General features: G+C 36.6%; 4 protein-coding genes, 1 long non-coding RNA gene and 2 pseudogenes across 10 annotated transcripts; 4 read left to right on the top strand and 3 right to left on the bottom strand.

Moving 5' to 3' along the window:
• Positions 1-2,078: 2,078 nt before the first annotated feature.
• Positions 2,079-15,240, bottom strand: LOC148597094 (uncharacterized). The gene is made up of 6 exons (XM_088563375.1): positions 14,016-15,240; positions 11,799-11,897; positions 11,244-11,439; positions 7,435-7,631; positions 6,400-6,491; positions 2,079-5,675 (listed from the first exon to the last, which is right to left on the bottom strand). Exons 1-6 carry the CDS (start codon positions 15,123-15,125, stop codon positions 5,531-5,533), a joined length of 1,839 nt encoding a protein of 612 aa, XP_088419501.1. The 5' UTR covers positions 15,126-15,240; the 3' UTR covers positions 2,079-5,530.
• A 9,987-nt stretch (positions 15,241-25,227) lies between these two features.
• Positions 25,228-36,960, top strand: LOC148597093 (uncharacterized). Its single transcript, XM_088564200.1, has 3 exons — positions 25,228-26,670; positions 33,544-33,922; positions 34,337-36,960. Exons 1-3 carry the CDS (start codon positions 26,509-26,511, stop codon positions 35,164-35,166), a joined length of 1,371 nt encoding a protein of 456 aa, XP_088420326.1. The 5' UTR covers positions 25,228-26,508; the 3' UTR covers positions 35,167-36,960.
• A 23,126-nt stretch (positions 36,961-60,086) lies between these two features.
• On the bottom strand, positions 60,087-63,732 carry LOC148597092 (cerebellin-4-like). Its single transcript, XM_088563507.1, has 2 exons — positions 63,574-63,732; positions 60,087-60,554 (listed from the first exon to the last, which is right to left on the bottom strand). Exons 1-2 carry the CDS (start codon positions 63,645-63,647, stop codon positions 60,125-60,127), a joined length of 504 nt encoding a protein of 167 aa, XP_088419633.1. The 5' UTR covers positions 63,648-63,732; the 3' UTR covers positions 60,087-60,124.
• Positions 63,712-99,613, bottom strand: LOC148597090 (uncharacterized). Of its 6 annotated transcripts, XM_088563504.1 has the most exons (22): positions 99,146-99,613; positions 96,759-96,881; positions 96,393-96,554; positions 94,526-94,592; positions 93,804-93,886; positions 91,902-92,087; positions 90,236-90,454; positions 88,844-88,969; positions 87,788-87,952; positions 87,310-87,422; positions 83,657-83,813; positions 80,466-80,539; positions 77,047-77,200; positions 76,300-76,469; positions 74,781-74,892; positions 74,200-74,398; positions 73,954-74,023; positions 73,218-73,447; positions 68,539-68,668; positions 66,010-66,057; positions 64,312-64,373; positions 63,712-63,776 (listed from the first exon to the last, which is right to left on the bottom strand). In XM_088563504.1, the coding sequence occupies exons 1-21, from the start codon at positions 99,360-99,362 to the stop codon at positions 64,314-64,316; spliced, it is 2,865 nt and encodes a 954-aa protein (XP_088419630.1). In that variant the 5' UTR covers positions 99,363-99,613; the 3' UTR covers positions 63,712-63,776; positions 64,312-64,313. The 6 variants fall into 6 exon arrangements, 5 of the variants coding, with proteins under 5 accessions (XP_088419630.1, XP_088419631.1, XP_088419628.1 ...); XM_088563505.1 differs by lacking the exon at positions 63,712-63,776 and having other exon boundaries at positions 63,868-65,149; XM_088563502.1 differs by lacking the exon at positions 63,712-63,776 and having other exon boundaries at positions 63,868-64,373.
• LOC148597091 (uncharacterized) lies at positions 68,212-68,635 on the top strand. Its single transcript, XR_015919080.1, has 2 exons — positions 68,212-68,291; positions 68,473-68,635. It is a non-coding gene; the product is annotated as an uncharacterized LOC148597091 (long non-coding RNA).
• Positions 99,614-122,291: 22,678 nt separating the features above from the next.
• Positions 122,292-122,898, top strand: LOC148597089 (uncharacterized; annotated as a pseudogene).
• Positions 122,899-123,220: 322 nt separating this feature from the next.
• LOC148597088 (uncharacterized) lies at positions 123,221-125,606 on the top strand (annotated as a pseudogene).
• Positions 125,607-132,757: the final 7,151 nt, after the last annotated feature.

Below are 132,757 nucleotides of genomic sequence, written 5' to 3'. Positions count from 1 at the left end.
TGCTCCTGGGGTACCGATTTCACAAACTTCTTAAATTAAACATTTCATTTGTTGCTCTATTTCCAATAAAAAAAATTTTCTAAGTCAGACCAAAAATTAAAAAAAAATTGGTGTGGTTACTTTGGCCCCTTTTAACTCTAAACAGTCAAAGGTAAGTCTACCTTGTAAAACAAGCTAGACCAATCGATGTCTGGACCTGCGTCGCCCTGCAGCTGTAAATTATAGTTGCTGAAGAAAATGCGATGAAAAAAAGTGTCACGAACGGATATTCGGAGCTACGGAGCATAATTCCCATAAGAAAATTGACAACTTCCTGATAATATGCACAACTACATACGTTGTTCTTCCAACACACTAAGTTTTATGAAATTCTGTTGGACAGTTTTAGAGGAGTTGTAATGACAAGCTAATACATCATGATTTATGCTAAATTTCTAACTTCAAAGGGACATAACGCCCATAAAAAAATGAGGAATCATAATGTCCTGATAAAATGCACAACTATATGATATTCTTGCTACATAAAAACATTCAGGAATTTCTGTTGAGTGCTTCCAGAGGAGTTGCAATGACCAGCTGAAGTGTTACGGACGGACAGACGGAGTGCACAACTCCTAGACCTGCTTCCGCCTGTGGCGACGCCAGTAAAAAACTTTAAAAAGAAAATTCAATAGGAACACATCGACATCTGAATCATAAAAGAACATTTTTCATTTCATCATCATTTCATGTTCATTTTTTTATCATCCACTTCATGAACATCCCCTGAATATAGCTGAAATATTGCTGCTCGGGCGTTAAACCCCAACAATCAATCAATCAATCAATCAATCAATCGACAAATCTTACATCTGTGGGGGCAACATCTTTGTCTTGTTACTAAGGGTTTCTTACTTTGAGTGTTTTGGTGAAATGATTGAGTCTATGTCGACAAGAGGTGGGTCCAGGATTTGGTTGAAAGATTGAGTCTACGTCGACAAGGAGTGGGTCCAGGATTTGGTAAAATGATTAAGCCTATGTCGACAAGAAGTGGGTCCTGGATTTGGTTAAATTGATTGAGTCTATGTCGACAAGGAATGGGTCTAGGATTTGGTTAAATGATTAAGTCTATGTCGACAAGGAGTGAGACCAGGATTTTATGATTGGGAGGTGTTATTACAAGAATCAGTACAAAAGGAAATCAGATTATGACATGTTAAATGAACGAGTATCATAAATTGCCGTATTCAATATAATATTTAGGAGATGACAAGAGTTTTTTTTTTTTTTTTAAAAGGGGGGGGTGTACTGGTGCACCCATTAAACCAGGAGATTAGAACAGTTTTTTTTTTCTTAAAACAAAGAGGGGTGTACACCCATTACGCCCTCACCTGACCTCGGGGGAGGAGGGGCATGGCTTTTAGTTTACCTTATTTCATGAAGGTCTTTTTTTCTTCTTGCAACTATAATAAACATAGCAAACGTACATGTACCCTTATGGGTCAGCACAAAAAATTGGGTTTGTTGTGTAACAAATACATTTATATATTCTTTGGCCATTTTATATATAACTTTCTTGTTAAGACTTTGTAGAAAATGTTGAAGAAAAGAACTGTTGTAGTTCACTAATAACTGAACAAAACGCTTCCGAAAAGTAAATGAATATCTAAGTAGCAGACGTTATAATAATCATGTCAAAAACCCACCAAGTTCAGTTTTATATCTTGTTCAGAAACAGTTACAGACCACATAACCAGTGTTAGTTTGTCATTCGGGTTGTTGAACTTTTAAAATGAAAATTATATAGATTGTGTATAAAATTGGCACTTTGCAAGAGTTACTGTTCTTGATTTGGTATGATTTGTTTGATTTTAGTAGGAGATCAATGTATGGTTTTCTTAGAATACAGGAAGGACAATTGTTACTCAAAAGTATAGTATATGTAGACTGAAAAAGCATCATTTGTTTGGTGGGTTTTTCTACACCGCGAATCACATCTATGTTAGGCAGTGTCTGAATTTTATATGGAGTGGTAGGATGGTTAAGAGCATGAGGTATATGATCATTAAAAAAACTTTAAAGAAAAAAAAAACAAAAAGTGCTTTACAATTCATCTTTCATTTTAAGTCCATAATTCCATCCTGATGCCACAAAATTACAGTAAAGACAGATATATATAACAAAAACGTAATTTTGCATAATATGAGAAAAAATATTCCACCTCCTGAAAAAAATAAGACAAAATAGCAAAATATATAGAAAAATAAATATTTCTTAAACTACAGCAAAATGCAGTTGATAGTCAATTATAAATGAAATGATAGTAATCAATATATAATGATGAAAAATGTACATTTCAATATTTACATGTACATTTTGCATAAAAAATATGCACTGATGTTTTAAACATAGGATGAAAGTAGTAACAGTAAAAAATATGAGAAAAAAAAGTATTGAGAAATTCTCTAATTCCATGGGACAATTCATCTTACTTGGGAATTTAGGAATGAACAATTATGTACTACTTTGTCAAAATATCAGGCAAACAAGCTATTGTTTGATTTCGGAATTATTTTGGAATTAAGAAAATGACCAAAAATAAATTTGTAGAACTAACCCTTACTAAGGAGATTAGTCATGCCAGCATGGCTAAGGGGTAGGGTTAGTAGGATAACAGAAGTCAAGGAAACTTACTAACCCCCCCTTAGTCATGACGGCATGATTAACCCCCCTTAGTAAGGGTAATTTTAATAAATATCTTTTTACTTATTTTCTTAAATCCAAAATAATTCCAAATTCAAATAATACCTTGTTTACACAAGAAAAGAAAAAAAAAAGTTTTATGGCATTATCAAAGAATTTATATCTCATAACCAACAGAAATAACCATCAAAGTGTCTGTAATGTTAATATATTGATAGGTCAAATTAATTTGAAATATACTATGGAAAAATGGTGATTTTATATAAGCCATCAAAAACACTGTGTCAAAAATGCCTTAGGATAAATTTAATTATTTTTTTGGTTATTTTCAGATATACTGTCAGAATACAGAAGAGAAAAAGACTGAATGAAGAAAAATTATGTGTCACCCATTGCCTGATTATTACGCAGAATGGTACTTCAATTTTTTTGATTGATTGATTGATTGTTGGGGTTTTAAGGCCCAGCAGCTATCAATATTTTTATTTTAATCACCATTGGAAGCTCTTTGCCATGGGAGTACAGGGGTGGATCCTGGGGGTGGGGTGTGGGTGCTGGAAGCCCCTCATTTCTCCCTAGGGAAAAATTTGTTCCATTCAAAAACTCAGGATCTGCCCCTGTAGTATTTCACAAATATTGATTGAGAATTCAAATTGTACTGACAAATTTAAAAGTCACAATGCACGAAGTCCTTCTTTTTTTATAACAGAGCTGACATCACTTTTCAACATCTTGAGAATTCAAATCCATCATTTACTTAAAAATTAAATGCAAAATTTGATAACAATGTATTTCAAAGAGGTAAAATCATTATCAGAAAATCATTTTTTATAAAATTTTGAGAATGCTACTTATAAGTTCATCACATATCTATGATCTCATAATGCATTTTGACTTCTGCTGTTTTGATGATTTGGTAAACAGATCTTTTTTGTAAAATATCATGTAAATTGAAACTCAAACCAGTAAGTTCATGTATCAGGAGTGGATCCATGATTTCATGTTGTGGAGGGGGAGGCATAAATAGAATTAAAGGCAGAGGGAAGCAAGGCAAGAAAACACATGTGTTTGGAAGTAGAATTAGTAAAAAATCATATTTCAAAAAAAAAAAAAAATTCCCATTTTTAAGGGGGCATATGCCTGACAGACCTTTCATGAGGTTTCTGCCTGTTTGTGGCATCATACAGTGTCTGAATGGAACAATTAGTAGGTCTTATTTTCATTAGACAAAGCATGGTAATTCACACTAAACACTGTTGACTAAATGTTTTTACTATGGCACACATTGATATATGGTTTTGTTTGAATTACTTTACTTATAAAAGGAAATTACAAAAATGTATTTAATGTAAAAAATTACATTTTTTGTTCATTTTACACTCTAATAGATCGATTTATTTGAGGGATGTGCCTTGATTGTCTGAAGTTCTGAACATGTGCAAAGGGAGATAACTCTACAATGCTATACCATTCTGCAGTCCATGAAAAAAAATACTAATTGAAGAAACCTATTCACTATTCAATATCAAAAGCTGGTAAAAATACAGTTGAGTACCCTGGAGATAGGATATGATGCCAAGTGACATAGTGATTGAAGATCCTACAAATTTTTCTTTGTTCCATGGAAGTATTTTTTAGCTTTTTAGCTATGACATTACATAACAACAAATCTATCAGAAAAAAATATGCTTTTTGTCATAATTATACATAAAAAGCAAAACAAAACAAAACAAAATAAAATGAAAACAAGAGAAGATATATTATGCCTTGATATGTATAACAGACAAAAGCCAAGTCATTTTTGATCGATCAATGGTAGTCTTCATAAAAATCAAAACCCATCCAATTCAAATGTATATCTAATCCAGAAACAGTTATAGACCCTATAATTGATCTCAGTTTGTGATTCGGTTGTTGCATTTGGAGATTGAAATTTTATAGATTGTGTATAAAATTAGCACGTTGCTTTGCAAGAGTTATAGTTCTTGATGATAAATGCATAGTGTTCTCAAAAATACAGATATGAAGACAGAAAGGATTATCATTACATAAATATGTAAACCAAAAAAGCATTGTTTGTTCATTGTGTTTTTCTACACCATGACACCTCTACTATGACAAGTGTCTGAATTTTACATGGACTGGTACTTGTAAAAAAAGTTCAGGGAGAAAAGATGGCAGTAAATTACAGTTTTCTCAATATAGATATATACCGGTAAACTATAAAAATGCTAAAGCAACAAATAAAAAAAGATTAAGACTTAATCCAACAATTCGTTTTCTCAGAAGTTAGAAATGAACGAAAGGACGGAAAATGAACAGATTAAGAGAAAATGATTCATGGTTTGCATCTATATTGACTAGAGGTAGAAAATTTAAATAAATTTTGTTCTCAAGGTTTTTTAACTTGGCTAAGTTAATATTGTGCAACTCACTATTTGAAGCAATCTAAGCTATCAGAAAATAAATAGTTTTCAATGAATCAACTTCTTAATCACGTACCTAATTTCAACTACCTGAGCTTCACAACATTCACTCACATTTTCAGATTTGTTTTCTTTGAGGCAAGTCTTTTTTCGAAATAAAAAAAATGTTAATTTTGTGTAAAACTTTGACAAAAATGAGCGGACTCTAGAAGCATGCCTGAATAATTTTTTTAAATAATGCTCTAGAAATTGAGCTGTAAAATTTTTAATGAGTCATTGTACCTCATATTAGGGAACAAAAAACCTGTTTTCTGCCATTGAATTATGCATACAAGAAAAACAATACATACAACTACCATAACCTTTAAAACAGAAAATTGCACTTTGTTCATGTAGCAGTTTAAGTTCTAGATAATGAACCCTTAAGACTCTCCGCAGATGGCGTCAGTAAATATTTCAGCCATTGTATCACAGTAGTATCTAGTGATCTCATTGGGTAAGGTTTTCCATCCTTTACAATGCGACTCGAATAATTCTAACAGGGAACATCTAGCTCGTGCAGAACAACTAAAAAAGAAAAGTGCTCCTTAATAATTCATAAATCACTGTCAATTTTAGAAATCTATAAATGGAGTAAGACACTTGAGTTTGTTTGGAAGTAGAAATTTTGAGGTTCTCAAAAGAAAACTGCAGAGTTTTATGAAGAAATTAATTAATATGAATAGACTTGAGGTTGTAACTGGCAACTTGAGCACACAAAATTTCTAAGGCTAAAATAAATAAATGAGTCTTGTTTCCTGGTACTAGTCTAGTACCAGCAAGATTGAAGTGGTAAGCAAGTAGGGAAAACAGCGTTCCAATGACCCTAACATAAAAAGATAAATTTCATACTTTAAATTCACTGAATTTTCTAAGTCCTAGGGTCATAACTTCTGTAAAAATCAGTCAACCATTACCTAACTTAATCTGTAAGACTACATACAAAACAAAAAAAATGGTTAAAGCGTTACAAAAAAAGTGTGGAAAACCTGGACGGACACGAGGGACAATAAACATTTTAAAATGAGTTAATGGGTAAACAATGTCGAAATTAACAGTGTTAGCACTAAAATTGCCATAAAATGTTTAACATTTTTAGGGTAGGCACACGAAAATAAAGGTAGGTAGGGTAGCACGAAACAAACATATTATTATTTGTGCCCTTACTTGCCTTTAACTGTTGGATACCTCTAATAGTAAGTAAAATTAAGGCGTACACTGCAAACAGACATTTCTATTAACTTAACCTTACCCATCTTTTATCAACTTTGTTCGTACTTTCTCCATAAATTCTGCCATTTTAGATTCATCTAAAGATTCTAATTCTTTACCTATACTCTGTACCTAAATAAAAACAAAACAAGACAAAAACTATCGTGTTAGTTTACATTAAGTATTAGTCTTTATAAAAATCAGGCAGGAGGTGATTCATACATGTCAAAAACCCACCAATTTCACTTTTATTTCTTTTTTAGAAACAATTACCGTTCATATAACCAGTCTTAGTTTCTCATTTGGTTGTTGCGCTTTTGAGATAAAAATGACATAGATTGTACATGAAATATGCAGTTTGCAAGAGTTATCGTTCTTGATTTGGTTTTATTTGGTTTATTTTAGTGGGAGATAAATGTATGATTTTCTAAAAAGTGCAGATCTGAATGCAGAAATGATAACCGTTATGTGAATGTGTAGCATATGTAGACTGGAATTGCATTGTTTGGTGGGTTTTTCTACACCAAGAATCACTCAAGCATTGGTAATGCCTGAATTTTATGTGGATAGGTACTTAAAAACAATCAAATTACCAGCTACTATTAACACTGATTTATCAAAGTAAAACACATCATATGAGTCCTGCTAAACAGGGCCTGGTTATGCTAAAATAAATGCAATATTAAAGCAAGTGAAAAATGCATAGATCTGACAACTTTTAAACAACTGCTTTCAAAAGTAAATGAATTACTTTGGGTAAATCTACAGAACTAGTAATACCTTGGCATGAGTTTTTTCCACAGGTCGAATTTGTTTTGCATTTTTTTGTAATACACGTAATGGATGACTTTGTTCATCCATAATGTAATCTTAATAATTCTGGAGCAAAACATGTAAATGAAGAATAACTCTTAATTTTAGGGATAATAATTTGTATGTTAATATTCTCATGCCATGCGTTTACCAGCAATAAAATGAAAATTAATTTACCATAGAAAGAACTCTTGTGTGGTAGAAGATGAAACATATTTTAATCTTATATGTAGGCTGAAAATTTAGCAAGAAACATACTTACTTGTAATATCAAACATTCATAATCATCATCTGAGGAACTATCATCGTTTATTATAATATAAACACAATCATATATTGGTGTACTTAGTACAGTGAATGGTTCACCCTTGGCAGTTCTCATGTTGCCAAATACTTGGCATAGAAATGTCACAAAACCTAGAAACTTTCCTGGGTTATCTTTCCTTATGTTGTCTTTATCTGTAAATAAATGATTGATTGATTGATTGTATAAATATCATGCAGTTTTTCATGAGAGGAACATTAATTCAATGGCACACACTAGCTCTGTACTAGTCCAACATGATGCTGCAAGCTCCGAAAAGCATCTGACATTCAAAATTCACTCTTAATACACTGCAGCCAGCCCTCGCATGATTTTACCCAACATTATCAAACAACATATGCAGAGTTAGAAACAGTAGCCTGCCCGAGACTGGTTATTTTTTGGCAGGACTGACTAATTGTAGCACAAATTTTTCTAGCCATATACATGTAGTAAATATATTGAAAAAATTGTTTCAGAACTGGCTAGAATTTGAGTGAGTTTCCTACCCTGACATATGGCAGTGCTTGACATCTTTTCTACCTTGGCAGCCTGATCTGAATAATAAATTAAGCTGTCCTTAAAATTATCTTGCAGTCCTATCTTTAGGTAAAGTACCGGTAAAATTTTAAGAATTAATTTAGGTAGCCCAAAGGACTACCAATTAAAATTTCTAGGAAGTCCTCTCTCTAATTATGTAGGCACATGACAATCAGAGTAGTGTTAGTGTCGAACCATGTATAATGTCCAAGAATTTTAAAGGTCTGTCTGCAGCAGTTAGAAAGTGAGGAAATGAACAACTTCCACTACATGGAGCTTGATGGTTATACTGTAGTAGGGTTTAAGTGTACATGTTTGTAAGAATCAGGCAAAATGAGAAAAATCAGAAACATGCCTGTCAAAACCTCACCAATCTGACAATGTAGTATCACTAAAGGATACTTCCTCTATTTGAAAAGACCATTACTTGATCTCTGCATCATTGGCTTTGCTCAGAAATTTTTCAATAGAATCTTAGAAAAATGATGTTTTTGACAGAATTATCTACCTTTGAAATGTTCATTTCAAGTGCATTTTAATGAAATTGTAACTCAATGGGCCAGCATGATATGGAAAATCTTGTCTGTTTTCCTTGATTCTGATGTGCAAATAGTCAAATTACACTATCAAAATGATGGGTTTGTTCATACCAAGTTTCACCTACTGCCCGATTTTTACAGAAACTAACACTTAATGTGTTAGCTCATAGTAACAACAGCCCACTGTTCAGCTTAAATATTTTATTATGGCTACAAGACAAGTAGCTGTATCTCTGTCTTCTGGTTTAGCTTGGCAGAGAAGCAGAGATTACCAATTTCGAAAGAGTAATCAAGGGAACCAAGGTCATAGCGGTAATCAAAAGAATGTAATCCAGGGATAAAGACCAGAAATGGAAAACAGACATACATGTACACAACAAAGAACTTAAAGTAACTAAATTCATACATACAAAGTAACGAAAGCAAATGAACAACTCGGACTCCACTAAAAACTGGGAGCATGGACCAGGTGCACCAGTACGGTAAGCGTCCTCTGCTTTTCAAAGTCTTTGGAATGAATCATGGATCAAATCCACAGCCTCCCTCATTTTACAAGCACACTACCACAAGACCCCTCAGGGGGTTCTAAAAAAATCACATCTTTTAATGTGCTCAAGTAAATAACAAAAAAATGAAAAAGTACAAATATACCAGCCACCTCATCAAATATAGACAAAGTATTAACATACAGAAATGTGTACAAAACATCTAGATATCTGCTAAACAATGACATACAAGTCGTACAACATGAGGTTTCTTTAAAATTAGTCTTGTAGTCCTTAGTCCAACTGTTACAAAAAAAAAAAATAAGGTAGGGAGATATCAAGTATCTAATACAGTGAAACTTCTCCAAACTGGACCCTCAGAAAACCAGTCTTCCCTTCAAACCGGTCGTTTTCAAAAGTCCCGGCCGATATACCTTAAAACCTGTGTGTTTTGTCTTCAATAGACTGGCAATCCCCTAAAACCGAACAGGGGCCGCTTTTTCAGTTTTAGTTACATATTTCAAATAAAAACAACCTCACAATTCTGGCCGCCCGGTTATTGTTCACCTGTAATAAATGTGTCAACAAAACTGTAAATGACTACGTAATATTACATAATATGTCATTCACTGATCGGTTTGCATTTCATCAGTGGACAGATGATAATTGAAGGGGACAGTAGTTTAAACAACAAATTTAATCCAGTCATTACATTTTGTCACTGGTTGGTGTTAATTGTTGTGTACATACGTCAGGCAACCAGGGTCATTTAATAGTACGAACTTTACAATCTTTTAACTGTCAATTAATATGACCTATACCTAAGCCAAAACAACATAGGGGTGAAATTATTAGACTTTGTTGATAGGTTATTTACGAAAACAATACAAATAATTAATTACCATCAATAGCCCTTTGATCTTTAATATACATTCTTTCAAAACCGTGAACATTATTTTGTTAGCAGTACTGTTTGTAAAATCTAATCATTTACAAATGATGCAAGCTTTGAAATGTAATACAACGCCAAAAGTTTTAAATCAACATTAAACACGTCTCCACCAACAAACTGACAAGGTGTGGAACAGCTCTTAGAATGCATTGGTATTTTTCACAAAAATGGCCACCCTATAAACCAGCCATTTTTTCTTGCCCAAGTGGTGGCCAGTTTGGAGAAGTTTCACTGTACCTGAATGAGTGCAAGATAGGGAAATCTCAGACATCTGAGGGTAAGATTTAATTGTCTAAGAATTCTTAATTTTGCATGAGAAATGCAGGTGTTTGAATCTTTTTCTCACTTCAAGTTTTTCGATAAAATGTTTAATTGAAATGACCTGCATTTAACAGCTGATCGTGATACATCATGACCAGGTGTAAAATTTAAGTCACTTCAAAACAGTACATGTATTTAACTGCAAGAAATAGTTAATCACCTGTTATTCTCGATTAAATTATTACTATGAAAGAATTTTCAAACATATATTTGATATTGGTAGGATATGATTGTTCATTAACTCTTTATTCCATTGTGCCAATTTTTTTTCAAGAAAGCGCACATGTTCGGTCTCAACCATTTTGTGGGATAAAGAAATCTTACAAACCTAAACAGGAATTTTCTGGTCTCTTTAGTGAGAAATACGGAATATAACGACAGTTTTGAAGTCAAGACAGAAAATATCACCAGACAGGACAAGATGTGATCTTCAGTTGAGACATTTCAAACTGACGTTATTTGACATCACAGCCGACATGATGTAACATTTTCATTGGATATTGCCAATTTATTTTAGCAGCACAACAGTATCCTGAGATAGAAAATATCAGGCATTAAGAATAATTAAAAAAAGTTTAAGTTGCAGATCTACATTTTTACTGCTCCGATGAACAAAAAAAGTGATGAGGATACATAGCAAGCAAAATCTATTCAGGAGTTACTTTATTTTGTATTTATTTGATGTAACACAAACAGGTAACCTAATCTGTATTGCACATGTAATTCAGGGGTTAAAATTTCTTTTCAGATGTTTCCAAGTTTCAAATCAATGGTTCATTTGAGGAAAACAAAGTCCTCAATAATGTGGCAGTGAAAGGGGTTGAAGATCAAGGACCTAAGTAAATGAAATTTCAAAGGTCCTAGTTCAAGAATTCAGGGTCCAATACCTCGGACTATCACAAATTTGAACCCCAGAAAGGACACCATTACCTTTGTAATCCACTTGTACCAGTGACAACATTACATTTCTAAACTTGGTTCCTTCAGCGTCTATATTAGCCAACCTATCACACAGGCAGGCTCCACTTTTACCAAACTCTCGATCATCTATACAGCGCTTATATATCAAACTCGCAATCTCTTTCAGATCTGTTGATGATGACACTGCCTCTGCCATCTTTTGGATCTGAAAATGAAAGAAAACATGAATTAGCCAGAGTTAAGTGAAAAATGTGTGACGCTAATCACCCAATCACATCTGTGGAAATTTAATAAGTTTTGAATTATAAGACGTGCATATTGCATTATAATGTTGAGTTTTGGTGGTTAATTATATTTCTTTATTATAACCCACCACATAAAGTGGTGAGGTATTATGTTATACCCTCCATAAAGTAATGTGTTCATCTGTCCCCCGAAAAATTCCAAATAATATCTTCAGAAGGGATTGATAAATTAATAATTTTTTTGAAACTTTGCACAATTGTCAAATACCATATATACAAATTAAGTTCAGTTTTCAGCAAAATCCAAACTATTTCATACCTTAGAAAACTCATCTTCATCTGGATTGAGTGTCAGAGATTGAATCAATTGACTCAGTTCCTCTAAACTAACTTCTGTCTTCTGGGCACCATTTTTCTCCTGAAAAAAAAAATCACAAAGACCAGATAATACTGGGTATACTATTAGATAAACATTTTGGTTCATAGGATAGAGAGTGTTTTTTTAGGTGAGCGCCAACTGTAGTGGGAGAGCACAATTTGACAAATAATTATAACTCCACCACTGAGGATTGAATCCTAGACTGCTATAAAAGCCTATGGAATGAGGGACAAGTAATGTGACATGCCCAAGTACTTTTAAAGCTCTGTCATTACAGAAGGTGTCAATGGAGCTTCATTTTGTCCTTTTGGGATTCAATGTCTGAAGCTATCTTTCTATTTGGTTGTGAGAAATACATGCACACATATGATTTGTTTGTATCCCAAAAGGGATACTGTACAGTGCTAGTTAGCCGGGCTAAGGCTCTAGAAAAAATGTAGAGATAAGGGACCTGAGAAAAGCAGATAAACAATGATGGTGTTTCTCTTAAACAATGGTGACTCGAGTATTTTTTTATGTCTTATGATGGTAGGGAGATCGTAGAATACGATGACAACAAGAAAGAACAAAATCTGTAGAAAGAGAAAAGGGAAATTACGATGGTTGTTGGGGTGTCTCCCCCACCACCAGGGCGACTAAGATTTTGTTGAGCTAGCAATCCTCTTCCTCTTCCACGCCCTCTTCCTGTGCTTGTCATCTTTGAATTATTCGATATTTTAATTTATTTTTTTCGAAAACATCTGCACGGCGTACTAACATTCGGAATGATACCGGTTTTAGATACGTAAATGTTCCGATTGGTATACTGAAAACTGGATGACAAATTCTGACCTTAACCCTAAACAGCTTTAGCCTAAAAAAACAAGCAAGGCTTCTTAATTCTCCGATGCTACTTCAAACTGATTTCTTCAGAATTAGTTTTGAAAAAAAAATAAAATAAAACTCTCCGCTCATATGAATTTTATTCTACTACCAGTCCACGTGCAAGCTCACCCAGAAAAAAAAATGAATGCTAAATTTTCGAAAAATCACGAAAATGGGGGCTTCAACTTAGATTTTTACTTGAATGGGAATAAAGAATGTCCCTACTAGCATTTTTTTTCTTCACTCCTAAATGGGACCGATCGTTAGAGGTTGGACTAGTGCAAAATGCTAATACATACATTTTCAGCCCTAATAATCAGATAGGGCTGCTTTAATTTTGTTCATTTTAACTAATACATGTACTTTACTCCTCTTTGGGATTCAGTGTCCGGAGCTATTTTCTGATTTGGACGCCCACTGAGCGGCCAAATCCGAAAACAGCTCTGGACACTGAATCCCAAAAAGGAGTAAAGTACATGTATTAGTTAAATAAATGAAATATTCGTATTAGGCCATTAAATCGACAATTAATTTGACAAATTCATACCTACATTTTGAGCTTGTTGAACTTACTTTATGTCATGGATGCTACCAACTTCCCAAAAAAGTATTCATACTTATTAAAAAAAAAAGAGATCGCACGGCGCTTGTCCCTACCTTTGTTGTTAATAAATTTGACAAATATTGAATTTTACCTGTTGATTTTAGTCATTTTATCTGCAATATATCTTCCTTGTCAGAAGCATATATTTTCAATCTTTGTGCATGTGCACCCACACTGAAGTTGTTTAATTTGCTTATATGTAGTATTTATGCATACCAGTATCTTAAATAATTCTGCTAGGAAAATAGTGACGCAGATCCTGACAAGTAATGGATCCTGTTTACTACCACCATTGGTAGTTCCAGATTCGTTATTTAGACGAGAACTTAAATTTTACCTGACAATAGAGCTTAATAAATCTTCCGTTTTGTTCGACGTGTCATAGTTTTCCTTTCCTCTTTCGTCTACCACGGACTTGACATTTTTATGAGCAACTCGGCGGGTATTTCTAGAAAAGTAGAGGACGCTTACCCTACTGGTGCACCTGCTCCATGCGCCCAGTTTTCAGTGGAGTCCGAGTTGCTCACTTGCTTTTGTTACTTTGTATGTAATGATTTTAGTTACTTTATGTTCTTTGTTGTGTCTGTTTTCCATGTCTGGTCTTTGTCCCTGGATTACATTCCTTTGATTACTGCTATAACCTTGGTTCCCTCGATTACTCCGTCTAAATGAACCAATCATATCATTACCTGAACTCCCGATTCTCTCCATTGTTTGACGTTCTTTGTGTTTCTAATCTCTTCCCCGGATGTACTTCGACTGGTACGCATATTTCCGATATCATTGAGATATTTCTCATCATCAGATATTTGTACACGTTCACTGATTTGGTCCGAGATGATATTTTGTAAAAACTCGTTTAACTTATTTATTTTGTTTTCTTGGTCAGCCGAAGCTTCGCCTTTCCTAGCAAATATGGCTTTGTTGGTCTTTCTAGAATTTCCGGGGTCCTTCAGTATGTTATTATACGTATCAGAATATTTTCTAGCGATATATCGTGTCATTTCGCGGTTAGCAAGAGTGTTTATGATGCTTTTCTGAACGATTTGGCGTGCAGTAGGTGCAGCATATTGTTTTGGGTCGTAGTCCCTTTGCTCTTTCTTTGGTTTGTGTTCTGTGTTTGATCTCTTACACGGTTCATCCACAGCACTTTCTGCTCTTGTGTCAGATGTTCCATGATTGTTGGTATGAGCTCTGTTTTCCTTTTGTGATGCAGATGGAACGGTAGCTTTGGCGTATGAAAGTTGCATACACGCCCTTGCCTTGCGTTCTAAACTAGCCTCACGATCTCGATTTACCAAAACCTTAACCTCTTTCTTTTCTTTCAAAGTGTAATTCTTATGTTGTCTTCCGGTATCGGTATCTTGGCGATCGACGACACTTTTCTGTGCTTTTGAAGATGATGCCTTTCGACATAAGCTTGGAAAATCTTCTTTGGAATCAATATCAATCCGTGACGACTTCTTGGGAGTATTGAGAGTGTCTTGATTTTGTATGGATTTAAACTTGTTTTGGTGCAGACATTGATATTTTGTTTGCTTTGCAGCTTGTTCGTTTTCCTGTGCTTTATTACAACTGACAGATAAAGGATGTAGAATTCTCCCGGGTGTGTCTCTGTCCGTTGCAGGCGTATTCGACAGATCAGGAAAATCATTATCGTAGTTTTCGTAAGAATATCCGCTACCATCGGCCGGAGAATCACTCACACCGTTAGTGTCACTGCTTTCGCCGTTGTAATCAAACCAATCCTGTTGTTTGTCATATTTTGAGGTAACAAATCTTCTTGAGAAACCTTCCATTCTAGAAGTGTGCTTCAACTAACTTAAAATACACGAAGATTTCTGACATTAGAACTTAGTAATATTTACCCAAACCCCATATAGTTCCTTATAATGCTGCTAAGATATAACTGTGACGTGGGACGCGTTTAGCGCCTCAAGCGTCTATTGTAACACAACAGGAAATCTATAGCGTTGCCAAGGTACGTGTTTCTGTGAAGGTCAAGGACGGGCAGCATCAGCTTCCAGGTAATGTAAGTAGATGTTTTTATGTTGTTTTAGACCTTGTTAAGACCCCTGTCTGTTCGCTGTCTTCCCATATGATAGCCGAACACGCTAAAACAATGCTTGCCCACTTTGGTTTTCATTGCTTTTGGTATTATGGCATCTAAAAAGGAGTACCAGCATATTGCCTATTTCAAAAGTCTATTCAATGTACTAACAGAGCGCCTAAGTAAACAACAACAGCAACAAACTAAATCAAAAATAGAAAAGGAATGCTCAAAGCAAATTCGCCTTTTGTTTAGATCGATCTATAATTATCAAATAAAAAGGTCCTTTCTTCGACTCAAACAATATGGAACACACATCACCACACCCATCATAGGATTTGTAAGTCTCGTCATGTGACTCCGTGGTTTCACAAGAATGGGTCCTAGTCTACCATTCAAATGCACAGAGATTTGTCATTTTCAGAGCGTTGGATTCAGTATATAAAAGCCGAACATATTTTCGTGTAAAATACCAATAAAAATGACAAATATCTATTTCCACATGATAATAGTGTTAAGAAAAGTGTAAATTAGCAGATTTTGCATTGTAATACAGCATTTCGAGATCCCGGAAGTTAACAATAAAATGTAAACCGGTCATCGGATTTCAATACGTTCTACATCAGAAATGCCGGTAAGGAAAATGAAACTAGAACGAGACTTACATACCTTATTGACTGCGTTTTTTATATACCGGTTTATATATCTATGGTGAATGGTGTCATTAACTCACCAATAGTCGGCGGTTAATCCGGTGAAATTGTATCGTGTATTAGGAGAAATCTTTCGTTTCTATCCACATGATTTGAAACAAGTAGATCTCTAGGATAGTTATAAGAAAGAAAAAAACATCAATATAAACCGTACACAATAATTACATTATTCATCCGATGCAAGGCCGGATCAGGAAATTTGTAAAAAGAAAATGAAGAAAAAAAAGGGTTTCGATGCAGAAAATTGAAAGAGAAAAAGGGGGTAAATGACTTAGTCTATAATAGCTTATTTTTGCCAAAATTGTCACAATAAATAAAATAACCCAATAAAAGGGGGTTTCAATCCCGAACCCATCCGAAAAAAAGAAGGCAAGAACCAACTATATAATGTCCAACGAAATATAGAAAAAAATACTATTTTAAGTGTAAGTCTTTGTAAGAATCAGGCAAAGCATATATAAAACAATCCGATCTGACAATTAAATTTCACTCAATGATGATGATTCCTTTATTTGAAAAGAACATTAGTTGATCTTGGCATCACTGGCTTTGCTCAGAAACTTTTCAATAGAATGTTAGAAAAGTGAGGTTTTCAAGGTTATCTGCCCTTGAAATGTTCCTTTTCAGTTCATTTCGATGATATTAAAACTCAATTTCCCAAAATGATATGGAAAATCATTTTTTATTCTTCAGATGGTGCAAATAGTTATAGTAAAATTTCAAAATTGTGGGTTTTGTCATATCATGGATCACCCACTGCCTCTATTCTTACAAAGAGTGACACTTGATTGTTTATCAATCAGTCAAATTAGATTTTCACTTCAGAAAAAGGTTTATAAGGAAACAATTCTTTAATTAAAAGTTCACCACAAAAAAGTACATTTAAAAATATGCAAAAAATTAATTATTTCAATCAATCGCCTCAATTCAATACTATTTCGATTTGATTTGAAAATGACTGCCACTTAAAATTATTTTGGCATTCATAAATTACGTAGCTGTCTTTGTAAGAATCATGCAAAATCTGAAAAATGTGATATACCCAAAAAAGGCTACATATTTTTATTTTTGTTATTAAGTTGTTTTGTGGGTCAATACTATAAAGTGTGTAATTATTCATTCAAATCTGTCTGCTCTTAGGAGATAATCAACATTGAAAATCCAATAGATTCTATTGTATTTGAGTCCCATTTACAGAGTCATCTCCTTTAATTTTAAAATCATAGTGCATTCTTATTTTTTTCTCTTAAGGACACAGATTATATGAAAAACCATATGTTAATTTCTGTTCACTAATTTTAACAAAATATCCCCAAAAAATATGTAGGCATTTCACCCATGAATCACATTTTGCATGATTCTTAGCTGGAGTATTACTTAATAATTCGTCTGAACTTTTGACACGTTTTACGTAACATTCAATTTATTAAGTATATAACAAATATTTTTTTTTGGAAATGAGTCCAAGGCCATTTTCTATATTTAGATCAATTGAAGTAACAAATCCTTGATTCAAAAGTACTAGAAGTACTTTTAACTGCGCTACGGCTACTTCTGCCAATTGGCGAATTAATTAGCCTTGATTCAATATAAAGAATAGAGGTCTTCTTGAAACAAAAAGAAAAATTCAATTCATTACTTGAATAAAGAAAAAAAAGATATCGGAGTTGTGACGGACGATCATGCAGCTAACATTCGAGGACCACACCTACGCCAACAGCATTATGGGCCTTGTACGGCGTTCCTTCACTGTCCTTTACGAGCCTATATCCTTAATGCTATATAAATTACAATAGTCTGGCCTCGTTTAGAATACACTAACTCAGTGTGGAGCCAGAACAAGAAAAAACACACATTGCCATCCAAAATGTTTAAAGGAGAGCTACTAAACTTTCACCTGGAATGAAGAATGAACTTTGACACACCATAGTACGAGGGGACATCATACAGACCTATAAAATTATATCTGGCATATACGATGAAGCCCTAACTTGACACTAGTGGTACAACCCAAGGTCACTGTAAAAAAAAACTTCCAACACCGCTCAAAAACACTTTTTTAGGAACCGCATATAATAGTTAACACCAGTGGAACAGCATGCCCGAACATGTAATAAATGCAAAAAAGATACAAAAACATTCGAATACATGTACAAACTTGATAAATTATGGGGTAATCAAGACACTATATATAATCATGAATTCAACCTCACAACCGGATGCAACATTTGTGACGAAAATCATCCATATTTGGACCAGAACATAGTGGTTGAAGACCAGCGTTCAAAAGTGGATCTGTAAGTAATAAAACACGTTTTCATGAAACTTTAAAACATGCTAAACGGTCTTCAGAAATGCTTTGGGAAGGATAATTTAATTCTGAGGTTTGGTTGGGGTGGGGGGGGCGTCAAGTTTTGTTGGGTCAGAATATTAATTTTTGAAATTTTGCGAGTCAGAAAATTTATTTTCAAACACATCGGGGCAAGATTATCTATTTCCATTTCATTGTATGACGTATCTTGACGAGGTAAATGTATTCATATTTTCTAGGAGGTGTAGGGTATAGGGCAGAATACTTAAAAGAATCAAATGATCGTCCCTTTACATATCTAGCATCGCTTCCAACTTTCTTGTGCGCACAGCATAATGATTTTTCATTGTAAATGCACGTACGAGTGAGGCTTAGTATAGGAATCTGTGTAACTCTGTCAGTGAGCCGTGGTGAATGTAAAGAAATAACTTTCCTCTCCATCGTGATTAAATGTAATTGTAAAATTCTAGAAAACTCTTGGAAAACTATGCATGTTTTGTCTATATATAATCTGGCTCTCATAAATGAAAACGATGTACGATGAAAATCGAAATATATGCCAACATGCGTGATTAAACTGTCACTAAACTGATTGACAAGATATAATGGAATAATTTGTCGATATTTGGCGAAAGTACACATAAGGAAGTTTCACAAACCAAAGATTAGGACCAACGCAGATGTCATGCTCCCTTGCTTGAAAAACATGTTTTGTTATGCAAGCCATTTAAAATAAAAGTCCCATTGATTTCCAAATTATGCTTTCCGAAACTGGAATCTATGCGACTGCCATAGATGATAATTATTTTATGCAGATTGGACTGCGTAGACTTGTTATCGGCGTCCACCTGAACTTTGACCCAAGTCATTTTGGAGTCTCGTCACGTGACCCTGTGAATTTGTCCTGGACTTCAATTCAGATTGTTTATGCAGTAACTACAATCAAAAAATACTTATCATAAGATGCATTAATACGAGCATAAAGATTTATTGAACGCTTTCTGTGACTATTGCTACTGTATAATACGTTTGGTAATAAGACAAGAATAAAAATTCTGATAGTCGTGCATCATATTGATGTACTCGCAGGTTGTAAACTTCAAACAAATCTGTATTCAGCATTTTACACAGGCAATGTTTGTTCATGAATTTAACGTGAAGAAAAATTGTCCGTGTAAAATACTGAATAACTAAAATAAAAAAATCGAGAACAAGACTTACAAGCCAAAAAAAAACGGATTGTTAAAAAAGTAAAAAAATACATTTTTTTCTTTTAACAAATTGACATTTCATGGTTCAAACTGTCGATACATCACGCCAATAATCTCGTTCAAAGTGCAGTTTGAAAGTTAATTGATCTATTACTGGTTTTATTTGATTGATGGATCAAACAATGATTATTTTGTTGTGGTTTTTTAACTTTCATTTTTTTCTCAGTCATCGAACTGAAAAAATACCCTAAAATCGGAGATTGGATATTCGTGCTTTGATTTGAAACACACTTACGATATAGCGAAAATGGAAAGAAAAATATATTTGCATGAAGAAATTCTTAGGCAGGTAGTTAGTCTTTTGAATAATAGACGTGTCGCTATTTTATTTCTTGCACATGCATGATCCTTTTTGTGTTTTTAAAAATAATTCCTACAGGAATTATTCCCGACTTGCGGACCAACATTTTGTCAACAGGTGTCTATTCGGAACATGTAAGGTTTTCCATCAGATATCGACGATACTTTAGAAAATCTCAAAAGTCAAAAGGGAATTTCTCGTTCTACTGACCCTGCCATAAATTTTCTTTACCCGGGATGCAAATGAAAATCATCCTTATGTAACCTACCAACAAAATGAAACACCCTGTAAAGTTTAGAAACACTGTTGTGTTTGTCTGCTGGGGATTCCATTTTCATTCGAGTTACCTCTTTTTTCTGCACCCGAATCCGATTAGAGAGACTTCGAAATTATACCTGCTCTTACGGGAGGTAACTCTGCAAAAACAGAATAAAATATGGCTGCATCCCGAGCTCCGCAAGTAAGGAATAGATTAAGAAAAGTGATCAATATCAATCTTGATAAATAGAATAAATATCCGAGAGTACTTGCTGGTAATTAGATCCATACCATTTTAGATTATTAAAATCTTGCTGTCCACTCTAGAATAGAAATGTTTTCATTTCAAAGCGATCAAAACAGTCGGTCCGTTCACTTAGCCAAATGGCTCCTATAGAGAATTAAACTAAATATACAGTTTAAATAGGGACATTCGGATGCGCTTATCTCTATGTTGTATAAGAGAATTTCAGATCGTTTTCTTCCACCATGCTGAATTCTGTTAACGATTTAACACAATGTCATGACACATATAGCACTTTCTAATACATGTGTGAACTTTGTAATGAGAATGAAATACATACACGTTTCTGCATAACGAATGTGAATTCGACACCTTCTTGATTACAAATACTTGAGGGGCACTGTGAATCAAGAACAAGGAATACAAAATAGAAAACTAGAAAACAAACTCCTTTAGCTTAGCATAGTTCTCCGTCACTGTTTGAAAAGTACATGTATGAAGGAGTCGAGACATACAATACACATTCAGTGTCCTAGCATATCGGAAATATGGGTATGAGGCTAAGAAACGAGAGTTTTGGGAGGCTTTGCCAAGCGATTTTTCCCCGTTTCGTGCCGAGTAACCCTTATTTCCGATATGCTAGGACACTGGTTTTGTATTGTGTTTATCCTGCAAATAAAAAAATATTGGTTGAAGTCAATTCTATGTAAAATCGCTTTTTTACGTGGTTTACGAAACGAGTCGTTCATGCATGGAATTCGGCGGTGGGTGCATGTAAACATTGAGATTATGGAAATTCAATGTCGGCGACCAGTCCATGTTAAATTGCGATGCAAGCTCCGTTTCACTGTCGGAAGACATTTGTGGACAACTACCGGTCGTCTGCAGTGGAATGCGGAACGAGAAGGATAGAGTAGCATAGGGTTATACAAAATAACACAAAAAATACTCAGACATCATATATTTATACATCACATAATAACAAGTCACGATTTCAATATTCAAACCTTTTTATTTCCAATGAGGAGAAGTATTACATGCAGAAAACGTACAAAATGTATGACTGATTTTCTAAGCGACATCGACACGGAGGCTGCCATATTGTTTACAGTTTCCAAGGCAAAAAGTAGTTCCCACGTTATTCTGAAAAATAACTGTCCAATATCGATTTACAATATTGGACAGGCAATATTGGCAGAAAATGCGTCCTTTGCAGGATAAAATATAAAAATGAATACGATATGATTTTTATATTTTATATAAGAGAAAAAAAAACTTTGTTTGGCTACATGCCTCAACCAATCACTGGTGCTCTTATTCATTTTAGGACGAAAACAACTGTCCAATCGAACAGGCCGTGATTTGTAAGTAGCCCGATATGCTGAGCCGAATTCAAATTCAAAATAACTTACAAAAGCAACAGGACACAGGCATGCAGGGGCGTATACAGACACTTTAAAAAGGAGGGTTGACAACCGAGGTTCCTCAGAAAAAGGGTGGGATGCTTGGGCATTATTTACCATTTCTTGTCAATTTGTCACATGAAAATGACAAATTCTCCAATAAAAATGATGGGTGCCAACCCCCTTCACCCCCTGGATCCGCCACTGGGTATGTCAAGCTCTGCCATTATTCTGACTCCGAACCAACCAGTCGTCCTGGATCCAACTCTTATATGCTTAGAGATGACACCAAAATTATTTTGGCGTGGCTCGGTTAGAGACCTAACTCACGACCCTCCGTACTCAAGCCGAGCACACTTACATGATACCGCCAAGGTGGTTGGCTCTATAAGACTTTAACTATCAGAAGAACATGTTTGTGGTTTAGAGTACAACATATTCATATCTACACGTATAAACGTGACGGACAGTTGAAAAAATAAATCATTAGTGACAAACACGTGTTGTTGTTTTTGTCACAACATACACCGTAATACATGCTACTCGTGTTATTCGTTTTGGTACGAAAACAGTATTATACATTATGGCTTTCATCGTTGCCAGTAGCTGAAATATCGTTAACTTCTTCCACCAAGAAATCGCTCTTAAGTGAAATAATGGATACATCCAGTAAACACGTCGATCAACCTGCCCATCATATTTCTATTTGAATTTCAAATATTAAATATTTTTAAAATATTGTAATTGTACGGTAATAGTAATTGTAAGTATTCCTTATTCGTTGTTTTTCCAAAAAAGATGGTACCCCTAGATACAAATATATAGTTCTTGGTAGAGATTCCTCATACTTTGTAAGAAATAATTCCAAATCATCTTCCAAATATACAGAGGAAGATGTTTACAAAATGCTGGAATTTTTAATCGACAACATATTTGTCCAGTGTGGTGGACGTGTTTTTTAACAAACGCTCGGCATTCCAATGGGAACAAATTGTGCTCCTTTACTTGCTGACCTATTCCTTCAGTCTTATGAGGCTGACTTTATAGCTGATCTGATCAGAAAGAAAGAATATCGTTTGGCTAGATCCTTCAATCTCAGTTTCCGCAATATAGATGACGTATTATCTTTAAACAATCCTAATTTTGGGGATTTGATACATCGCATCTACCCAAAAGAACTTGAGATAAAGGATACTACAGACACTGTGAAGTCAGCCTCATATCTTGACCTACACTTAGAAATCGATGGTAAAGGAAAACTATTGACCAAACTTTACGACAAACGTGATAACTTTTCATTCAGAATTGTCAACTTTCTTTTCATCTGTGGCAAATTCCTTCGGCTCCTGCGTATGGAGTGTTCATATCACAACACAACGTTATGCCAGAGCTTGCCGAAACTACGCAGACTTTTTGTATCGCGCTAGAACTCTAACAAATAGGCTTCCGGAACAGGGTTATGTTGCTACAAGATTGAAGTCATCACTACAGAGGTTTCATGGTCGTCATCATGGACTCGTGGATTGTTATGGTGTATCCATCAGCGCCATGAAAACTGATTTATTCAACGGGTCATAGTTTTTCTTTCGTCGTTTGTCTACCCCGGACTTGACTTTTTATGAGCAACTCGGCGGGTGTTTCTAGAAAAGCAGAGGACGCTTACCCTACCGGTGCACCTGGTCCATGCTCCCAGTTCTTAGTGGAGTCCGAGTTGCTCATTTACTTTTGTTACTTTGTATGTATGATTTTAGTTACTTTATGTTCTTTGTTGTGTATGTCTGTTTTCCATGTCTGGTCTTTGTCCCTGGATTACATTCTTTTGATTACCGCTATAACCTTGCTTCCCTTGATTACTCTTAACCATATTTTGCATTTTGTTCATTTCAGCTCTAAGTACAGACCATGAAGCCCTTGGTAAATAGAACATTTTTTTCAGTCCCAAAAGAGTTCGGTTTAAACAGGAATTATAACGTACAAACAATACTGTGAAAGTACTTGATGGAGGTAAACCTTGGGTAAGGGACACAACTCTTACAAGTTATTGGAACGTTTGTATTCAGCATTTTTAAACATCAAAGTAACTTGGACTGATTTCATTCTGTTTCAAATGAAAGCTTGATAGGCTTTGGTGAAATTGAATATGATACAAACATATAACAGATTTCAAGAGTTATGTCCCTTACCCTAGGCCTACCTCCTTAATTCGTGGATACCAATTTTGGTGGATCAGGGAAGAAACTCAGTTTCGTGGATTCTTGATTTAGTGGTTTTGAAGTTTTCAATATACACACCAATGGGAATCAACTATTCGTTGGGAATCAAATTTCGTGGTTTGACTCACCCAAGAAAACCACGACAATTGGTACCCGACGAATAATAGTACTTTCACAGTATCTGATTGAAATATAGGTTCTTTCGTTTTTGCCATTTAATTATTAGTGTAAAAGCAATTCAATATTAGAGGTATGAATCCATTGCGTTTAGGCGAAGAACAAAGTGTTGGAGTTTGACACCTGTGAATTGTGGTTTCTTTCTTGTGTGTAGTATGTACATGTACGGTTTGAACCATAGGTAAAGGTGGTTTTACGTAGATTGATAAACCGACCTAAATTTAATGAAATGAAATGAAACTTTAAAAAATGAAAGAGAACATTTCTTTTATCGTGGTCTTTATGTGTTACTGAGCAACCATGTTTCCGATCAAATGGAGAAAAACTGCCGCCACACAAAGGCAGTAAATTGTATACTCAATATACATGATATACTGCACGTGTAACGCGATTTGTTAAATTACATTTGTGCAAAAAAAAAGAAACATTATTAATTTGTTTCTGTTTTCTGCTCTGTTGGTGATATTGACAATGTTTCTAGTATGATGCTATGCTTCAGTCAACCTAAAAGCTTATGCATATAATACAGTAAATCATACACTCATTTACACATAAAGTAGAAAGAGAAAAGCCTTTAAAAGGATCAAACCTTTAAATTGAGAGTTATTTATGATAGACTGTGTGTGTATGTCCTACTTTGGAGAGGAAGTTTTTAATTTTTTTTTCATGATTGTTTAAATAGAAAAAAACAACAGCTTATTACATGTACTTTCAAATTATTATTGACAATACTCAATCTGTAATAATTGTAAATCACATATTATAACAATACGGAAAGAGAGGGTAGTACATCAAAACAGTATTCAATTCAATGTGAATGGCAAATTCTAAAACTATTGAATTTATTAAAAGAATAACGTCATTTCATGTGGACATATCGGTACGACAGACGTGCCCCTTATCCACTCCTTTCTATAGTTTTTTGACACTCTGTGAGTACATAGGTACAAAACCACACAGTGACAAAACAAAAATACATCACTGTAATGATCATTTTATTGATATTTAGTGGCACTGTCAATAAACTGTAACCATAAATACGAAGTAAGGAAGTTGTCCCCTTAATCATATAACACGTCAGTAAACACTTATAAAAATAATCGGAATATTCGAAATAAATGACACATTAAGGTAATTTTTTTCCAAGGTGAACCATTCGTTGATTGATACTTACTGTGTATGTACATGGAATACACGATTAGACTATGTAAGGTAAAACAACAATTTGGTTTTTTTTCTATATGATATTATAGGCCGTTTTTTTTCTCTTTTTCTAAATTACGCACAATATGTTTGTACAGATTATATGCTCACTTTTCATTAGTGTAAGATTGTTTTTTTGTTGAACTAGCAGTTTAGTACTGCTTGCAGTCTGTCACCCATCATTTCAAAATTTTATTTCCATTTCATAGATCTTCCCTCATCTCATTTTGTTTTTCGTATCTTTTCATAAATATAAAGTAGATAACACTAACGCAAGTATAGGAAAATCATGTAAAATAGTTTAGACTAAGGAGATTTAATTACGATTCACGTGCATGTTGGAACCTCAATTTAATAAGGAGTACAAACTGTCTATAACAAATTAAAAACTTATAAAAAAGAAAAAAAAAACAAAAAAGAAAAGAAAAGAAAAACAAGAGCTTACTATGAGATATAAGAAATACAGAAACTAAACGGGCAAGGTTCAGATTTCATTTAGTTTTGAATATACATAATCATTTCAAATATTTTGATGTATTTTCATGTTTTATGTGTACTTAATCATCTCCACTAAAATGAAAACTAAGCATGTATTCACAACGTAGACAACTGGTATGTATACATGTGCATTAAGGACACATTATGAAATATTATTCCCTAATCATAATCTTGATTGATAATTGACATAGAAAAATCACATGTTTCGGCGAAAATTTCGAATTGTTTAACAAACAAACAATAAATGCCAATAATGGACAAATTTACATGACTGTATTTACTTAGGACAAAATTTATGTCTATTTAAGTTCTATCACTCTTATAACCCCTATGACATTTTGTACTAAAACTGTACATTTTCCCGATTTCCTTTTTATGTTCCTCGTATTTTTTGTAAAATAAATGACAGAAGTTTTGAAATTAAAGTTTTGAATAGTGTAAACGATCCATTACAGTTTTTGACAGATGGCAGTGTTTAGATGATCACAGAGTATATCAATAGAGATTTACCACAATATCTGGTTTAATGCAGTGACAAAGATGTGTTCCGTGTTCAGGATTATTGTCTTTGTACTCGGGATACAAAAATCACTGCAGCACGGATATTTGGCCGACCCCCCTCAGAGATCTTCACTTTGGCGAGAAAATCCAGAGGCCCCCGTGAATTATAATGACAATCAACTTTACTGTGGAGGGAGAGAGGTCAGTGTCATAATCTATTTATAGATTCATTTCTACTGTCGACATTAAAAAAAAAACAATTCACAGACGATGAGTTTTGCAAAATTAAGTATTTCAATATGAGAAATATCATGTCAAAAATTTATCATTATTTCATGTATGTCTGTCATTAAATTTTAAAAAGAGAGTAACATTGTTGTGCTGAAATAAGTAACGGAACTTTTTTCCGAATTGGTAACTAGATTGTTTTTAATCGAAACATTGTCAGTATGTAGAGCAGTAACCGACCATTACCTTCGACACTTTACGACATTGGAAATAAAATCCATTCCTGACTTGGTACATTGTTACCAATGTGTTATTCTGTTTAATTTTCAGAGAAAGATATGAACACAGTTATCACAATTAATCGAGACTTATTTTTCATATTTATTGAAATACTTTTTTTTTCTAAAAGGCACCATCTGCTGAATGTAAAAAATTGTGAACAACTGCCGACAGTAAAAAAAGATTAACGATATGACATTTTGATGACGGGCATTGAGTAAGCGATGAGCATTGCAATGCATGTTTATGTCGCTGTTGAATGTTATATTCAAACTAAATCCAACATATATGGACTACATTGTAGGAGTCACAATTTTAAAAAGAACTGGCGTCGGTTTCACAAAAAGTCGTAAGTGTGAAATTGATCGAAAATCATGACGTCACAATGCTAAATTACTTTATGACGTCATTACTTACGATCAACCTTACACTTACGACTTTTTGTGAAATCGAGACCAGGCGTTGGTTTCACAAAAAGTCGTAAGTGTGAAATTGATCATAAATCATGACGTCACAATGCTATTTTACTTTATGACGTCATTACTTACGATCAATTTTACACTTACGACTTTTTGTGAAACTGACACCTGGTCTCGATTTCACAAAAAGTCGTAAGTGTAAAGTTGATCGTTATGAGATTCTTTATGAAACTGGACCTAGGCTTCGCATACTTGTAATTTAAAAAGAATTTGTTAGTTAAAGCTTAGTCTTTTTTTAACTAAAGCTCAATCACGTATACTTTTCTCAAAACTGAAAAGATCTGAACATACTGACCTATGATCGTTTCCACGATCGACCTCTGCAAATCGCATGCTTACTAAAAGAAAAAAAATAATTACATTTTTATTGATGACTGTGTTGCGTCTAAAACTGATAATAAAAAAGAGAACCTGTCTTAATTTAAAAGCTTTTTGTAGTTTTAAAATAAGCGAACTCGCCATTTTGTCCATTTTGATACTCATGAGAATTCGTTTTGAGGTGGGGGGAGGGGTGCATTTTTGTTACTCTTTGTTTTGAGTTAATCGGACTCTTTTTCTTCATGTTTCGAACGACCTTTAAGGTAAATCATACCTATTACATGGATCATTCTTTTCTGTCATCTTGCAAAATCATACAATATTTATATTTTCTTTTTAACTAATAAATTAGAGATTACTAAGTAATAATGTTTGAAATGATGTAGACATGATATGTTTCAATTATTTTCCAACGATTTTTTTACACAAAAATGTATCGTTAAATTACAAGCATTATTTGTAAAAAAAAGGAGATAATTGGCGGGAAAATTCTTTCTAAGGGGAGATATTTGGCGGAAAATATATGTTTTAAAATATATCAAGAAAAAGATTTCAGTGACCCCAAATAATCATTTTTGAAATATGGAAGAATGTCAATTTAGTGTTCTTTTAAAACCTGTTGCTGAAAATTGTTTGGGTTATCTTTAAAAGAAATTTTGTTTTCATTTTTTCACGCCAGTTCCCTTCTCCTTGAAATAACATTATTTCTTTTGTCAAATAAATTTTGGCTGAATAAGCCAAAAATTGTTGGGGTATTTACTTGATATACCAGATTTGTAAATTTTGTTTAGAATTTTTTTAAGATTAAGAGAAAGACTACCAAGCATAAATTCAAAACCCCGTATTTCGTGAATTATACAGTGTTTAAATAACGAAGTGAAATTCTACATATATACCTATTATATCACTTTGAATGATATTTATACAAAAGGTACGCTTCATATGAACTCAAATCCATCACTGATTGGATAATATATTCATAATTCGTTTATAATTGCAAATTATTCATTTTTAATATCAGTACACATTACCTGAAGTATAATGTAATTGATTTGCCATGTTTTATAATGTATGATTTTATCATTATAACATTATGACTGTGCAATTCATATACGATACAATGCTCAACGCTGTTAATAATATTGCTACCTATTGGCAGCAAAGAATCTATAGGCAAAAGAAAACAGCCTGTGGTTTTGAAGACACACAGCGATAATAAAGTTAACAATCGTTACATTTCAATAAAATACTAAAATAAATTTAATATTAGACAAAAAACATAAGTATATTTAACTTTAATCACTATCAAAGATAAGTTTTTGTTTACATCGTGTATGGTCTGTGATGACGTAGTGACTAGAACACGATGACTGTTATTCTAATGTGTGCATGTTCGTGCCTACATGTAGCTACCAAACTCTGAGACAGGGGTAATTTTGTCATACCCATTACCACTTAGGGTAAATTACCCGGTCGATCAGACGTTTCAAAGGGGTTTACTGAATTGAAACACATAAAGAACTTTATATGAAATCTGCGTATACATGTATTAAGCGTGTGTTTTATTCCATCATATTGTAGTTTGATTTGTATCAAGCTTTCTGACTGGTTGATTCCCTCAAAGCAAACCATGTTATTTTGAATAGCCCATTTTAATACTATGACGTCATTAACAACTGTCGGGCTCCCAGCTCGCAATTCAAGTAATCCATACCAAATAAACGTTATGATTGAGAATAAGTTTTTGATACTATGACTAGAATCCATGAGAAAGAAATAACACGCAATGCTTTCAATTTTAAACTGATTATACGATATTAACATAGGTTGAAACATTCCTTACTCGGTAGGAGTTTCTAGAAAAGCAGAGGACGCTTAACCTACCGGCGCACCTGATCCTTGCTTCCAGTTTTTAGTGGAGTCCGGGTTGCTCATTTACTCTTGTTTCTTTGTACGTGTTATTTTTGGTTATTTCATGTTCTTTTTTGTGTATGTTTATATTCCCTGTCTAGCCTTTTTCCTTTGAAAATATTATTTTAGGTTTTGTTCGAATCTTGGTTCCTTGATTACTCTTAAACAGAGACCAAAGTTATTTTTTCAGAGATCATTGGGTGTTGAATAAAAACCATTTCATGAATATTTAGTCATTCTAGATTCTATTAAATAACACATTTTAAACGTCACAGAAACCACAAACGCTCAATAAAGTAAGTGTATTTTTGCGTAAACATCTTTTTACTTATACATCGAAATAAGACAGTCACTATATTACTTTATTGTATATAGCATCCAGCAATAAATTACTGTTAAGTACAATTTAACCAAGAATCATGCCAATACATAAACAAAAACAAAAAACAAAGCACACACACACACACACACAGAGAGAGAGAGAGAATATTTGTTGACGTTCGAAACAACCCAAATATTTCAGAAAGTCACGTTTACGATGCAATAAACGTACCATTAGAAGTAGTATCATAGAGAAACTACTACTAGTATTACTTGAAACGAAATAAAATGGTGCCTAAAAGTAAGAACCCCCGTAAGAAATAAACCTAGGTATTACAATTGAGTTGAAAACAAACTGGCGAGATTATGCTATTTACCACCAGTTTATATTCACTATAGATCTGATGACGATTGGGGGTTTTAACGACCTTGAATACCAATACAGGCCTCTTACGGTCGATGTTAGTGGGTTAGTAGAACCAACCAGCCCAGCCTTCGGGATACCTGAACGAAGAACTCGGTCAGAGTATGTCCTATTAGCGTCGGGGCTGCTATGTAGACGCTCTGGCCTACTCCCAGACCCCACGTGGGTCTGGGAGCGTTTCCCCACTCTAACTGTCATGGAAGTACATCTAAGGAAGATTGACTCTGTATCTTTATATAACCAATCATTTCTATTCTCCACTTTCCCCGTCACTTTCCCCACTCTAACTGTCATGGAAGTACATCTAAGGAAGATTGGCTCTGTATCTTTATATAACCAATCATTTCTATTCTCCACTTTCCTCGTCACGTTCATTTCTACTATTGGTTCTTCAACTACTACTGGCATACAGTGTATTCGTTTACACAATTTTGAAAGTTGACATTCTCTGCATTGTTCTTATGCGAACTTGTACTTATAGGGTAATGAAGGCAGTTTGATAAACAAGGCGATGTTCTGTCCCGTAATAACGAAATTTGAGTCTTTCATCATAGTTGTATTCACAATAACTAGACAAATTAAAAAGCGTTCTGCTCTCTTGTTTTACGACATGCAATGTATTTTCCTTTTTAATTGGCAAATCTGATGGGTTAAGATGGAATGTACATGAATTGATTAAATGTTTTTAACGTAAGTACTTCTTAAATTCAAAAACTTTATAAGCCACGTCTCTGAACTTGGTTCTTTTACACTGCTTTTAAGTATTCGATCATCTTACAAATTCGATTGGAAATATGCAATTAAGGAGGTAGACCTAGGGTAAGAACTCTTAAAATCAGTGATATGTTTGTATCATATTCAATTTCACCAAAGCCTTCAATTGAAACAGAATGAAATCAGTCCAAAATACTTTGACGCTTACACAAGATTGATGTAAATGCTGAATACAAACGTTCCAGTTATTTGTAAGAGTTGTGTCCCCTACCTTGGGTCTTCCTCCTTAATACCAGCAACAAGTGATTGATATGACTAATGGTGTTTTGAAGAATTTTAACCTTATTTTGGAAGATTTTTGTCAGTACAAAAACTCATAACTTCTTTAATACTGAGTAAAAACATCTGTCAACTAAAATAATTCACATTAAAGAATTGTATACAGAATCTCTGTATATGAACAATTAAAGTGTCGAGGCACATGTATAATGTGATACACCACATCCACCCTACCCCCACACGAGAAGTTGTGCGCCCGTCCGTCTATCCGTCCCCGACGGTTTCCATATAATAACTTGAGAACGAATCAATGAATGTTTTTGAAATCTTGCACTTTGTTCAGTAGTACCATAAAATAGAGTTTCAATTGAATTATCAACAAATTCAAAATTGTAGTTTTCAAGTAAGGCTATTTTGAACATTTTGCCATCACATATCACTTAATGTTCCATTAATGGCCTATTTTTGCACTGTAATCATGGCCTGAAGATCGTGATGATAAAATTCACGAAAATCTAAAGTCTACTTCGAAAGGACCATATTTAAATGACCTCAATATATCTGAAAGACCGGTACGACCACATGTAAATTTCGTTTCTCAAGTGGTTTACCGCAACTTTGGGACAAGAAAAGATTTATTACTATTTGAAAAACAAAACATGACATTTATCAAATTGTGCTACAATGTAGTTAGTATACATACCCCTACTTAGAAATTATGAAAAGGGGGGAAAGGACAGTCCAGGCAATTGTGTTACGCATTTTTTTCCAAATAATGTACAGAATTATAAACATCCTGGTAACCATCACCTAGAAATCAAAATGACAAAATCTACTCGACAAAAAAGACAAAGGTGCTAGGAGCTGATTTATCATTGAGACACCGGAAATACCGATCTGTATCGTCAGTTCTTGTTTCGTTAATTTAAAGGCAATCATTAAAAGCAAGAAAATTCTATGCAATTCCGTTTATATATTTATAGCTGAAGAAAAAGTGAATCTAAAATGTTTTGTCAATCACTCCTGGATAATACTTGACAAAAGATAAATCGATATACAGGAGGATTCTAAGATTTATCAAGAAGGGCGGAGTCCCGCGGCGGCTCAAATTTAACGTAGAAATATATGAAGAATATACATATTGGTCACTTTCGTCATAATATAATACTTAATAACGAATCTGATTGAATATATATTGAAATAAATTGCTTTCTAGATCTGAGTATTTTGGGTCAATGTTTTAACATTTAACAATACATTATTTTAAATATTTCCTATTTCGTTAAGTGCGATTAAGGCAGCTACTTGATCCACCAATAAAATATTCAGCCTACAGAGCCAGCAATTATGGCTCCATAATAGTTTCGTAACGAAAGACATATTTGGGTCGGTTTGACTTATTGGTTGTACCTTAAACAAATCATAGTAGAATTGATACATGTATAATAAAAACATCATTTAGTTTTCTGATTTATGGTGTAAGGATTATTGCCTATTGACAGATATGGGCGTATTGATGCTACATTTATACGGATTATTGCCTATTGACAGATATGGCCGCATTGATGCTACATTTATACGGATTATTGCCTATTGACAGATATGGCCGTATTGATGCTACATTATATGATAAAGGGTCGTAAATGTTATCCATTTCTAGCCAATAATGATAAAACGGAAAGTTGGGGATTCACACCTCCACAAATTCCTATATTACAAGTACATTATAAATATTAAGCACAAAAGAAAGCAGTAAAAGACATCATTACATAAATCCTTAAGAGTATTTTCTAATCTGTGATGATTTTAAATTTAAATTCTTGATTATTTTTACATAATAATGATATTAAGTCAATACTAATTTGTCTATTTTAAGTTTTAAGTTTTTGTTTGTTTAAATTATTAATTTATTGTTTATATCTCTTATAGTCCCTTCAAGAGCTTCAATGCCATCATCTTCACGCAATTTGTTTTCTGGCTTGAGCTGGCACAGCAAAAACGAGAGAATCACATCAAGTAAATTCGAAGTCAAATAATCTATTTAAAAAAGTGTCTGTGACTCTACCAAATTTGCATAGCTTTCCAGTGTTCTATAATAATATTCAATGTTTTCTTTTTCAGAATATGCGACTAATGGGTGGGCGTTGTGGCACATGCGGCGACCCATTTCAAGGACCACGCCAAAATGAGGCTGGCGGGAAATACGGACTTGGCGTCATAGCTAGGAATTATTCCTCAGACCAACGAACAATTCCTGTCAAAGTTGTTTTGACAGCATACCACAAAGGCTATTACGAGTTTAAAATTTGTCCTCACAATAACCCAACAATGCCAGTAACACAACGCTGTCTAGACGAACATCCTCTTGAAATAAAGGAGGGTAACGGACGATATCGTACTAGGTATTACCCAAGAAATAGTGGAGCTCAGTGGCTCAACTTAGTGCTCCCGAGAGGTCTTGAATGCTCGCAGTGTGTTCTTCAATGGAGGTACAAAACAGGTTAGTCATACACCATTTGTTCCTAAAAAGAAATCCTGGTTTTGGAATCTTGACGCATCGCATTATAACCAGTAGTTTTTATTGGTAAATCAACGTTACAAAGCTCTTGTTTTGATAGAAATATTGTTTTATTTGATCTGCAGGAAAAATAGTATACTAGTTTGTCTTCCGATGACGAAAGCATTTTTAGCATTAAACACATTTTTTGATATTTACATCAAAAGACCATTTAACTAAACAATCGACACACGTATACTGTGAATAAACAATGCAGCGTTTATAGAATAACAAATTGCTACGGAAAACGTTGATTACATCATAATCCAGACTACATCTCTTTAAGCAAATGTCTCACGATCTTCCCTCGCTTTACATTGTTTATGGATCGTTATATAAATATATATTGTGTTTTAGGTAACAGTTGGGGGGTAGACAGAAGGGGTCGAGGATGTATGGGGTGTGGCAATCAGGAAGAGTTCTGGAATTGCGCGGATATTCAAATCGGATCTCACCATTCTACGAGTGGATTCTCGATCTCTAATTCCCAGGAAAGTGAAGAGAAAGACAGCTCGTTATCGGGCATTCAACTCCTCAATCAATGGTTTTCACTACCTGGTAGTGAACATGGGTTAACATGGAGCAACAATCAGGAGAGCGATTCGGACGAGAGCGAAGATCGAGGTAGTTGGAGTAGTGGCACTAATACTTGGTCTGGAAATATGCAATCAAAATTTTTTGATGATTTTGATAACTTACACAGTGTTGTACCAACACGACAGCCTTCGTTTTCTTCTGCTGGACATTTACAAAGTTTTGCTCCAACTCAGCCGTCTACGAGTGACTCATGGCAACGTATGACTACACTGCCACCTGTTCAAACTGACCCATGGAGTCAATTAACAGGTCGTGCAAATAATAGACACAGCGTTTTATCTAACTCGAATATTCTACAAAACACACAAACACAGCAACAAAGTAGACACAACAGCATATCCGATGGTTGGACGTTACTATGGCAACCACCGACCAAACGAAATCCTTCAAATAATCACAATAGTGCTTCAAATAGTGTTAAAAATACTAGGAATCAAAATAGTCGTAATTCCACGAATCGAATGACACGTAATCGTAATATTCTTGCGCCAATTTCGCCCCTTATGGCACTACTTGGCGGATCAGGGTCACAAGTTCATTTTTCCTTTTTACCTGAGGACGATTTACAAAGATTGAACTTCCTTGGGTGATAGCATTCATTGTCCATTTACTGTGGTTGATACAATGTGTTTTTTTTTTCAATGGACTGTTGATGTTTTTGGGGATCAATGCTTCAGTTCGTGGTACCCAAAACAATTTAAATCAAGTGAGTCCACTTTCTATGTTGTTGGTTGTACTCATTGCCAGTATAGGGTATGTAAGTCTCAACACGTGACTCCGTGGTTTCGTAAGAATGGGTCCTAGTCTACCATTCAAATGTATGGAGATTCGTCATTAATATAGCATTCAGTTCAATATTAAAAGCGAAGTATCATTTTTGGGTAAAAATACTGATTAAAAATGACAGTTATCAAGTTCTAAGAGATGAAAATGTATAGAATAGCATAAAAAACGATTTTGCATTGTGGAGCAGCGTTTGAATTTCCCGGAAGTACACACTAAAATGCATATCGGTCTTCGGATTTCAATACGTTCTACACCAGAAATTCCGGAAGGGAAACTGAAACTAGAACGAGACTTACAAACCATATTCGAAGGAGTAATCAAGAACTTCAGAATATCTTCGCTTAAATATGAATAGAAATGTACACGTAATTCTGTATTTACTTCACCTCACTAGCGCATCCAGTAGTTGGGGAGTTATAGGGGTTGGGTTAACTTTTTGGGCAATTATTTTGTCAAAAGTGAGCAAATAATAACCTTTAACCCACTTTTACAAGTTTTGGGATGCGCTCACATGTATTTGAACATTCCAATTGGACTGTAGTCGTATATGATCTTAACTGTCCACCTAAAACGTGTCTGAAAAGTTACACGACAGGGATATTATATAAAATTACACTGCAGTATTTATTCTTGCAACTTTATACTAGTGAGAACCATTTGATGCAGAAGAATAAGCAGCTCACTGTAACCTGGCGGAAGCTTATATCTAAATGATATGGTTGCACCAAGTATAATTGTGAAGCATACTCATTTTACTTTTTAATTAATGCTGGGCTTCCTGTTACACTGCCAGCTATTTCTTTTTTTTCTAGAATCTTGGTTAGGAGATGACCATTTGATTCTGAGGGGTGGGCTGGCAATATATGAAAATGAATTTTCTGACCCTTAAATTTTGAAAAATAAATATTCTAACCCCACTAAACTTGCCAGGCCCCTCAAAATCAAATGGTTGCCCCCCATTACTACATTAGTACTTTGACAAATACCGCAAAATTCGATCTATATTACACTATCTCTTACTTGTTAATCTACCACATCAGGTCACAGTGCAACGGTATGATCTTTTAAATTTGTCCATGGAAGACACAGGCAGTGGGTGGCACATGCCACATTTTGTTTCCAAAATTGTATCAAATATTTGCTACATATGTTCAAGATAGGAGACGCACATCTCCAATTAGTTTATAAACACTGCAAATAAAAACAAATAATACTGGTTTTATACTTTACACGAAGTGTATAGAGTGGCAAAATTGCCAAGTTTAACATTCTGAAAATGTAAGAAAATATGCATCAAATTTCTATATAATAAAAAAAATATTTTAGTTGTATTTACAATCAAATGGATACCACATTGTCACTCAGATAAATATCATATTCCTGAAAAAAAGGAGTATTATTTCCATAGATCAGACATTAGATTAAATTTAATGACTGACGATAGAACCGGTGATGAAGACAATTGTTCATAGTATTGGTTTTATGTAGGTGCATTTGTTGCCATATTAAATACTTGTTCACATTAGTCCATATTAAATCTCTTATGTATTCTGTAAATACACAATATCTGGATTATTTTTTTTCCTGAATAAACTGCCAGAAAAATAATGATTATCTTTTTTATGATAACCTTTTTTTGCAAGAAAATATGTCCCAAATATCTTTTTGTTGTTTTTATTGTGTTCAACTGATATCGACGTGTCACTTTTTTGTTTGATAATTTGCAAGTGCTATAGTATTTGTATATTGTCTTGTTTTTCTTACTTTCAATTTTATATGCAGTTTTATTTTATTCTGCTGTATATATTGTGTATGTGGACCTTGTTTGCTTCGTGGATCGTCTCTGTTTCCCGTTTTCATGTTCTGTTCATTTCTTTGTGTTCTGATATCTACATTGTGTATGTGGATCATCTCTGTTTCCCGTTTTCATGTTCTGTTCATTTCTTTTTATTCTGATATCTACATTGTGTATGTGGATCATCTCTGTTTCCCGTTTTTATGTTTTGGTGATGTTCTTGTATTCTGATATCTACATTGTGTATGTGGATCATCTGTCTCCTGTTTTTATGTTTTGGTGATGTTCTTGTATTCTGATATCTACATTGTGAATGTGGATCATCTCTGTTTCCTGTTTTTATGTTTTGGTCATGTCTTTTTATTCTGATGTCTACATTGTGAATGTGGATCATCTCTGTTTCCTGTTTTCATATTTTCGTTTTGTCTTCTGTTTTGATGCTACAGTATGTTTTACCGATGTTTGGTATGTGTTACTATTTTTTCACCTAAAGTTTTGGACGAGTTTTCCGTATTGTTACTTTTTAACAAATTATTGGTATCTGTCAGGAAAAAAATAGTTCTCAAAATGAACTAACTCATAACAGTTTACAAATATGCATTCTGCTAAAAGTCGTTAAATACTCTGACTCATCTTCATTAAACCTTAATTTATTATTTATAAATCAATAAATCATTTCCAATGTACTTTAAAATAATAATCATACACAGAACATGCATTTTTGATGGATGTTTTCTGGTATAGTCTAAACTTCTAATTTTGAAATAGAATTGCTTGTCTACGTGATATTAGTAAACTGATTTTTCTTCCGCTCGTCATTTTTGTCATTGAAAGACTTTTCAGAAAAAAATCGGTCCTCATTTTGTCATCTGAAATCTTTGAAAGTACAAAATCACTAAGAGCTGGTTCAGATGGTGGAAATGACAATTTTGTTACCATAATTCATTTTTTTTTACCCAAGTACACTGGTTGGCAAGGTGTCAGAGTAATGTTTTCACATGAGGTGGGATGCCCTCCTGAGGATTGTGTTAGTTGTGTGCTAGCATTTCATCGCTCTAGTAGAATACAGGGCCTATTCGATTGATAAAACATCCGCGTTCTTAAAACGCATGTCGAATCTGACAACGGTCATTCAAGTAACAATCAATCATGTAATAATTCTATGTAAAGTTTATCTACTTGGTATTCTGTCTTCACAGTTAAGAATCACACATTAAATTTATCAAATTTTACGTGTTAGGCGCACATTCAATAAGTCATAATAATTACATTAAGTACGGATACCATCTGGGCACTGTCTAACGATCCGTATTCTGCCTACATTGAACATGAACTTTAAAGGTATAAAATATTACAAGTAACCCCCGTAATTCCGATTCTGTCAGTATACACTATGAGACAGATGTAACCAGTCAGAATACGAATTTGATTACAGAGATATATTGAAAAATCTTCTTATCGTTATTTTCCCCTGTAGTCGCTTTTTCTGGACATCTTGACAGTTTGTATCACTTCTTGATTGATTGATTGATTGTTGGGGTTTAACGCCCGAGCAGAATATTTCAGCTATATTCAAAGGGATGATAAAATGAACATGAAATGATGATGACGGAATTTTTTAAGGACACAATACCTTCTTTATTCAACAGTAAAACATTTATTTTCTTCAGCAAAATTCCTATCAAGGTATAATCGTTTTGAGCAGATCAAGGTCTGAAATCCACATAACAACCAAACTTTGTGGTAAGTAGAAATCAGTGAAAAAAAAATGAAAGAATTGGTTGCAGTGCAAATGACAAATGTTGGCCACGTTGTAGTATATCATTAAAACCAAAATATATCTTTAAAACAAAATGTAACAAAACTGTTCTATTCGCACTGAAGAGAGAAAGTTTACTTACCGAAAACGATAAATAATTGTCTTTAGGGTGCACTATACAGTTAAATTAAGACGCACTGTTTCGCACACCAAGTTACCCCGGTCAAATTTTGTAAAACTTAAAATTAAAAGTTGAAATTTGTTGGATATATTGTTTAAATGTAGTTAAGCATTTATACGTAGAGAGATGTTATATATGTAATGGTAAACAGGTGTAATTTAAATGAAGAATGGAATCCGGAAAGCTTCAATCCCCTACCGTATTAGGTTCTCTCCCCAACATCAGATGGCTGATTTTCATGGTTTTCCTTCCCTCGTTTGTCTACCTCGGACTTGACTTTTTATGAGCAACTCGGCGGGTGTTTCTGGAAAAGCAAAGGACGCTTACCCTACCGATGCACCTGGTCCATGCTCCCAGTTTTTACTGGGGCCCGAGTTGCTCATTTACTTTTGTTACTTTGTATGTATGATTTTAGTTACTTTATGTTCTTTGTTGTGTATGTCTGTTTTCCATGTCTGGTCTTTGTTCCTGGATTACATTCTTTTGATTACCGCTATAACCTTGGTTCCCTTGATTACTCTTTCAAAATACCTTATTTTGCACGAACTTTTGGAACTGAAATTGTGAGAGAATGAATCGAAAAGGGTCTTATTATTTTTACCATTGTTCCACCTACTCCATGCATGCTTTCATCCTGTGGTAGTGTCTAAGTGCCTGATATTTTATAAAACATAGTAATTGGCAGTTAGTTTTTGAAAGGCACCTCTGATTTGTACTAAAACTCTGTAATATTTTTTTTTCAGTATGTTACCATGGCTACTGGATTTTATAACAATAATCACTAAATTACTTATAAATGACTTGAATTTCCACACACCAAGGATTTAAACAATATGCATCATTTTTTTTATGACAAAACACTGTGCTGACTGCCTCAAAACAGCTTTATTTCAGCAAAATGAGACCACATTTTCAGAAATGTCCTAACTGTATTGTACTACCTTGTTGTGTTGTGTTGTGTTGTTTGTTTGTTGGGTCGTAAAAGGCGACTAAATAGTGCTCAGAACCCTAGCCGGGGGCTAGGGCGCTCTGCACACAGAGCAACTGGGATGTGTGCCCCAGATTGTGGAATGGGGTACCCCTGGCGTGTTACATGCTGGGATTGTCAGGCTATAATACGGAAAACCTGACCGCAAACCAGAGTGGTGCACCGTGTTGGGAAAGATGCCACGTTCCTCGCACGTTAAAGAACCCTACTGTGGTAATCTCCCGGAGTAGGGACCATAGGGTTCCGCCACAGGAGGCTAAATTGCCCGACCCTACCCACCTCTCCCTATTTCCAGTGGCAATCAAAATTTGTCGACCCCATTGTCCTTGTGTCCTATCCCTTTTTCATTTCATCATCATTTCATGTTCATTTTATCATCAATTTCATGTTCATCGTCTGAATATAGCTGAAATATTGCTGCTCTGACGTTAAACCCCAACAAACAAACAAACAAACAAAGTTGTTTGAATGAAGACATGAATACATCCTTCCTCTGCACTAAAGTTATTGCTAATTTCTAAAACACCATAAGTAATCCTAAGCCTCCCCTAAGCATCCGTATCCCTGTTGTCAATCAGAAATTTGTTGGAATCTCTATAAATTGCCTGTTTAATCCTAGAAAAATTAGCATTCCTAACATTGTTAGGGCAAAAGGCCACTGAATGGTTTATACTCTGACAATTTAAACAAGTGATTGGCTTCATATTGGCAAATATTTTGCAGAATAATGTTATTCCTATCAGACCAATATACTGGCAATCCTTGAGGCCCGTACAGGTCCGGGTGTTAAAAGAATGTGCCTGCAGCACCGCTAAGCTTGTAAACCTAGCCGGGGGCTAAAAAAAGAAAAAAGATATCTTAAAAAAATAAAAAAACTGAAAACAAAATTTCATACAGTGAAGCTAGCCAGAGGTGGTCACTTTCCAACAGTTTTCTTGCATCTGGCAAAACATCATATGCTTGTGTTGCAAAGCGTGCTTGTTTGTCCTCGACTGTTGAGGTGCAGGTGATCATGAGTTGGAAAGAGGACATCAATGGTCTTGCCAAACTGCCCACTGAAGTATCCACAAAGATAATGAAACCATTCAAGAAATGTTTAGACGAAATCAAAACGCCAGAGCTAAAAAATCACACCAATGTTCCCAGACTCGGTCATCTCAAAATTCCGTAATATCTTCATGGTCGCCAAAACGGCGTTAAACCCCAACAATCAATCAATCATCGCCTGAATACAGCTGAAATATTGCTGCTCTCGCATTAAACAACAGCAATCAATCATTTCATGTTCATTTTATCATCCCTTTCACGTTCATTGTCTGAATATAGCTGAAATATTGCTGCTCGAACGTTAAACCCCAACAATCAAACAATCAAGTCAATCCTTATCTGGACAATTTTAACATTTTTAAGAATAATTTTAGAAATCAAATTCATTTGCAATTTATACATATATATCTATATTTTTAAGAATCTTGTGCATGATTATTTCTCAAGCAGCTCGGAGTGTCGACAATATATGTAAACAATGCAAATATCGCGTGATTTCGGTAATTCTCGAACTCGCCGGCGAGATTCTAAAATCATTATTTATTGCACAATACTTTTTTGCATCCTTATCAATTATATGTGTTTGATAAAACATTTACTTTATTTTTTTCTTTTTTCCGAATGGGGAAAGGCATTTGACAACGGGAAATAAGTCGATGCAATGGGGGATGGGGCTCTGGGAAATCGGGCAATGGGGTATGGGGCAAGTTGGAAGATTACTCCATACAGGGACAGTACTACAAATAGAACATAGGGGTCAGACAATAGTTTTTCGCATATATCTCCAAGACGGTTAGTTTTAGCCCATTCTGAAAGGGGTAAAAGTGTTCAGCATTATAAGATCTATCAGGGGTCAAATTTTCATTTGAATCTATAAAGCCATGTTTGAGTTATAGCTATTTTTAATGTTATTTCTTTCACAAATCTTCTCTGACACTATTTTACCAATTGAAACAGAACTCCGCATATGTGTGCCTTTTGGTATCTTGTATAGAACTGAAGTGGTTTTTTTTTTATTCATTTAGCCAAATTCTGACATGAAGTTAAAGTGTTCCGCATGATGAGATCTATCTGCGGTCAAAATCTGTTCAGTTATGGAGTTACTGCCCTTTCCGGCGTTTTTTTTTACTGTTTTTAACGTTATTTCTTTCAAACATTTTCTCCTCTGACACTACTTGACCAATTGGAACCAAACTTGGTATGAATGTTCCTTGGGGTATCATGCATAGAACTGGTGTGGGGATTTTTGATCCGTCGAAAAGCATGGCTACCGATACTGTACCTGTATGGGATAAACTTCCCATTTTTGGGGGGAATGGGGCATGGGGAATGGAGCCATGGGGAATGTGGCGAAGGAATAATTTTGATTGGTCAATCAAACAAATTGTAAAAAGCAACGTACATATCATAATTCTATGACAGCAATTAAAATAATTTTTAAACAAGATTGTTTTAGAGTAATTTGTACTTATAACAGATGTTGCATTTTATTATTTATTGATATTTTTTAAAATATTAACCGGAAGTACATTTGTTATTGATTGAAAATGTTCGCGCTCATATGTTTCCTAAACGTAATTTTCTTTAAAAATTTATACTGGAATAAATTTGTGTCGGAGACACTCGTGTGATTTTAATATTGACAAATTAAACACATTAACCAAGAATAACAAGACCATTAAAAAATAATAAAATGTTTATTCCCTTAGCTTTCAATTGGCAGAAATATGTCGTTTGTCGCAACATAGAAGAGAATAATAATATTGCCGTTGTTAATATTTTTTTTACCTTAGACCATTATTGAAATTAACACTGTTCGCATCCTAACAATTTGCAGAAATGTGTCATTTTTAAGTAATTGAATTGAAATCAATGTGTCACAGCGAAACATATGCCTATTTTGACAATTTTAACGTTTTAAACCATAATATAAGACCATAAAAGTAATTTTAAGTGTTCGCACTCATTCAGATTGCGAAACATATCTCATTTTCAAGAATTTGTCTGTTTATTTGTTGGGGTTTAACGCCCGAGCAGCAATATTTCAGCTATATTCAGGCGATGAACATGAAGTGGATGATAAAATGAACTTGATATAATGATGAAATGAAAAATGGGATGGGACACAAAGATAATTGGGTCGACCAAATTTGATTGCCACTGGGGATAAGGAGAAGTGGGTAGGGTCGAGCAATTTAGCCTCCTGTGGCGGAGCCCTATGGTTCCCACTCCGGGAGAATACCACAGTAGGGTTCTTTAACGTGCGAGGAACGTGGCATCTCTCCCAACACGGTGCACCACTATAGTTTGCAGTTAGGTTATCCGTATTATAACCTGACAATCCAAGCATGTAACATACCAGGGGTACCTCATTCCACGAATTGACCTTACTAGCGGCACTCGCACTAGGTCATCGAGTCGTTGTCGCGGATGCAAGTCAGAGAAAATATCCCCCAATCCTCACCCATAAAATTGGCCAAATTACTTCAATTGTCGAGTTGTAAAGGCTAATATTTTAGAATTAACTATTCTTGTTCAGTCTGTTTTACCAGTTGCATTATGTCTGCAGGAGACTCCTTTAAAAGATTTTTGTTTGTTTGTTGGGGTTTAACGTCCGAGCAGCAATATTTCAGCTATATTCAGACGATGAACATGAAATTGATGATAAAATGAACATGAAATGATGGTGAAATGAAAAAGGGATGGGACACAAGGACAATGGGGTCGACAAATTTTGATTGCCACTGGAAATAGGGAGAGGTGGGTAGGGTCGGGCAATTTAGCCTCCTGTGGCGGAGCCCTATGGTTTCTACTCCAGGAGCCGGTGCAGGTCCGGGTGGTAAAAGAATCGGCCTGCAGCAGCGCTACGCTTGTCGTAAAAGGCGACTAAATAGTGCTCAGAACCTTAGTCGGGGCTAGGGCGCTCTGCCCACAGAACAACTAGGATGTGTGCACCAGGTGGTGGAATGGGGTACCCTGGCGTGTTCATCGTCTGAATATAGCTGAAATATTACTGCTCGACGTTAAACCTCAACAAACAAATCTACTCCTGGAGAATATCACAGTTGGGTTCTTTAACGTGCGAGGAACGTGGCATCTTTCCCAACATGGTGCACCACTATGGTTTGCGGTCAGGTATTCCGTATTATAGCCTGACAACCGCAGCATGTAACACGCCAGGGGTACCCTATTCCATCACCTGGGGCACACATCCCAGTTGCTCTGTGGGCAGAGCGCCCTAGCCCCCGGCTAGGGTTCTGAGCACTATTGAGTCGCCTTTTACGACAAGCTTAGCGCTGCTGCAGGCCTATTCTTTTGACACCCGGACCTGCACGGGGCCCGAAACGGCATTAAAACACAACAATCAATCTTTAACGTGCGTGGGAGGTGACATCTTTCTCAACACGGTGCACCACTATGGGTAGCGGTCAGGTTTCCCGTATTAAAGCCTGACAACCCCAGCATGCAACATGCCAGAGGTTCCCCATTCCACCACCTGGGGCACACATCCCAGTTGCTTTGTGGGCAGACCGCCTAGCCCCTGGCTAGGTTTCTGAGCACTGTTTAGTCGCCTTTTACGACAAGCTTAGCGCTGCTGCAGGCCTATTCTTTTGACACCGGACCTGCTCGGGGCATCGAAATACTTTATACTAAAGTAGAAAGTACAGTGTCATATGACAATCTGTCTTTTTATATGTTACAAAGTACATTTGTTGGCTAGTTCGTCAAATATTTTCTTTTATCTTTGCTTAGTGTAGTTGTCTTGTACTGCGTCTCGTTTGAGATTAATTTTGCGTCGTTACGATCTGCTTTATAGCAAATTTTCTCTGAAGTATCCTCCAAACACTAATTTTCATTAGTTTTTAGGTAGAGTTAAGTGTAAGTGTTTGTGAGAGTCATGCAAAATGGGGGGGGGGTGTAACCTGAAACATCTATTAAAACCCCATCGATCTTACTATATAATTTCAATTGAGGATGCTTTCTCCATTTAGAAGACCATTATTTGATCTCTGTATCACTTGATTTGCGCAAAAATTTTTCGAAAGAATGTTAGAAAAATGATGTTTTTGAGAGAGTCCTCTGCCCTTGAAATGTGCATTTACAGTGCATTTTCATTGAAATTTAATCTCAATTTACCAAAGTAATGTTGAAAATCTTGCTTTCTTTTCTTGATTCTGATGGTGAAAAAAGTAAAATTCAACTATCAAAATGATGGGTTTTTCACCCACTGCCTGATTCGTACAGATACGAACACTTAAAAACATTATTGCCATTTCAAACATCTGTACATGCATTCTGACTGTATCTCTACACTCACAATGTGGTCGGAACAATTGATGTTGATCACTTTTTGTATGGTATCATCAGCAGATTTCTATGGGGATAAAAAAAACACTTATAGATTTAATTTTCAAAGGATATAATCCTAGTATAATTCCAGTATGAGAGCAGAATGTACCATTGCAAATTAATGTCACTATGCATTTAATGTCTATGATCGGTTTGGATGAAAAAAATACCAGATTTTCAAAGCGTCTATATTTTGGTCACTTTCGTGGTATGATGATGTGTTTAAATGGAAAGACACTAACTTCTCAGACGTTAAAGATATTGTAGTGAAATCTAACCACATTTGGGTTCCGGAATTATTCCTTACCCAGTCCGTCAGAGATATGCGTATACGTAGATATGACGAAAACGACTATGTCAATGTTGCATCAGGCGGGTTGGTGAGATGGTATCCGGTCACGAAATTAAGGACATCCTGCGCAGTAGATCTTACAAAATATCCGTTTGACACACAAACTTGCACTGTGTCATTGGAAACGTAGTATTATCATAGAAGATTGCTGATTCTCCATACATCCGGTGATGGAATGGTCCTTTCCCCTACTCATTTTTGCCCCGTGCAGGTCCGGGTGTTAAAAGAATAGGCCTGCAGCAGCGCTAAGCTTGTCGTGTAAGGCGACTAAATAGTGCTCAGAAACCTAGCCGGGGGCTAGGCGCTCTGGCCACAGAGCAACTGGGATGTGTGCCCCAGGTGGTAGAATGGGGTACCCCTGGCGTGTTACATGCTGGGGTTGTCAGGCTATAATACGGAAAACCTGACCGCAAACCATAGTGGTGCACCGTGTTGGGAAAGATGCCACGTTCCTCGCATGTTAAAGAACCCTGCTGTGGTATTCGATAGGAGTACCTTTGCGCTCCGCCACAGGAGGCTAAATTGTCCGATCTTACCCATCCCCCCTTTTTTTTCAGTGGCAATCAAAATTTGTCGACCCTGTTATTCTTGTGACCCATCCTTTGTTTTTTTCATTTCATGTTCATTATATCATCCATTTCATGTTCATTGTCGGAATATAGCTGAAATATTGCTGCTCGGACGTTAAACCCCAACAAACAAAAAACAAACTTCTCACAGAGCAACTGGGATGTGTGCCCAACGTGGTGGAATGGGGTACTCCTGGCGTGTTACATGCTGGGGTTGTCAGGCTATAATACGGAAAACCTGACCGCAAACCATTGTGGTGCATCGTGCTTGGAAAAATGTCACGTTCCTCGCATGTTAAAGAACCCTGCTTCTGGTATTCGGTAGGAGTAGGAACCTTTGCGCTCGGCCACAGGAGGCTAAATTGCCCGACTTGACCCATCCCTCCCTTTTTCTAGTGGCAATCAAAATTTGTCGACCCTTTTATCCTTGTGCATCCTTTTTTTCCCATTTCATCATCATTTCATGTTCATTGTCTGAATATAGCTGAAATGTTGCTGCTCGGACGTTAAACTCCAACAATCAATTAATCATGTAATACGGAAAACCTGACCGCATAGTGGTGTACCGTGTTGTGAAAGATGCCACGTTCCTCGCACATTAAAGAACCTTATTGTGGTATTCTCCTGGAGTAGGAACCTTTGCGCTCCGCCACAGGAGGCTAAATTGCCCGACCCTACCCATCCTTCCCTTTTATCTTGTGGCTATCAAAATTCGTCAACCCTATTTTCCTTGTGTCCCATCCCTTTTTTCATTCATCATTATTTCATGTTCATTTTATCATCCCTTTCATATTCATCGCCTGAATATAGCTGCAATATTGCTGCTCGGGCGTTAATCAAAAAGAAACAAACACCTGTCTCAAAAACAGTTTGGGGACTTATTCGCTGCATGCCATTTTTCATGGAATCATAATTGTGGTTGCCAAATTATCAAATTAAAATGCTCCAGAAGGAATATGCAGTAATTGTCATATTTTGGATTTAAATGAGAATAATTTAGTAATATGCTACATTAAATGTAGAGTAAAAGTAGGCTAACAGATCAGTTAAATTTAAATAATTATTTCTGTAATATATTAAACAAAGTAATTTATTTTTCAGTTACAAATTTGATAACCATGAAATGGAAATAGGAATAAAATTATTTAAAAAGATGCTAATTTTTGATTAGGAAGGCTTTTTTTATACACGGAAAAGCTAACAAATATTGGATCCTTTGCAGTATGACTTGATTGTTTGTTGGGGTTTACCGCCCGAACAGCAATATTTCAGCTATATTCAGGCGATGAACATGACATGATGATGAAATGAAAAATGGGATGGGACACAACGATAATGGGGTCGACTAATTTTGATTGCCACTAGAAATAAGGAGGGATAGGTAAGGTCTAGCAAGTAGCCTCCTGTGGAGGAGCGCAAAGGTTCCTACTATCGAATACCACAGCAGGGTTCTTGAATATGTGAGGAACATGGCATCTATCCCAACACGGTGCACCACTATGGCTTGCGGTCAGGTTTGCCGTATTATAGCCTGACAACCCCAGTATGTACCATGCAATTTAGGAAAATATTATGTATGAAGATCTGATTACTTAAGGTTTCCATTTAAAATGAGTGTGAAGAATTACGCCTTTCTGTAATATTTAGCATCCACTTTTACAGAGACACAACATCAGGAAGACTGTTAGTTCATCTTAATCACGAGAAATGAACAACGTACAATCAATGGTAGCGTACAAGTTGTTACAAGAAGGAAATGTTGATTGATTGATTTATTGTTGGGGTTTAACGTCCGAGCAGCAATATTTCAACTGCATCTTCCTTTTTTGCTGTATCAGCTGATGCAAATGACAGTTATGTAGATTTCTAGATATCTGGTATTCATAAAGTTTGAAAATAAGGAAGGTACAGGTTAAACCCACTAAATATTTCATGCACCTGATCAAAGTCAAAGGACGGTCCTTTTTGTCGCTATATTACTTTATACTTTTATTGTGAAATATTGTAATCGTTCTGTTACTGCCGTTTTTAGAACTTTATCACTGATTTGAAGTGTTATGTCCCTTACCCCAGGTCTACCTCATTCATTGTGTGTTTACACTCGTTGAGGATTATTTATTATTTGTTAAATTATACGTCAATGCATTTGTTTTGTTTCACCATATCAGTCCTTTTGTTCCCTTAAATCTTTGTATAGACAATTAAATAAAACTTTTTACGTACGTCACACATTGCTGCTCGGACGTTAAACCCCAATAAACAAAACAAACAAATCTTCATTAAATGATGTTTTTGGTTGTTGGGGTTTAACGTCCGAGCAGCAATATTTCAGCTATATTCAAACGATGAACATGAAATGGATGATAAAATGAACATGAAATGATGATGCAATGAAAAAAAAAGGGATGGGACACAAGGATATTAGGGTCGACAAATTTTTATTGCCACTCGAAAAAGGGGGATGGGTAAGGTCGGGCAATTTAGCCTCCTGTGGTGGAGCGCAAAGGATCCTACTCCTGTCGAATACAACAGCAGGGTTCCTCAACGTGCGAGGAACGTGGCATCTTTCCAAACACGATGCACCACTATGGTTTGCGGTCAGGTTTTCCGTATTATAGCCTGACAACCCCAGCATGTAACACGCCAGGGGTACCCCATTCCACCACCTGGGGTACACATCCCAGTTGCTCTAAACAGAGATACGATAAATCTTCTTATTATACAGTAATAAATATTTTCGTATTCAGATCAATAGAAAACAAAGCATGCAATATATCCTGGTATTTGCACGCAAACTTTCATTCGTATCCGGAAAAATTCGGAGACGTTCCGAATACGTCTTTAAATTTATTGCACTGTTGTTGTCTGCTTAAAGAAATGGCTGAATGGGATATTGACAGGTTGTTACAAAATGCGACAAGAGGAGGCAAATAATGCTGTGTTAAATGTTGACAGACAAGCAGAAAAAGAAATCTGTATGTGAAGGTCAGCGTCAGTACCCGGCAAACTTTGAATCGTTACCACCACCCGTAAAAAAAGTTAAGCGAATACTTCCACTGGATTTATCACAGTTCCCAGGAATAATACTCCCTTAAAATATGTTTTGAACTGTTCAACATATATTCGTGTTTGGTGACAGTTATTGAGATTCCATTTTTCTTCCAAATAATACAAAGAAAAAATGCATTCCTTTCAATTTACTACAATTTATCAAACATTGATAAATTCATATTGCTTTAGTTCATATATTTATTATGCTTCATATTTGAAGTACTGTAATAAAACACATATGACGTTGTAAAATGCATTATATCCAACAAATTAGTATAATGTTAACTGAAATATTTATTACTTTATAATAAAAGGGTTATTGCATTAATACTGGTGAATATTGTCCCCTCGCAGCTCGTGCAATTTAATATTCTGCTCGGGACAATATTCACCAGTATTCATCCAATAACCCTATATTGGTAAGACAATAAGTGGCCTTAGACCTATCATCGGCACCTAAATCGGGGATATCCAGCTTTTTATCAGTAAAAACCACTATTTACGATCTTTAAATGCAAAACAACCCCATGGATGGCCTAACATTTAAACAACAGCATAGCGAGAATATCATGATAAATAAACATGTATTAATAATTTTCATTTGTCATTAAAATAGAAAATTCAAAGAACTAATGTACTGAATCCATTTACATTGACTCTTTTAGTTGCCTTAAAATAGCAAGAACAGAGACCGACTTCTTGGATATCAAAATATTTAAACAGTTATTGTACAGTAATTTTGTAAAGTCACTTTGTTCCGACATTGTTGTTCCAACTTACACAATGGAGGCACATTATTCACACATATACACAATACTCGTACTTTTATAGAGACTTAAAAGTACGAATTTAGAAATTACAATAAGAGTTTTATTTTGACAACATTTGTTCAATACACACTCAAATAATACCTTTACAACGCATAATTCTAGGTTAAGTGTTTTTAGTACTTCATAGAGGGGTGGCCATTTGACCTGGAAGTGACAATTGAGACCTTTTGCTTTGGGATACTTTATAATTCTCTCCCTTTGAATTTATGCATTTTCATGAAAATCACAAGTTCATTTTGTTCTCAACAAACTGTATTGATGAAATTGACAGGAAAAAATAGTTTATTACAACACAGTTACTGCAGAATTCATCTTTCTTCTAAGAATCAGAACTATTTTGCAAATTTAATAATTGTCAAAAACCTCGCCTTTTAAAATATATACAAGAAATAAACACTGTCGATCGAGCCGTTTCTACAGGCTAGAGCAGTATAAGACATTGGCCTGAAGCAAATGTAATTTCTCATGAACATGATTGTTGTCAGGAGAGAATTGGTGGGAAAGACCTTTCAATTGTTCTAGAACAATTGACCTTTTAAATGTAAATTGTCGTTTTTGTCGTTGTTGGCTTTTAACTTTCGTTTATTTACAATAACTTGAGTGAATCTTACCGGATCTTATTTGACATTTTTACATATTGTTCCTGTGAACATGGCGGAGGACCGTATATATTTAGAACATTTCGTCTTTATTACTGGGTAAACTTTAACTGTTTTGGAGTCACGAAATAGGACCGATTCACACAGATATCAAAAAGCAGTTACTGTGTCCGAATTATAAGGGGCCAAAGAGGGTCACATTCCAAACAAAATCATTTTTTTGAATTTCTGGAATTATTGAAACGTTTTGTGACGAGACTGGGCAAAATATTTCTGCACTTAAACTGGAGGTTAACTTGTTCAACTCGAAAACGTACTAAACTAACCAAGATTACTTAATTCTTTACAATACCATAACAAAAACAAACAGATTTATAAACATTAAGTAACATAAACAAAAATATCCCAGATTGAAGTGGTTGAAGAGTAGGATCAAGATTCGTCTATTGGTGTACTGAGGCAATTAATTGCCTCATGAGCCAGGAAATTCTAATATATATACGACTGTGCTTACTTTCTTGATAACACCGCTGCTGCCATACGTAGTTGTACGTCCCGTCGCCTGAAATCAGTTTTTACGTATTGCAAAATCATCAATATACATAAGATTTGTATTCGTTATTAATAAGGAAGCAAATTTCACCACGATAAAGACGGTTGTTGTTGCCTTTCTGGCGGATAGATAGACTGACGGATGAATGGCCTGATAAAAACAATACCTTGATCTGTATTTGTTGAGGTTACACAGTTATTAATGAAGGTGCGAATGTAATCCTTTAAGGAGGAAGAGCCATGGGAAGGGACGCATTTCTTTTAAATCATTGGAACGTTTGTGTTCAGCATGAGTCATCAGTCTTATGTAAGCATAGAAAAACTTGGATTGATTTCTTCTTCAAATGAAAGCTTGAAAGACAGTGGTGAAATCGATTATGATTCAAACATAGCACTGAATTAAATAATTATGTCCCTTACCCTATGTCTACCTCCGTAATTGGCCCTGTGCAGGTCCGGGTGTTAAAAGAATAGGCCTGTAGCAGCGCTAAGTTTGTCGTAAAAGGCGACTAAATAGCGCTCAGAACCCTAGCCGGGGCTAGGGCGCTTTGCCCACAGAGCAACTGGGATGTGTGCCCCAGGTGGCGGAATGGGGTACCCCTGGCGTGTTACATGCAGGCTATAATACGGAAAACCTGACCGCAAACCACAGTGGTGCACCGTGTTGGGAAAGATGCCACGTTCCTCGCACGTTAAAGAACCCTACTGTGGTTTTCTCTCGAAGTAGGAACCATAGGCTCCGCCACAGGAAGCTAAATTTTCCGACCCTGCCCACCTCTCACTATTTCCAGTGGCAATCAAAATTTGTCGACCCCATTGTCCTTGTGTCCCATCCCTTTTTCATTTCATCTTCATTTCATTTTCATTTTATCATCAATTTAATGTTCATCGTCTGAATATAGCTGAAATATTGCTGCTCGGACGTTAAACCCCAACAAACAAAAACTTTCATTTTTGATCTGCGTGAATATAAAAAGTCCGATACCGGGGCTAGGCGCTCTGCCCACAGAGCAACTGGGATGTGTGCCCCAGGTGGTGGAATGGGGTACCCCTGGCGTGTTACATGCTGGGGTTGTCAGGCTATAATATGCAAAACCTGACCGCAAACCATAGTGGTGCACCGTGTTGGGAAAGATGCCACGTTTCTCGCACGTTAAAGAACCCTACTGTGGTATTCTCTCGGAGTAGGAGCCTTTGCGCTCCGCTACAGGAGACTAAAGTGCCCGACCCTACCCACCTCTCCCTGTTTCCAGTGGCAATCTAAATTTGTCGCCCCCATTATCCTTGTGTCCCATCCCTTTTTCATTTCATCATCATTTCATGTTCATTTTATCATCAATTTAATGTTCATCGTCTGAATATAGCTGAAATATTGCTGCTCGGACGTTAAACCCCAACAAACAAAAACTTTCATTTTTGATCTGCGTGAATATAAAAAGTCCGATACCGGGGCTAGGCGCTCTGCCCACAGAGCAACTGGGATGTGTGCCCCAGGTGGTGGAATGGGGTACCCCTGGCGTGTTACATGCTGGGGTTGTCAGGCTATAATACGGAAAACCTGACCGCAAACCATAGTGGTGCACCGTGTTGGGAAAGATGCCACGTTCCTCGCACGTTAAAGAACCCTGCTGTGGTATTCGATAGGAGTAGGAACCTTTGCGCTCCGCCACAGGAGGCTAAATTGCCCGACCTTACCCATCCCCCCTTTTTCCAGTGGCAATCAAAATTTGTCGACCCTATTATCTTTGTGACCCATCCTTTCTTTTCTTCATTTTATGTTCATTTTATCATCCATTTCATGTTCATTGTCTGAATATAGCTGAAATATTGCTGCTCGGACGTTAAACCCCAACAAACAAACAAACAAAACAAACATTTTTCCAACAAAAATTTTCTAAAATTAAAGCAAATTATCCAGATTTTTCGGCGGTGTATACAGATGGCTCAAAAGATGGCGATAGCGTTGCATGTGCTGCTGTTTGTTTGTTTGTTTGTTGGGGTTTAACAAACTTAGAATTCTAAAGCGATCCGAACATCGACCATGGGCTCGGTGTTTAAAGTAAAAAGTGGGTTCACCTACTTGTTTGCCGTGAGTTGCAACCCGTGAATTATTGGTGGGCGAGGAGGTCCTAGTGGATGAATGTCGTATCTATGAAACCATATTGGGATCCACAAAATACACATGGATGATTTAGGGTTCTTTTATTGATAAGGCAGATTGGAATCTGTTACAAATAAATTAATTGACCCTGTAATACAATAAAATACTTTAAATACAGAGAAAAGAAAGATAACTCTATTTTTTTAAATAAAGAACATATTCTGTCAACCTGTACAATATTGTTAGAATAAAATATAGATTATGTTTTCATGTATTTTTCTGTCTCTAAGACTCAATATATCTTGCGTCTACATGTATGAATTATAATTATTCATGATTGACATAAATCTCATACCAATATAGTTTTGTAACTTCTGACATAATAGTATTCTGTACAGATCTCTTATACTCTATTAATTGTATGAAACATGTAAGATTTAAAATAACAGCAAAACATAAGTTTGCCAAACATTGCCACAAATGGTATGTTAACACAAAAAATTATAATAAAAACACAACTTACTGCTTAGCTCTCAAATAGATGAAAAGGTCAGGTTAACTGTCTGGTATAATACAGTATGACACATCATACAAAACCTGAAGCAAATATATGTTTCATAACTGATGTGTTCATGGAACAATAATAACATTCATTACAAACACCAAACACTTTGAGTACATCATTAAATAAAAATATTATTTAACATATTAAAATTTAACCATTTAATCAATTATTTATATCCTATTTATTTATAAGAAATCACATTCATTCAAGATTTGTCTCTTTTGAAACTTTTGGTTTAATAGCTCAATTATTAACTATTTTAAATATTTATAATCCTTTATATCATTTTGTCTCTTTAAATGGTTTAAATAGATTTTACTCATTCACTCAGTTCATTTTCATACTGCAAATTCATTCTCAAATTCAAACTAAACATTCAACCTCATACTAGCTGCTCAGTTAAGACAAAGTTATTTTAGTGGGATAAAGTGCTAGAAATATAGAAACAAACCTCAAATACAAGTTCCAGAAACTCAGCAATACAACTAAACTTCCAAAGTAGATTTATGTTGAAATACTAGGCAGAAACTATAGACTAAGTTATAAAAATTTCAAGGAAATCAATATGTCTGCCATCCAGCTCAGCAAACTCAAAAGAGAATAATACTCACATTCCAAAAGAAACCACAAAGAGAATTTTAAAGTACATGTGACCTGAATAGACCAATAAATAAAAGAGAAATAAAGAGCTCTATAAATAGCTCATCAGCTGATAGGTAAATCCATCAGTCAAAGTAAATGATTATCAATTACATTGATACAAGTAACAACGTGTATAAATTTTAATATAAATGTGAGCAAGTTTTAATAAACATATAAACCATTCGTTTATTAATCTCAAATCATATATCATATAATAAATAAAATACAATACATACATATATAGAAAGAGTAACATTAAATGAATATATCCACAGTCAATTCCTGGTTAAATTCCACTCTGCCACATCTAGACTCCAGTCGTGACGTAACCCCCGTATCATCGATGGCTGGATGATCGAGGATACGGCTGTATATGCCACTCGGCTCTTAGATCATCTAAACGGGAGATCGGATGGACCCGGTTCGATCAATCGGCCGGTCACGCCATGCCTTTCATTTGTCCACCTGCTTTACTGATGGCATTTTGTTTAATCCAATGAAGAAGGCGGTGGCTCATGGGTCAATCGAGTAGTACGCAGTCTATGCGCCATTGATAGATACGCTCTGGTCGGGTATGTCGTCTCTGGAATCCCTGAAGCTATCTGCTGAAAATCCGTAGAGTCCTAGCATCGCCCGTGTTGGCATTCGGTGGCGGGTGGGGAACAGAGAGATGAAACATATAAAAACTTAACATGGCGACAAAAACAACGGGGAGTCCAATGATTCTTATTAAAAAAAACGAAAAATTGACGTCTGCAATTCTTCTGACGAAAGTGATAATAACTGGCCAAGATTTATTGTAATTTCTGCAAAAGATAAAGACAAAAATGTTAATGACCTTTCTCCTTTTTTAATACAGAAAACTATCAAGGGTGTAGCTGGTGAAGTTAAAGATACAAAGAAAATAAGATCAGGAATTTAATTGAATGCCTCAGACCTGGCCAATCATCAAATTTGTTAAAATTGACCAGGATTGGTGACCTTGATGTGGTTTCATCTGCACACAAGTCACTAAATCCGTCACAGGGTGTCCTTAAATACCGAGGTCGAAACCTTGACTAATGAAGAGATCTGTGAGGAACTGAAATCACAAGGCGTTAAGTCAGTGAAAAGGTTTACTTCTCGACGTGCAGATGCAACCACACCAATGAGGACAATCCTGTTAACATTTAGTTCTACTTCAGTGCCATCTCATGTCTACATTGGTCCATACAGGACAGCTGTCAAGTCTGTATATTCCTAACCCACTTCGGTATTCTAAATGCCAGAAGTTTAGGCATGTCGAGGTTTTAGGTATTGTTTTATTAGCAATTGATGTCAGTCTTTCATTAAATAATAAAATGGGATCTTCAACATCCGTCATCGTTTCTAATCGTAATTCTTCACGACAGTGGGCTTCAAATGAAGCCAAATCTGCTTTCTCAAGTTTAAAACGAGGTTGACTTTCCTCTGTTTTGGAGGATAAATGCTCCAAAATAATTGGAAAATGATCACTCCCGCACAAGTCATCATGAACTGGCCATGTAAACTCTGAAAGTACGAAAGGATCACAAATGCTTAAATCAATAGAAGAATACGATCCATTGCCTGAATGAAGGAACGTTGAAGATCCGCCATTAAATATGCAAAAATCTTCTTGCTGAAGGAGATCCTCCTCAACTTTTTTACCTTTATCATTCGTATGATTACTTCCCCATAAAGGATTATGAGCATTAAAGTCATCCAAAATAATAAATAGTTTGGACAACTGTTTAACCAAATCAATTTATTTATTCACGAAATTGAATTTGGGGGAATGTAAATGGAACAAACCGTTATGGTTTTATCAAGGGATAATCGAACGGCCCCTGCTTGTAGATCGGTAGTTAAAGGAACTGAACTATGTATTACACTGTCCCTAATAAAAATGGTAGATCCACCCGCAGCTCGTTCATTTGCCTCAGCAAATGTACTATACATTGTATATCCCTTTACGGAAATTTGATCCGTTTCTTTTAAATGAGTCTCCTGGAGACATAATGCAACTGGTAAAATAGACTGAACAAGAAGAGTTAATTCCAAAATATTAGCCTTTAAACCGCGACAATTCCATTGAAGTAATTTGGCCATTTTTTATGGGTGACGAATGGTAGATATTTTCTCTGACTTGAATCCGCGACCACGACTCGATGACCTTCTAGTACGAGTGCAACCATTAAGGTCAATTCGAATTGACTGAGCACGCTGTTCCTTGTATTTTTTCATGGCAACAGGATCTTTTTGGTCAATCTGATCAAGGTCGGGACCCAGCCAGTTTTCAAATCCAAAAAGGCCTAGTAAACCATGGTTTACTGATGAGTACGATAACGCGATCGAAGAACGCAACAAGGCCCATCGCCTGTTTGACAAAAATCCTACACCAGCAAATCTGTCAAACTTCCGAATATTTCGAGCAAAAGCTCGACGTACATGTAAACAAGCCAGACGAACCTCTTGAAAAAATTTTGTTTCTAGTATTAAATCTCACACTCCCTTCAATAAAGTATGGAATTTTATTAGAACAGTAAAAGGAAAAAATTCGAATTATTCAGTGAAACACCTTAAAGTTGGAAATACCACTCTAACCACCGAAAAAGATATCGCCAATAAGCTAGCCATACTTTCGCTAAACATTCATCCTCAACTAACTACAAACCGGATTTTCAAAAAATTAAATCATCTGCAGAAAAGACAAAATTAAACTTCAAGTCAAATAATGCTGAATCCTACAACTCTCAATTTTCTATAGAGGAACTAAACTCGTCACTGGCTAAAGCCCACGATATAGCTAGTGGGCTAGATAATATTCACTATCAACTTTTGATACATCTTCCTGATCCATCTCTATATAAATTTCTTGCGTTAATGAACGCGATATGGACTTCTGGTAACGTTTCGTCCATCTGGAAAACGGCTTCAGTTGTCCCTATCCCAAAAACCAGGAAAGGATCATACGGATCCTTCAAATTATCGCCCGATCGCATTGACAAGCTGCGTCTGCAATGGAACGAATGGTCAATGATCGTCTTGTGTGGTTCCTCGAGAAGCACAACATACTCAATAATATTCAGTGTGGTTTTAGGCAAGGCAGAAGTACTCTTGACCATTTAGTCGTTTGAAACGCTCATCAAAAATGCATTTGCTAAAAATGAACATGTTGTGTCGGTCTTTTTCGATTTAGAAAAAGCCTACGACACGATGTGGAAATATGGTATTTTAAAAAAATATATTTCATATGGGGTTGAAAGGAAGACCTCCTCTGTTCTTGTCTAATTTTTTGTCAGATCGTCATTTTAATGTAAGTGTAAATTCGACTTTTTCTGAGAAGGAACAGGAAATACGAGTTCCTCCGGCAAGTATTCTTTCTGTCACTCTCTTCAGTTTTAAAATTAATAGTTTAGCCCAAGTTTTGAAGGAGAATATTGACGGTTCCTTGTATGTAGACGACGTTTTGATCAGCAAAAATACAATAATACTGAAAGGCAGTTACAACTTTGCCTCAAAAGAATTGAGAAATGGGCTTTGGAGAATGGGTTTAAGTTTTCTACATCTAAAACTGTTAGTATGCACTTTTGTCGAAAGCGAAAGCTGCATCCGGACCCAGATCTCTTTCTTTATGGAAATAAAATCAAAATAGTAGAAGAAACAGAATTCCTTGGATTACTTTTTGATAGTAAACTTTCTTTTCTTCCCCATATCATTACTTACATCTAGGTGTCTTAAGGCACTAGATATTTTACAAATGGTGTCCAGTACCGATTGGGGTGCTGATACCTCAATTTTATTAAATTTATATAGATCTTTGTTTAGGTCTAAACTTGATTATGGATCTATTGTTTATGGTTCCGCCAAAAAATCTTACCTTAAAATTTTAGACGCTGTTCACCACCAGGTGTTCCGACTTTGCCTTCAGAACCTCTCCTATTGGGAGCCTTTGGAGACAGACGTTTGAAGTTAGGTCTTCAATATACCTACCCTGATATCCCTGCATACGACTGTGTCATTAATCCTATTTATATCGACATTTATCGAAAACATGAAAGCAAAACCCCTCCTTCTGGAATGCGAATAAAACCTCATTTGGAAGCAATTCATCTGGAGACTGTTACTGAACGGTTGCCATCGAGCGCTTCCATATTCATAACTGAATCTCGAGCCATCTTATTAGCACTTAAATTGATTACTCAATCTAATCTGTCACAGTTTATTATTTGTTCTGTCTCTTTGAGCTGTCTTTTGGCAATTAAGAATCACAAACTGAAAAACACTCTTATCTTACAAATTTTACATTTTATTCATCGACTTCGGGAATTTGATATAGAGATTGTTTTTCTCTGGGTACCCAGTCATGTTGGTATTCAGGGGAATTCAGTTGTAGACAGGGTTGCCAAGAAGGCATTAAATGAAATAATAAAGGACGTTAGTTTGCCATACACCGATTTTAAACCTTTAATAAGGAAATATATTTTAAAAATTTGGCAGGACCGATGGGACGGTCTTGAACACAACAAACTGAATTCCATAAAACCCGATCTAGGCGTTCATCAATCCTGGTCGGGCAATCGCAAAGAGCAAGTGATCATGACTAGATGCCGCATTGAACATTCTAGATTTACACATGTCCATTTGCTTGTTGGTGATCCTCGACCTGAGTGTATCCCATGTGATTGCCCTTTCTCTATCAAACATGTTCTTCTAGAATTGTGTGGATTTTGCCAACACCAGGCAAAGTTATTTTGACCGCGCCAATATATTTGATTTGTTCAAGATCGCTTCATCTAAAAACATTATCGATTTCTTGGGGGACATCGGTTTATTTAATAAAATCTAAATTGGATACCTTCCTTGATTTTTCAATATTTTAAATGTTTTATCAAAGTTTTGTTTCTATATGTATTTTATGTTTAATGTTTACCTTTTATGTACCTTTATGTAAATAGCTGTTTGTTTTAATTTCATTATTTTATGAAGAGACTTTGATCTTGCTTGTAATATTTCCATTTCATTAAATGTTCTTGCCGTGATATGGCCCTAGTCGCCGAAACGGCATTAAAACATAACAATCAATCAATCAATCACTTACCTCTTTCGTTTACCCTGGAAGTACGGGTGCTCCTTGGTTCATGCTCCCAGTTTTTAGTGGAGTCCGAGGTGCTCATTTGCTTTTGTTACTTTGTTTTATTTTATGTTGTTTGTTGTGTATGTCTGTTTTCCATGTCTGGTCGTTGTCCCTGGATTACATTCTTATGATTACCGCTAGAACCTTGGTTCCGTTGATTACTCATTCAATATCAGATATGGGGAAAAAAAACACACACACCGAAATATACTTGCTAATTTTATTTCCATAATATTTGATTGGATTAAACCATATGACCCGAAAACATGGTGTACAAACCTCCATACACGTATGAAGGTAGTTTTCCGTTCCTTAAAAATACTTTATCTCCTTTCTTTAACTGAAGAAAGGCTTGCAGTGTACCAGTCAGATGTCGTATGTATTTGATTCCGTGGGCCTTACAAATAATCTTGTCGTTTTTTATGAGATTTATACGAATTGTACGTTTGTAGCTGCTCGTTATAAAAGATGCGGCAAACTGGTATTCGCCATCCTGTGGTGCTGTAAATATTCCAGTATATTTACTATAGCCACTTCCCACGTTAGTAAGTACTTTTTCGAATTTTACCACCTGGTTACTACCAAGCTGTATATTAGAATGTCGAGACATGACAGCCATAAATCCTGGTTTTGGAGTAGTTTCATCGGTTGATTCACTACTACCGTCTCCTTCCCTGAAAAAAAGAAAAACTCGAACCTTATTGCTGGTGGACTAAAGGCCCCCGAGTGCGTTAAAAAACCAAGAAGTCAGACTTGCCAGACCCCGAAATATATCACATTGTATTTGTCATATTTATCACAACTTCCAGCATTACACATTTCAAAGTACCTTAAACGATGATGATTCATTATTGTAATATTACATAAGGTAGATCTTTAGCTTATTATTTCGACAGTTTTTGTTTATCTGTACCTTTGTATATACATTTGTACTTTATGTTTGGATATAGGTCTGCCTATACAGTACCTGACCCGATCCTTGCAATAAAAATTGCAATCGGTCATCGATCAGTTTCCGGTCAGTCATCGATCCGTCAAACCGGTGATCGCACCACGTGACCACAGAGCGGTCAATGTATTTTACGGTTTTTTCTTGTTTTCTCTGTTAATTTTACACATATTTACAAAAGGTTATAGATTTAACCATCAATTTAAACTTGTATTTTACATTTCTTTTATTTTGAACAGATATTACGTCATTTTATATAACAAAACTGGGATCAGATCGGTCACCGATCCGTCAGCGATCAATCAGTCAACGGTCATCGATCCGACAAATCCTTGCGCGAATCGATTCAGAAACTGTATGCTAGAGTATAATACTGCAGATGAGAGATTACTCCTTGAAACACGTGAACAGCATATGTAACTTGATGTAAATGTAATTGATTAGTTTGATACCCATCAAAGCAAATGGCAATTTTGTGTTTTTTATATGTTTGTTTTTTTTAAAATGAAATAAACGGTACATGTATTTTATAGTTTAAATAGTCATCCGAATAAAAGTGACATTACCAATACATTAAGAAACTGAAATATGACAAGATGTTTGTCTTGTACAAATGTAACAACTTTGTGTAGTATTTGTTTCATTATTTGTCGACATAAAATTATTAAAAAAATAACAATATCATTCGCTTTTGTGACAATGGATTGTCACTCATACAAGTGAATAGTTTTTAATGGAGTCGTCGTTTGTTTTATTACAAATAAACACATTCTGTGCCATGTCATGTGACTACAGGATGTCACGAAATAGGGTTCCAAACTGCCAATGTTTGGTAATAGCTTTCGGACATAACTGATCGATCGAACTGTTCATTGGGAGTTCGATTAACGGAGCTAATCAGTCGATTACCATTCGATATGTGACTGATATTTTATCGATTAGTTATGTCAGGTGGTTTACACAAACACACACAAAAAAAAATTCTGATGACTATGTATCATATTGATGTTCCCTGTATCAGTAGCAAAGTAAGTTGCTTGTTTGTTGGGGTTTAACGTCCGAGCAGCAATATTTCAGCTATATTCAGACGATGAACATAAAATGATGATGAAATGAAAAAGGGATGGGACACAAGGACAATGGGGTCGACAAATTTTGATTGCCACTGGAAATAGGGAGAGGTGGGTAGGGTCGGGCAATTTAGCTTCCTGTGGCGGAGCCCTATGGTTCCTACTCCAGGAGAATACCACAGTAGGGTTCTTTAACGTGCGAGGAATGTGACATCTTTCCCAACACGGTGCACCACTATGGTTTGCGGTCAGGTTTTCCGTATTATAGCCTGACAACCCCAGCATGTAACACCCATGTAAAAACCAGGCAAAACTGTGCACAATTGCAACAGCTGTTTGTAAGAGCGCGGTTTCCAAACTAACGAACAATTTTACCCGAGAATCATTTATGTTAGAAAGTCGTCTGGTGCAGGTCCGGTTGTCAAAAGAATAGGCCCGCAGCAGCGCTAAGCCTGTCGTAAATGGCGACCAAATAGTGCTCAGAAACCTAGCAGGGGGCTAGGCGCTCTGCCCACAGAGCAACTGGGATGTTTGCCCGAGGTGGTGGAATGGGGTAGCCCTGGCGTGTTACATGCTGGCTATAATACGGAAAACCTGGTCTAAAACCAAAGTGGTGCAACGTGTTGGGAAAGATGCCACGTCCCTCGTGCCACGTAGGCCGGGCAATTTATCCTCCTGTAGCGGAGCACAAATGTTCCTACTCCTATCGAATACTACAGCAGGGTTATTTAACGTGCGAGGAACGTGGCATCTTTCCCAACACGGTGCACCACTATGGTTTGCGGTCAGGTTTTCCGTATTATAGCCTGTCAATCCCAGCATGTAACACGCCAGGGGTACCCCATTCCACCATCTGGGGCACACAACCCAGTTGCTCTGTGGGCAGAGCGCCTAGCCCCCGGCTAGGTTTCTGAGCACTATTTAGTCGCTTCTTACGACAAGTTTAGCGCTGCTGCAGGCCTATTCCTTTGCAATGTTCCTCGCACGTTAAAGAGCCCAACTGTGGTATCCGGCACAAGAGGCTTAATTGCCCGACCCTACCCATACCTCCCTATTTCTAGTGGCAATCAAAGTTTGTCGACCCTGTTATACTTGTGTCCCATCCCATTTTCCACTTCATTGTCATCATTTCATGTTCATTTCATCACCTCTTTCATGTTCATCGCCTGAGTTTAGCTGAATATATTGCTGCTCGGGCATTAAACCCCAATAATCAATCAATCAGTCATTGAGTAAGACCGATATCATTATCGCTGTTAAATTGAAGTTAATGCCATTTTTCTACGGGCAGATTAAATATCACGATACTGACCCGTTTATCAACAACTATTATGTTTATTAAATTGAAGAACCATATCCTCGATTTTCTTACAGAAAGCCATGCAATTCGTGTTTTGCATATTTACATTGGCAGCTGTTTGAACACGAATGCGTTTTAATAAGAGGATGTAACTAAATTCGTAACAGCCACGGGCATTATCACATTAAGATATTGACTGGTAAAACTTTATACTGCAGGTTAATTAATACCACGTGTAAAGCTTTTATCCAATTGAAATTACAGATTTTTACTGATATGAAATAAATTGTGTTACAGACTATTCAAAAATATTCTGTCTATACCATTGAGTAGTAATGAAAAAGAAAAGTTAATATGAACAAATTATGGCATACCTATCATAGTTTCCATAACCACGGGCAAAGGTAGCCAAGCTCAACAGTGAGATTGCTATGAAAACTGACTTCATCGTGAAAAACAACCGTTGTTGAATCCAAGACTTACTTCATAAAAAACATTACTTTATATAGTGTTCTCTAACCGATGAAATAATGGAGTAATTGAACCATGTAATAAAACACGTATTGCTTATGTATATCTGTAAAATACATGTACACCTACTAAGATTAAAACAATGTTACGTTATGTTTATAAAACGTAGAAATAATCAGATTAGGTTCCATACTTCGTATTGTGAGCATGGTATGACTAATTAAGTTCTAAATTCAAACTTATAGTTGATTTAACTGAATTTAGAAAAAAAAATAATCTTATACATTGACATTTCAAGTGATATAGTATTTTTTGTCATTTAATATATTACACATTTTTGTAAAGGTAAATCTCTTTGATATAAGTATGTTAACATGCGTGTATGACCACAAGTAACCTTCGAAACCCACGGCATTCTTGTATACACTGTATTACGTCACAGCCTTTCACGTGTCCAAAAACTGGTAGAGTTGCAATTTCACGGAGGTAAGAACTTCAACTCAACATCTTAAATGTACAGTATATTTTAAAGGTTATTTCTATTAGCTAAATTAGCTAAAAGACCTAACGGTGTTTCAGGGTTTGTTAAAATCACGTTTATGTAATAATAAACATGCATTAAAAAAAGCCAATTAACTCACTTTTATTGGTGTGAACAGATGTTCATTTTTTCATTCCTTTCATGTTCATCGCCTGAATTTAGCTGAAATATTGATGCTCGGGCGTTAAACTCCAACAATCAATCAATCATATTTTGAGTAACGGCGGCAATATTTTTCGACGAATAAAAATTCCCCACATCCATTTAATGCCGGATATCCCAAGGGATATTTCTACCAAGTTTGGTTCTAATTAGTCAAGTCGTTTAAGAGTTTTGTATAATTGTTAACGACGAGGACGGACGACGACGACGGACGCTAAATGATGGCAATAGCGCACATGACCATTGATATAAATGTGATTTAAATGTTGCTTATCCTAACCATGAAAGATATACTCGAGAGTTTTGTGATAATGAATACTCAAAAAATGGAATGAATCGGATGATGACCCTCAAATCTTCAAAGTACCTTTCAGTATCCGCGTGCGTTGTGTGCACCAGGTGGTGTAATGCTCTGCCACAGAAGGCTAAATTGCCCGACCCTACCCACATCTCCCTATTTCCAGTGGCAATCACAATTTGTCGACCCCATTATCCTTGTATCCCATTCCATCATCATTTCATGTTTATTTTATCATCCATTTCATGTTCTTTGCCTGAATATAGCTGAAATATTGCTGCTCGGGTGTTAAACCCTAACAATCAATCAATCATCTGGTTTAGTAGCTTTGCGTTGTAAATTGTACACAAAATTATTGATTTTCTTACTTCATGGACCACACTACATTTCTACACGATAAGCTTTAGTCAATTTCGCATGATCTTATCCACCGATGTTTCTATACGAAACAGTTGACTAGAAGATATGCTAATCTAATCTGATATTAGAAACGAAAAGCTTATTAAAAAAGCACTGAACCTTACCAAAGAGTATGATTTTGTTAATATATTGTTCGACAATATTTTAAATGAGTTTGGAGGATAAGCCTTCTTACGTACGATTAGAATTTCTAAAACTGTGTGCCACTCTAGTCGAATGTTTTTTTTTTGTTTTTGTTTTTGTTTTTTTTTTGATAATCGTATAAGGCTAGTTTTTTAGTCCATAACAATTTTATTTGCTAGAACTAGAACAAATGGGATAGGACGCAACATAAAAATAGAGAGGAGACTTGCCCAGTTCACAAACTTCAGTTTCCGTTATAAAGATGTTGAAGTCTCTGAATATTTCTTATTTCAAGGATTAGCTCATTTTGAGATACCCAAATGAACTTGAAATTAAAGTGAAAACTGATGCATATTCTGCTTCATCCTTAATTTTGCTGTGCTGTTTTGTTTCCTTTATTTTCAGTTTTTATAAGTAAAATTTTGTTCTGTTGTCTATATTCTGTATTTAAAAAGTTTTTTGTTTCACAGTTTTACATGTACTTCTTTGACCATGAGTTTCTTAATTGCTCTGTTTTAATTCTTCGGCATTTTTGTCGATATGTTCTGATATCAATGATATTTCGTTCTTTATTTCAGTCGAGCAAACCTATGACTTGTATACAAATCAAAGTTTTAAAGAAATTCCATCACTCGATTGGAAACCTCTGTTTTTCCACCATTTGTATATCACAAAGAAAAAGGAATGTACATACACATATACACATTAATAAATTATTTCAGTTCTTGCATTATTGCTAAAACGATACTATCCTAAAAATCGCAATAATTAAGACTCGCAATATTAAATAATTACCTTATTAAATGTTGGATGTTTTCTTTTTCTTCTACTAAAACCTCCATACTTAATGCATAAAAAAATTTGTATAATTTTACGGTACAATCAGGCATCGTTAGTTTATCAATATCTGATTCTGCATTATTTGTATTTAAACAAAAATTAAAGTTGCTCCATTTTATTTTGTTATATACATAAACTGTGTAAAATGTGTATGGGACAATAGTAACTATAAATGAAGATTGAAAAGAGTGTTGTAATCTTAGATAAATAACCCCGTGCAGGTCCGGGTATCAAAAGAATAGGCCTGCAGCAGCGCCAAGCTTGTGGTAAAAGGCGACTAAATAGTGCTCAGAACCTTAGCTGGGAGCTAGGACGCTCTGCCCACAGAGCAACTGGGTTGTGTGCCCCACGTGGTGGAATGGGGTAGCCCTGGCGTGTTACATGCTGGGGTTGTCAGGCTATAATACGGAAAACCTGACTGCAAACCATAGAGGTGCACCGTGGGAAAGATGCCACGTTCCTCGCACGTTAATGAACCCTACTGTGGTATTCTCCCAGAAGGCTAAATTGTCCGACCCTATCCACCTCTCCCTATTTCCAGTGGCAATCAAACTTTGTCGACCCCATTATCCTTGTGTCCCATCCCTTTTCATTTTATCATCATTTTATGTTCATGTTATCATCAATTTCATGTTCATCGTCTGATGAATAGCTGAATAACAATATAGCTGAAATATTGCTGCTTGGGCGTTAAACCCCAACAAACAATCTTAGACCAATAAATTTGTTCGAAATAGAGGTATTCATGTCGTTTTCATCACTCAAAGTGTGTTGTCATTTTTGTAATCCTTTTGGTTAAACACTAATGCGTAAATTAAGATGGGTAATATATTGTTTGTTTTGTTTGAGCGAGGAACGTGGCATCTTTCCCAACAGGCTGCACCATTATGGTTTGCGGTCAGGTTTTCCGTATTATAGCCTGACAACCCCAGCATGTAACACGCCAGGAGTACCCCATTCCACCACCTGGGGCACACATCCCAGTTGCTCTATGGGCAGAGCGCCTAGCCCCCGGCTAGGTTTCTGAGCACTATTTAGTCGCCTTATACGACAAGCTTAGCGCTGCTGCAGGCCTATTCTTTTAACACCCGGACCTGCACGGAGTTTAAAACTGAATTCCACTTGTAAAATTCCGGGGAATTTTCTTCTGGTGGTGTAATATAGCATGCTTACTAAGTCAGTAAGTAAACTTAAACGGTATGAATTGTTGTATGAATTGTCGTAGTATCTTGTTTTTGTTTATGATTCATTGGATGTATATGAAGGGCAGATGGATAAAATTGTTAAATATTTTCTGTCGCAATTGTATTTGTTTTTGCAGAAATTTTATTAACCTTTCAGGAATTGAAACAAGAATAACCTTTCACATAAGGAAATGAGAATGGATGGTACGTTGCTGCTTTATAGGTCAGTAAAAAAGTCTACGTAACATATGTTATGATTTTCAGCCGGTTTTTAACAATTCCTCTCAATTGCATCTGGTGTGAACTTTTCAAACTTTGCATTTTGATGCTTTTTTCAAATTGTATTTGATGAATAAAGCTGTAACTGTAATGATAATTGTCACAAATGCAATACACGTACACAAAACGATCAATTTGATGTTGTTTTCTTTGTTCTGAAATAAGACAAAACATTTTTTTTTACGATATAAGAAATGATAATTGTTATAACCCATGTATTAAATTGTGACAGTTAATGTCAAGACCTGGGTCTCTGTGACTTTGGTTTATATCTGTCAAACTCAAGAATAAAAAAGTGTGTCAACTGGATATTTGATAAAGTTGCAAATTGAAATATATTTCAAGCCGGCTGTAATCATATGATCATTACAATTTACTTCATGAAGAGTGGACAGCCTTGTATTAAAAAAGGTAACATAAAATGTAGGTTTCTGTCATAAAACAAACTCTTATACTGTATAATATTTGTAACAAAAATGTATCTTTAATTGGCAGACACACTAATATAACACTTATTTGTGAGACAATTTGATCCCCATCAAGTTCTCTGAGCTTCGCTTCATGACATAATGCGACTGACCATTTAATTTTGGACACACTGAAAGGTCAGAAAAGGACAAAAAAAAAAAGAAAACACATTCGTCTTACAAAAATGTATTTTAAATTCAATTACATTTTATTCCCTTAGATATGATGAAGGTTGTAAAAGATTATAGAAAAACAAACAAAAACTTCACGTTTTCTGGAGAAGTCCTTTTTCGAGTACATTTGCAAGTAAGTGCTTTATATTAATCGACCTTGGCTGCCTTTAAATTGACATGGTTGTAAACCTCACTAATGTATTTACGAAAACAAAGTGATTTTGTTTTACAATTTTTATAAATTTTCTTTTCACGAAAAAAACATAGAAAAAATATGGATTAAATGCTGGGTTATTTTTTTTGATTGCTTATAGATATATGCCTTCATGCAGAAATTCAAATTGGTAAGGACATATTCAAATCGTAAAGCGTGTTCTTACCCTTTGGTTGATCGAAAAAACTTCAACAGACTGGACTAGTCCACCATCAGAGAATGAAAGATCACATTGAGTAATAAAACCATCTTGATCGACTGCACTGATCTGTAAATTTGGGGAGCAACAATCTCCACTGAAAGGGAAGATAACTATCGTTACATTGTACAATGGTGAAATTGAACGAAAGGATCTTTTCCTTCGTGACTTTACATAGCACACTAGGAAATATACCAAACAATTTATATCGAATGTATGATCTCTAGGTGTTTTGGAGAGGCAGTTGCTAGTAAATTTAAGGAAACATAACTACAATGTAAAAATTGCTTTTATCACCCAAACTAATATCTTTTCTAGTGTTTCTAGAAAATCGGAGAATTCTTCCCAAACCGGTGTACCCGGCCCATACTCCCAGTTTTAATTCGAGTCCGGCCCCGTGCAGGTCCGTGTTTTAAAGAATCGGACTGCAGCAGCGCTCAGCTTGTCGTAAAAGGCGACTAAATAGTGCTCAGAAACCTAGCCGAGGCGGTGGAATGGGGTACCCCTGGCGTATTACATGCTGGGGTTGTCAGGCCATAATACGGAAACCTGACCGCAAATCATAGTGATGCGCCGTGTTTGGAAAGATGCCACGTTCATTGCACGTTAAAGAACCCTGCTATGGTATTCGATAGGAGTAGGAACCTTTGCGCTCCGCCACAGGAGGCTAAATTGCCGGACCTTACTGATCCCTCACTTTTTCTAGTGGCAATCTAAATTTGTCGACCCTATTATCCTTGTGTCCCATCCCTTAATTTTTTCCTTTCATCATCATTTTATTATCCATTTCATGTTCATTGTCTGAATATAGCTGAAATATTGCTGCTCGGACGTTAAACCCCAACAATCAATCAATCAATTCGGGTCCGGATTGCTCACTATTTTTGTTTCATTTTTCATGTTATTTTGGTTATTTCATGTTCTATGTTGTTTGTGTGTGCTTTCCATTTCTAGTCTTAATCCTTGGAATATATTCTTTTGGTTTCTGCTCGTATCGAATCTGGGTTCCCTTGATTACATTGCAGATGAAATCGAGGGTAATAGAAGTTTATTGCTTTGCTTTAGAATTTCATATTTGACGTTTTCTAACAATTGACAAAGATGCAAGTCACAATTTATAAAGATGGGGCATGGTTGCTAATGACACGGCCATCAATCAAACGACAAGCAACGAACAATTAAACTTCTACAAGTCGTTTTTGCAATCAATAGAAATATAGATAAAGATAAGAATTCTTCAGAGGACGCTTACCCTACCGGTGCACCTGGTCCATGTTCCCAGTTTTTAGTATGTGTGTTACCGGTTTCCCGACCCTACCTAATTTTGGGATGTTTTTTATGAATTTTGTGGGAACAAAACCGGTTCCGGTTCGACCCTTATAATTCCCAAAGCTGGTTTCCGACTGTCTCATGTAGACGTCAGAACATGGCGGCCTCCTGTGAGCAGCAAACCAGGCTGCTGGCTGTGCATTTTCATAAGTGTGATCACATGCAATCAGTTCAAGAAATAATATTAGTAGAGAGAAGACGTACATTAGAACAACTATTTAAAATGCGACACGGAGAATTAAACAAAAACGTCAGAATTAACAATCAAATGCAGTCTAAACGTGCCCGGATCTAATACCACGACAATTCAACTTTTGAAATGAATCCAAACATGTAAATCGGTGAACTTATCACTATTTTCAATATTAAATATGTTGAATTTAAGTGTTTGCCTAGGCTGAGATGATATGGTTACTGCAGCCGGACAAACTGCCACAACTACCGCTGACCACTATTGCCCAGACTGAAGAATTTTCACATTCTCATATTTGGCAATTCACTACCTGTCCGCCGGCCACATTTCTTTGAATATATTTTAATTGTGTAAAAGCTACTTAAGTTTGTTTTACTGGTTTGACAAGTTAAAGAATAATCAGGAAAACCAAGGTTATAGCGGTAATCAAAAGAATGTAATCCAGGGACAAAGACCAGACGCCCCGTGCAGGTCCGGGTATCAAAAGAATAGGCCTGCAGCAGCGCTAAGCGTGTCGTATAAGGCGACTAAATAGTGCTCAGAAACCTAGCCGGGGGCTAGGCGCTCTGCCCAGAGAGCAACTGGGATGTGTGCCCCAGGTGGTGGAATGGGGTACCCCTGGCGTGTTACATGCTGGGGTTGTCAGGCTATAATACGGAAAACCTGACCGCAAACCATAGTGGTGCACCGTTTTGGGAAAGATGTTACGTTCCTCGCACGTTAAAGAACCCTGCTGTGGTATTCGATAGGAGTAGGAACCTTTGCATTCCGCCACTGGAGGCTAAATTGCCCAACCTTACCCATCCCCCCTTTTTCCAGTGGCAATCAAAATTTGTCGACCCTATTATCCTTGTGACCCATCCTTTTTTTTCATTTCATGTTCATTTTATCATCCATTTCATGTTCATTGTCTGAATATAGCTGAAATATTGCTGCTCGGACGTTAAACCCCAACAAAGAAACAAAGACCAGACACGGGAAACAGACATACACAACAAAGAACATAAAATAACTAGTCATACAAACAGAGTAACAAAGTTTTTTACCACTTCATGACTGCAAAGCAGACAGGTGAAAACGGCATAACAGTCCTGAGTTGTAGTATATTAAACTGTTTTAAGTAGTTTATACATGGCAACAAAAGAAATGGGAACATATCAAAAGGCAATACACGTTCTTTATTTTACTTTTCAGAAAGGTGTTCAAAGTGCATTAAATAACAACTTCAGGTACATGGAATATACATTACTCGCGTAAAGAAAGCACAAAAAAAAAATTAATCCCTACCTATTTCCTTCTTGTATGAAAAAGGAAATACACTTATTATTTTGTTTTGCGCCCCGTGCAGGTCCGGGTGTCAAAAGAATAGGCCTGCAGCAGCGCTAAGCTTGTCGTAAAAGGCGACTAAATAGTGCTGAGAAACAGAGCAACTGGGATGTGTGCCCCAGGTGGTGGAATGGGGTACCCCTGGCATGTTACATGCTGGGGTTGCCAGGCTATAATACGGAAAACCTGACCGCAAACCATAGCGGTGCACCGTGTTGGGAAAGATGCCACGTTCCTGGCATGTTAAAAGAACCCTGCTGTGGTATTCGATAGGAGTAGGAACCTTTGCGCTCCGCCACAGGAGGCTAAATGGCCCGACCTTACCCATCCCTCCCTTTTTCTAGTGGCAATCAAAATTTGTCGACCCTACTGTCCTTGTGTCCCATCCCGTTTTTCATTTCATCATCATTTCATGTTCATTTTATCATCCGTTTCATGTTCATCGTCTGAATATAGCTGAAATATTGCTGCTCGGACGTTAAACCCCAACAATCAATCAATCATATTTTGTTTTGCCATAGTTATTTGTTGTGAATGTCTGTTTTCCACGTTGGGTCTTTGTGCCTTGATTGCCTTCTGTTGATTTCCGCTAGAACCTTGGTTCCCTTGACTACTCTTTCATTAAATATCACTCGCTATTCAATGACAGTGGGTATACAATAAAATGTGAGGTTAATTTAAAATGTCTTGTCAAATGATAATAATAATCTTGTTTTCATTTAAATTAGAATTCTATTTGTAAGAGGGTAAGCTTAGTATAAAAATTCGCGTTACTTCATCTTGACCTACACTTAGAAATCGATGGTAAAGGAAAACTATTGACCAAACTTTACGACAAACGTGATGACTTTTCATTCAGAATTGTCAACTTCCCTTTCATCTGTGGCAACATCCTTTCGGCTCCTGCGTATGGAGTGTTCATATCACAACTCATACGTTATGCCAGAGCTTGCCGAAACTACGCTGACTTTTTGTATCGCGCTAGAACTATAACGAATAGGCTTCTGGAACAGGGTTATGTTGCTACAAGATTGAAGTCATCACTACAGAAGTTTTATGGTCGTCATCATGAACTCGTGGACGGTGATGGTGTATCCATCAGCACCATGAAAACTGATTTATTCAACGAGTCATAGTTTTCCTTTCCTCGTTTGTCTACCCCGGACTTGACTTTTTATGAGCAACTCGGTGGGTGTTTCTAGAAAAGCAGAGGACGCTTACCCCACCGGTGCACCAGGTCCATGCTCCTAGTTTTTAGTGGAGTCTGAGTTGCTCAATTACTTTTGTTACTTTGTATGTATGATTTTAGTTACTTTATGTTCTTTGTTGTGTATGTCTGTTTTCCATGTCTGGTCTTTGTCCCTGGAATACATTCTTTTGATTACCGCTATAACCTTGGTTTTCTTGATTACTCTTTCATATAGTTTCCGAAGAAGTCGGTCTTACTAGATACTAAAAACAAATCGACACAAAGATGGCAGTATGTCGTGTTTTAATACGGATTACATGTTGAGAAATTGTCTGGATAAATATGATATCAGTTAAAAAGTCTGAAGATATGATTAAGTATTTTTGGAGCTCTGTTTTACGACAGGAACAAAATTTCTTTTTACTGCACTTTGTGTATTGTTATGGCATTTGTATTGATCATTGACTCCATAAGGTTGTGACCGAATTTTATTTAATGTCGTAAAATATCGTTAAACGCATCGACGTTAACAAGATTTGTCATCTTAACTAGTTATCGACTCATTTTCAAGATCAATTAATAACATTGAATGTGTCACTTCGACATTACCTTATTCTTACTTGAAGTGGGCCATTCGTCAATCGAGATATGTTCCTGTGAGTCAGATTTACAGCCTGTCCTACAGTGGATATTATACTTTTTAAGGTTATTCCAGAAAATATAACTTCGACCTCTGCCGACCATTTGTACATAGAACAATTTGCTGTATTTAATGACTCTGGTCTGCAAACACCTTGTGATATCAGCAATATACAATATGGCCTTTCTATGGTTGAAACCTGACAATAATTTAACCGTTGTTAATGTGAGATAGACTTTTCCACTTTATTAAAGACATTAATATGTCTCGTGGAGTAATGCAAATACAGAAAGGCTGAATTTAAACTTCACAAAAGCTAAACTAATTTGTATTTAGCTTAGGAATGAAACAATATCTCTCTGATATTCCCATACTGCCATAAGCGAACGAACATGTACGCTTAACTAAACAGCTTCTAAAATTGGTCACAAAGAAGTTCAAAAGTAAAGCCACACACCAATGCAAAAAGATACTTAACGTGTAAAATTAAGGGGAAAAAAATCAAACACCATCAAATAAAAGTAATGAAAATAATGCAAACAATCTGTTCAGTCATCATTGCATCAAGACGTACTGGTAAGAATAGAATTGGATTTTTTTGTGCACTAACTAGCTTCAATTGAAAAAGGTATTGTTTGAAGACCAAAGAATGATACTGTGTTCTATGGCATTGTAGCGCTTATCCTCAGTAAGGCATATACTTACATAATGCTTTCTTGATAAAGATTGCTGTATTTCAGACGTTGATACCAGGGATACAGAAACAGTGTACGATCTAAAACATTTGAAAATGGAACAAAATCATCTCAATACCCGTTCCGTTGAATTATTGTAGAAAAGAGAAAAAAACTCTTATGATATGAGTGAATATGAATTTAAGTAGTAGAAATGGAATCATAAATTACTATTACACACAAGATTATAGTAAGATTTAAAAGTTGTTTGACTTACAAAATGACTGAAGCAGAGATGGCCTTTAAGATAAACGACCCATTTCCCGCTGTCCCTTTTTCCAGATTTACCAACTTTGACGATATGCCTTGTATGTACCCATTTGAAACTTCTATTGATATGTTGTAAGTATTAGAGCTTGTTCCAACGTTTGTTACTATGTATGGTATCGATCTATCTCTACCAACAACGAGGTCATCTGGAAAAGTTACAAGTCATACAACTATGTGGAGAAATTTAAAACTATACGTGAAACCTTCAAAATACAAACTAATAACTGTTTACAATAGATATGGCATGTGTCCATCAGTGTAAACATACTGTTTAAGGTTTGGTGTAGGAATATCTTTCGTTCTAATTTGTCTAGTGTATCAAAATGCCGTTTATTTTAATTCACTAGCTAAATGCAATTAACTTGTAACATCACAGCTATATTTTATAAAAGAGTGCTTCTTATGGAATGTTTTAGCGTCTCCAGATTCTAGTTTTGGGTAAAAAATAAAATTTAGATACACCAAGTAGCTGATTCCGATTCGTATTACAAATAAAAACAATGACTATAGTATATATGATATACACACCAGTGGACGCCATGATGCTGAGTTCAGAGTTTGTTGGTTTGTATGTTATACACAGTTGCCTTAAATATGTATGCCCGGTATCGTCTCTTCCAGCAAGTCTGATCTGAAATGTCTGAAGGCAAACCAAACACAAAACATTATCTTCATTTTAACCTTGGTTCCCTTGATTACTCTTTGCATAAACAATAACCCTGTGCCCGAGAAGCAGGATTGATGGTAAGTGTTTAATGCCCAAGCAGCAATATTCAGCTATATCCGGGCGCCCCGTGCAGGTCCGGGTGTTAAAAGAATAGGCCTGCAGCAGCGCTAAGCTTGTCGTAAAAGGCGACTATTAGTGCTCAGAACCCTAGCCGGGTGCTAGGGCGCTCTGCCCACAGAGCAACTGGGTTGTGTGCCCCAGGTGGTGGAATGGGGTACCCCTGGCGTGTTACATGCTGGGGTTGTCAGGCTATAATACGGAAAACCTGACCGCAAATCATAGTGGTGCACCGTGTGGGGAATGATGCCACGTTCCTCGCACGTTAAAGAACCCTACTGTGGTATTCTCCCGGAGTAGGAACCATAGGGCTCCGCCACAGGAGGCTGAATTGCCCGACCCTACCCACCTCTCCCTATTTCCAGTGGCAATCAAAATTTGTCGACCCTATTGTCCTTGTGTCCCATCCCTTTTTCATTTCATCATTATTTCATGTTCATTTTATCATCAATTTAATGTTCATCGTCTGAATATAGCTGAAATATTGCTGCTCGGACGTTGAACCCCAACAAACAAACAATCAAACCCCAGCATGTTACATGCCAGGGGTACCCCATTCAACAAGCGTAGCGCTGCTGCAGGCCTATTCTTTTAACACCCAGACCTGCACGGGGCTCAAAATATTGAAGAGAAATTTATACATAAAAACTTGAACGTTAAAACAACAAATATTAACTATAAAAATCCCTTTTCATAGGGAGGTAATTGGCGAGAAAATGTTTTATAGAAATGTAATGGAAGGTTTAGTTTTCTTAAAATTACAAGAAAGGGTACGGTGACCCCCGATATTTTCTTTCTTAAATATGAAGCCCTGTGCAGGTCCGGGTGTCAAAAGAATAGGCCTGCAGCAGCGCTAAGCTTGTCGTAAAAGGCGACTAAATAGTGCTCAGAAACATAGCCGGGGGGGGGGGGGGCTAGGCGCTCTGCCCACACAGCAACTGGGATGTGTGCCCCAGGTGGTGGAATGGGGTACCCCTGGCATGTTACATGCTGGGGTTGTCAGGCTATAATACGGAAAACCTGACCGCAAACCATAGTGGTGCACCGTGTTGGGAAAGATGCCACGTTCCTCGCACGCATCATTTTTTTCATTGCATCATTATTTCATGTTCATCTTAGCATCCATTTCATGTTCATCGTCTGAATATAGCTGAAATATTGCTGCTCGGATCTTCGAGAAAAACTACGAAAATCTATCTACTAGAAATATTAGGTATGATATACGTCAAGTATTGTCAGACCACTTAAAAGTGTAAAACTTACAGCATTCGGCACATATATTGAGGCTGCACATGATGTATCAAAATCCCGTGTCAATTGACTGGTGTTGTGAGCAGAGACTACATTTCCACTAATATCTAGGACTTCGATGCTATTACAGGCACTATTGTTTCCCAGGTTATATACACTATATAAGACGGTGTAGTTTTTACCTAGAGAATGTAATTGCATATCTTAACATTTTTTTTTGTTACTTTGTATGTATTATCTTATTTATTTTATGTTTTGTTGTGTATGTCTGTTTTCCATGTCTGGTCTTTTGTCTCTGGGTTACGTTCTTTGATTACCTCTAGAATCTTGGTTCCCTTGATTACTCTTTTTTTTCACGACCAATTCGTCTTTAATTGTGACATATTAAAAATATTTAAGACGCATCACATTCCATTCCCCCCCGACAACCAATACATATAACGCTGAACACTTGAAGATTAAAACATGGCTTTGTTGTAATGTTTATTTTGTATTGGTTTAGGTAAGGTCTAACCATTGAATCGAACATGTTCTCGCTCCAAATTATCTAAGTATATCCCTACTCTAATAGTGAGTGGTGTATCAGCATTACCGTGGTCGTCCGTCCAAATTTTGTCGCAATTATCTCGACTCCAAATCAATATATAGATTTCAAATTAAGTGATTTTATATAGATTGGGTATACGCTGTAAACGAGTTTGGTTGATGTCCGATTGTGTGAGAAACATAACTGGACAACGCATTTAACTATGGTATTACCTACAATAGGATTCCCTTGTAACGTTACTAAATCCCCGTTTCCGACTTGGTCAAATATTTCTACTTCTACTTTTAGTTTGCTTTGTGCTGTCACATTTACTGTCCAATCTCCATTAACGTTCCGGTGAAGTTTAAGTTGTCCAGTTTGTGGGTCCTGCAAGTAAAAAAGAAAAAAAATAAATATCAATTAGATATAACGTATGAGGAACGTGACATGTTTCCTAACATGATGCGCTACTATGGTTTGCGGTCAGGTTTTCCGTATTATAGCCTGACAACCCCAACGGGTCGAAAAGGAAAACAGGAATGCACAACATAAAGTAACTAAAATCATACAAAGTAACAAAAGCAAATGACCAACTCGGACTCCACTAAAAATGGGAGCATGGACCAGGTGCACCGGTAGGGTTTGTTTGTTTGTTTGTTTGTTTGTTGGGGTTTAACGTCCGAGCAGCAATATTTCAGCTATATTCAGACAATGAACATGAAATTTTTGTTTGTTTGTTTGTTGGGGTTTAACGTCCGAGCAGCAATATTTCAGCTATATTCAGACAATGAACATGAAATGGATGATAAAATGAACATGAAATGAAAAGAAAAATGGGTCATAAGGACAATAGGGTCGACAAATCTTGACTGCCACTGGAAAAAGGGAGTATGGGTAAGGTAGGGCAATTTAGCCTCCTGTGGCGGAGCGCAAAGGTTCCTACTCCTATCGAATACCACAGCAGGGTTCTTTAACGTGCGAGGAACGTGGCATCTTTCCCAACACGGTGCACCACTATGGTTTGCGGTCAGGTTTTCCGTATTATAGCCTGACAACCCCAGCATGTAACACGCCAGGGGTACCCCATTCCACCACCTGGGGCACACATCCCAGTTGCTCTGTAGGCAGAGCGCCTAGCCCCCGGCTAGGTTTCTCAGCACTATTTAGTCGCCTTATACGACACGCTTAGCGCTGCTGCAGGCCTATTCTTTTGACACCCGGACCTGCACGGGGCATGAACATGAAATGGATGATATAATGAACATGAAATGAAAAAAAAAGAATTGGTCACAAGAATAACAGGGTCGACAAATTTTGATTGCCACTGGAAAAAGGGGGGATGGGTAAGATCGGGCAATTTAGCCTCCTGTGGCGGAGCGCAAAGGTTCCTACTCCTATCGAATATCACAGCAGGGTTCTTTAACATGCGAGGAACGTGGCATCTTTCCCAACACGGTACACCACTATGGTTTGCGGTCAGGTTTTGCGTATTGTAGCCTGGCAACCCCAGCATGGAACACGCCAGGGGTACCCCATTCCACCACCTGGGGCACACATCCCAGTTGCTCTGTGGGCAGAGCGCCTAGCCCCCGGCTAGGTTTCTGAGCACTATTTAGTCGCCTTTTACGACAAGCTTAGCCATGCTGATGGCCTATTCTTTTATCACCTGGACCTGCACAGGGGGCACCGGTAGGGAATTAGTGTTAAAATGTTAAAGATTTCAGCTATGATACGCAAAGAACAACTTATAAAGTTGGAAGGTGTACTCCTATGACCAACATAGATAAAAACAGAACTCTGACTTGCATAAAAACCCTGATCCTGATATACGGCTATAACGAAGAAACGCTGGAATTTGTGCATCTATGTCAAGTATTTTCATAATTACATCGAGCTGAATTTGTCTACCGATGTTTGTATCAATTTAGAATGCCACGATTCTCATATAATACAAAAAATAAAGACTTCTTGAAGATATTGACCTCATGCCGGTAAAATCTTGGCGGCTTGCTTGCAATGCCACTATAAAAAGTTGAAAACAGTCGGTTGTGGAGGTTCAGTTTATCAAACAGAGAAGTTCTAGTATTGACAACTGTTGACCAATAAAAACTAAATAGGAAAACTATTCTCCTTACTTATTTTCAATTGCCAATCCTTCATTCCCAATTTTACCAATATCCACATATATTCCCACATTCAACCCCTCCCCAAATAACAAGACCAAGAAGCAGTATTCAGCTATAACCGAGAGATGAACATGATATGGATGATACATAGTGCTCAGAAACGGCCGATCAATCAGTCTTCTATCGCGGACTTTACTTTTTATTAACAACTCGGTGGGTCTTTCTAGAAAAGCAGTTTTGTTATGTAAAATGACGCAAGATCTGTAAAAAAATAATGTAAATTGATGTTTAAATCTATTACATTATGTAAATATGTGGAAAATTTACAAAGAAAACAACTAAAAACGTAAAATTCATTGACCGCGCTGTGGTCACGTGTTGCGATTAGCAGTTTAATGGATCGGTTTGACGGATCTATAACTGACCGGAAATTGATCGGTGATCGATGACCGATCGCAGTTTTTGTTGCAAGGATCGGTTCAGGTACTGTAAAATGCACAAGAAATGATTGATTGAGTGGTAGTTAACGCCCTGTTAACGCCCAAACAGCAATATTTCAGCTATATCCGGGCGATGAACATTAAATAATGATGAAACGAAAAAATGATTAAACATTAGGTTAAAAGGGTCGATATATATTGATTGCCAATTGGAAAAGGAGAAAAGTTAGGGTCGGGCAATTTAGCTTTCTGAAGGGAAGCCGAGTCTCCTACTACTGTCCAATATCACAGCAGGGTTCCGTAACATGCGATGAACGTTGTATTTTTCCCAACACGGTGCACCTCTATCGTTGACGGTCAGCTTTTCATTATTATGGTCTGATAATGCCAGGAATAACCCTTTCCATCACCTCGGGCACACTACACATTTGCTTTGTGGGCAGAGCGCCCTAGACCCCGGCTAAGGGTCCGAGTGCTATATAGTTGCCTTTTACGACAATTTTTGTTTGTTTGTTTGTTGGGGTTTAACGTCCAAGCAGCAATATTTCAGCTATATTCAGGCGATGAATATGAAATTGATGATAAAATGAACATGAAATGATTAGAAATGAAAAAGGGATGGGACACAAGGACAATGGGGTCGACAAATTTTGATTGCTACTGGAAATAGGGAGAGGTGGGTAGAGTCGGGCACTTTAGCCTCCTGTGGCGGAGCCCTATGGTTCCTACTCCGGAAGAATACCACAGTAGGGTTCTTTAACGTGCGAGGAACGTGGCATCTTTCCCAACACGGTGCACCACTATGGTTTGCGGTCAGGTTTTCCGTATTATAGCCTGACAACCCCAGCATGTAACACGCCAGGGGTACCCAACCCAGTTGATCTGTGGGCAGAGCGCCCTAGCCCCCGACTAGGGTTCTGGGCACTACTTAGTCGCCTTTTACGACAAGCTTAGCGCTGCTGCAGGCCAATTCTTTTAACACCCGGACCTGCACGGCGCGTCTGTTACGACAAGCTTTCTTGTGTTTTCCTGAGAGTACAAGCGTAACTTATGATGGGCTGACTATTAACTTCTAGTACTTATTACCTGAATCGATAAAATGAGTTGTCCTGATAACAGTACTCTTGTGGACTTTCCTGAAGTATAATCCTCTTGTGTGCCTTTAAGATAAATAGTTATTAATAATATTATAAATATGAAAAAAAAATGAACATGCGGCCAAAAATTTCGATTTAACGGTCTTCATCAATGGCAAAAAGTACTAAGTAATTATGAGTAGAATCAACGGTTTTGTCAAATGGTTAAAAAATGCTTTAAAGATGTTCGTTGAAAAAACCGTAATTGTGATAAAGTTCGTCTTAACGAAACTAAAAAGATTAATCAAGGAAACCAAGATTCTAGCGGGAAACATTAGAATGTAATCCAGGGACAAAGACCAGACAATGTTAACAGACACACGCAATAAAAAACATTAAATAACAACAATACATACAAGTTACCAAAGAATATGAGCAACTCAGACTCCACTAAAACTTGGAGCATGGACCAAGTGCATCGGTAGGGTAAACGTCCTCTGCTTTTTTAGAAAGACCCACCGAGCTGTTAATAAAAAGTAAAGTCCGGGATAGAACATTGAATGATTGATCGTTGAGAATTAACGCCCGAGCAGCAATATTTCAGCTATATTCAGACAATGAACATGAATTTTAACGAATAGTTATCTCCTTAGATAACCAGTAAATTGCAAAGAGGTAGACTGTAAAATATCAGATATAATTGTTTTATTAGCTCACAATGGCGATAGGGCCATCTGAGCTATTGCCATCACTTAAAATAGTAATTAGTCAAATAGTTGTTATTTGACAAGAATCTACAAAAAAAAAAAAAAAAAAACAAAAAACAAAAAAAAACCGTACGGATAAGCTTAGATTTGGCACATGTTAAAGAGTTCAGTATGATGAGAACTATCTTTGTACAAGTTTCCATGAAGGTCCAATGACAGATGTTGTTGTTATTGCCCTTTTTCGTTTTTTGATGAAATAATTTTCAAAAATCTTCTCTAAAATTTCTCGACCGAATGTAACCAAACTGATCAAGATTATTCCCTAGGGAATACTGCACAAAATTATAGTTGGGATTTTTTATTCGTGTAAGAACATGGCCGCTATTACTAAAAATAGACTATAGGGGTCAAAGAATTTTGCTAATAATTCAAAGTTGGGTTAAGCTAAAATCTGGCATGGAGTAAACTTTTTCAGCATGATGAGATGGACCTATTCCGGAATTTGTAGAAAGATCCGTTGACTGATGTTGGAGTTATTGCCCTTAAAGACAAAAAAAAATACTCTGAGACATAAGTTTATAATTTGAAAATCGACAGGAAAAATAATATGATTTCTATTGATCAAATTATTCTTATGACAAAAGTACAGTAGGTTCAATGGTCCAATTTTAAGTTAATTGTTTATAAGCGTTTGATAGTATTTGAGCTTCCTGAGTTATGTAATGTCAGTGTTAACCATAATAATATATAATAGTGACCTTTAGAAATCTTTTTAATGGTAACGAATGTCGTTTAAGAGTTGTTGGTAAACTCTGAGTTTTAAATATTTGTTCTACAAAGGCGTTGCAGTAGCGCTGCAATATTTTAATTCTGACGGAACTGAACTTTTACTCGATCTCACTTGTCAGTCTTGTAAAACTCGTAGACGCTGTTTGTTTCTTTGTTGGGGATTGACGCTCGAGCAGCAATATTTCAGCTATATTCAGGCGATGAACATGAAAGGATGATAAAATGAAATGAAAAATGGGATGGGACACAAGGATAATGGGGTCGTAAAATTTTGATTGCCACTGGCAAAAGGGAGAGGTGGCAGATTCGGGCAATTTAGCCTCCTGTGGCTGAGCCCTTTGGTTCCTACTGCGGGAGAATAACACAGAAGGGCTCTTTAACGTGCGAGAAACCTGGCATCTTTCCCAACACGGTGAACCACTATGGTTTGCGGTCAGGTTTTCCGTATTATGGCCTGAGGACCCCAGCATGAAGCACGCCAGGTATACCCCATTCCACCACCTGGGATTTTCCAAAAATTTAATTAAATTGAATATAAATAGTTCGATACCAATCCTTTATTTTTACAACAAAAATTTTCTGAAATTAAGGCAAATTATCAGGATTTTTCGACGGTGTATACAGATGGCGATAGCGTTGCATGTGCTGCTGTCCATGGTGACAGAACTGTAACTGAACGGTTGCCATCGAGCGCTTCCATATTCACAGCTGAAGCTCGAGCCATATTGTTAGCACTTAAATTGATTACTCAATCTAATCTGTCACAGTTTATTATTTGTTCTGACTCTTTGAACTGTCTTTTGGCAATTAAGAATCACAAACTGAAAAACACTCTTATTTTACAAATTTTGTATTTTATTCATCGACTTCAGGAATTTGATAAAGAGATTGTTTTTCTCTCGGTACCCAGTCATGTTGGTATTCAGGGGAATTCAGTTGTAGACAGGGTTGCCAAAAAGGCATTAAATGAAATAATAAAGGACGTTAGTTTGCCATACACCGATTTTAAACCTTTAATAAGGAAATATATTTTACAGATGTGGCAGGACCGATGGGACGGTCTTGAACACAACAAACTCAATTCCTTAAAACCCGATCTAGGCGTTCATCAATCCGGGTCGGGCAATCGCAAAGAGCAAGTGGTCATGACTAGATGCCGCATTGGACATTCTAGATTTACACATGGCCATTTGCTTGTTGGTAATCCTCCACCTGAGTGTATCCCATGTGATTGCCCTTTCTCTATCAATCATGTTCTTCTAGATTGTGTGGATTTTGCCAACACCAGGCAAAATTATTTTGACTGCGCCAATATGTTTGATTTGTTCAAGACCGTTTCATCTAAAAACATCATCGATTTCTTGCGGGACATCGGTTTAAAATCTAGATTGGATACCTTCCTTAGTTTTGCAATAATTTAAATGTTTTATCGAAGTTATGTTTCTATATGTATTTTATGTCTTAGGTTCACCTTTTATGTACCTTTTTATATGTAAATAGCTGCTTGTTTTAATTTCATTATTTTATGAAGAGACTTTGATCTTGCTTTTAATATTGCCATTTCATTCAATGTTCTTGCCGTGATATGGCCCTAGTCGCCGAAACGGCATTAAAACATAACAATCAATCAATCAATCACCACCTGGGGCACACAACCCAGTTGCCAGGATCTTGATATAAACAAATTAAATAAACGGATACCTACCATCAGGGTAGAACAAGCTCACATCATTATCTGTTGTAGTCCCTAAAACATTGATCTTCAGTACCGTAACAGTTTTGTCAACAGTAATATAGTAGTCAGGGACTGATGACGGGAAATGGAAAGACTGTATCATAACTTCACCAGTAGTAAACATACCCTTGAATAGAAAAGAGTAAGTATTTAAAGACTTGGCAAAGATATTGAAGCACGTTGTATTTGACTAATTTATTAAGTGTTACTCCCTGTTAGAATCAGGCAGGCAGTAGGTGAAACATGGTATGAAAAAAAACCATTTTGATAGTTTGTTTGTTTGGTTGTTGGGGTTTTACGTCCGAGTAGCAATATTACAGCTATATTCAGACGATGAACATGAAATGGATGATAAAATGAACATGAAATGATGATGAAATAAAAAAAAAAGGATGTGACACAAGGATAATAGGGTCGACAAATTTTGATTGCCACTAGAAAAAGGGAGGGATTGGTAAGGTCGGGCAATTTAGCCTCCTGTGGCGGAGCGCAAAGGTTCCTGATCCTATCGAATACCACAGCAAGGTTCTTTAACGTGTGAGGAACGTGATATCTTTCCCAACACGGTGCACCACTATGGTTTGCGGTCATGGTTTCGGTATTATAGCCTGACAACCCCAGCATGTGACATGCCAGGGGTACCCCATTCCACCACCTGGGGAACACATCCCAGTTGCTCGGTGGGCAGAGCGCCTAGCCTCCGGCTGACCCGTGCAGGTCCGGGTGTCAAAAGAATAGGCCTGCAGCAGCGCTAAGCTTGTCGTAAATGGCGACTAAATAGTGTTCAGAACCCTAGCCGGGGGTTAGGGCGCTCTGCCCACAGAGGAACTGGGATGTGTGCCCAAGGTGGCGGAATGGGGTACCCCTGGCGTGTTACATGCTGGGGTTGCCAGGCTATAATACGCAAAACCTGACCGCAAACCATAGTGGTGCACCGTGTTGGGAAAGATGCCACGTTCCTCGCATGTTAAAGAACCCTAATGTGGTATTGTCTCGGAGTAGGAACCATAGGGCTCCGCCACAGGAGGCTAAATTGCCCGACCCTACCCACCTCTCCCTATTTCCAGTGGCAATCAAAATTTGTCGACCCCATTGTCCTTGTGTCCAATCCCTTTTTCATTTCATCAATTCATGTTCAACGTCTGAATATAGCCGAAATATTGTTGCTCGGACGTTTAACCCAAACAAACCAACCTAGCCCCCGGCTAGGTTTCTGAGCACTATTTAGTCGCCTTTTACGACAAGTTTAGCGCTGCTGCAGGCCTATTCTTTTAATGAACGGACCTGCACGGCGAGCATTTTGATAGTGTAATTGTACTATTTGCAACATCAGAATCAATGAAAACAGACAAGAAGTTCCATATCATGCTAGACCATTGAGTTACAATATAATTGAAATGCACTGAAAATGAATATTTCAAGGGCATATAACTCCGTCACAAACCCTCTTTTTTTGCTCAGTTTCTATTGAAAATTTTTGGAGGAAAGGCAGATTTTTAATGAAATGATGGTCTTTCAAATGGAAAACGCATCGTCTAGTGTTTATTTAATGTCAGATCGGTGGGGTTTTGACATGCATATTTCTGATTTTTCCCATTTCGCCGGATTCTTACAAAGTCTTAGCGCATTGTATACATCCATGTAAGGGGTACTGAATATCACGAATGAAAATGATAAAAATAGAATTTCTCAAAGGTGCATAAGTGACTGTACATGTAAATGTGTTATAACTATGTTCATACCTTCTCTCGGTGTATTATTTTTATGAACAATACTTTCCAAGCTTAAAGGCAAAGAATGTTCTTGGTCTTAATTTCCCAGTAATGTGTTAAAAGAAATATCTTTACGAGGTAGCTGTATTTTTTTTAAATATTAAGGTACACTAATATCAGAATAGCCGAGTAGAAAACTCTTATGTTATTACGTTTTATTAAACAAGATAATTGTTTCCACCTCAATTTTATTTGTATGACCGTATTCTCAATTAGATTACGAGTCCTACAAGGTTTTTGTTCATAGTGTAACTAACAAATGAAGAATAGTGTCTTTTAAATTTTGATATCCCCGAACAAATCATGTTTTAACCAACATTTGCTTTTAAATGTATAATTGTCGTACATCACAGAATATGAGTATTGTGCCTCGAAATTTCCTCAAAGGGACATTTCAATATGAAGAAAAATATATCGAAACAATATATAAGGAAAGAAGAAAATAACACAGTAACAACACAATATTGTAAACTGTTTTGTAAGTGAACAGAGACACAAGTTACAGGTTATACTCATTTACAGTATAAACTTAAACAGTTGAAATATTCTGAGAATTAATGCGATGAGACTATTTCTTAAAATAAAGTGGATCATTTTGATTTTTTTACTATCTCATTTTCAGTAGTCTCCAAAGAAACTGTAATCGACAATAAGAGTGCAAATGAGTGCAAATAAAAGTGGATCATTCGAAATATTAAAACACTTCAAATGCAATTGCGTTCTGCTACTGGAAAGTACGGTTATTTTTCCCCCAAACTTTTTCGACTCGAACAAGACAAAACAATATTTCATGATTTATAAAAGATCCAAATGAATGAACACAAGAGTTGTTTAAAGGGCATAACAGATGTTGTTCAATAATTTCATCAATTATCTTGATATATGATCAAGATTCACAAATCGCACTTGCTTTGTATTTAAGCTTAAGTAGGTAGACCTAGTGTAAGGGACATAACTCTTGAAATCAGTGGTATGTTTGTATCATGTTCATTTTCACCAAAGCCCCTCAAGCTTTTGTTTCAAGCAGAATAAAATGAATCCCAAATTAATTAGATGCTTACATAAGATTGATGTAAAATGCTGAACATAAACATTTCAATGATTTTTAAGAGTTGTGTCTCTTGCCCTAGGTCTACCTCCTTAAGTATACATATTCAATTCTTATGTTATTACGTTTTATTAAACAAGATAATTGTTTCCACCTCTATTTTATTTGTATGACCGTCTTCTCAATTAGATTACGAGTCCTACAAGGTTTTTGTTCATAGTGTAACTAACAAATGAAGAATAGTGTCTTTTAAATTTTGATATCCCCGAACAAATCATGTTTTAACCAACAGTTGCTTTTAAATGTATAATTGTCGTACATCACAGAATATGAGTATTGTGCCTCGAAATTTCCTCAAAGGGACATTTCAATATGAAGAAAAATATATCGAAACAATAAATTTTTTTTTTTATAAATTCTGTAATGTTCCTCATTTTGATGTTTAAAACCCAACAATCAGACAATTAAACAGCCTTTAAAATTTGCTTCACTTGTGATCAGGATTCTAGGTTAATGTGCTCATGCCTTTTGAACTTTTTCAAGTAAATCATGCAAACCTTGTTAAATACTCTGTGCGACTTCTGTTTAAGGTTCCATTTTATCATACTTAGGATGCCTTGTAATGTATGTTTCGTTTAAACTTTAAGCACTGCAACAGTTTGAATATTACCTCATTTAAGAGCACAATGATAAATATTTTTTAACTTATTTTCCTATCAAAACCCGACGATTTCTTTTCGCAATTCACGCAAATGCAATTCCATGTAGAAGCTTTATACAATCCACGCAGTTATATTAATTACCTCAAGAACTCCATCCAGAATAGTCCCAATATTTTTTTTGTCTGTCTGGTACACTGTACCACTTGTTGCTTCTGCTATTTGTTGGAAGAAAAATAAGGACCTCACCGTACGATCTTGACAAAAAAAGAGAACTCCAGTAAATAACGAATTTGCCTATAAGTTAATCCTTACACCGAAGGCCTAGAGAATGTAATAAAAAAGCAAGGCAGATTGTATAAATCTACATTATATATCCTTCATTCAATTACATTTTAATTATTTTGAAATTATAAGAACAACCCTAAGCAGCCATCTTAAATGATAACTAAAATTGGTGATTTTATTTATCGATTGTTTGCACTTCACTGAAGATCGAAAAGAAAAAAAAATGGAATTAGCATGTTGTATTTCTATTCGTTTTGGATTAAACGTTCGTTTTAAAGAGAATAGTAACAAAACATTATAATTATTACTGAAAATGTTGGTTTATTCAACAAACCCTTTTCTATACTTCGCTTCCTTGTGCACTGATCCGTCAATAATGACGACACTGATATATTTTTAGCATTAGCTGCACTTATAACTTCATTCATTCTGGCTTCATCTTTTGCTGGTGCATCCGTAAACACCAGGAGGGGAGAATTACTCCTGCATAATTCAATGGCTAAAATTATAAGGAAAGAAGAAAATAACACAGTAACAACACAATATTGTAAACTGTTTTGTAAGTGAACAGAGACACAAGTTACAGGTTATACTCATTTACAGTATAAACTTAAACAATTGAAATATTCTGAGAATTAATGCGATGAGACTATTTCTTAAAATAAAGTGGATCATTTTGATTTTTTTACTATCTCATTTTCAGTAGTCTCCAAAGAAACTGTAATCGACAATAAGAGTGCAAATGAGTGCAAATAAAAGTGGATCATTCGAAATATTAAAACACTTCAAATGCAATTGCGTTCTGCTACTGGAAAGTATGGTTATTTTTCCCCAAAACTTTTTCGACTCGAACAAGACAAAACAATATTTCATGATTTATAAAAGATCCAAATGAATGAACACAAGAGTTGTTTAAAGGGCATAACAGATGTTGTTCAATAATTTCATCAATTATCTTGATATATGATCAAGATTCACAAATCGCACTTGCTTTGTATTTAAGCTTAAGTAGGTAGACCTAGTGTAAGGGACATAACTCTTGAAATCAGTGGTATGTTTGTATCATGTTCATTTTCACCAAAGCCCCTCAAGCTTTTGTTTCAAGCAGAATAAAATGAATCCCAAATTAATTAGATGCTTACATAAGATTGATGTAAAATGCTGAACATAAACATTTCAATGATTTTTAAGAGTTGTGTCTCTTGCCCTAGGTCTACCTCCTTAAGTATACATATTCAATTCCAGACCACTTCAATGGGAGCATATATATTATCATTGCTATTTTTCCATTGAATCAATATAACGTGTTTAAAAATAAAATTTAACAGATATATAATGCAAACGGCCCAAAATCTGCAACGTACAATTAAACTAAAAAAAGATTACATACCCTGAAGCATACCGGCAGCGACTAGTTCTGGACAGTCGGGATTTTCGCCAGACTTCCATGTTAAATTCTTTACTTTTTCGATCATATCGTAGCCGTGAACATAACGCTTTACATAATTATATTTTGCTGAAAATATATTTATTTTAATAGTTGAATTAAAAGTATGTCTTATGTTGCTACAAGATTGAAGACATCGTGAACTCGAGGATCGTTACGGTGTATCCATCTGCACTATGAAAACTGATTTGTTCAATGTGTCATAGTTTTCCTTTCCTTATTCGTCTATCCCAGACTTAACTTTGTACAATGTTTTATGACCAATTCGACGGGTGACTCTAGAAAAGCAGTTACCATACCGGTGCACCTGGTCCATGCTCCCAGTTTTTAGTAGAGTTCGAGTTGCTCATTTATTTTTTTAGTTACTTTATGTTCTTTGTTGTGTATGTCTGTTTTCCATGTCTGGTCTTTGTCCTTGGATTGTATTCTTTTGTTTTCCGCTGGAATCTTGGTTCCATTGATTACACTGTCAACCAAATAAAACATTTATAATTTAATAGTCACATTTTAAACAGATTTTAATGTAGTTCATTTGAATAATTTTACAAATTATTTGAGTTATATATGTTAATACTAAATAGATAGAGTAGAATGTAAAGTTTATACGTGCAATGTCATTCAATTTAATCCCCGTGCAGGTCCGGATGTAAAAGAATAGGCCTGCAGCCGCGCTAAGCTTGTCGTAAAAGGCGACTAAATAGTGCTCAGGAACCTAGCCGGGGGTTAGGCGCTCTGCCCACAGAGCAACTGGGATGTGTGCCCCAGGTGGGTGGTGGATTGGGTTACCCCTGGCATGTTACATGCTGGGGTTGTCGGGCTATAATACGGAAAACCTGACCGCAGCCATAGTGGTGCATTGTGTTGGGAAAGATGTAACGTTCCTCGCACGTTAAAGAATCGTGCTGTGGTATTCGATAGGAGTAGGAACCTTAGCGCACCGCCACAGGAGGCTAAATTGCCCGACTTGACCCATCCCTCTCTTTTTCTAGTGGCAACGAAAAATTTTTCGACCCTCTTATCCTTGTGTCCCATCCCTTTTATCATTTCATCATCATTTTATGTTCATTGTCTGAATATAGCTGAAATATTGCTGCTCGGACATTAAACCCCAAAAAACAAACAAACAAAGCGACGGTAAACCCCAACAATCAATCAATTAATCATTCAATTTAAGGGTAACTCACAAATCGTTGAAACATTTGTATTCAGCATTGTACACCAATCTCATGTAAGCATCAAATTAACTTGGACTGATTTCATTCTATTTCAAATGAAAGCTGGAGATTCTTTGGGGAAATTCAATATAATACAAACATATAACCGATTTCAATTTACCTGGATCATAGAACATGGACAGTACATAATCTGCAGGTTCATTATCCGAACCGACTGTCGCAGTTAGCAGTTTAATAACGGTCTTCTTTACAGCCTCTATGTCATCACTCATTGAACTAGTATAATCTATTGCAATAGCAAGGCTTTTTGATGTCTGCCGTTTGACATGAAACAGTGAATCAAAGTATTTTACTCCGAGCAAATCAACGATTCCAGTGCCTGTAGGGAAAAGAACTATTGAAGACACATTATTTAAAAACGGTAAATGATCTTACAAACAAGACAAGGAAAAGTATTTTCAACCGTAACAGCCCACAGCACGCTAAGCTTGTCGTAAAATGCGACTTAATAGTGCTCAGAACCCTGGCCTGGGGCTCAGCTTTTTGTTTGTTTGTTGGGGTTTAACGTCCGAGCAGCAACATTTCAGCTATATTCACAAAATGAACATGAAAATGATGACAAAATGAACATGAAATGATGATGAAATGAAAAAAAAGGATGGGACACAAGGACAATAGGGTCGACAAATTTTGATTGCCACCGGAAAAAGGGGGGGTTGGGCAAGGTCGGGCAATTAAGCCTCCTGTGGCGGAGTGCAAAGGTTCCTGATCCTATCAAATACCACAGCACGGTTCTTTAACGTGCATGGAACGTGACATCTTTCCAAACACGGTGAACCACTTTGGTTTGCGGTCAGGTTTTCCGTATTATAGCCTGACAACCCCAGCATGTAACACTCCAGGGTTACCCCATTTCACCACGTGAGGCACACATCCCAGTTGCTCTGTGGGCAGAGCGCCTAAACCCCGGCTAGGTTTCTAAGCACTATTTAGTCGCCTTTAACGACAAGCTTAGCGGTGCTACAGGCCTATTCTTTTAACACCCGGACCTGCACGGGGCTGGGGCTAAGCCGCTCTGCCAACAGAGCAAGCGGAGTGGGTGCCTCAGGTTGTGGAAGGGGTTACCCCTGGCATGCTACATGCTGGGATCGTCAGGCCATAATACAGAAAAAAACCATAGCGATGCAACGTTCCTCGCACGTTGAAGTACCTGCCGTGGTATTCGTTAGGAGTAGAAACATTTTCCCTCCGCCGCAGGAGGCTTAAATGTGCCCGACCGGCTCTTACTATTTCTAGTGGCAATGAAAATTCGTAGACTCCCTTAAAAATTGTCATTTAGTCCCACCTAATTATTCACTTTATCATTATTTTATGTATATCATATCCATTTCATGTTCATGACCTGAATTTATTGATATATTACTGCATGGGCGTTAAACACCAACAATCTACAATTAAAACCACAATATGAATCGTTTAATTCAGTATTTGTTTCATCAAAAGACAAAATATATTTTCAGAAAAAAAATTATGCGAACTTCATTCAATATGTTCAAGACAATATTATGTGGACGTACAGACTTGACCAAAATACCAAAATAGACTCTAGTTGAAGAAATAATATATTCTAATTAAACACAAGATCAAAATTGACTTTAACTACGTATCAGACGATATGGAAGCTCTTGTTCTAATAAAACTGTCAAGCAATCATGTTGAAAAACAATATTAATTCGGATAATTCCATTTTATGAAGCTATAAGGTTTCTTCCAACCGTGTAAATATCATAACACAGAAAAAAAAATGACTGAAAAACAGGACGTACCGTTAGCAATAAGGAAATTTCCGGTCGCTTTTACTGCAGCAATGTATGCATCATCATGTAAATGATTATGTGGGGAATATTCCTCTTCGACTGATTCTTTATTTATCCCACAGCGAGCTATCGATGTTCTACTGGAATCGTCTTTCCCTCCGTGGCTACATTTACCCGTTGTAGCACCAATGGCTTCTGTAAGTAAAACATAACCGATACAACAAGAAACACTTTCCGAAGCTGCAAACAGTGCTTGCAATTCGAATTAAACTCTAAACAATTCAGACACCCATTTTAGAAATTGAATGAATCTTGCAATTTCAATGAAAAATGAATGTTTTACACAATGTAAAACGATCTTTAATTTGAATACTGTCTAGGACTAATGTACCTTGTTGTATTACATTTATTTCGCATCAGTTTAATTGTTTGTTTATTGGGGTTTAACGTCCGAGCAGCAATATTTCAGCTATATTGAGACAATGGACATGAAATGGATGATAATATGAACATGGAATGAAAAAAAAAGGATGGGACACAAGGACAAGAGGATCGACAAACTTTGATTACCACTAGAAAAAGAGGGGATGGGCAAGGTCGGGCAATTTAGCCTCCTGTGGCGGAGCGCAAAGGTTCCTACTCCTATTGAATACCACAGCAGGGTTCTTTAACGTGCGAGGAACGTGACATCTTTCCCAACACGGTGCACCACTATGGTTTGCGGTCAGGTTTTGCGTATTATAGCCTGGCAACCCCAGCATGTAACACGCCAGGGGTACCCCATTCCACCACCTGGGACACACATTCCAGTTACTCTGTGGGCAGAGCGCCTAGCCCCCCGGCTAGGTTTCTGAGCACTATTAAGTCGCCTTTTACGAGAAGCTTAGCGCTGCTGCAGGCCTATTCTTTTAACACCTGGACCTGCACGGGGCCAATGAATTAACAGGAACAAATATTTATACTGTATGTTAAGTGTGAAAGCGGAGTTCCTTTACTTTAGTAAATGATTGATTAATTGGAGTTAACCGTCTTAGTTGTACTCTTTTGGCTATATCAGGGTGATGGAAGAAAAATGAAATTGATTTTTTTGTTTGTTTGTTGGGGTTTAAGGTCCGAGCAGCAATACTTCAGCTATATTCAGACGATGAACATGAAATTGATGATAAAATGAACATGAAATAATGATGAAATGAAAAAGGAATAGGACACAAGGACAATGGGTCGACAAATTTTGATTGCCACTGGAAATAGGGAGAGGTGGGTAGGGTCGGGCAATTTAGCCTCCTGTGGCGGAGCGCAAGGGTTCCTACTCCGGAAGAATACCACAGTAGGGTTCTTTAACGTGCGAGGAACGTGGCATCTTTCCCAACACAATGCACCACTATGGTTTGCGGTCAGGTTTTGCGTATTATAGCCTGACGACCCCAGCATGTAACACACCAGGGGTATCCCATTCCACCACCTGGGGCACACATCCCAGTTGCGCTGTGGGCAGAGCGCTCCAGCCCCCGGCTAGGTTTCTGAGCAGTATTTAGTCGCCTTTTACGACGAGCTTAGCGGTGCTGCAGGCATTTTACAGTTTTTTAGTCTTTGGACACTGACCTCGATCGATCATTCATGAAGTGTTTGGGGTTGTGAATTTGACATTTTACCAAAGACCTAACCGCTGTCACCTAATCGGATAAGTCCCCTTTTTTGTCCACGATCTTGCATAATCATTAACTGCGCCCATAATGCTTTTAAAATGATGGCACTAGCTTACCCGTGCATTATTACGCTGATTTGCCTTTCTGGCATAAATTACACATGACCATGCTAATTCATCAATAATAGCTCATTTGTCTGTGAAAAGAAATTATTTATGATAATCTATTCGTACTCCCGAGACATCACGACACAAAAGCTACTCACTTGCCGGTTTTTGATTTCCCCTACCATGAAAGTATCCGCTTGTCAACATGTTGGATACAATGGTGTTGTCTTTACACTGCGAACTTAAAAAGATGGAAACTTTTAATATAACAAAATGTATAACTAAGCATCCCTTCGCGGAATATCTAGTTCTTTGTCGCTCATCAAGCAACATTTAGCTACGTGATAAGTTCATTTATTATTAATTTCGTTTCAGGATGCTTGGTCATTATTCAAATTTGCTTTTTACATCCATTCAATAGACTTGGTGATATTGTTCTGTATAAATGTATCTTTGTTACTTCTTCGTTACGAAATAACACATCAGTGGTCGATGTCTCAAGAAAACATCGTAAGTGTAAAAGTAATCATTGATCTATTTTGACGTCAGAACTTACGACTAATTGTACACTTACGGTTTTATGTAAAAAATAATGCTATTACGATATTTGAATACCATTCTGCCAGTAACATATCAAGTGTCTCATAATTCATATTTTTAAAATCAATGAATACTATATTAAGCATATTGAATAAAAGCTAAATTTGGAAAAGAGTACCACTTTATCTAAATCATGACAGTAAGCACTACAAGTAAGTGTACACTTTTCTGTTTTGATCTGTTCGTGGTCCAACGATATCCTGATGTTTAACATATGGACTCCCATTTTATGTTTTTAGATTGCAAGATGCACAAGTTATCAAATACGCTAAACCCTTACTCAAAATTAGCTTGGTCTTTACACGTATCCATGTCTGGTGTTGCTACATCAATCAAATCATTCAATCCTATATAAACGAAATGTAAAAGATACACTATAATAACAACACAAATCAACTTATATCATGTACACAACTACCAACCACCAGGCACAATTATTTTGACTGCGCCAGTATGTTTGATTTGTTCATCTAAAAACATTATCGATTTCTTACGGGATATCGGTTTATTAAAATCTAAATTTGATACCGTCCTTGACTTTTCAATGTTTTAAATGTTTTATCGATTGATGATTGATTGATTGTTGGGGTTTAACTCCGAGCAGCAATATTTCAGCTATATTCAGACGATGAACATGAAACGGATGATACAATGAACATGAAATGATGATGAAATGAAAAACGGGATGGGACACAAGGACAGTAGGGTCGACAAATTTTGATTGCCACTAGCAAATTGGAGGGATGGGTAAGGTCGGGCAATTTAGCCTCCTGTGGCGGAGCACAAAGGTTCCTACTCCTATCGAATACCACAGCAGGGTTCTTTAACGTGCGAGGAACGTGGCATCTTTCCCAACACGGTACACCACTATGGTTTTCCGTCAGGTTTTCCGTATTATAGCCTGACAACCCCAGCATGTAACACGCCAGGGGTACCCCATCCCACCACCTGGGGCACACATCCCAGTTGCTCTGTGGGCAGAGCGCCTAGCCCCCGGCTAGGTTTCTGAGCACTATTTAGTCGCCTTTTACGACAAGCTTAGCGCTGCTGCAGGCCTATTCTTTTGACACCCGGACCTGCACGGGGCATGTTTTATCGAAGTTATGTTTCTATATGTATTTTATGTCTTAGGTTCACCTTTTATGTACCTTTTTATATGTAAATAACTGTTTGTTTTTATTTAATTATTTTATGAAGAGACTTTGATCTTGCTTTTAACATTTCCATTTCATTCAATGTTCTTGCCGTGATATGGCCCTAGTCGCCGAAACGGCATTAAAACACAACAATCAATCAATCAATCACAACTAACATCTTATATGTTTTAAGATGAAATGCATCATTATAAATATATGTTATCCATTTCTTGTTACTATTAATTGTCAGTATGTGAAAACTGAGTGTAACATGGTAAAACATTAATCAAGGAATAAGGACAAGGTTTTTGCCTTAATTTTGGTATGACGTGCTTTAAAGTCATGAAAAACGCATTGCAGTACAAAAATTCAACGGCAGATAACTGTCTTTTTTATAATTCTAATGAAATTCTTCCAAACACCTCTAATGATTTATGGATCAAACAAAAATCATTTCAAATAGAAGTTATTTCTTTGAGTGAAATTATTTTGTAAAATCGGTTGGCGTATTTGATATACATTTTTCAAGTTTTACCAACTTTGATTGATTATTTAAAAGACCTGTACTTAAAGTTTATGTATTGGTACTGTATTTAAGTGTATGTTTTTAAAATAATCCAGCATAAGGGGAAAAATCACTTAAATGTACTCGGGATGCTTTCGGTTTTTTTAAAAAAAAAAACTATTTGATCTCTGCATCATTGGATTTGTTAATATTTGTTTTCAATATAAAGTCAGAAAAAAATGAGGTTTTTGACAGAGTCATCTGCCATTGAAATATTAATTTTCAATGCATTTCAATCACATCATAACCCAATCTACCAAAATGGTATGGAAAATCTGTTTTTCCCCTTGATTCTGGTGCTGCAAATAGTCAAATTAAGGTTTCAAAATGTTTGTGTTATTTGAAATTATGTTTCACACTCAGAATGATTCCGAACAAATCTGACACTCAAATACTCAAAGTGATATAAATCATATTTAAACTGGCTACGTTCAATCAAACTTTACCGAAGTCCTCATACGGTACATTTCCATACATTTCCACCCAGTTAGTATTACTATAAAAGGACTGTACTGTGTACAAACATTCCCCTAACTGTTGTAAAAGCTGATCCTCGTCACCTATCCAATGTTGAAGTCTCTGTTTGCACGACTTTACAAAGTTATGGGCTGTAAATTGACAAATATATAAGATTTATTTTCCTGGAAAGGTTTTACAAATATGTCAATATATTTAATAGTAAAATATACAAGAAGAAAGTGAGTGCAAGAGTACTATTCAAATATTCTTGCTATCTTGAAGGAGCAGACTGATTGCCATCTTAAACATTATAATTGAACACAAAGCTTGATAAATTGCTAATATAAAGATACCTAAATCGATCTGATCGGCGTGGCAGTGAATGTAGGCAGTCTCCTTTTTATTTGTCTGTGTATCGGCAACAGCCTGGCGGAGCTTTCCAATTTTCTTGTACATAATGGATCGACCATTTGCATCTGAAACAAAACAGGAAATACAGATCAACATGAAATAATTTGTCCATAGGACACACATTCACTCGTTGTTCCTTGAATTCAGACATATTAAATAAAATTGTGAACTTTAACACATTTCAATCAATTGCACTGAAAGTATAAAGCTATCAAATGAGTTATCAGTTTGATGGATTGTTGGAGTTTAACAACCAAGCAGCAATATTTCAGCCATATTTAAGCGATGAACATGAAATGATGATGATGAATTGAAAAATAGAATGGGACACAAGGATACAGGGTCGACAAATTTTGATTGCCACTAGAAATAGGGAGGGATGGGTAGGGTCGGGCAATTTCGCCTTCTGTGGCGGAGTGCAAAGGTTCCTACTCCTATCGAATACCACAGCAGGGTTCTTTAACGTGTGAGAAACGTAGCATCTTTCCCAACACGATACACCACTATGGTTTGCGGTCAGGTTTTCCGTATTATAGCCTGATAACCCCAGCATGTAACACGACAGGGGTACCCCCATTTAACCGCCATGTGCACACAACCTAGTTGCTCTGTGGACAGAGGGCTATTCTTTTAACACCCGGACCTGCACGGGGCAATGTTTAAAAGAAGTCTTATACTTATTGGGTTGCATTGTGTCTAGGATTTTCGACTACCTAGACTTTTTTTTGGTGGGGAGGGGTCCTCATTTACATGTTTTCCCCGTGAAGATACGGGTGTTAAAAGAATAGGCCTGCAGCAGTGCTAAGATTGTCGTAAAAGGCGACTAAATTGTGCTCAGAATCCTAGCCGGGGGCTAGGACGCTATGCCCACAGAGCAACTGGGATGTGTGCCCCAGGAGGTGGAATGGGGTACCCCTGGCGTGTTACATGCTGGGGTTGTCAGGCTATAATACGGAACACCTGACCGCAAACCATAATGGTGCACCGTGTTGGGAAAGATGCCACGTTCCTCGCACGTTAAAGAACCCTACTGCTCCGCCACAGGAGGCTAAATTGCCCGACCCTACCCACCTCTCCCTATTTCCAGTGACAATCAAAATTTGTCGACCCCATTGTCCTTGTGTCCAATCCCTTTTTCATTACATCATCATTCCATGTTCATTTTATCATCAATTTCATGTTCATCGTCTGAATATAGCTGAAAAATTGCTGCTCGGACGTTAAACCCCAATAAACAAGCAATATGCATAAGGAAAAGTTCATTAATTCTACATATAATACTTGCTAGTAATTTCATTAAACTATTCCGTCTAAAATTTCATGTATTAAGGAGGTACACCTAGGGTAAGGGACACAACCCTTACGTTTGTTTGTTTGTTTGTTGGGGTTTAACGTCCGAGCAGCAATATTTCAGCTATATTCAGACAATGAACATGAAATTGATGATAAAATAAAGATGAAATGATACAAAAAAGGATGGGTCACAAGGATAATAGGGTCGACAAACTTTGATTGCCACTGGAAAAAGGGGGGATGGGTTAGGTCGGGCAATTTAGCCTCCTGTGGCGGAGCGCAAAGGTTCCTACTCCTATCGAATACCACAGCAGGGTTCTTTAACGTGCGAGGAATGTGGCATCTTTCCCAACACGGTGCACCACTATGGTTTGCGGTCAGGTTTTGCGTATTATAGCCTGACAACCCCAGCATGTAACACGCCAGGGGTACCCCATTCCACCACCTGGGGCACACATCCCAGTTGCTCTGTGGGCAGAGCGCCTAGCCCCCGGCTAGGTTTCTGAGCACTATTTAGTCGCCTTTTACGACAAGCTTAGCGCTGCTGCAGGCCTATTTTTTTAACACCCGGACCTGCACGGGGCGACATAACCCTTACAAATCATTGGAACGTTTGTATTCAGCATTTTACATCACTGTCATGTAAGCATCAAAGTAACTCAGATTGATTTCATTCTGTGTCAAATGAAAGTTTGATAGGCTTTGGTGAAATTGAATATGATACAAACATATCACTGACTTCATGAGTTATGTCCCTTACCCTAGGTCTACCTCCATAATAGACCGAATCGGTCTTTTTATCACAGTTTCTGTGATCAATCTATTCTCGCGCAGTTTTAAATTGGCGATCTTTACCCATGTAATGTTTTAATATTCTTCGTAAAAAATATTCATGACAGTTTAATTTTTGCAAAATACTTCCTACCGCCAAATTAGCAACAATTAAACTGTCACAAAACAATAAGTTTTCCGTATTTTATTTAAACAGTGCATTCACAATTCAGATTATATGTTAACAGTGTCATATTCATCCTACCTTTAGAGAAAAAATCGTCGATGGAAGCAGCACCTTTATTTCTAATAATGTATTCTTCTAATGCTCGAAACACGCCGATATTTGTTATATCGAAATGTGTTTTTGTGCGCCAATTTCCGTCTTTTCCTGGTCGTGCAAAAAACGCTTTACATGTATCAATACACATATACGCTAAGATGATTAACACTCGCACTCGTCGTGTTTTCGTAGATTCCATTTCGAATCATCAATATCGTAAGCAAATTAAATTGTATCTTGCTTTTAAGTGATTGTGAAGATTCAATTTACTTTTTGCAAATACATGTATTGAGTACCGTCTTAAATCCGGAAAACATGTCACTTTAACTATATAAAACGTATTAATTCAGTTTCGTACTTTATGATGGAAACAACCGCATCATGACCTATTTCGATCATGATTTAGGTTTTATTTAGATATATTTTAAACTTTTTAAAACGTCCGTCAGTTTCACTTATGCGTCCTCTTATCATAAGTGAAACAGACGGAAGTTTATAAATTCAGTTTTGACAAGGATGTTCTATGTTATATGTAATATAGTATTGTACTATATAATTTGATCTTTCTTAACAACTTAAAATTTGATTTCAATTGAGTGTTAGGTCAATTATCAGTTTATATATATATACTTGTAGCATACTACAAAGTTCGTTTCAACAAAGCCGTGTTTTTCAATAATATGTATGAAGATACCTTCATTAATTTTTACTTTTGGTTCGACTTATTACAAACGAGCCCCGTGCAGGTCCGGGTGTTAAAAGAATAGGCCTGCAGCAGCGCTAAGCTTGTCGTAAAAGGCGACTAAATAGTGCTCAGAACTCGGGTCGGGGCTAGGGCACTCTGCTCACAGAGCAACTTGGTTGTGTGCCCCAGGTGGTGGAATGGGGCACCCCTGACGTGTTACATGCTGGGGTTGTTAGGCTATAATACGGAACACCTGACCGCAAACCATAGTGGTGCACCGTGTTGGAAAAGATGCCACGTTCCTCGCACATTAAAGAACCCTGCTGTGGTATTCTCCCTGGGTAGGAACCATAGGGCTCCGCCACAGGAGGCTAAATTGCCCGACCCTACCCACCTCTCCCTATTTCCAGTGGCAATCAAAGTTTGTCGATCCCATTGTCCTTGTGTCCCATCATTTTTTCATTTCATTATTTCATGAAGTGGATGATAAAATGAAATGATGATGAAATGAAAAATGGAAGGAACGTGGCATCTTTCCCAACACGGTGCACCACTATGGTTTGAAAAAAACTGAAAAAAATGTTGACAGAATGGCAATCATTGAAGTATCATATAAATTGTTTGGTCAGAACAGACTTTGCCGATTCTGTTGTACTGAATGTTTCCCATAAAGGCTTGTCACGTCAACCTACAAACCTTTTTATGAATGCATTAGCTTTGTTGCAAATGTGGCGTTATCTTTACCAGTTACAAATGCATGGCCTGAGCGAGGGGCCTGTTGTCTGAAAACAATAAAAACAAGGTTAAGAAGTAGATTGACTACAGATATGCTCCAAAGTTGTATGCATGTTAGCATGAACGGATCAGAATGTAATGAAAACTAAAATAATTATACAAGAATCTCTGAAGTCCTGGATGGATGAAAAAAACAGAACAAAATGCCTAAAAAGACAACAGAACAATCAAAACAAACAGAATTTGAAAACATACATCAAATAGAAGTACAAGACATGTCTGTACAGACTGAGACAATTTGTCCAGCATACGTAACAGAGGGCAAGTAAGGAAACAAGTCCCGAGTTGCATTAAAACAAATGTGTCTTGAACTAGGTGATGATCATAACATGGACATGGACATAGACGCTGACTCTGATTCTGACATATGAATGTAAAGTTCTATTATGATTATGAAAAGAAAAAAATGGACTAATTGATATACATTTGTTCTTTCTCAGACTCTCAGTTGTAAATTTGTCTACAAGTAACAAGGCCGAAACAATATGTGTGTTTCCGGTCACATGACCGACCTTGAAATAATCGCGCCGACCTGAAACATTTTTTCTCCAAAAAAAAAGGAAATATTTAGTTTTTGGTACGTTTTGTCTCCTTGCGGTCGTAATTACGTCGTGATTATTTGTTGGATCTTAAAACGTTATTTCAAATGCGCTTTGTAGAAGCAGAATTGATATCATTATTGTTAAGCGGAAGAGCGATATTGATTTACTCCGAGCGATTTTTACCTCATTGCGCTGGTAAAGTCAAGAGAATCTCGAATATAAAAACCACGATGGCCTGCTTAATAGCGGCAAGCTATTGAAATAGCGAAATGCCATCACATGGACGGGAAAAAATACATGATCATGCTTTCAAAATAAAATATATTTGACTCTATAGATATGAAAGGGCCCCGTGCAGGTCTGGGTGTTAAAAGAATAGGCCTGCAACAGCGCTAAGCTTGTCGTAAAAGGCGACTAAATAGTGCTCAGAAACCTAGCCGGGGGTTAGGCGCTCTGCCCACAGAGCAACTGGGATGTGTGTCCCAGGTGGTGGAATGGGGTACCCCTGGCATGTTGCATGCTGGGGTTGTCAGGCTATAATACGGAAAACCTGACCGCAAACCATAGTGGTGCACCGTGTTGGGAAAGATGCCACGTTCCCCGCACGTTAAAGAACCCTGCTGTGGTATTCGATAGGAGTAGGAACCTTTGCGCTCCGCCACAGGAGGCTAAATTGCCCGACCTTACCCATCCCCCCTTTTTCTAGTGGCAATCAAAATTTGTCGACCCTGTTGTCCTTGTGACCCATCCTTTTTTTATCATTTCATGTTCATTTTATCATCCATTTCATGTTCATTGTCTGAATATAGCTGAAATATTGCTGCTCGGACGTTAAACCCTAACAAACAAACAAATTGTCAGGCTATAATACAGAAAACCTGACCGCAAACTATAGTGGTGCACCGTGTTGGGAAAGATGCCACGTTCCTCGCACGTTAAAGAACCCTGCTGTGGTATTCGATAGGAATAGGAACCTTTGCGCTCCGCAACAGGAGGCTAAATTGCCCGACTTTACCCATCCCTGCCTTTTTCTAGTTGCTATCAAAATTTGTAGACCTTATTATCATTGTGTCCCATCTTTTTTTCATTTCATCATCATTTCATGTTCATTTTATTATCCCTTTCATGTTCATCGCCTGAATATAGTGTAATATTGCTGCTCGGGCATTAACCTCAACAGTCCGACCTTACCCATCCCCCCTTTTTCCAGTGGCAATCAAAATTTGTCGACCCTATTATCCTTGTAACCCATCCTTTTTTTTTCATTTAATGTTCATTGTCTGAATATAGCTGAAATATTGCTGCTCGGACGTTAAACCCCAACAAACAAAACAAACAAACAAACAACCTCAACAGTCAATCAAACAGAGTTTACATGGCGAGTTCATGACGACTTGTGCGGGAGTGATCATTTACAATTATTTTGTAGCATTTATCCTCCAAAACAGAGGAGCCCCGTGCAGGTCCGGGTGTCAAAAGAATAGGCCTGCAGCAGCACTAAGCTTGTCGTAAAAGGCGACTAAATAGTGCTCAGAAACCTAGCCGGGGGCTAGGCGCTCTGCCCACAGAGCAACTGGGATGTGTACCCCAGGTGGTGGAATGGGGTACCCCTGGCGTGTTACATGCTGGGGTTGTCAGGCTATAATACGGAAAACCTGACCGCAAACCATAGTGGTGCATCGTGTTGGGAAAGATGCCACGTTCCTCGCACGTTAAAGAACCCTGCTGTGGTATTCGATAGGAGTAGGAACCACTGCGCTCCGCCGCAGGAGGCTAAATTGCCCGACCTTACCCATTCCTCCCTTTTTCTAGTGGCAATCAAAGTTTGTCGACCCTACTGTCCTTGTGTCCCATCCCATTTTTCATTTCATCATCATTTCATGTTCATCGTCTGAATATAGCTGAAATATTGCTGCTCGGACGTTAAACCCCAACAATCAATCAATCAATCCAAAACAGAGGAAGGCCAACCTCGTTTTAAACTTGAGAAAGCAGAATGGCCTTCATTCGAAGCCCACTATCTTGACAAATTACGATTAGAAACGATGAAGGATATTGAAGATCCCATTTTATTATTTCGAGAAAGACTGAAATCAATTGCTAATAAAACAATATCCAAAACCTCTACAAATCCAAAACGGCCTTGTGAACCATGGTTTACTGATGAGTGCAATAAAGCGATCGAAGAAGGCAACAAGACCAATTGCCAGTTTGACAAAAATCCTACACTAGCAAATTTGTCACACTTAAAGAATATTTCGAGCAAAGGTTGGACGTACATGTTTACAAGCCAGACAAACCGCTTGGAAAAATTTTGTTTCTAGTATTAAATCTCACATTCCCCTTAATAACGTATGGAATTTTATTAGAAAAGTAAAATAAAAAAATTGAATTCTTCAGTGAAACACTTTAAGTTGGTAATACCACTCTAACCAACGAAAAAGATATCGCCATCAGCTAGCTGAAACTTTCGTAAACATTCATCTTCAACTAACTACAAGCCGGATTTTCCAAAAAATTAATCATCTGCAGAAAAGACAAAACTAAACTTTAAGTCAAATAATTTTGAATCCTACAACTCTCAATTTTCTACAGAGAAACTAAAATCGTCACTGACTAAAACCCATGATACAGCTAGTGGGCTAGATAATATTCATTATTATTATTATCTTAAACATCTTCCTGATCCATCTCTACACACACTTCTTGCGTTAATAAATGATGTCTGGAGTTCTGGTAACGTTCCACCATCTGGAAAACGGCTTCAGTTGTCCCTATCCCAAAACCGGGAAAGGATTATACGGATCCTTCAAATGATCGCCCGATATCATTTACAAGCTGCGTCTTCAAGACAATGGAACGAATGGTCAGTGATTGCCTTGTGTGGTTTCTTGAGAAGCACAACATACTCAATAATATTCAGTGTGGTTTTAGGCAAGGCAGAAGTACTCTTGACCATTTAGTTCGGTTTAAAACGCTCATTAGAAATGCATTTGCCAAAATGAACATGTTGTGGCTGTCTTTTTCGATTTAGAAACAATCTATGATACGACGTGGAAATATGGTATTTTAAAAGATATATTTGATATGGGGTTGAAAAGAAGACTTCCTCTTTCCAAATATACTTCTTGAACAGGGTTATGTTGCTACAAGATTGAAGTCATCACTACAGAAGTTTTATGGTCGTCATGAACTCGAGGATCGTTATGGTGCATTCAACAGCACAATGAAAACTGATTTATTCAACGGGTCATAGTTTTCCTTTCCTCGTTTGTCTACTCTGGACTTACTTTTTATGAGCAACTCGGTGGGTGTTTCTAGAAAAGCAGAGGACGCTTACCCTACTGGTGCACCTGGTACATGCTCCCAGTATTTAGTGGAGTCCGTTTGTTTGTTTGTTTGTTGGGGTTTAACGTCCGAGCAGCAATATTTCAGCTATATCCAGACGATGAACATGAAATTGATGATAAAATGAACATGAAATGATTATGAAATGAAAAAGGGATGGGACACAAGGACAATGGGTTCGATAAATTTTGATTGCCACTGGAAATAGGGAGAGGTGGGTAGGGTCGGGCAATTTAGCCTCCTGTGGCGGAGCCCTATGGTTCCTACTCAGGGAGAATACCACAGTAGGGTTCTTTCACGTGCGAGGAACGTGGCATTTTTCCAAACACGGCGCACCACTATGGTTTGCGGTCAGGTTTTCCGTATTATAGCCTGACAACCCTAGCATGTAACACGCCAGGGGTACCCCATTGCACCACCTGGGGCACACATCCCAGTTGCTCTGGCTAGGGTTCTGAGCACTATTTAGTCGCCTTTTACGACAAGCTTAGCGCTACTGCAGGCCTATTCTTTTAACACTCGGACCTGCACGGGGCTAGTGGAGTCCGAGTTGCTCAGTACGAATTGCTCATTTACTTTTGTTACTCTGTATGTATGATTTTAGTTACTTTATGTTCTTTGTTGTGTATGTTTGTTTTCCATGTCTGGTCTTTGTCCCTGGATTACATTCTTTTGATTACCGCTATAACCTTGGTTCCCTTGATTACTCATCCTGTCTAATTTTTTGTCAGATCGTCATTTTAATGTTAAGATAAATTCGACTTTTTCTAAGAAGGATCAGGAAATGAGAGTTCCTCAGGGAAGTATTCTTTCTGTCACTCTCTTCAGTATTAAAATTAATAGTTTAGCCAGTTTTGAAGGACACTATTGACGGTTCCTTGTATGTAAACGACTTTCTGTTCTGCTACAATGGACAAAATATGAGTAATATTGAAAGGCAGTTACAACTTTGTCTCAAAAGAATTGAGAAATTGGCTTCAGATAATGGATAACGTTTTTTAAATATAAAACTGTTGGTATGCACTTTTGTCAAAAGCAAAAGCTGCATCCAGACCCAGGTCTCTTTTTTTATGGTGATAAAATCAAACTCAAAGAAGGAACACAATTCATTAGTTTACTTTTTGATAGTAAACTTTCTTTTCGTCCCACATCAAATTACTTAAATCTAGGTGTCTTTAGGTACTAGATATTTTGAAAATGGTGTCCAGTGTCGATTGGGGTGCTGATACCTCAATTTCGTTAAATTTATATAGATCTTTAGGTATAAACTTGACTATGGATCTATTGTTTATGGTTCCGCCTGCCAAAAAAATTTTACCTTCATATTTTAGACGCTGTTCACCATCAGGGGTTGAGACTTGGTGCCTTTAGAACCTCTCCCATTGAGAGCCTTTATGTCGAGGCAAATGAGCCATCCCTTGGAGACAGACGTTTAAAAGTAGGTCTTCAATATGTGAATAAACTTATGGTCTACCTGATAGCCCTGCCTACAACTGTGTCATTAATCCTATTTATGTCGACATTTATCGAAAAGATGGGGTCGACAAATTTTGATTGCCACTGGAAATAGGGAGAGGTGGGTAAGGTCGGGCAATTTAGCCTCCTGTGGCGGAGCCCTATGGTTCCTACTCCGGGAGAATACCACAGTAGGGTTTTTTAACGTGCGAGAAAGTGGCATCTTTCCCAACACGGTGTACCACTATGGTTTGCGGTCAGGTTTTCCGTATTATAGCCTGACAACCCCAGGATGTAACACGCCAGGGGTACCCCATTCCACCACCTGGGGCACACATCCCAGTTGCTCTGTGGGCAGAGCGCCCTAGCCGCCGGCCAGCGTTCTGAGCACTATTAAGTCGCCTTTTACGACAAGCTTAGCGCTGCTGCAGGCCTATTCTTTTGACACCCGGACCTGCACGGGTCTAAAGGTTTTGCCGCTCGTCTTTAAAACCTATTTTTATATGCATCTTTACTTGATATCTTTTGGCAACAACCTGCAAAATTCCTTAAATGTTCTGTTGTTTCCATGACATTTTTCTTGTGTTCATTTTGATTTTTATCTTATAAACCGTGTGTTATTTGTTTGATCCAACTTCTGTAAAAAAAAGGTTTCAGAATTTTTTTTACCTGTACTTTTGTTAATATATGAGGAAGAAGAGGTTCTTAACTGGTAAACACACTCGGTTTTAAATTAAACCCAGTTCTGCTTGTAGTAATAACCATGCCAATAATGAAACTGAACTTGAATTGCCATTGCTAGCAATAGCTAATGTCCCTGACATTGGAAAAAATGGATTTTGTTATTCATGAATTTTTCAGTTTTTCTGTTGCCATGGCAACATACAACATAACATTTCACCTTTATTTTTTGCTGAATTTTATCAGGCTAATTGAGTTCTAATACCATACCGATATCAAATTTCTAGTCACAGAGGTTTAAAAGATATTGCAGTGTCATAGAATATGACCTTTGATGGCCATTTTGAAATTGGCAGTACTTCAGAAAAAAATTAAACATATGAATTCCAAGATTTCAATGAGATGCGACATAAAACAAAGTTTCATTCAAATTGTCAAGTGAATAAAAAAAGTTACAAGTATGGACAGTCAGAACAAACAGACGTCAAGTAATAGCAAAAGTTCTCCCTCCGTAAATGCGAGCTTATATATATTATAAGTTAATAAAATATGGATCAAATTCTTATCATAAACCTGCTATGATCTGCATCTTTTCATTCCGTTTGTATTGTTTAAAGACATGATAGACATTTAACTCCTTACCTTCTTCATCCATTGCGTTTTCCTTCGTATACAGCTGTATCTATTTGCCTATTTGTATTCCTAAAATATAAGTTACATAAAACAATTTTTTCAAGTATTCTTTTTCTTTGTCAATCAAAACCTAAATCCATTGTTCTTCGATTCTGGCGTCGAATTCACAAAAAGTCGTAAGAGTAAAGTTGATCGTAAAGAATGACGTCACAATCTAAAATAGCATTGTGACGTCATAATTTACGATCAATTTCACACTTACGACTTCACATAAAAAAAACAAATTCAGTTTTCAAGGATTAAGGTCATAACAAATCAAAATGAAAATTTTGAACCTTTGGATCTTAAAACACAATATAGGATTGTTATCATGCAGGCATTTGGACATACAATAACATTCACTTGTTGTGTTTACATTTGAATTCACTACAAACTCTACATATTATTATCAGGTATAATATTGCAATTAAGTTTGTTTCTGCCTGAAAACCAGACAGGGGTTTACTTTGTATGTATGATTTTAGTCACTTTATGTTCTTTGTTGCGTATGTCTGTTTTCCATGTCTGGTATTTTTCCCTGGATTACATTCTTTTGATTACCGCTATAAGCTTAGTTCCCTTGATTACTCTTACTCATCATATCTTAAGATATTCAATAAAACTGTATTTATATTTCCTAATAGTTTTTATGCGATATATATAAATTTTATCAGTTTTGATTAAAACAGCATTAACCAACATAAATATCACTTGATAATTATACAGTACTCAAAGACTTGGTAAAGTATTATGAGCTGGTATTTACAGCACGCACCTAAATCAGTTGAAAAACAATTTGGAGCCACATAAACATTCATTTGCTATTACGCACCTATTTAAACACACAATAACAATAAGTTTTTATCATGCAGACACAAAATAATACACACTTTTTATTGTGTCTACATTTAAGTGCATGCTATTACCATGTATGACATTGATATTTATCACTTTTTATTTGAATTTCATTAACCAATATATCATACATAACATATAAAATTTCGATTTTCTGTTATTTTTTTCTTCCAACAGACAGGGGAGGTAACCTATTTTTCAAAACCACTTTGCATCAAAACACTAAGCCCAAGATATTTTCTCAGTTAACTTCTTTTGAGTTTTCTTATGATACTTTTGTTTCTAATAACAAAGTTTCCAGATTTCAAATATAGTTTTAAAACACAGCAGATGAATTTCTTGCGAACACTGTTTATGAAAAAGCTCTTGTCCTAATGTAGGGCAGCTATGCCTGGCTTTGCTATCTAAAGCTGAGGCAAGACAAGAAAATCACTTGATTTATTATGCGGCTTTTCGACATAAAATAACATTCGGCTGTTATCATGCAAACTTTTTGACACAACACCCGTGCAGGTCCGGGTGTTAAAAGAATAGGCCTGCAGCAGCGCTATGCTTGTCGTAAAAGGCGACTAAATATTGCTCAGAAACCTAGCCGGGGGTTAAGTGCTCTGCCCACAGAGCAACTGGGATGTGTGCCCTAGGCGGTGGAATGGGGTATCCCTGGCATGTTACATGCTGGGTTTGTTAAGCTATAATACGGAAAACCTGACCGCAAACCATAGTGGTGCACCGTGTTGGGGAAGATGCCACATTCCTTGCACGTTAAAGAACCCTGCTGTGGTATTCTATAGGAGTAGGAACCTTAGCGCTCCGCCACAGGAGGCTAAATTGTCAGACCTTATCTATCCCTCCTTTTTTCTAGTGGCAATCAAATTTGTCGACTTTATTGTGCTTGTGTTCCATCCCTTTTTTCATTTCAACATCATTTCATGTTCATTTTGTCATCCCTTTCATGTTCATGGTCTGAATATAGAGCTGAGATATTGCTGCTCGGACGTTAAACCCCAATAATCAATCACTTTAACACAAAAACAACCAAACACTTGTTATTGTGTGTACATTTGTATTCACGATATTCTCTTCATGTTATTATCGGGTATGATATTGCAATGAATTACACTGTGTGCTAACTTCATTAAAGAATATTCAAGGGAACCAAGATTCTAGCGGAAAGAGTGTAATCCAGGGACAAAGATTAGACATGGAAAACAGATAAACAGAACATAAAGTAACTAAAATAATACATTCAAAGTAACAAAAGTAAATGAAATAAAGTTTCGTTAGTTTGATTTAAAATAACATTAAATCCTTCAATATCACTTGTAGTTCAGTACATAACAGCTAAATAATATTTTACCCAGTTTTTAACAACATTAAACCCTTCAATATCACTTCTAATTTAGTACATAACAGCTAAGTAATATTTTTTAGTATCACTGTTAGCATGACTTACAACTACCAGTTTCTGACTATTTATATTATATCAAATGCTGTTTTATAATATATGTTAATAAATATGTAATTTCATATTGGCCGTGTTATAAGTTTGAGGTCTGTCATATTGGTCGAGGCGGTCGTATTGACCATGGCTGTCGAGGCCAATATGATTGACCGTGGTATACATGTTATTGTTGTTGTTAACAGAACTGTTAAATTTAAGCATTTTACAAGTTTATCATGTTTATAGCTTATCATTTTATTCAATTCATTTTTATTATGTATTCTTATGTATTAAATTGTAAATTGTACACAGCTTCATGCCAATTTAAACTAATTGCCCTTTCACGCGTAAAATTTCGGACAAAATCCTGGCTAGAACACTGCAAATAATATGACGGAATTTTTTTTGCAGCCGTGTTAACGTGACAAAAATTTATTTAAATGAACAGTCAGTCTTCTTTACGAATGAAGTCAATAACAAATATAATTACATGAAGATGTGTTAAGATTGCTTCGAAAATAGGTATCCAGCCAAAATAGAGTATTATTTTAGTTTGGAATTATTTTGGATTTAAAAAAATAAGTAAATGCAATTCAATAAATATACCCCTACTAAGGGGGTTAGTAATGCCGTCATGACTAAGCGGGGTTAGTAATGCCGTCACGACTAAGCGGGGTTAGTAATGCCGTCATGACTAAGCGGGGTTAGTAATGCCGTCATGACTAAGCGGGGTTAGTAAGTTTTCCTTTCCTTGACTTTTTGTTAACTTACTAACCTTTTCCATAGCCATGAAAGTATGACTACAGTATATACTCGAGTATAAGTCGATCCGCCTATAATTCAAACCCCTCTTCAGCCCATCATTTCTGGGACCTAGCTTTGACCCACGTATAAGTCGGACTGATTTCTGACAGCTGCATTGGTAACATTCCTTACGCGTAATTACAATGAGTATACCTCTTTGTTTTGATAACTTCAATAAAATATTGAAATAAATAATTCAAACCCAGAGTTGTTGTGGCTAAATCTTGATTCTGTCCCTTAAAATCTCATAATCCACCATAACAAACATTTTTACGACTTTTGTACACTATCGTCATGGAAGCTGAAACTGGAAGCAAATTTTATTTAATACTGATATTAGACAGTGTCCTTCACATGAGCATCCATCACAAATATACTATCAATTAGATGTTAGAATTTTTTTTTAAAAGCAATCATGGTTCACCAAACGTCTGTTATGTTTGTTCGTGTAGTGACGAACTTTTCTATCATATTCCGAGAAACGTTTTATGCATACAAACTATACATCCTGTCAATTTCAACAAGGCAATAAAAGGCTTTAAACTGTCTTACGCCACTATCATCCCTACACAATTCCATAAGTTGAACCCATTCTAATACAATTTCTGGATGTTAGCCAGTAACAAATGCAAATGTTGCAATTATAATACGTTCCCAGTGCATCAATGTTTTTTTTCCTCGAAATAATCTTCTTATTTTGTAAGGCCATAGCTTAGCTGGTCCAACTATGTCTTGGATATCAGTACACAAATGATGAAGGAGTAGGTTTGGTAAGGCCCTATTTTGGCCCCAAATATTTTTTTTTCAGAATAATCTTATTTTATATGGTCATAGCTTAGCTGGTCCAACTATGTCTCTATGTCTTGGATATCAGTCCGCAAATTAAAAGGAGTAGGTCGGTAAGGCCCGATTTTGGCCCCAGTATTCAATGTTTTGAAAGATTAGTTTTGGCCTATTCTAGTCAGTTTATTTGAAAGGATAATGGTTGTAGTAAATACATATTATGAATGTTTTTGACCTAATAGCGATCAAAATTAACACAATATTAGTAAAATCTTTATTTTTCGATGGTTTTTGCCTAAAACGAAAGTGGCCGCATCCGCGTTTATCCAACATATTGACAAATATGTTGTATCGTACAATATTACACGATATATATAAAAATCAAGAATGAACAAGCATGCGGCCATAAAACCGAACCCCCTTCTTTGCTAGTTTCATTTAAATATATTGGTACATAAAACACATATCATCTGATTAATATCGAAACATGCAAATTGAAATGTACACACCTTAATAACTAAAACAGGAAGTCGTCATCATATGACCATAGGAAGGCATTCTTTCCGTATGGGTTTGATGCTTTCTTCTTCCCTTTTCCTTTTCCCTTTCCAGATTCCAAAAAAAAAAATAGCAATATCCTCTCATTTACAAACGATTCAATACTAGTTAAACAAAGAAGTGGTAAACACATATCAATTCCAGTCTGTCGCGGAAGGCCTTGGATACTTTTACACATATAGCAATAAGCACGCTCTAACAAAGTCCATTCAGTTTTTTGTAATTTTTCCCCAAAGTTTGAATCCATATAGAGCTTTTGAATAACACATTTCTTATTAATTTAGCACAAACGAGTGGATTGAAAACAACGGGATGTATCCTAAGTCGTATAATAGATAAAGCAGTTGAGCATAGTTTCTTGTTCACATTTGATGTTTTGTTGAAGGTATCTATAAAAGAAGAATCACGTAGTATTCCTGCATGCTTAGCTGACGTCGAACTAGAAATAGGTTCGTTAAAAAGTTAAAAAGTTAAAAATCCCCCCTGTGGATCGCTATCCTTGTCGTGGTAGGGGGGCTTGCGTGCCTTAGTGATCCTAAGAGCTATGCCAGCTGGAGTTTTTTCTCCTGGTAGGGTTACCCATGCTGGAAAGGTCAAAGGTTAGAGGCCAGACTAAAGCGATCCGAACATCGACCGTAGGCCCGGTGTTTAAAATAAAAAGTGGGTTCACCTACTTGTTTGCCGTGAGTTGCAACCCGTGAGTTATTGGTGGGCGAGGAGGTCCTAGTGGATGAAGGTCGTATCTAGACTCCAGTCGTGACGTAACCCCCGTGTCATCGATGGCTGGATGATCGAGGATACGGCTGTATATGCCACTCGGCCCTTAGGTCATCTAAACGGGAGATCGGATGGACCCGGTTCGATCAATCGGCTGGTCACGCCATGCCCTTCATTTGTCCACCTGCTTTACTGATGGCATTTTGTTAAATCCAATGTTTCTAAGATTTTCAAAAGCTTACAAATGGCAAATGAAGAAGGCGGTGGCTCATGGGTCAATCGAGTAGTACGCTGTCTATGCGCCATTGATAGATACGCTCTGTTCGAGTATGTCGTCTCTGGAATCCCTGATGCTATCTGCTGGAAATCCGTAGAGTCCTAGCATCGCCCGTGTTGGCACTCGGTGGCGGGTGGGGAACAGAGACGATGAAACTTACTAAAACTTAACATGGCGACAAAAAACAACGGGGAGTCCAATGTTTCTTATTCAAAAAACGAAAAAGTGATGTCTGCAATTCTTCTGACGAAAGTGATAAAAACTGGCCAAGATTTATTGTAATTTCTGCAAAAGATAAAGACAAAAATGTTAATGACCTTTCTCCTTTCTGGTGATGTTAAAGATACAAAGAAAATAAGATCAGGAATTTTAATTGAATGCCTCAGACCTGGCCAATCATCAAATTTGTTAAAATTAACCAGGATTGGTGACCTTGATGTGGTTTCATCTGCACACAAGTCACTAAATCATTCACAGGGTGTCCTTAAATACCGGGGTCGAGACCTCGACGCCTTGACTGATGAAGAGATCTGTGAGGAACTGAAATCAAAGGCGTTAAGTCAGTGAAAAGATTTACTTCTCGACGTGCAGATGCAACCACACCAATGAGAACAATCCTGTTAACATTTAGTTCCACTTCAGTGCCATCTCATGTCTACATTGGTCCATACAGGACAGCTGTCAGTCTGTATATTCCTAACCCACTTCGGTGTTTTAAATGCCAGAAGTTTGGGCATGGAAAGGGCCAGTGTAGAGGAAAACTGTTTTGTTTCCGATGCTCTGAAGAAGGACACGAGGGAATCGACTGCAGAAAAGATCTGAAATGCAGAAACTGTGAGGAAGCTCACATGTCATCATCTAAAGATTGCCCTCTTTATAAGAAAGAAAAAGATATTTTAAAGATAAAAACTGAAAACAAAATTTCATATAGTGAAGCTCACCAGAAGTGGTCCCTTTCCAACAATTTTCTTGCATCTGGCAAAACATCTTATGCTAGTGTTGCAAAGCGTGCTTGTCTGTCCTCGACTGTTGAGGTGCAGACGATCATGAGTTGGAAAGAGGATATCAATGGTCTTGCCAAACTGCCCACTGAGGTATCCACCAAAATAATGAAACCATCCAAAAAATGTTTAGAGGAAATTAAAAAGGCCAGAGCTAAGAAATCTCACCAATGTTCCCAGACTCAGTCATCCCAAAATTCCGGATCATCTTCAAAATCATCTCCATCATCACAACAGTCATCGTCTTCCAAATCTCAACAGAAGAATGTCCAACCCCCAAAAAAGTTGGGGAATTTCCATGTGGAGGACTTGGAGAAATCCAAGTCTAGGCGACAGATTGTGTCGCCTGTGGTGTCGGACTCGGATTCCGAATCTGACATGGAAACAACAGATCATGGACTTTGTCCAGGTGAAAACTGGCTGGGTCCCGACCTTGATCAGATTGACCAAACAGATCCTGTTGCCATGAAAAAATACAAGGAGCAGCGCGCTCAGTCAATTCGAATTGACCTTAATGGTGGCACTCGTACTAGAAGGTCATCGAGTCGTGGTCGCGGATCCAAGTCAGAGAAAATATCCCCCATTCGTCACCCATAAAAATGGCCAAATTACTTCAATGGAATTGTCGAGGTTTAAAGGCTAATATTTTGGAATAAACTCTTCTTGTTCAGTCTATTTTACAAGTTGCATTATGTCTCCAGGAGACTCATTTAAAAGAAACGGATCGAATTTCCGTAAAAGGATATACAATGTATAGTACATTTGCTGAGGCAAATGAACGAGCTGCTGGTGGATCTACCATTTTTATTAGGGACAGAGTAATACATAGTTCAGTTCCTTTAACTACCGATCTACAAGCAGTGGCCGTTCGGTTATCCCTTGATAAAACCATAACCGTTTGTTCCATTTACATTCCCCCAAATTCAATTTTGTGCAGAAATAAATTAGTTGATTTGGTTAAGCAGTTGCCCAAACCATTTATTATTTTGGGTGACTTTAATGCTCATAATCCTTTATGGGGAAGTAATCATACGAATGATAAAGGTAAAAAAGTTGAGGAGCTCCTTCAGCAAGAAGACTTGTACATATTTAATGACGAATCTTCAACGTTCCTTCATTCAGGCAATGGATCGTATTCTTCTATTGATTTAAGCATTTGTGATCCTCTCGTACTTTCAGAGTTTACATGGCGAGTTCATGATGACTTGTGCGGGAGTGATCATTTTCCAATTATTTTGGAGCATTTATCCTCCAAAACGGAGGAACGCCAACCTCGTTTTAAACTTGAGAAAGCAGATTGGGCTTCATTTGAAGCCCACTGTCTTGAAGAATTACGATTAGAAGCGATGAAGGATGTTGAAGATCCCATTTTATGATTTAATGAAAGACTGACATCAATTGCTAATAAAACAATACCTAAAACCTCGACAAATCCAAAAAGGCCTAGTAAACCATGGTTTACTGATGAGTGCGACAAAGCGATCGAAGAACGCAACAAGGCCCATCGCCGGTTTGACAAAAATCCTACACCAGCAAATCTGTCAAACTTCCGAATATTTCGAGCAAAAGCTCGACGTACATGTAAACAAGCCAGACGAACCTCTTGGAAAAATTTTGTTTCTAGTATTAAATCTCACACTCCCCTCAATAAAGTATGGAATTTTATTAGAAAAGTAAAAGAAAAAAATTCGAATTCTTCAGTAAAACAACTTAAGGTTGGTAATACCACTCTAACCACCGAAAAAGATATCGCCAATAAGCTAGCTGAAACATTCGCTAAACATTCATCCTCATCTAACTACAAACCGGATTTTCAAAAAATTAAATCATCTGCAGAAAAGACAAAATTAAACTTCAAGTCAAATAATGCGGAATCTTACAACTCTCAATTTTCTATAGAGGAACTAAAATCATCACTGGCTAAAGCCCACGATACAGCTAGTGGGCTAGATAATATTCACTATCAACTTTTAAAATATCTTCCTGATCCATCTCTACATACACTTCTCACGTTAATGAACGAGATATGGACTTCTGGTAACGTTCCGTCCATCTGGAAAACGGCTTCAGTAGTCCCTATTCCAAAACCAGGAAAGGATCATACGGATCCTTCAAATTATCGCCCGATCGCATTGACAAGCTGCGTCTGCAAGACAATGGAACGAATGGTCAATGATCGCCTTATGTGGTTCCATGAGAAGCACAACTTACTCACTAATATTCAGTGTGGTTTTAGGCAAGGCAGAAGTACTCTTGACCATTTAGTCCGGTTTGAAACGCTCATCAGAAATGCATTTGCTAAAAATGAACATGTTGTTTCGGTCTTTTTCGATTAAGAAAAAGCCTATGACACGACGTGGAAATACGGTATTTTAAAAGATATATTTGATATGGGGTTGAAAGGAAGACTTCCTCTGTTCTTGTCTAATTTTTTGTCAGATCGTCATTTTAATGTGAGGGTAAATTCGACTTTTTCTGAGGAGAAGGAACAGGAAATGGGAGTTCCTCAGGAAAGTATTCTTTCTGTCACTCTCTTCAGTATTAAAATTAATAGTTTAGCCCAAGTTTTGAAGGACAATATTGACGGTTCCTTGTATGTAGACGACTTTTTGATCTGCTACAGGGGACAAAATATGAGTAATATTGAAAGGCAGTTACAACTTTGCCTCAAAAGAATTGAGAAATGGGCTTTGGAGAATGGGTTTAAGTTTTCTACATCTAAAACTGTTGGTATGCACTTTTGTCGAAAGCGAAAGCTGCATCCGGACCCAGATCTCTTTCTGTATGGTAATAAAATCAAAATAGTAGAAGAAACAAAATTCCTTGGATTACTTTTTGATAGTAAACTTTCTTTTCTTCCCCATATCAAATTACTTAAATCTAGGTGTCTTAAGGCACTAGATATTTTAAAAATGGTGTCCAGTACCGATTGGGGTGCTGATACCTCAATTTTATTAAATTTATATAGATCTTTGGTTAGGTCTAAACTTGATTATGGATCTATTGTTTATGGTTCCGCCAAAAAATCTTACCTTAAAATTTTAGACGCTGTTCACCACCAGGGGTTGCGACTTTGCCTTGGTGCCTTCAGAACCTCTCCTATTGAGAGCCTTTATGCCGAGGCAAATGAACCCTCCCTTGGAGACAGACGTTTGAAATTAGGTCTTCAATATGCAAGTAAACTTATGGCCTACCCAGATAGCCCTGCCTACGACTGTGTCATTAATCCTATTTATGTCGACATTTATCGAAAACATGAAAGCAAAACCCCTCCTTTTGGAATTCGAATAAAACCTCATTTGGAAGCAATTCATCTGGAGACCAATGCAGTGACACCTGTTGTTACTTCGAAATGCCCTCCATGGGAGCTTCCACATCCTTCTTTCATTTTTGATCTGCGTGAATATAAAAAGTCCGATACCAGTCCTTTATTTTTACAACAAAAATTTTCTGAAATTAAAGCAAATTATCCAGATTTTTTGACGGTGTATACAGATGGCTCAAAGGATGGCAATAGCGTTGCATGTGCTGCTGTCCATGGTGACAGAACTGTAACTGAACGGTTACCATCGAGCGCTTCCATATTCACAGCTGAAGCTCGAGCCATATTGTTAGCACTTAAATTGATTACTCAATCTAATCTGTCACAGTTTATTATTTGTTCTGACTCTTTGAGCTGTCTTTTGGCAATTAAGAATCACAAACTGAAAAATACTCTTATTTTACAAATTTTATATTTTATTCATCGACTCCGGGAATTTGATAAAGAGATTGTTTTCCTCTGGGTACCCAGTCATGTTGGTATTCAGGGGAATTCAGTTGTAGACAGGGTTGCCAAAAAGGCATTAAATGAAATAATAAAGGACGTTTGTTTGCCATACACCGATTTTAAACCTTTAATAAGGAAATATATTTTAAAGATGTGGCAGGACCGATGGGACGGTCTTGAACACAACAAACTCAATTCCATAAAACCCGATCTAGGCGTTCATCAATCCGGGTCGGGCAATCGCAAAGAGCAAGTGGTCATGACTAGATGCCGCATTGGACATTCTAGATTTACACATGGCCATTTGCTTGTTGGTGAGCCTCCACCTGAGTGTATCCCATGTGATTGCCCTTTCTCTATCAAACATGTTCTTCTGGATTGTGTGGATTTTGCCAACACCAGGCAAAATTATTTTGACTGCGCCAATATGTTTGATTTGTTCAAGACCGTTTCATCTAAAAACATTATCGATTTCTTGCGGGACATCGGTTTATTTAATAAAATCTAAATTGGATACCTTCCTTGATTTTTCAATATTTTAAATGTTTTATCGAAGTTATGTTTCTATATGTATTTTATGTCTTAGGTTCACCTTTTATGTACCTTTTTATTTGTAAATAGCTGTTTGTTTTAATTTCATTATTTTATGAAGAGACTTTGATCTTGCTTTTAATATTTTCCTTGCATTAAATGTTCTTGCCGTGATATGGCCCTGGTCGCCGAAACGGCAATAAACAACAACAATCAATCAATCAATCATTAAAAAGTAAGAGTTCATGTCCGATTGTTCGTTTACCGAAGTGTATGAGTCTACTTTTCCAGGCTGAGAAAGTGAAGCTCCAGATCTCCCTGTAACTTTCACAAATGTTACTCATGTGTTGACTCGAACGGCAGGTTGAGATAAGAGATATATCGTCAGCTTGCACTGGTGAATTGGAATTTAGATGATGATCGTGTTCTGTTCACACAATCTTCATTCAGTTGTGAAGGCGAATAGCTGTACTTAAATGAGCAAAAAACTGGACGATGATCAGAAATATCAAAAGTTAGATCGTTGATAACACAACAGTTTGTTACGAATTGTGAATAATATTCTTGCACTAGAATGTGATCGACCCCTGTCGATGGACCGCCTTCATAGGATTTAAATGTCTGAACTGGACCATCACAGAAAGTCTGTATGTTAAATGAAAGAAAATTATGACCATTTATCATAGATTCCAATTATGTGCTTCTAACATCATGTCGACATTGATATCGTGGACCAGAGATATTCACATTTAAGTCACCCATTACAAAAAAAATTGTCCTAAGTTTGTGTATATAGATACATGTGCCATTTCATCTAAGATTTCGATGCATGCTACTGTGGAAGAGTTCTATTTGTTGAGTAATAGCAGGTAAGTATACTGAGAAAACGTAAATCGGGGATTCATTTGGTAGTTTTACTTCAATTCCGACAATTCAATCACTGTCTATAGGTATATCGGTAACAAACGACATGATATCACGTGGTACTAGTAGAGCAACTCCAGATCGACGGTTGTAAGTCCATACGTCAGGTTTGTAGTAATCAACTCCTTTAGCAAATGTACAAAATCAAGGACATGGAGTTGATAAGGTCGTAACCAATGTTCAGATAATGCGCATATAGATATCTTTCTGTTAAAAATAAGATCAGATAAGTATGAAATCGACGAAAAGATTCCAGGGCAGTTCCAGCATAATAAATTAACAGACTCATTTATCATGGTTGACATTATGGTACACATGTTCCTTCAAGAATTGGTCCCTTGGTATCCATGGTTTCATAAAAATGCCTTTGGGCCATATTCGGGTCTACGCACTACGAGTTCATCTACGAATCGGATAATAAGTTGAGGAGATGCTATTCTCATATAAGGCCTCTCGAAATACTAGTAGCGTACGAAGGTAATACTAACATCATTATCAGCATCGATTTCTCTGTACAATATCGTATGTTCATTCCGACAATATAGAATCTTTTTTATTACTGTAGCCATGGAGCTAATTCCGAGGAGCTGGATTACACATAGAGCTTGGGAAATGTACAGGACTTTTACCTGATGTCGTTGTTTCGCGGATACCAAAGTTACCGCGAATCAAGTTGATTTGAGTGTTTTCTACTGATACACGAGAGAGAACCTTGGACAGGGGAAGGTTGTGGTGTATTGTTCTTGACTGGCTTGTTTCGATTGTCGACTGATTGTCCCGGTGACATTTTCGTTTCACGATCGGCGTTATGACTATGACCATTTGTATTGTATAAAGTTTGAACAACAGCATTATCGTATGTCCGATTCTCATATTTTGGGAGAGATTCACATTTCTTTTCAATGGTGTTTAATCGTTTTCGGAAATCATTGACTATAGATACACAAGACGCAGACTTCTCATTGCCAATATTGACGATACTTTTGCGATAATTGAATATTTTGCCAATCCGATACATTCAGACTCAATACGGCCTTGTACAATTTTACATATCTCTGGTACATGGACTATAGAATCGATTTTATTGTCAAATGACGAACAAATGAAGCAATTAACGAGGTCCTGTGTTGGGTTTTCTGTGTGTTCAGATTGCGAAAAGTTATTCGTATAATCATGCTACGGGACATTTCTTAAGTGTTAGTGCTTGTAAGAATCAGGCAAAATGTGAAAAATCAAAAACATGCATGTCAAAACCCCACCGATATGACTATAAAATATCACTCACGGATGCTTTCTCTATTTGAAAAGACCAGTATTTGATCTCTGCTTTATTGGATTTGCTCAGAATTTTTTCAGTAGAATGTTAGAAGAATGAGATTTTTGACGGAGTTATCTGCCCATGAAATGTTCATTTTCAGTGCATTTCAATGAAACTGTAGCTCAATGGTCCCGCATGATATGGAAAATCTGGTCTTTTTTCTCTGATTCTGATGGTACATGTACAAGTAGTCAAATTACACTATCAAAATGGTGTTTTTTTCATATCTTGTTTCACCTACTGCCTGATTCTTACAGGGACTGACACTTAATTCGTAGTAAGTTAGGTCAAATCGATCGCCATCACTTGAATTCATTTTGTATAATGGTTCATTACAGTAGAAAGTCCAAAGTCCAACTTCGATTAACATTTTGCTCGGGGTATTACAATGTTTGTAGTGACCTATTTAAGTGTGAGTTGATTTCATTCAGTTGTGATATGCAGAAAGATTTATATATTAACTGTCAATCATATAATTCAAAATAATGAATAAATATCATGTGACTCAAATAATCTGAAAGTTATGTCAACATAACCTATCCAATTTCATACAAAATGATGCACTAGTCATGTCAATATACGCAATTTTCTCGGAGCAACGAAAATCGTGACCGGTCCATTCAAGGGGAAAAAAAAGCCTGTAAAATCGAGTAGTTACTGAAAACTAATCTTGGCCCCGTGCAAAAAGGGGCGCCAATCCGAGTGTCAAAAGAATAGGCCTGCAGCAGCGCTAAGCTTGTCGTAAAAGGCGACTAAATAGTGTTTAGAATCATAGCCGGGTGCTAGGGCACTCTGCCCATAAAGCAACTGTGTTGTGTGCCCTCGATGTTGGAATAGGGTACCCCTGGCGTGTTACATGCTGGGGTTGTCAGGTTATAGTACGGAAAACCTGACCGCAAATTATAGTGGTGCACCGTGTTGGGAAAGATGCTACGTTCCTCGCACGTTGAAGAACCCTGCTGTGGTATTCTCCCGGAGTAGGAACCATAGGGCTCAGCCACAGGAGGATTCCTTAGTTGGTCAAGTTATTTCTATGTCTTATGTTGTGGGAAACATTGCATATATTATGACTAAGTATATTAGTATTGACGTTTTATTAGCATCATCCTGGATTTCAGCTATTTCTCTTTCAGATCAGAGTTTAGAACTAATTTCGTTTTGGAAAAATAACATTAAATGCGTTAATTTTAAGAAATTTGTGACTGACTATCCTTGTCATACTATAGTATACAGTGACGCTAGTGATACTGGTTTTGGAGGGTACATTGATCAGGTGGTTTGATTTACTTATCTCCCTACCAACAAATCTGATTTTCTATCTGGTAGGGGAAGTTAATCGGTTTTCGGTAATATTGATTTGCCATTCTCGGCTTCTCGGCTTTGGCTCTGAGAATGGATTTTAGGTGAATACTTCTTTCCACTAAGATTATATTTTCTGATATTGGCCGGTCATGTAGGTGATGGTTATATTATATGGACAATTATTTGAAGTTAGCTAAGATGTTGTGGACCTTTATACTGTAATGAATTAATGTGCTATGTAGATATTTTCTTAAAAAGATTATTCGTATTTACTGTAGTACTGATTTGTAAAAAAAAATTGTTTTATACATATGTTTTTTTTTTTCGGTTGTCAGAAATGATATCCCGGAATTACCGGAAAAACTTGTCAGTTATTTACCTCTTATTCTAGGACTGTTGATAGATAGCAAGGCTGAAAATACGACAAGAAAATATTACTGTGGTTATATGTAGCGTTATACTTAACCTCCTTAGTTAAGTCGTGTACGACACCTAGTCCCGTTATTGATGTATTGATGCGTTTTACAGAATGAAATAGGCGCATTCGATTGTCAATGCAGTTTCGCCAACTGATTCGTTTATAGTGCAAAATGTGTTGGAAGGTGCTAAACGTAAATTCAGTTCACATTCCAGGAAAAAAGAGCCAATAACTCCCGTGTTGCCACATAAAATGTATAATAAGTTATATCGTGTAAATAATGTTTATTCACAGCGTACTATATGTGCCTGTTTGATGGGATATGCTGTTTTTTTGCGTTTTTCAGAATTGTTGAACATCAGATACTAATGATTTCGTTATTTACTCGTCGCATATTTCAGTTTTCATCGAAAAGAGTAAAACGGATATATACCGGGATGGAACGTGGTTGGTTATTGCTAGAACTTCAACTCCGTTATGTCCCGTTAGGAATTTAGAACTGTATTTGCAATGGTCCAGTATTTCACTGGAGTCGGATCTGTACTTATTCAGGCAATTAACTACCAAGAAAGGAAATCATGTCTATCACTCCGCTAACAAACCGTTGAGTTATACACATATGAGAGAACTCTTTATAGATGCGTTTTTAGATGAGTTTGTGCCGGATATAAAGGACTATAGACTTCATAGCCTTCGCTCGGGTGGGGCTACATCCGCCGCCAGTCTTAAAGTTCCAGACAGAATGTTTAAGCATCATGGCCGTTGGAAATTCGAATCCTCTAAGGACGGTTATGTGAAAGATGACATGGTTAAACGTATTGATGTTTCAAAAAATTTAGGAATTTTTTTTAATTTTTGACTTAATTTTTTTAGCCTTTTGAATCTTCAATTGATTTAAATATTTATTTTTCCTGTTCTTTGTCTTCAGTTGGCGTGCGTTTTGTTTGTTTGTTTGTTGGGGTTTAACGTCCGAGCAGCAATATTTCAGCTATAGTCAGACGATGAACATGAAATTGATGATAAAATGAACATGAAATGATGATGAAATGAAAAAGGGATGGGACACAAGGACAATGGGGTCTATTCTTTTAACACCCGGACCTGCACGGGGCGCGTTGTCGTGCGACAATCCACTTTACTTACGTAATTATTTACTATTGCCCTAACCCATTTTAGTATTCATGGTACTGTTAGTTTTTGGTTCATGGTGATTAAGTCTACTTTGATGAAGTTTTTGTACCAGAGGAATATAATTTCATTCGTTTAAACGGGTAGTGCATTAGAATGAAATTATTTTCTCCTGGGTGTTTCGTCATATGTAGTCTTGAGGGCGCTTTTAGGGTTTTTGGTCACGGGTTTTGTGCAAGTTCTGACATTCAGCACGACGACCTTACAATGTACAGGTTATTTTTTTAATTTTTTTGTCATATATACATATATGTGTTTTGATATATATTTATATTATGAGTGTTTGATGCATCCTGTAATAAATTTCAGTCGGCGTTGTCGTTCGACCATCCACTTTACTTACGTATTATTTACTATTGCCCTAACCCATTATAGTATTCATGGTACTGTTAGTTTTTGGTTCATGGTGATTATGTCTACTTTGTTGAAGTTTTGGTACCAGGAGAACAAAGATTACATAAAAGAATAGACATATACATGTACTACTATTTTTTTCCGTGCAGGTCCGGGTGTAACAAGAATTCGCCTGCAGCAGCGCTAAGCTTGTCGTAAAAGGCGACTAAATAGTGCTCAGAACCCTAGCCGGGGACTAGGGCGCTCTGCCCACAGAGCAACTGGGATGTGTGCCCCAGGTGGTGGAATGGGGTACCGCTGGCGTGTTACATGCTGGGGTTGTCAGGCTATAATACGGAAAACCTGACCGCAAACCATAGTGGTGCATCGTGTTGGGAAATATGCCACGTTCCTCGCGCGTTAAAGAACCCTACTGTGGTAATCTTCCGGAGTAGAATCATAGCGCTCCACCACAGGAGGCTAAATTGCCTGACTATACCCACCTCTCCCTATTTCCAGTGGCAATCAAAATTTGTCGACTCCATTAGGACGCCAGTTCAAGAATTAGCATGGCTTGGTTTTACATGGGATTTAATACACTGTACTTTAAGGTTACCAGAAAATAAACTAGATAATTGTTTTAACTTCATTGATACTATTTTACATTTAGTAAAGAAGATTTAAGTGAGATTATTAGCCTAGTTGTGCGGCAAGATTATTTCATTTACCCCGGCAATAGGCAATGTTTCACAGATTATGACAAGAAATCTTTTTTCTTGTATTAATTGTAGAGACGACTGTGTGTAAATCTTGAATATTTTCAAGATTCTATAAAAGAAATTTTATTTTGGAAGAATAATCTTAGTTTACTGAAAACAGTTTCTTTACTGAAAGTTTCATACTTTAAAGTTTTTGCGGATGCTAGCGATGTTGCTGCAGCTGGTTTTTTGCAACGTTACGATTTAATTATGCATTATTACTGGATAAATGATGAATCTAAAATGAGCTCCACTTGAAGAGAAGTAAAAGCTGTTGAGTTGTGTATAGAGTTTCTCTGATAAATTACAAGACAGTTCAATAATTTTTTATACAGATAATCAAAATGCGCGGAGCATTATTAAGAAAGGTAGTAAAGTACCAGAGCTTCAGGCTCTTGCCCTGTTTATTTTTGAGACGTGTTTACACTTCAATATTTCAATTTTTGCACAGTGGATCCCAAGATCAAAAAATGAAAAGGCTGATATTTTTAGTAGAATTGTGGATATTGATGATCGGGGGATTTCTTTTGAGTTTTTCAATTTTATTCAATTTGGGGATCATTTACCATAGACAGGTTTGCAAACATGAACAATACTAAGCTCCCTAGATTTAACTCTTTATTTTGGAATCCTAAAAATAGTGGTATAGATGTTTTTTCTTGTGGTTGGCAGAATGAAAATAATTGGTTAGTTCCTCTGGTTGCTTTAGCCACTCACTGCGTTAGGCATTTAGTTGCATGCAAGGCAGTGGGACACTGATCGTCCCAAAGTGGCCATCTTCTTCTGCATTTAGGCCATTATTGTTTAGAGAGAATTTAGAGTATTTTCCATACGTTAAGGATGTTTTAGAATTTTATGAAGTAGATATAATTCTGGTCCCAGGAGCAAACAATAATTCAATTAATGGAGCTTTTAAAGGAAAGATTTTTGCTGTTCGATTAGACTGTTATTCGAGAACCTGAAAACTACTGTTAAAAGTTCTAAAGCCAAAAACAGCGTTCAGAAATATGAAGGCGGTTTTCAAGAGGTTTTTGGAGTGGGCCGAAAAATTTATAGAAATACCGTGTGTATTAACTTGTGAAGAAATTTTTGTGGCACTTTATTTACAATAGCTCGTTCAATCAGCTAATCATTTGAGTGTAGTTTAATCTGCTGTGATTCAGTAGTTACTTCCATTGTAGAAGCCGCTAGGCGGACTTTAGGCCGTCGTATTAAGAAAAAAGAGCCCGTCACTACAGATATTATGATTAAATTGTTTGAGCATTTCAATAAAGATGATCGCACTCTTAAAGACTTGCGTTTTTTGACTAGCTAGGTTTCAATTCTTCTGATTTTGGTTTACACAGTTTTAGATCAGGCGGGGCTTCTGCAGCAGCCAAAAACAATATCTCTGATCGTTTATTTGAAATGCACGGGCGTTGGAAATCAGAGAATGCCAAAGATGGTTATGTTTCAGAGGACATACAGAGTCATTTGTCAAATTTAGGACTTTAGTATGTTAAAATAATTCTGTCGTTATTTTATTTTTAGTTTTTAATCTGCATTTTCGGTCTATACATATGCTTTCTTTGTACTCGAAGTGGTCATTGCGCCTTCCAGTATCAAACTTTAGTTGTTTTTATTTATGCCAATTGAAGTTTTCAGGTATGGATATTTGAATGTGCTCAAATATGCATACAGCGGTCAAAAAAGGGCATTGGTTGAGCACATAAATACTTTATGTTCGTTTGAACAAAGTGAATTTTGAACATAAGGTTATATACTAGTTGGGCTGCATATTTGATAGTGGGAGCAAGCCCCTGTGGTGATACGCAAACAAATAAGAAGCTACGTTACATGTATTGCTAGTAATCTATAACTAGTCTAACTTCAACAAATGATCCTAGTTAGTGATGCTGTAAAGAATTTGTTGTAACTTAGTGGAAATGTAAATTGTTGAAAGGAGGACACATTCTTAATGACATTTATCAAGATGGTTCCGGGGAGATGCGAACCCCCTTAGTGATGAAAGAGTGGTTAAAAAATTGGCAAACAATAGTTTGGAAGCCCTTTCAAAGTCTTTGATTCCGCCCTTGGTCATTATTTAAGTTCCACTCTTGTGTCGAATATTCAATTTTCCTATATCATGTAGCCTGCATTTAAACGTACAGTGCCATCCGTGTACGCATCTGTCCGTTACTGGCGTGACCGTCGAAGTTGTAACGTCGACACACCACGTTCAGGCAATTCAATAGATACGATAACGTATCCCCCCTTTTACACTACGCTTTGAGGGTAGTGTAAGGGGTAAAGTTGTAGTATCTAGCAGTTCAAATGTTGCATGATGTGGTGGTTAAAGAAGTAAATCATGAACTTTACCTTTACAAAAATCATCAATTTCTTCCAACGTTTGCATAAAGATTGTTCTGCTGTTGAAATCATAGTTTGTTGAAAGAGTAATCAAGGGAATTAAGGTTAGAGCGGTAACCAAGGAGTAATCAACGGAACCAAGGTTATAGCGGTAATCAAAGAGTAATCAAGGGAACCAAGGTTATAGCGGTAATCAAAGAGTAACCAAGGGAATTAAGATTAAAGCGGTAGCCAAGGAGTAATCAAGGGAACCAAGGTTATAGCGGTAATCAAAGAGTAATCAAGGGGACCATGGTTATAGCGGTAATCAAAGAGTAATCAAGGGAACCAAGGTTATAGCGGTAATCAAAAGTATGTAATCCAGGGACTAAGACCAAAGACATACACAATATAGAACATAAACTAAAATAATACATTCAAAGTAACAAAAGCAAATGAGCAACTCGAACTCCACTAAAAACTGGGGGCATGGACCAGGTGCACCGGTAGGGTAAGCGTCCTCTGCTTTTCTAGAAACACCCGCCGAGTTGCTCATAAAAAGTCAATTTCGGGAAGTCGAAAGAGGACAGAAAAACTATGACACATTGAACAAATCAGTTTTCATAGCGCATATGGATACACCATAACGTTCCACGAGTTCATGATGACGACTATAAAACTTTTGTAGTGATGACTTTAATCTTGTAGCAACATAACCTTGTTTCAGATGCCTATTTGTTAGAATTATAGCGCGATACAAAAAGTCTACGTATGAGTTGTGATATGAACACTCCATACGCAGGCGCTGAAGGGATGTTGCCACAGATGAAAGGAATGTTGACAATTCTGAATAAAAAGTCACCACGTTTGTCGTTAAGTTTGGTCAATAGGTTTCCTCTGAATTTAGGCCATTTGTGGTAATAAAACCCAAGCTGCTACTTTTCATACTTTTTTTAGAAGTTCTATTTACTGTTGCTTTCAATGCTTAAAACTGACAGAAAATTGTTTTGCTAGGTAAGTGAAATTAGAATAAAAATAAATGTAGGAAATTACGGGAAAATTTAACAAAAAATCGCCATACCCAATTAAGATAAAGTACCCTTTTTGTTCATTCGTGATTCAACATGAAACCAATAAGAAATGGTAGGCAAGATTCTAAAGATTAATTTTGCCATATTTCAATAAAATCCGTGTGGGAGCAATTTATTGTACCTAATGTTCGCGTAAAGCATATGACGCTCATAATGCGACTCATTCATTGAAAATTTTTTTATGCAAAAAAGAGAATGACTCTTGGTTGAAAGAGCATTTTGCCAGCTGCTATTTTTCATTATTTTAAAATGTTTCCTTTACACTTTCCCTAAAACAGGGGGAAAAGTGAATTTACGGGGTTATTGAAATTGGAATCAAACAAATTGTTGGAAAACTAACACAAAATTACCATACTCAGTACATTTTTGTTCATTCGTGAGTCAAATCGCGACCATTATGAATATATAGAATGATAGCCAAGATTATAATGTATAGGTATGCCAAATTTTAAAGAAATCCGTGAGGGAACTTTTTGTGTACCTAAATTGCGCACGGCCCTCTGAACCCTTACGGAAAATTGATATGTATTTTTTCACTCACGGAATTAAATATTTTTTTTTGTTTCTAAACATATTTATTGATATAAAACAGTGTCTTTTAATAGTCTTTTCATATTTACGTAATGCAAGTAATTTTAGCAAGTTTTTTTCAACGGGACATAACCCACAACCCCCCGACAACCTGGTTGGCAGTCTCATAAGGGACAGGGAAAACAAAAAAAAACTTTTTTCTTGGAAACTTTAACTATTTTAACTTCGGTAATTACCTGAATGGTTTGAAATAAGTTATTTAAAAGTATCGAAGTACTTACCGCGGCTATGATAAATTGAATATTTTAATTTGAAGTCTACTGTTGTCCATTGCTCCAATTTGACAGTAAACCAGTCTGTCGAATGACAAATTTGTAGAAAGTTACTCCCCTTTGATTAAAATCTTGAAAAACGAAGCCAAAGTCGGGAATATGGAAAAGGTCTATTTCAAGATTGTATATTGTAAATTTAGCTAAATTCGGTCATATGTACTTGACACAGTAACCTTTTATAAATGACAATGTCATTTCTTGCGTCATTTTTTTCAATCGTCATAGGACATGAAATAGTCATGAAGTCGCGGAAGGTCACTGATTAGGGCGGATCAAATTTTAGGCCTAAAATGAACTCCGAGTTATCCAACCGCATGATTTACAGAAATTTAGGTGCAAGAACCGACAAATCTGTTTGAGAGAATGAAAGACCTGGTCTCGTGCAATCGCAACTTCTCGGCCAGTCTCGTTGATTCCGAGCATTGCCGGGATTGTCCGAAGATATACCGATTGTGTCTCGTGTTGTCCGCATATTCCCATTCACAAGGATCTTTATAAAAGACAGGATTAAAACTCCTTGCCCTTCACAACTTACATGATTAGTTTGAAAATTAATTGGGTGTTAAATTACCACATTGGGGTGTGTATATTTTCAGGTATTAGTTGTTTCAAGTAAATTTACATGCAGTCATAATCTGTCATTTGGTGGTCAAAAACAACAAAAATAGTACTGATTTTGGTTTGAGTTGGGTGTTCTAGAAATGGCAGCAAAAGTGAGTGTCAAAAATGTGCTTAGTCTGTTCACTATAATGTGGTGCAAGCGCGGGCTCGTTCGTTTCGGGAATGCCCAAACCGTCACAATGGCAGTGTACTTGATGACAGCTAAAGGCAGCAGAACAGTTATAAATCAGCAGAATAGATGCATGGTACCAGACGCCAAAAAACGGCCAACGTTGCCCATTGTATATAGACCTGATGTTGCGTATGTACATTTATGTTAAGGATATTTCTCGTACGTCTGGTTGACTAATCCATTTGGGATCCGGCCCGGGAGATATTTTTTGTATTGACCACCACAAATGGATGGTGGTGGTCAAAACAAAAAAATATTCCCCCGCCGAATCCCAGAGGGGGATTACATTTACCTACTAATATACATTGAGCAACTGTTAACAGACTTTCAAAAATCATCACCAGCCGCACTTACCGAAATGTGCATTGAAAAAATAAATATTACAGCCTGATGGCAAATTTGTAAATTGATACTAGTAAATGTCTGTTTATATAAACTTAATTTAATGGTTTTAAACTATTTGTAAAGTACTTCTATTAAACAAACACTATCTAACCAGTTAGAGATGCAAATTGTTTTCCTTTCAATAATATGAACGACGTGTCAAATTGTTGTAATGTGTGTTATTGATAGAATTTATTTCTACCCGTTCGGCCGGGGCTTTTTAAGTACCATTCTGTGTAAGAATCAGACAAAGGGTGGCACATCATTTTCCCTAATTTAGTCATTTTGCCTAAAATATATTCAGTACATCTAGATAACAACCAAAAAGCTATTTAAGTTTACCCTGAAGCATCTGTGACGTACATGTAGATATTTTTTTACTACTGATATAGGTAAAGAGTAAATATTTTTTTGAAAAAAAAAGTATTGATTAAAATAATAATTCATATCATACAGCATTTATATTTTGCAGGGAATTTTGTTTACAATACATGAAATGTGTTTTATCTGCATTGAATGTTGGACACATGCACAACTACACATTCGCTCATAAAATCATACCATACCTTACCTTTTGGAATGTACGCTATTAGTAGCTTAGCATTAAAATCTGCGATTGGATTATGGCTACTTATTTTGAACTCATAAGATAAACATTTATGTGAATCGAATAAAGCCAGCTAAGGTATATCTGACAGTTTTCATTCAAAAATCAAATTATTATTTAAAAAATTGAACTTCTCGCGTGTATGGGAGAACAAATCCACTTTTTGGAGCAATCACATTGCAACTGCGAGATAATATCAGTCATTACTGGTCTAAATCCACACATAATAATGAACATCCAGAACAGGGTAATAAATTAAGAACATACTTAATTTAAATCTGATTTTAAAACTTAAAAATATTTACTACATAACTTTGACAAAATATCATCAAAATTTATACATGTACCAAACTTAGAATAAGCAACAGCAAATTAGCCACAGAAACAGGTAGATTTAATAAAACTAATTATTAACTGATGACTTAAAATACAATGTAAATTGCCCCTTTAATACAACAGGAGGTTTTAGCAATATATTATGCCCTGTATTAATTCTGGCCCTGTATAAAAGTTAAACTTGTCCGCCATTTTGTTTGAAACAGACAAATCTGATTTACCAGGTAATTTGTCCTTTGTTTTTTTTTTCAGTCAATTCCTTGACAATTTAAAAAAAATATGTCTTTTTTTCATACATTTAATTGATCTACATGTATGTTTCATAAAGGGATCACTTTATGGCTAAGTTCTATATGTGAAAAAAAAAAAAAACACATTAACACACAAAAAATCAAAACTGTATAATGATCTACACATTAATAAAATTCGTGGGAAAAGCTAAAGAATGCATTAAAAACCTAATTTGAGAAGGTATCAGCAAACTTGGTATATTAATATAGATCTATATAGAAAAGAACAGTTGGGGTGAATAAATGCATCAAGAGTGTTACAGTCTTCACTAGGAAATATGTCATACTGAGCTGTATTTAAAGGTTTGTACAGATAACTCCTGTTATTTTAAGTCATCAGTTAATAAAGGGATCATAAAATGGTTATTTTCATATTAATCCTGTATTATGTCCAAGTACAGTCGTATTGGGTTTCACTATAATGTGGTGCAAGCGCGGGCTCGTTCGTTTGGGGAATGCAGGATTAATATGAAAATAACCATTTAATAACCCTATAAGATAGGATTTGTCCTCTATGTAAAGTCGATATTGAGGATGAATTTCATTTTGTCATAATATGTCCAAAGTTGTTAAATTATAGAGAATCATTTTTCAATGAAATAAGCTCAGTTGTCCCTTCTTTCAGTAATAATGACGAGCAATGTAAATTTAATTACATATTCATTTGTGATTAGTATGACATTATTAAAGTTATTTTAAATGGTGTCAGATGTGGTGTTATGTTCTTTTATTATTTGTAGTGATTATACAAAACTGAATCTACATATATATTTATCTATTCAATTTTATCATGGATACAATACCAAACCTCTTCATTCGTTCAGATATATACAAATACATGTACATGACATTTTTTTCCTTTGAGGTGCACACTGCTAGATGATACTTTGTGTAATACAAAATGTTCTTCTATTTTCTCTTTTTTTTGGGAGACATGCGAACAAATGTCTTTTTTTCTCATGTTGTGTATGTACTTTATATGTCAGTTTGATATGTCATATATGTTTTTGGTAACAATCCAACTATATGGATTTTATTCCTATAAAAAATTGATGATGATTCTGATATATCAGAATACATGTATATATAGATCTAAGTACAATGAGTTTTGTACTATACAGAGGTAAGAAATTTGACCCAGAATTGGTAAATGGGAACAAACACTACAGTAGTATTTTATATGCTCGTACTTGTTTGCAGCATGCTTTTACATCAAATTATGAAATTGTTTGTTTGAATATTCATCGGTCGTTTACAGTGTCAATTTCACTACATGGAGGTCTAAGGCCAACCATTGATCTTCAATGAACGACGAGAAAACCCTTGCACCACAGAGTTGCCCCTATATACTCAAGTATCTTAAAAATAAACAAATGAAAAGGTGAAAACGAAACAATACATAGAGGTAAGAAATTCGTGACTTGGGACTAGCGCAAAAAATCCCTTCGAAAATCTGCCCACTGAGGAAAAAAGTATTACACAACTTAACACAATTATTAATCAGTTCAAAAAGGTCTGAGTCCATTGTGACAACGGAAATAGAGAAACTAAATATTAATTACACAGATGTACAAGCTAAGGACCACTAGCAGTTAACATAATATCAAACCCGGTATTATTGCCCATTTAACTTCTATTTAATTTTTGAGTGAACCGTCCGACCTAACTAATTAATAATTTCAGTAAAAATTGGTACAGTCAAACTTATTTTTACCCAACCTTTACTGAATAATAAAAGAACATGCCT

The sequence above is a fragment of the Perna viridis genome, chromosome 15 (assembly GCF_037379345.1).
Source record: "Perna viridis isolate PV_CMFRI_1.1 ecotype Kerala chromosome 15, ASM3737934v1, whole genome shotgun sequence".
In the NCBI taxonomy this organism is placed as follows: domain Eukaryota; kingdom Metazoa; phylum Mollusca; class Bivalvia; order Mytilida; family Mytilidae; genus Perna; species Perna viridis.
This window is presented reverse-complemented; position numbering and strand designations above follow the sequence as displayed.

What these genes read in the sequence shown, in the direction of transcription:
- LOC148597094 (XM_088563375.1), bottom strand. Translation starts at nt 15,125, where the DNA reads ATGGAAGGTTTCTCAAGAAGATTTGTTACCTCAAAATATGACAAACAA. An exon ending in ATGAAGATGAGTTTTCTAAG is followed by an intron (nt 11,440 to 11,798) that starts GTATGAAATAGT and finishes TTTCATTTTCAG; the next exon opens with ATCCAAAAGATGGCAGAGGC. An exon ending in ATGAATGTTTGATATTACAA is followed by an intron (nt 6,492 to 7,434) that starts GTAAGTATGTTT and finishes GTTTTTATTTAG; the next exon opens with GTACAGAGTATAGGTAAAGA.
- LOC148597093 (XM_088564200.1), top strand. Translation starts at nt 26,509, where the DNA reads ATGTGTTCCGTGTTCAGGATTATTGTCTTTGTACTCGGGATACAAAAA. An exon ending in TTTACTGTGGAGGGAGAGAG is followed by an intron (nt 26,671 to 33,543) that starts GTCAGTGTCATA and finishes TTTCTTTTTCAG; the next exon opens with AATATGCGACTAATGGGTGG. An exon ending in TCAATGGAGGTACAAAACAG is followed by an intron (nt 33,923 to 34,336) that starts GTTAGTCATACA and finishes ATTGTGTTTTAG; the next exon opens with GTAACAGTTGGGGGGTAGAC.
- LOC148597092 (XM_088563507.1), bottom strand. Translation starts at nt 63,647, where the DNA reads ATGAAGTCAGTTTTCATAGCAATCTCACTGTTGAGCTTGGCTACCTTT. An exon ending in GGTTATGGAAACTATGATAG is followed by an intron (nt 60,555 to 63,573) that starts GTATGCCATAAT and finishes TCTTTTTTTCAG; the next exon opens with GGAAGGAGACGGTAGTAGTG.
- LOC148597090 (XM_088563501.1), bottom strand. Translation starts at nt 99,362, where the DNA reads ATGGAATCTACGAAAACACGACGAGTGCGAGTGTTAATCATCTTAGCG. An exon ending in TGTACCGTATGAGGACTTCG is followed by an intron (nt 94,593 to 96,392) that starts GTAAAGTTTGAT and finishes TCGTTTATATAG; the next exon opens with GATTGAATGATTTGATTGAT. An exon ending in GTCCATGTTCTATGATCCAG is followed by an intron (nt 88,970 to 90,235) that starts GTAAATTGAAAT and finishes ATATATTTTCAG; the next exon opens with CAAAATATAATTATGTAAAG.